General features: G+C 42.5%; 1 protein-coding gene across 2 annotated transcripts; it reads right to left on the bottom strand.

Moving 5' to 3' along the window:
• Positions 1-85,933: 85,933 nt before the first annotated feature.
• DHX35 (DEAH-box helicase 35) lies at positions 85,934-138,179 on the bottom strand. Of its 2 annotated transcripts, none has more exons than XM_054981921.1 (22): positions 138,122-138,179; positions 128,439-128,572; positions 127,930-128,022; positions 126,026-126,103; positions 120,806-120,910; positions 119,218-119,279; positions 118,518-118,587; positions 117,771-117,830; positions 117,102-117,214; positions 115,336-115,432; positions 111,180-111,338; positions 110,093-110,303; positions 108,658-108,782; positions 107,820-107,874; positions 105,734-105,829; positions 104,413-104,507; positions 103,301-103,378; positions 101,597-101,726; positions 97,921-98,002; positions 95,936-96,007; positions 94,355-94,493; positions 85,934-88,223 (listed from the first exon to the last, which is right to left on the bottom strand). In XM_054981921.1, the coding sequence occupies exons 1-22, from the start codon at positions 138,159-138,161 to the stop codon at positions 88,179-88,181; spliced, it is 2,139 nt and encodes a 712-aa protein (XP_054837896.1). In that variant the 5' UTR covers positions 138,162-138,179; the 3' UTR covers positions 85,934-88,178. The 2 variants fall into 2 exon arrangements, with proteins under 2 accessions (XP_054837896.1, XP_054837897.1); XM_054981922.1 differs by having other exon boundaries at positions 94,382-94,493.
• Between the last annotated feature and the right edge of the window lie 6,000 nt (positions 138,180-144,179).

Below are 144,179 nucleotides of genomic sequence, written 5' to 3'. Positions count from 1 at the left end.
CAGGGAAAAAAGAAAGCAGAGGCCATATCAAGTTAGCCCATTAGGATACCAATGAATTTCAACAATATTCTTACCCCAAACAACTCTAATTTCAAATACCAAATACATCTTTAAACCCTGCAATGGAGTAATAAGCAAACATGGAATACTAGACAATATTTAATAAAAGTTTCGTTGGGGCTAATTTCCTTATTCTTTAACATCTGCTGGCTCAGAATTGTAAATATCTTCATCTCTTTGCATCATCAAATTTATATTACCTAGCCTCACACATATTTTATGAACAGCCTCAGTTTATATTTCATATATATAATCATTATCACATTTTATTATGGGAGAGAAAGCCAATTTTTGCAACTTCTAGTGTATTCTAACAGCTGTATTTGCAATACATCTCTTTTCTCAAAATGTTTTACCCTCTATGTTTGATATATCATTTATAATGTATATTGTGAGCATGTGATTACATGCACACATACAAACGCATGCATACACAAACATACACTAAGATTGCTGTGCTTTTAAAAGTGTGGGCAGAACTGTTGGTAACCCAACTCCCCAAATACACTCCCCTTAATTTTAGCAGCGGAAAGGATCATAATTAAATGCTCAAGTCTTGTCACAACAGTCAGTTAGAGCTGAACTGATCTGACATGCTTTCCACTCCTTGGCTTGGAAAAGTGTACTGCAAAGGGGGAGGGTATCCCCTTGAAAAACAAGAGCATAAAACAGGAGGCATTTGGGGGGAAATATAAAAATGGCCCATTCAGGTGATCAGACATGATCAAATTATTAAAATAGGAAGTGTCTTTGTTGACAAGATTTTCTCCTTAAAAGTGTTAGTTGATTATAAGTTGAAAATTCCAGAGGGTCGTTTACACACACATTCTCTCTCCCTCTCTCTCTCAGATCTAAGGCCTGTATTAAAACTTGCTTACAAAGGCCAGTCTTTTATTAACAAATTTTAAAAGGTACTATTCCTCAACATCATTATTGAACTTCAGATACAGTCTTTGACACTGGCAAATAAAAGCAGGTATAAGATCTGTGGACATTGTAAAAGTGTTCTTAGGATTTCGGCCCAAACCTGAAAGCTATATATATGTAGCTGAAACACACATACACACCCACACATATATGGAGATTGTGTGTGAACCATATTTAAGCTACTCTGACTGAGCTCTTAAAAATAAAAAAAAAATAAGCAGTGAGCAAAGGGGTTTCTGGTGTGAAACGTGGAAAGAAAAATTAGTGTTGGCATTTGGGGAGTCTAAAATTCTAACCTTCACCAAGAAGCCTGGCAACTGCTACCTTCCTAAAAGTATGTTTCGTTATAACTTAGGGCAGGCCTTTTAACTAAAAAGAATAAATAACACTTAGACATCCTCTGCTTTTTTGAAATTGTCGTCCTGAAGATTGTTCCCTATCATGTTCAAAAGTTTTAAAGGAAAACATCCCAAAATCCAAATTTGTGAGAGCGACACGAAAGGAGCAGAGCAATGTTCCAGTTTTACATGTGAAGTCCACTCAGCAATCTGCTTCCATCATATGAAAGTCGAATCTATGTCTATCAAAGACATATTGGTTGCAGGAATAAATCAGGCACCAAAAACCTGAACCATTTAATCCTCTTCAAAATGTAAATATTAAGGTGGGGGGGGGGGACTCAACCTCAAAGCAGAAAGTTCCTTCCACTAGGAAAATCATAGCAAACAGTGTCAGTGGACACAATTCAGGCTTCCACTGTAGCTATATAGATCGTTTTATTTTATGTTAACTGATGTTCACTGGTGAACCAATTAACAATATATATTTTTTAAAAACCCTCTCAATGTCTCTAGTACAGGAATAATTGGCGTTCAAAGCCCCAGAGTGCCACCTACTGGTGGTCTCTACATATATGGAATTTTTAAAGTCAGTGAATAATTTAACTGTTTCTGTCTTGGTTCTAAAACAGAAGTTCTCGCCTAAATAGATATAAAAACCAGTATAAAAAAATGCAGAAAAAGATTCTTGGTTTTTTTCTGACATAGAAAAATCCTTTTTTTTAAACCCATAACAGATCTTCTGACATAAATGGGGAATCCCTCTACTGGGATCCCTCCTTTGATTCTGTACCTTCCTTTAATTGATGTCTGTCTCATATTTCAAAGTAACTTGTATTTCCATCCTCATGCCTTCTGTTTCTTTGCCCCTCGTTGCCTCTGCAAGTAGAAACACATGTAAGGGAAATCAGCTAAGTGTTGCCTGTCCCTCAAATTGCTTCTCAAAAACTACTTTCCTTTGCAGTTCCATCAGACCAGTAGAAATCTCTCTCTCCTGCCTGTTACCTGGTTCTTGGGTTTGTCTTAAATAAACCCTATCTAGTTTTCAACAGGAAAAGTGGAGCAATGGGGGACCTCAGGTACAGAAAATGCATAGGGATACCAGCCTCCAACCCAGAGATTCTCCACAAAAATCATAACTAAGTTAGTGGGTGAGGAGCAGCTGTCACTGAATTCCAAGATGCTGGGAGAAATCTGGGTTGTGAACTGGATTTGGCAAACTTCTTACAACAGCAGTGTAGACTTTCCCTTCCTCATCCCAGCATTTCTTTCCAAGCTAAACAGATGAGTGGAGTAACAGCAACAAGAAGTGCACTTATATACCACCGTCAGGACCTTGCCAGGAAAATTCACAAAAGACTCCACTGGGGAGTTGTATGAAGTTTTATTGCAAATATTCCAGTTCATGGTATAATGAAGACTTTGTTAGGAATGACAATAGTTTTAGATACAAATGCATAAAGCACTAGCCCCCTCCCTTGGGGGTGGGACTGTCTGGGACTGTCTGTGAGAACTGCAATTTTCAAGGTCACACTTCAGCAATTCTCTGTACAAACCACCTCAACTAAAAGAAGCATGTTGCTCACCACCAGGGGAGGGAATGAGGATGCCAAACTCCAGGCAGGAGCAACTCCTGACAACCACTCTTCTAGTCAGATTAGTGCCCCACTTGGAGTGGTGAACAAAGTCAGTGTTATTATTATCCTCATGATAGAGCTGGAGAGCTGGGACTGAGAGGAGTGGCTTAGCCAAGGCCATGTACTGAGCTCACGGCAGTAGTGAGATTCAAACCAGCAGAGTGCTGCTGATTCACAACCCAAACAATATGCTACAGCAGCAGATGTCCTAATAATATAAGAGCAGTCGTGACACATCAGACCAATGGTCTTTTTAGTCCAGATTGGCTGACCAGATGTCACAGAAGGCCTACAGCGGGGGCACAAAGGTCAAAGCTTCCCCAGTTGTTATACTTCAGCAACTGACACTGAGATGCCTTTGAACATGAAGGCTTCTATGTAGGAGACTTAGGGATACTCTGTTTTGGGTGCCTAAATATCTCTCCAACTGGCCCAGTAGAGTATAAATGCCATATTAATCTGCAGACAGATCCCAGGTGTGAAAGGCACTGCATCCGTTGTGAAAGATGTGCAGTCTTTTCCAGAGGCGATCTTAGCCAATGGGCTAAGTGGCTGCTTTGGGAGCCAAGCTTGAAGGAATCCCAACCATTCACAGTTCCCTCCAGCCACCCCCCCCCCAAAGGGGTTGAAGAAGATCAGGCTTCTGCCATCCCTCATGCCTGCCCCATCTGCACCTCAGGTAGCTGGCTTCTGGCCTTGGTGGTGACTCCCACCTACCTTACATGGACCATGTACATCCATCATTTGGCCTTGTCAGGGGGCAATAAAGAAACAGCAATAATTTTGAGGCCTCACACTGGAATTTTCCCCAGAGCCCCAGAATTGCTCAGACCACTCCTGGTCCTTTCCTGATTACTGCTTCCATAAGATGACAGTAAGGTAAGGATTTTGTATCTTTAACAGTTTTAGCCATACTGCCAACTTTCTCTCTTCTATAGATTTGTTAAGGGTAGAGGAGACCTGTCCCGTCTTGTATCCTGCCAGTTTATGCTTCTGTGTTTTTAAAAAGGTAAACAATGTAACTCATACAGTTATGCATCCTGGTATATGCCTATTTGGTATTTCAGCCTCTGTACTGACATGCAGGGGGACAGCTATTCTGGAAGAAGAACAAGGTGCACACAAATACGGTACGCCCCTGAACAGTTTTCGCTTGGGGAGATTCAAAAGATTTTAAAATATTTTTTTTCAGCGGAGTGCTTTTTTGAGAGAGATGGATATCTCACTTCATTTAATGGGGCTTATTCCCAGGTCATTTGTGCCTTATCGGTATTTAATGTAAAGTGCATTTCAGTATTCTGACTAGGGAGTCTTTCTGATTCTGCTTGCTCATTTCTTTGAGCACCATATCCTATTGCAATCTGCACAGTGTAGCCCATAAGTTGTGTAAAATCTATGCTTTAATCATCCTGTCTTTTCCCTTTTCTGTTTGTTAACTAACGAACAATTATTATTCTATTCATCATATCAGGAAGCCATGTGATTTGTTTTGTTATATTTGGGTTGCAGCACCATATGGGGGGCCCAGCTGAACTCTTTGTCCAGGGGCCCATGGCAGCTCTCAGTGGCCCTTTCTGAATAGAATAGAAATAAGCATTTAGCTCTGCTGTTGTCTACAGAGGAAGATGCCATTAAAACACAGGAGCCAGTAGAAATGCTGCAAACATAGTTCCAAATTAGACAGATCTAAGGAAATGTGGACATGGGGGAGAGAACTCATACATAAGGAAAATGAGGCAGCGTGGGCTTGCTGAAGAGAACTGGCAGCTGGGGGAGTGCTTAGCTTGCCAGTTCTTCCCTGCAAATATCTACTTAAGGTGGGTGAAGCATTCTTCCCTCTTGACTGCCAAGTAGAGATGGGCACAAACTGAAATACGAACGAAAGCTCGGCACGAACTGGGCCGGTTCATGGTTCGTGAACTGGCGATTCACGAAGCCCATTTCTGATGAACCACCACGAACATTAGGCTGGTTCATTTGGTTCATTTTTTGGTTCATCACTGCAGACAGCCTGGCACTGATCAATCAGTTTCCTAGGCAACAGGGGATGGACTTTCTGCAGACCTTCTGCTGACCCGGAAGTGGCCTTCTGCTGGACCGGAAGCGACCTTCTGCTGACGATTTGCTGACCTGAATGTGACGTTTTCACGAACCAAACAAACCGGTTCATGAATCGGGGCAGGTTCATGAAAGTTTGTAGTTTGTGGTTCGTGAAATGCGACAAACCACGAACCACACGGTTCTTTTTTTTCCGGTTCGTGCCCATCTCTACTGCCAAGTGTCTCCTATAAGTGGCCTCTGTGGGTGTTAGTAAACCCTTCAAGATAATTTGTGATGCATCCCTGACGGTACAGTAAAGAACTTTTGAAATCTTCTGTCCCGAAGGCCAGTTTTTAAGTTCAGAAAGGAATTTAGTTTTAAATTCAAAGCTGAATTTAGTTATGGGGAATCTTTTATCTCAGCCAAGGTCCTTGAGGTCCTGAAATACAATTCTCTCATGCAATACGCAGAAAACTGCACTTATCAAAACAAACAACTGGTCTATTGCTCAGGTCAAAAGTGGCTGAATACTAACCAGTCTCATTGAAACCAGAAACCCACAACCCGGGTGAAATATCACCATCTCTGTAACCCTGGACTGTTAATGTACATATGAGTTTCTCAAAATAGTTTTCAAAAGGGAGAGAGAGAAAGGGACCCTGGAGTTTACTAATGTATTATTTCCCTGCGTTTGCAATTTTTTCCTATAATCTGGTTCTGAGGGAGTTAATGCACCTGCCATTCTGGTGCTGACAAACAGTTTTTCAGATGAAAATAGAACATTAAAAAGAGAGAGAGACTCTCAAAGATTGCACTCCGGAGACTTCCTGAGGCCTGCCAATAACTAGCAGGTACCAACACATGAACATTTTTGACTGCAATATGATTGATGGTGTGTGTTCGTGGCTTGCTGCCTAACTCTCTCTCTTGCTTTGTGTATCTCGCTTTTTCCTTCCCAACTCTCCTCTGCCTTCTCCCCCTCCCCTTGGCTTCTTTGAATAAAGATATTTTAGCCATTTGGGATGAGAGGAATGATTAATCTAGTGCTTTCTCTTTTTTGAACTGCTTTGTTCTGCTGGGAGTTTGGGGGGAAATAAGTAATCAGTGGGGAGGAATGAAAGGTTGTTGCAGTGAGTGAAGGCCTTGGGTTTAAGACAGGCCCATGTATGCGCTATGGAAACCTCCGTAACAAAAACTTTGTCTTTGTCAGGAATAGGCTAAATGCTTAAAAGCCTCATGACTGGGGGCTTTCTCAGGTAAAAACGTGTCTCTCAAACATTCTGCATCTTGGTGAGATTTTTCCTGTTCATTTGTTGCAAGCAAAACTTGTCTGAAAGACAGCTTCCCTACCTTCTAACCCCAGCTTTGCTGTTCCTCATAAGTAAAGGTGGAAATGCTTTCTGCACTTGCTCAAGAGCTCTATCTTCTATTCACATGCTCACAGGCAAAGCACTGGCTTTTTCAACCACACTTTGTTTACAATGTATACATTGCTGAGTACATAGTCTGGGCCTGGGGTCCTAAGGTTGCCAACTCTGGATTTGGAAATTCTTGGAAATTTGAGGGTACATCCTGGGGAAGGGATGTACCACCACAGCATATAATGCTGTACAGTGTGCATGCATCCTTCAAAGCAACCATTTTCTCCAGGGGAACTGATGTTGTTTAGGCTGATCCTGCACTGGGCAGGGGGTTGGACTAGATGGTCTGTATGGCCCCTTCCAACTCTATGATTCTATGATTCTATGACTGTAATGCCCGGAGATGTCCCCTGAAATCATTCCCTTGTACACACGTGGGTTTCCTTATTGCACCTCCTACTACTTAAATGTTTCAGGCTGGGAAAATGGAGCAGGTCAGCAAAGCTTAAAAAATAAAATGCCTTGTGAAAAGGGAAAATCCACTATTAGGGCTTTGGTGACCTTAACACACAAGGAAGAAAAAGAATAAAACCAATTTAAAGAGTCTTATGTTAATAGGCACGGCACTAACCAACAGATTTATTTCTCCATTTCATTAAAATTCCATATTTGTAACATTCACACTCTCAATGGCTTCCAGTCTGAATGTTTGTAGTTTGTTGTTTAAATATTGGGGTCCAGTTTGTTTCAACTACTTGCCCAACAACTAGGGCTGATGTCTGTTTGGACCCACAACGGCTATTTAAAATATGCCCTGCCCTATTACAGACTGGGAGAAAGGGCTAAAGTAGGGTGTGCATGCACATGGGTGCATGTGCTCTTGCCTAAGGCCTCCTAGTACATTCATAGTAGGGGCAATTAGAGTTGCCAGTCCCCCACTGGGGGTAGGGGATCCCCCACTCCCACCATTCACCCCCCCACCTACCTGGCCAGCAGGGGGAATGCATCTCCCGGGGTGCTGTCCCAGGTAGGTGCAGCACCCTCCTGCATGCCACAGTGGCCTGATTTGAGCCGCAATCCAGCCAGATTCAGCCAGATTGGGCCTGGATTTGGCCAGAATCGGACCCGTTTCAGCCCTAATCACACTCCACAGCAGCCCAATTCGGGCCAATTCAGGTCAGGCCAAATTGAGCCCAATTCAGTCCCCTGCAGATTGCAGCCTCAGTTCAGAAGAAACTAATTTCCCTCTGATCTTGCAGCATGCTGAGTGCCTGCTTAAAATAAGCACAGGCTATTAGCAGCTAAATATGTTAAATCATAGTTAAAAGATGCATCCCATAACAGCCATTTGCAGCTTTCCCTCACATTACAAAAAACAACTTTTAAAAATTGTTTATTTAGAAAACGTATATATGGCTTCTCCAGGCAGCTGCTCCTGGCAGCGAAACCACTTACTATACCTCACTAAGAAATAGCCTGTTAACTATTGTTTTCCTCCACCACCTGGGCACACATCAAAATATCAGAACGAAATGTGTTAGATACATTCAGAACACAGTTCTCTTTTCAATACTTGACCCTTGCCCTCATGCTCAAAGAGAAGGAACAATAAAACACAAAATGGTATCTTGAATTCCAAAACATCAGAAGGAGTGCTGGTGAGGTCATCCAGTAGTATATTCTACCTTCCAAGGATGAGCACTAGCTCAGTGCCTGGTGGGGGAGGACAAGAAAGGAATACGTTTAAAAAAAAAAAGCATGAGAATTCTGAGTTGAATACTGAAAGATTACAACTGAACATGGGTGTTGGTTTATGACACAATGCTCCATTGAAAGTTTGGACACTAGATCTACTCTCATACCCATTGTCAAAGTAAAAAGGCATACTTTTTATTTATATCCCATTTATATACTTTTTAATTATATCCTAATTGGGACACAAAGCAACTTATCATACAGTTCTCCCTTAATCCACTCTATCTTCACAAGAACAACAACCCTGCAAGGTAGTTGAGGTCTCCTGACATGCTTCCCAAGCAGAGCAGTGATTCAAACCTGGTTATCTCAAATCCTAGTCTAACCCTGTAACCACACCAGCTCAAACTATGCTGTGATGCTATATGTACCTCTGCATAGCAACCTTGGTCTTCATTGGTGGTCTCCCATCCAAGTACTAACCAGGGCTGATCCTGCTTAGCTTCCAAGATCTGAAGAGATTGTGCTAGCCAGGGCTAGCCAGGTTAGGGTATATTTGCCTTAGAACATAAGAAATCAGATCTAAAGTTGGCTTGTAGAGCAAGGGCACAATTCTACACTACAAGATTGATCTCTCCTATTTCAGAAGAGCACTAGCAAGAAAGTCCTTTCCAACTCCATGCTTTGGGATTCAGACTCCATTTATAAACATTTATATGACTGCTCTCTCAACCACACCATTTTCCAAGTCATTTCCAGTAACACAAAGATAACAAAACACTAAAAAAAATGTGCATGGTGGAAACAAAATATTTGCAGCAGACCTGTGCAAATGGTACCACACAAATACCGAAACTGTGAAGATCAGTGGTAATTTAGAGGAAAGCAAAAATCATTTCTGTTAAAGACCTAGAAAATTTGCAAAATGGTCCAACAGTGACACCTACAGGAAAAGAAGAAGGTTACACATCTTATATCCAAATTGGAGATGGACAATAGCTTGTTTTTTTTAAAAAAAGAATTGAAAGTATTCTGAGATGCTTCACTTTCCATAGTAAACAAGGCTGCTTATATTTTCCCCTATAGCAGCCTCTGGTCAAATAGGTTTGGCAGATTGTTGCAAAACGTAAAAAGCTTACCATTAAAAAATCTTGTCCAAACTGCTTGCAGAACTATTTTTTTTTAAACCCTGCTTTCCAGGACCAACAATGTATACATACTATGTGCTACAATCCCTTGTCTTGTTCCTATCACTAAAATAAAAAAACACCATAATCTGCCTCTGGATACTCTTTACAAGCAACAAAGCCAGAGCTAATTGATTGGGGACTGAGTTGTGGCCTTTTGAGAATAGGGATAAAGAATCCAAGTTATAAGCCATCCCTGCTGGCAGTGCTACAGATGACTTTTGAAACCAGTGCATAGTTTTAATTCAGTAGTTTACTGAACTAAAATTTAACAATCAAAAGATATGCCTATATATTTTTCTCAGTCGGCTCCCTCCAAAATGTAGAGTCATCTTTTCCCGACCTGCAGAACAAGTAAAGCTGCCTTATATTGAATCAGACCATACGTCCAGTCCATCAAGGTCAGTACTGTCTGCTGGAATCAGAGCAGAGTCACAGTTTCACATCACCTGATCCCTTTAACTGGAGATGCCAAGAATTGAACCTGAGACCTTCTACATGTGAAGCAGGTGCTTTGCCACTGAACCATAGCCCCTCTCAGAGGGCACCCCAGCTAATGCTGCCCGTCTTAACTTCTGTAAAGACATAGGGATAGGACCATACTTTCAGAGCAAAGATAATACCCCTGAGCTGCCCCAGTCCTGTCAACAGTAATGCAGGATGTTAGGAGGGAATCCCAGTACATCTCTACCTCCTGCTCAGGGCTAAGACTTCTGTCTTACTGTTAGACACTGTTAGAAAAATAGAAGTTCAGCATTGCACAGAACTGCCCAGCTGCCATGGGTAGAGGGTGGTGGATGCTTCAAGCAAGGTGGCTCACTTTTTAAGGGGACGTGTCCTCCCTTCTTGTGGCAAATTATCACACAAAGCAGAGAAGTCAGACACAGATGACCAATTAGTACTTTTCAAATACACTTACCAAAGATTGGAACTGCATTTTTAAAAAATAGTGGCAGTGTAAATGTTAAAGGAATTAAAGCTCGAGGCATCGGAGCCATTTCAGGGAGCTGAGCAATTAAAAAAAAGAAAGAGAAGCATGTTTCACTGGCTGTTAATTTGTGGTTCTCCCTCTTCCTCCAAAATACACCACCACAATAATCCTAATAGCTGCAGCCACAGCATTTACTGCACATAATGGCAGCGGAGAAAGTGCTGACAGAGAGAGCTGACAACCATTCTGCAATGTAATTCACACCCACAGCACCATCTCCCGGCCTCTTGGATTTCTCATTGAAAAATTATGCGATGCTTTTTTGGAAACCCAAAACTGACTTATTGATACACAGCCATACACGCACACGCATGCAGAGAGTAAACTACTCCCAACTTCCAGCAAATTAGCTCTACGTTCCAAACAAATGTGCTCGAGTTTTTTTTCCCTCCTCCACAGCAGCTTTGAGTTTAGAAAGCACGTGTGTTTCATTACAGGCATTCTATTGCTTCAACATCTGGATACGCTGTTATATCTAACTTTGTCTCTATTACAGGCTGTTTAATTCCTTCTTAATTTCTCTCATGGGTGTTTACATAACAGCAGCCTCAAACAATTCCACCTTTTGTACACCTCCCTTGGAGGACTCCCCCCCACACACACACACACACAGTGAATGATTTTTTTTTATTCTAGTCCTTTGGGATAGCTATCTAAAAAGCAAGATTGCAATCCTAGGCACACTTACCAGGAAGTAAGTCCTATTGCACTAAGTTGGATTTACTATTGAGTAAATCCAATTTAGTGCAATCCTGTTTTGGATTGCTTTGAAAGATGACTAAATTGCACTCATATATATTCTCTTGCCCTCTGCCTTGATCTTTTAGGATATTCTAATAGCTAATGAAATAATGCCAAAAGATTCTTAACTAATTAAATTCTTATCCAGCACTTTATTCATAGCACTGCAGAAAATTATTTCAGATTAATTCCTTTTATTATGTAAAGAAATTAACACACATTTTGGGGGAAGGAAGTTTGAATGATTTGTTGGTTTACTGATCATGAACTGGTCAATCTTGTATAATTTCAATACAATATAATGTTTTTATTGACCAGAATCCAGTTCTGCTAATATTTGTTACATCAGTTATCATCCTAATCTATGTGACTCGATAGCAGATCACTGGATGCAGAGCCCCTGAGGAAAGCATAAAGTAGGTCCAGTTATACTGTAGGCAGATGGAGGAAAGTTTCTGGACCACCTAACAGCTAGTTCATACATGCATGTTTGACCCTTGATGGTTCATCCTTCAAATATTCAGCTCTGCCTCACCACTGAACCTGGGAACTGCCTCTATTGTACTGTTTCAGTTGATGTCACTTGGGCTCAGGGCTCATTTCAAGGGGGAACACGCAGGAACACAGTTCCAGCAGTTCCCCAAAGAGGTCACATGTCAGGTGGCCCCGCCCACCTGACTTTGGCCATTTTGGGCCCGTTTCAGCTTGGATTGGGGCTGAAATGGCCTGGATCGGGCCTCTGACAGGTGGTGGACCACTCTCCCACTCAGCAGCAGCCCGATCCTGACCATTTCTGGCCCTTTTTTGGCCATTTTCAGCCCCTTTTTGCCATTTTGGGCCCAATTTTGGCCCTGAATGGCCAGGATTGGGTCCAAAACAGCCAGGATAGGTGATGTCAGGGGGTGTGGCATATGCAAATCAGATATGCTAATGACACACTTCCAGTGATGTCAAGGGGTGTGGCATGTGCTGGTGAGTTATGCGAATGAGTTCCTCCAGCTCTTTTTCTGTGAAATGACCCCTGCTTGGGCTGCTTTTACATACGGTGGATAGTACACTTTCAAAGCACTTTCAAGAACCTTTGCATCACAAACCTTTGCAAACAATCACTAAAATGTACTGAAAGCGCATTAGCCAACCTGTGTGAAAGCACCCTTGGTTCGAAAGCTGGTTTTAGTGATGCTACAGTAGCTTTTTCATCCATGCAAGCAATCAATTAATGTTTCATTCAATTACAAGCACTAATGTGCAAAGTCTACCATTTCCAAAATAAAGTTAACCCAACTATACTATAGCATATGGCTAAAATGTTAATGATAACATGTTGCAAAATGGTTTTCCACCATGCCTGGATACATTGTTTATTGTGGCCTTGCTTCCTCCTGTGCTCATTCGCAAGGAAGCTCTGATCCAGAGAAGTCCGTAGGCACCACAACAGTGCAGCCAGTGATGGGACTCTCCTTAACATCAGTCAGCAAGCTTCAGAAAAAACAGCAAGATTTGAGCCCAATGGCATCTTAGAAACCAACAAGAATAAGCTTTCTAGAGTCAGCGCTCCCTTCATCAAATACCAGACACCTGCAGCCTTCATACCCTGCCAAACCTACTAAAATTCAAACAAGCTCCTTCTATATAACTCATCTCGGGGTGAGGTTTCTGCTCAACAGATCTCCTCTATCACCTGTTCTGCCTCCATTCCAAAGATCTCTCTCTTGGCATACACCAGGAGGATTCCAGAAGGGCTGCACCATTTGCACTAGCTGTGCTGACTTCTAGGTGGGGCAGGTGAGATATGGAACCACCACAGAGTCCTACTCAGCTTCCTGAATTAGAATAAAGAGCATCCTGAAACTATGCCCTTCCCCAACTGAGTTTCCTGTGAGTAGCATGTTGGTTATATACTACTATATATGAGAATGTGGCTAAGCAGTCAGCAATCTCTCTTCAGGAACAAAATGAATAAAAAATATATATGGTTCTAGCAAACATAACATTTACAATCACTACCTAACTGCCATAACAGAGGCCTAGTCTGGGTTCCCCCACCTTCAGAGATGTTGAGGGAGGCAGGGCTTCCTCTGTTGTGGGGACCCAAACATGGAATTCCCTCCTCATAATAGTTTGCCTAGCATGTTCAGTTTCAGGCTCCGTGTAGAAACGTGGTTGTGAGTGTGTGTGGGGGGGTGGAGCCGTAGAGGACAAATGGCATACATGCACAACCTCTCTCAGCGATGTTGTCAGGACTAGGCTGTGGGTAGAAGTTTCAGGACAGCAGTTCCCGGGATCAGTAAAGGATTCAAAAGTGTGTCAACATAAAGCTGCCTGTCAACTGGTCTGTCAACGTTAGGGATGTCTCCTTTGACTGGCAGTGTCAAATGGTCCCAATCCAAATCTCACACACAATTTTTATTGGACAGACAAATGGAGTTGCCTCACATGTAGTTGAGGCAAAAGTTTACATGCATTATGTGTATTGATTTTAAAATTTTGTGTCATTTTACTTTTTAATTTTAACCACTTCTACTAATTTTGTAATCCTGTTCCTTTCTCCTGTTCATGTTTTGTTCCTCCTTTTAAGGTACTTTTAATGATTGCTGTTCTTCTGTTTTTATAATTATTTCTCATTTGCTCTTCAAGATCTGGCATTTTCTTGTTTTGCTTTGTTTACTTTGTAATGCTGGGCATTACCAGCATGAATGGAAAGGCTGGCAATAATTATTTCTGACCAATCAAAGAAACAGAAACTTGCGCTGTGACAATTGCAGCAGCTGCCTTTGTAAGGCAACATGGAGAGAAACTGGACATCGTCCACAGTCTCATATTTGGTGCACAGGGGACTGTCTCGGGTGCCATAGCAACCACACCACAAACAAAGAATACCACTTAACAGTAGGGCCTTAACTGAACCAGCAGCTTACTTAGAGTTATGGTGAGCCCACCAGTGCCAAACTTGTTTTATGGGGAGAACTGGCAAAAGGCTGATATAAAGTTTCCAGTCAGATGAAGGTTTGTAAAGTCAAAATGGACTCAAACCCAATAATATTAACAAGTTCACCATAACTCAAGTCTGTAGCATATCCATGTCTTCAAGCTAAGACTCTTCATGCTTCAGACTATAGCCTTTTCCATAATGGTCTGCAACACCCCCTCTCCTCCTCACCTCTCCAGTTTTTTGAACATCCAGCTTGCTCAAGAACTCGAACTTACGCAGTGTTTTCTTTCTCCCTTTCTTTCTTTCCATGTGCATTCTCTGTTGTGACCCCCACTTTGGAAATGGCCTGCCTGAGAAGGTCAGGAAAGCTCCCACACTAATGTCATTCTGCGAACTTTGTAAAACAGATTTGTTCAGGAAGGGATTTTTATAAAGGTAATAGGGCTATACTATACTGGAATGGTTTAGGAAGGTACTTTTATAAAAGGAATGGGATTATGAACTATTCTGCTGTGTATAGTTTCAGGTGGGTAGCTATGTTGGTCTGCAGTAGAACAGCAAGATTTGAATCCAGTTATACCTTAATGACCGACAAGGTATCTGCCAAAAGGAGCTTTGACTCTCAAAAGCTTATATCCTGAAAAAATTTATTGGTCTTTAAGGTGGTGCTGGACTCGAATCTTATTGTGTATAGCACATATTATCCGCTTGCTGTATGTATGATCCTACTCTCACTTGTCTGCTTTTATACTTATGTAATAACATTATCTGCCTTGTTTAATGTATCATGTCTAATACTTATGCTTTGTTTCAGATTGCTGTACACCTATGGCACTGTTTTTTAGATGGCCTGTCCTACTGATTGCATTAATGTATAGTGCGTAATCCACCTTGAGTCTCCATGAGAAAGACTATAAATAATGTAATTAAAAATAAATAAATAAACATTCATAGCCTGCCTTTCTCATGGAGACTCAAGGCAGATTACAAAATATAAAAACAATACAGACAGCATAAAACATCCCGTGAGCAATGCTTCGGGGCTCGGACTACGAAATTAGAAAACAATGTAGACCAATAAGAAGCCAGTCTAAGGCATGACATACCATAAACGATGCAGAAAATGGATTGCAAAAGAAGAAAAGGCAGCCAACACAAAAATAATATATACAATAAACTGTAATTTATTCTAATCCTGTTCCCTTACAAAAGCCTTACAGCCTTATTTCTTTCAACAAAATGCCCTCTTGAACATTTCAATTTTACACATTCTGCAGCACATTAGAAGCATGGGAGTCAAGATTAGAGATGGGCACGATCCCCAAAAAAATACCGATTAAGCCGTTCGTGGATCAGGGCCGCTGCCGAACCCAGGCCACCGATTCTAACCGATCAAGTCCTGTTTCCGGTCCGGAATCGGGAAGGCCAAAGCGGTAGGGCGCCCCGCTGTTTCCAGCGCTATAGGAGCGGTGGTTGGTGGCAGCAGCCGCCAGGCCCGGCGGGCAGGGGGAGGCGGCGATGAGCCGCCTCCCTTCAGGGAGGGAGGGGACGTTCACACACACACACACACACACACACACACACTTAGAGTAGAGGGGGGGGAGTTTTTAAACTGGCAATGAGCCGCCTCCCCTCAGGGAGGGGACATTCCCAGGGCCGGATCTACGGTTGCCAGCGCCCAGGGCAACTGTAGTCAGGCTCTTGCGCGTGCACGCGCACGCGCGCGCATGCTCCTGGGTCCCCCCCACCCCATCCATGCAGCAAGCCGGCTGTCCCGGTGTGCCGCGGAGCTGGCAGCAGTGCAAATGGCTCGGCGGCCGCCCGCACAATTCACCTGCTCCGCAAGACAAGGGGCAGCCGGCTTGCCCATGCGACCCTTGTCCTGGGGAAAGGTGAACGGCGGAGGCAGCCTCCCAGCCTCCTGCGCTGCATTTTGCCTTTCCCCAGGACAAGGGGCGGCCGGCTTGCCCACGTGCCCCTTGTCCTGGGGAAAGATGAATGGCACAGGCAGCCTCCCAGCCACCCGCACTGCCTTTTGCCTTTCCCCAGGACAAGGGGCAGCTGGCTTGCCCACACGCCCCTTGTCCTGGGGAAAGACGAATGGCGCGGGCAGTCTCCCAGCCTCCTGTGCTGCCTTTTGCCTTTCCCCAGGACAAGGGGCGGCTGTCTTGCCCACACGCCCCTTGTCCTGGGGAAAGACGAACGGCGCGGGCAGTCTCCCAGCCTCCTGTGCTGCCTTTTGCCTTTCCTTTGTGCCCACCCCCTTCCCCCTCCCTCCCCTGGGTTGCTGCTTCATGGTTGGAAGGTGGCTGCTAATCAAGGAAAGCTGGGCTTCCATTCGTGTTTCGCGGGCGACAGAAGGAGGGCAAACACAGCTCATTCCCCTAGCTCTGTTGCCCCGGGAATAAATTAGTGGCACCAAAGTGTCTGCAATTCCGAACAGAAACCAATATATCCGATCAAGTCCCAAACAAGCAAACCCCCGACTGCTGGATCGGTTGCCATGGACAGAACCGATTAGCTGAGTCACGATGGCGCAGATGCCAAAATCGGGGTTTTTTTGAAATCATAATTCAGATCGTGCTCATGTCTAGTCAAAATCACAAATGAAAGATAATTTATAGAAGTAGCAGAATAGCAATACTTAAAAAGAAGAATAAAACAATAAAGTAGAAAGGAACAGGATTATAAAAGGAGTAAAAGTTGTTAAAATGAAAACAAAAGAAAAACAGCATAGGATTATACAATATATACTATAATACTATATAATACTATAACAATGACTATAAACACACATGATAAAGATAATGAATCTCATTTCCCCACATCTTAAAAATAGCGTCCCATTCATGGAACACTGATGGGTCCTCTTGTGCGATTTCTGATGTCGCTGTTTCCAAAATTGAGGCAGGCAATTATGATTCCATTTCATCATGAAAACAGAATCATAACTGCCTGCCTCCATTTTGGAAACAGCGACATCAGAAATCATGCAAAAGGGCCCGCCAGCATTCTGTGAGTGGGGCGCTATTTTTAAGATGTGTAGAAATGGCCTATTTGCCTGTAGAATGAAAATGGAGTGTGAGATCTTAATTGGGACCATGTGTGCAGAGATAGGAAAGGGGGTTTAATCTTCCATCCTTTGCTCAAGTTTGTAATATTTTATATCAAAATAAAAGGACTTTTTTGCTGTTTTGGACTTTTCCGTGAAGGTGCAATCTGTTTAAGTACAGCACCTTATATAGGAGATTATTTCTTCATGCTGTGTAGGAGCTTACAAGCCAACATTCACTGTGCTTATATTTGTTGCAGTCAAGAACAGAGGGCTGCATGGTTCAGAGGAGAGGAAAAGACAGAGCTTTTCACTTCCACACCACTGGTTCAAATCTAAAGCCTTACAGAATTACACCATTAAAAACCAGGCTGCTGTCCCTTCACATGCTATCAATAACCTTGTGGTGCCAGCCAGTGCTTGGTAAGTGGAATCCATGGAAGCGAAAGGAAATCTGACTGTCTTCTACAAGGTTGGATATCTGAGTGTGTAAGACAGAGAAAAAGATATTTGGTCAGTGTTCCAGCCTATTGCTAATCGCCTCAGTACAAGTGCTACTTCACTTTCTAGAGCTAAATGCTAGGGCATATAGAGGAAAGTTTTCTGTGAAAAACAAGTATGTTTTATGGGAGAAAATCAATGAGAAGAGGCAGAAATAACACAAAACAATCACAGATTCAGTTTGCATTCATGAAATCAAAACTGCAGAGATTGAAAATGCCGGGATGGGAAATTTGTAAATATCCCCAGCACTGGATTGTGTCTGAAAACTATGCTGCAGGTGAAGAGGGTCATATGAATTTGCCTTCACTTCATTCTTGATGAATAAATACAGCTCTATGTGACAGGGAGTTATAATGGCCAAGATCTAAAACATGGTGTGTAGTGCTCCACATACACACGTGGTTTTTCCCCTTCCTGAAAAGCCTCAGCCCATAAATTGAGACTCTCCAGAGTAGCATTCCATGAATGAAAGGTGTAACAGACATTCCCTTTCATGTGAGCACAGAAGGGATTCGCTGCATATGTAGTTTGGCCAATAATTTTAAATATATAAAATGCCATGGCATTTTTGTGCAACTGTCAGATTCCCCCTTTAAATTAACAAGAAAGTTATTGGAGGATCACTGCCTTGAAGGGTCTCTGACAGGCCAGGAGCAAGCTGAAAAAGACATTGACAAAGCAGATATTTCACCACCTTCCCCTTCCCCAAGCCACAAGTTATTTGTCGCAAAAACTCCTCTGTGAGGATCAGTAGAGATTCTCAAGCAAAATTGCCATGGGAGGTGGGGGGGGGGAAGGTTCTGACGACTGCCCCTCAAAAGGAATGAAGTACAAATGTGATCTCTACCTTGGGCCTGATGTGATATTTTCTGTTCAGAATCTGACAGCATCAATGCGTTAACACTGTACAGTATATTTATACTAGTTAAGCAAAAACCGCTCAGCCACTGCATTGAAAGCTGCAGTCCTTTCTCGGTAGGATCAGTTTAACATGTTACCACCATATGGCATTCCATAATCAATGGCAGAGGCCTACTCAGTGCTGCGTTGAAAATATTATTGTATGCAGCACAAACACCAATATTTAGGAAGAAAAATGTCCTTTTTATTGGACTCTTGCTGATCCCCCAGCTGTTATCCAACACGTGCAAAGTTTCCTTTTCTTTCATTTCTATACTTTTCTAAAAGTCAGGCATTAATTTTTTTTTAAAAAAAGAGAAAACCGGGAGGGGGGCTCACATTTGAAAGGTACATTTTGCCCTGCCCCAGTAGGTCTCTATAACTATGTTAAAATGTTTTTATTAGATGAATTGCATCATTAAATTACATTATAAAAACTAAAAATGCACCATTAATTTTCAAAAACAATAGTAAATATCTCATTTCTGATACATGATTCTGCATTTAATTTTCGCCCCAGGTCATGTTTTCCCAACAGCCTCACTGTCTCCCATTATGCAGACTATACAAATAGAGCTAAATTGCCAAAGTGGTTTTTTTTGTCATTGTTGTTGTTGCCAAATGTCTGTAATGTGAAAATAAATGAATTTCTAATCGGCTGTTGCAAAAAGAAAAATTACTTTTTGATCTCGGCTCAGCCAAGCAAGAATCTACCTACCTTGTATAATGGGATGGCAGGGCAGTGTTTGGGGTGAAAGGAGACCAAGGCTAGACACAAACAGACGTGGCAGTAAATTAGGTTAGCACATTTCAGTTCTATATGAGTGGCATTTCTTAATTAAATATACACCAGTTCCACTGAACTATACCATCTCATTGCTGGAGGGTCTTCCCATTTAATGTAGCATCGGTTCTAAATAGCCATAGATCACTTACATTTATGAAGAGGGAGGGGGGAGTAGAAGTAAAAGTGCATTGCGCCCCTGCCACTGAAAAAGCTGCTAAATCAAAGCGAACCGGGAGAAATGTCATGTACTTACCAAAAAAAGCAACTTTTAACGAGGCAAAAATACATGGTTAAACAAAGTGTTTCTGGTTATACTTGAGGTTCTGGTTATACTTGCTACATGCTTGACTGGGGACATTCCCACACATTGATCTAATATTATGAGAATATCCAGGCAGTTTGAAGTAATTCTAGGCCACAGATAGATGACAGCACAAACCAACACACACAAAGGGATATCACTGTATTCGCATAGTCTTCCTTTGCTTGAACGGCAGTTGCTTATACCAAATAAAACAGTCAAATTATTGATAGGATCTATCTCCTGAGGGGTAACTTAGGCTGTTTCCACACACTGTTAAAGAAACGGCCCACTCACTGAACTCTGGTGGGTTTTTTTCACTCACTCCATACATCTCCAATTTCAAAGTGGAAGCAGGCAGTTTGGCCTCCATTTTTTCAGTCTTTTCTGAGAACATAATTTCCCACACTTTCCTGCACTGGCTAAAAGATGCTGAAAAAATGGAAGCCAAACTGCCTGCTTCCACTTTGAAATCGGAGACATATGGAGTGAGTGGGGGGAAAGCCAGAGTTCAGTGAGTGGTCCGTTTCTTTAACAGCGTGTGGAAATGGCTTAAAACAGAATTGGCAATGGAAAGAATGGTGAAGTCCGTATAAGACAGTGAGCAACTGCAATACTACCACTGCAACTTATGTATAGCAATCTAATAAAACTATTTATATTTACACAATCCTAGTGTGAAGTTGTGTTACCTTTAAATAAAATATCCAACGGAAGAGACTGTTAACTGAAAATGTGTTCCTGCCATGAGCGGCTAGTTCAGAACAAAACAACCCAGAGAAAGAAGATAGGTGAGTGGTTGCCCCAAAGGAACCAAAAAATATGATGTGATAAATAAGGCAGGTAATTTGGATATGTAGAAAGACAAGGAGGCTATGGGGAAGAATGACTAGCAGTTACACAGACCAACCGATAATGGAAAATAGAGCAATTAAGAGACGGAGTAACAGATAGTAACGTGTTTTTAATGCTATGATTATGTTGTTTATTTATAATATTTTGCTCACCTTTCTCTTGAGCATCTCAGGGCCCAAGATAGAGGACAATAATTTAAAAACAATCTTATAAAACAAACTCTAAAAACAACAAATATAAAAACATTAAAATCCATCTACAAATCACCTTCTGCCACTTTAGGTAAAAGGTAAAGGTAGTCCCATCATCGCATCATGACATTTTCTTGGCAGAGTTTTGTTATGAGGTGATTTGCTGTTGCCTTCCCCAGTCATCTACACTTTACCCCCAGGAAACTGGGTACTCACTTTACCAACCTCAGAAGGATGGAAGGCTGAGGGCCAAGCTACACATGACGAATGACACTTGAACGGCAAGTGGATTGAGTGGAGGGCAAGTGAACAGGGAGAAATACACTTGCCATTCAAGTGTCATTTGTCATGTGTAGCTTGGCCCTTAGTCACCCTTGAACCGGCTACCTCAACCTGGCTTCCGCTATGATCAAACTCAGATCATGAGCAAAGCTTGGGCTGCAGTACTGCAGCTTACCACTCTGCACCACTCTGCCACCTTACTTTTGTCATAATTTCTGTTCATTTATTAAGGGGCATATTTTGTTCAGGTATAATTAGCTTTTTTAGTTTGAGGGTTGATTCTAGGGTTTTTTACCCTACTTAAGGGTGGGGTTCTTCGTTGATTCATACTACTAATTGAATGTTGCAGACATCAAGTGATGAACATGTTGTGAATGAGACATAGAATGACAGTATTTGTAAACATCAAAAAGACATTAAGAGCAATCTTTGCCCACATTCATCCATAAACCATGCTATGATGTTCCCTCATCCTTAAACCACGCTATGATGTTACCTCATCCTTAAAAGGCACCAGAGACATTTTTTAAAACTTTAAAGTAACTAAGGAGTTTATTTACATTAATGGGAAAAGGTTAGGTGAAGCTTTCTGAGGTAAAATTCAACATATATACAATGAGATCTCTGAGGTAACATTCAGAACATGCACAGACTTCAGTTTTTAGGCTCTTCTCTAGGGGTGTGCCCCCGAAAAAGATTTGAGTTTCCCACTTCGGGTTTACCCAAAGCAGGAAAACAATTCAGAATAACTCAAACTCTGAAGCGGCAAGCCACTTCGGGATTCAGGTGTTTAAATCACTTCGGTATGCTCTGTAAAGATTTGGGAATCTTTATGAAGCCCACTGAAGCTCAGTGGCACAAAAAGGGTGCCTTGCTTTAAGTTTCAAATGCGCTGCCGTGTTCTTCACCTGATGGGAGGGGGAGGAGGCCCCCCTTCCATTGGATGAAGAACACCGCAGGAAGTGCTGTGGGCTCAGCTGCTGGTTAGACGGCCATCTGACAGCAGTGCTGATTCTGTGGACCCAGGCAGATCATGAGAGGGAGGGCAGGTAGGGTTACATCAGTGCTTAGTTCTCGTGGCCCTTTCTTACATGCCCAGGGTAATGCCAATCATCACTTTGGCAAGAAGCAAGTTTCTCCAGGTCAGTTTGGCCAGGGATCCTGGAGGTTTTTTGCCATCTTCTGGGCATGGAGCAGGCATCACTGGAAGTGTGTGTGGGGGGGGGGTTGTGAATTTCATACATTGTGCAAGGGTTGGACTAGATAACCCTGGAGATCCCTTCCAACTCTATGATTCCATGACTTCCTTGATGGTCTCCCATCCAAGTACTAAGCTTCCAACCCTACTTGCCTGTCGAGATCTGATGAGATTAGGTTAGCCTGGACCATCCAAGGTCAGTTCTATAACATTCCTGATTTTGGTACTGTGCCTCAAGTTGCAAAACTGGATTGTTAACCACCTGACATGCCACATGCCACAGCTTGGTGGATCCATTCTGCAGGCCTGATGTCTAGGCACCCCAATGCAAAGTCAGCTTTGCACCTGAAACTACTTGTATCACCAGCCCTATATAAATCCATATGCTATACTATATGTTAATTAGTTAAGATGCTTAGAAAGTTATTCAGGATGCATAAGAATTATCTAAAAGTAAAAAAGTCCAGTAGCACCTTTAAGACTAACCAACTTTATTGAGGCATAAACTTTTGAGAACCACAGCTCTCTTCGTCAGATGTATCTGATGAACAGACTAACACAGCTAACTCCTTTAGAATTATCTGCTACTCTTTTGGCAACATCACTAGCTTCTCAAACTGGTGATTTAGTTTTAAGGAAAGTTTTTTAAAAAATGCCCTGTGACACCTTAAAGACTAACAACATTTCTTTCTATGTGAGCTGCTGTGAGTCATGCTCCCTTCTTCAGATATAAGGAACCACATCTATTTTTAGAAGGCATATTAATTACCCCTAAACAGGTGCAATTTTCTCCACTCCCTCCCTCTCCAATTCTGTTTATTTTTAATTCTTTGACTCTTTAATGGCAGTTGTGAGCAAATAAATCCAGTTAATGCAATAAAAGGATTTATTGTCACCCAAATTTACACCAGCAGTTTAATCATAACACCTTTTCATCTGACAGACTTTTTCGAGAACAATTTGCCCCAACAATTTGTCAGAGGGAAAATGGCCTTGTATAAAACGCCAGGAGGAAATGAATGCTAATATGCACCACAGTCTTTCATTCTTCTAATTGCCCAGGGAATTTAAAGGAGACAGACTTATTTACTCACAGTAGGAAGTGTGTTGCAATAAATTATCTCTATTATGGGCCTAAATAAGTCCCTGACATTGATGGAAAAGGGTGAGAAGGAAGGATGATGAAGCCCTAGAAATTTACATGCCAGTAAATAGGTGGTTATGGACATGCACCTCTATGATTGTAAGAGAAATGCCAAGAAATCCATACAGGACAGCCAGAAGAGAGATTCTGCATTTTAAAATGATGGCCACTTAGGAATGAAGCATTTCTAATGTGAAAAATGGCAGTGGCTGTAATTTTAGTACCATATTCCCCCTCCCCTCATAGCTCCCTCTCTGCCCTATAAAATATACCAGTCCTAACATCACATACACACCAATGAGGCTAAATGGGCCAGCGAAACAAAACTCACCCACGAAAGAATTACAGTAGAAAGCTGAATGATTACTTGATAACTTAAATGATAATAGTGAACTGGGCAGTGAAAAAAGGGGGAGGGGAATGCCAGTGTTAGGAATTAATGAACAAATGAAGTTGCTTTATACCAAGTCAGACCATAACTCTGACAAAGTCAGTATTGTCTTCTCTGACTAGCAGCAAGTCTACTACATCACTGACATTCTAAAAGCAAGCATATCATACGAGGACAGACTGAGAGGAAAAACTGGCCCTAGAAATGGGGCCCATCTCACTAAAGACGGGAGAGTGAAAGATAATAAATAATAATAGTAACTATGCTTATATACCACTCTTCTAGACAGATTAGTGCCTCATTCAGAGCAGTAAACAAGTTAGTGTTATGATTGTCCCCACAATACAGCTGGGGAACTGGGGCTAAGAGGAGTGGCTTACCCAAGTACACATACTGAGCTCATGGCAGTAGTGGGATTCGAATCAGTAGATTGCTGATTCACAGCCGAACCACTTAACTACTTTGCTACAGCAGATTCTGCTCACCCCAGCCATCCCCCCTGGCTAGATGTCTCTTTTGCCACGTGGGAATTGGCCAGGCATGTCCTTTGCCACTCAGGGTGAGTCCAGGTATGTCCTTCACCATATGGGGCATGGCAAGGCCAAGCCAGATGCCTCCTTCTCTACCCTGTGGACCTATCCTCCGTGAATCTAAGTTCTTCAAAGTCATCTATACTCATCATGGCTAACACTACATCCACTGGCAGTGAATTCTACAATTTAATTACCTGCTGGACAAAGAAGTATTTCCTTTTGTCTGTCCTGACCCTATTTCCCCTTAACTTCCTTGGGTGCCCCGTGACTTCTAGTATTATGGGAAAAGGAGAAAAAGTTCTCTTTATCCACCTTCTTCACCCCATCATAATTTTACAAATCTCTATCATGTCTCCCCTTAGTTATCTGCTGAACCGCTATCTGGTTTCTAGCAAGAATTGGAGTAGGTTAACCGTTGGGAGCGCTTCATAGTTTAAGAGGAACAGACAAATGGCCCGTTTTTAATTTTTTTTCTGGGATATCTCATTCTATGTTCAAAACACAGCTGAAATCCTCATAATTCCAGATTCAGCACATGCACAGGGAACATCTGCAATGCTCAAGCCCTGGGCATAGGTCCCATTCAAGGGTGCTCTTGAAAGAAGATTGACTTAGAGATGAAACAGCTCAACTTCTGTTACAGTGAGAAGGGCAACGTCTCGCTTTCTCCTGTAATTCCTTTATCATCTCTCTTGTTTTTGCCTGCTTTCCTTGCCTCTCTTTCAGACAAAAGTCTCTCATTCCACCAAAACAAATTGCCCACAGCTTGCTTTCCCATACATCACCGAGTGGGGACTGGGCCTTATCAACACTGCTCTGCTTTTCCCATCTATTACCCAGTTTGTTTGCACTTTTATCCCATCGTCCTTGCGCAGGGGAGAAAACATCCATCATCGGCACATCTGCCACCTGTCACGAAGCTGTCAGTAGTGTGACAGCCAACATGACAAAACTGTTGTAAAACCACACCATTTCTGGGGCTCCAAGTTAGAGATTAAATGTTACATAGTGAGGGGGGAGGGGGATGAGAAGACGTACGTAATAGCAGTTGGGGAAAAAATAAAATTCTCCAACTCCTTCAGAGACAATAAAACAGCGGGCAATTAGTTTCTATAGAAATCATTAAAAGGTTTGCATGGACTCCTCATACATGTATTGGATGCTGATATGAGAGGGAGAGGAGCTGTGTTACGAGGAGGTAGTAAATTGTCTCACCTAAATGACTCTCACCTGCATGACTCTCAGGCTCACTTCACACATTACACAGTGACAAAGGGCTTGCCCCCCTCTGTAAGACACAGCCAGTTCAAATTCCTATAAGTTTATCTGTATGATAACACATTCTCACACATCTGCTTGTCACAGCCGGCTTCCACTTTAACAGTTTAGTCTAGAATTGCGGGCATTTGTTCATTTGAGGGAGCCTTCTGGACACAATGCCATGGGGTACAGGGAGGGGGCTGTGCAGAGGAGGTTGAAATCACTCCCTCCTCAATTTTCCACCAGCAGTCTTCCTGCTGAGAGGTTCTTCTCAAAAGTAGAGGAGGAAGAGGTGAAGGGATTTTGACCAATTCCCCCTCTTCATGGCAACACCCCCCAACCTGTGGCATTTCTTTCCACATTGGTTTTATTACTCCCACCAGCAGCAGTTTTTTGAAGGTCAGAGAGGAAAGGGGAAGATCGCTGAGCACTTTCTGATTGTGGCTTTTAAAATCCAACCAATATATTGGTAAGGAACCCCAATCTAAGCAAGAGCAACTTACAACTATTGTACATCCCAATGATTTCAGTGGACCTTGTGTAATGGAAGTCCTCGTTTGATAGCACCCTTAATTTGCAACCATCCTTCATGCTAAGGCACTTGCTGCTGTTTATGTGTCCATTGAACCCTGTAGTTAAACAGCAAGCCCTCGAGGTACAGGCCAGCCAGCCACAGAGATGTGAAGTGGCAAGAAAGAGAGGAAGGCAGGCCCAGAAAAGGGGGTGGCGCTTCATCTTCATTTTTGCGGTACTTGAGTGAACAGTTTGCTCATTAGTCTGAATCCTCCATTTTTCTTGTTAGTAATCAAACATACTAAATACAGAGGTACTTTAATCAGAATTTCAAACAGATATGCATGAGCACCCTCTAGTTCCACCCACGTCCTAATCATGCGTTGCAATCACTGGAGATGAATACTCGATAGGCTGTTCAGCCCATGTTCTGTTGGGATATGACGGCCACAGAAATGCCACCTCTGCAAATGGCTCAGAAGTGCACTAAGCTGTCCCCCACTGTTGCATGCCACTGCCAATGGTTTAAATAAGGAAGATAACAAAAAAATAAAGAATTTCAGGGGGGGGGTCTTTTTTTTTCTTAATCAGTTATTTTCTGTCTAATTACTGTTGATCTGTCCAGATAAATGAATTTGTGCATCTTCGTTTCAGGACACTCTCATGGGGGTCATAGTTTATTCATCCCTCCCCTGCATCATTGACTTGAATAGCTTGAACATTTTTTACTGTAAAAATAATAAAGAGATGCCCTACATACAGATCCCTGGATAAAATGCAGAGAGCTGTTATAGGTTTGTTTTCTTTCAGACTGATTGGTTTATTGCTCTGATCCCTTATACAAATGCTGATGATATGCCCATAACCCTAGGTTATGGATTTTGTGATCAAGATGCTGCTGCTGGAAACAATACAGCCACCAGAAAAATCTGAAACCTTTTTTTAAAAAATACATGGAAGGGTGGTTTTAAAATAAACACTGAAATGATAAAAGGAGCATGCGTAGCTTTAAGAAACAAGTGCCATCAGTGGCCATTGGTAGGCAACTACAATAGAATGCAAACCTTGATTTCTGTCAGGGGAAGGCAGTGGGAAGAGAGCGGGCCCTTTGCAGGGTTGTGTTGGCCTTTGAGGGAGGACGCATTGGGGCCAGGCCCAGCAGCAACTACTAGGCACTGTTACCATGCAACTTACATGACTCACCTTGGCCTGGCTGCTCACTACTGTTCAACAGCAGCCACTCCATGAAAACCAGGGTGGTGTAATGGGGGGTAAATAGGAAGTAAAAATATAACTTCACCAAAAAAAGGAAACCTATAAATCTGAAGGCTCTTTCCTAAACACTTTCAACTGTTTGCTTGCACCAATAAAAATAGAAAACACACACTCTACAAAGCATTTTGGGAAATGAAGTTCTTATTTAAAAGAAACATTTCATACTTATTAAAATGTACATTATTAAGTAAGGCTGTGAATTACATCAACTTCCATAGCAGCAGGCTAGGACAAGAAACAATGACTAAAGAGAACAGAGGAAGGTTTTTTTTAAGGACCCAAAAGAACGGTTTGCAAAGAAATGTGTCCCAAAATCTTTACACTTATTAAAACTTTAAAAGTACCAAGAGAATTTTGGCTGGGGGCAGACAAATGGCCCTCCACTTCACGAACGCAGCAGCAATTCACTTTCTCCAGAACCGAGTTCAACCATGATATTTATGAGTAAGAGAATTTTCCGCAAGTCTATTTTCTTGGTGCTGGGGCTATTATCTCCGAGAGTCCCCCCGTAATACTGCCTGACAATTTTGCTCAGCTGGTGATAAGGATTGTTATGGCTAAGAAAGCATGGAGAAGCTTGTGTGTTCCTTTTGCCTAACTCCTTTAGTGCTTCTGCTAAATAAAAATCCATTTTTATTCTTAAGGGAGCTGAGCAGAGTGATGTTGTTTTATGTCCTGGTTTTTGCCACCAGTGATGTATGTCCCTTTTACAAACTTATCTCTGGGTTTTTGCTCAGTTTATAAGCTAGGGGCAATCTTTCTTTCTTAAAGCTTCCTTCCCTCACAGTCTAGAGGAACCTTGAGATTTCCTGCTGGTGATTTAAAGGGCTATAACACTTGCAGGCTAGATTTGTTTTAGTGTCCATAAAACTCAAAAATTTCATAAAACAATTGGCGAAAATAAAATTACCAAAAAATGATGTACTGCCAGCAGACTGTATAATAGTTACGGGGGAAATGGAGAATATGATTCACTGGGGTATAAAAATGACAATGTATTTATTGCAGCGCAGTGACAAGAAACTAATTTGTTCCTTTTACTTTTCAGACAGGAATAGAATTCCGATTTTTTTTTCACCCTTTTCCCTTCAGCTGAAGCTTAGCACTGTTTGAGAAGTTGCAGGTCTTCTGTGTAGAGGAGGATTTTACTAGTAATGCACTGCTAGTACCACAAGAGAGAACAGCATTACTGTTGTTGTTGTTGTTGTTATGTTTCAAGCATTTCTTACACGTGATCAACAGTTTTTAAGGAACCCCAGGCTTCTCAGAGGTTCCATGAACAAAAAATTAGCAATGGTAGACAAGTTTCCTTACAGAACATGTATATTACCAATATGTAGAGAAAGGTTACACCCCCTTTTAAAATCATCTGTGTTTGTAGCCGTCACTGTATCTATCCACCGGCAGTGAATTTAATCACTCATTGAGTAAAGTAATATTTCCTTTTGTCTATCCTGATGTCTTGCTCAGCAGGCAGGAGACAAGTCCCAGCAGCAACAGGATCACCAACAGTAATGGGGTTAGGGTCACAGTCCAAAGGAAAAGTCCAGGTTCAGAAGCAAAGCCCAAAGGCAGTCCGAGGTCTCCGTCCACAGTCAGGCAACACATTCCAGAGGCAAAGTCCAAGGGTCAGCCAACAAGTGTCCAAGACTCAACAACAAGCAACTCAGACAACTGGTGGGGTAGTCAGCAAGGCAGCAGACAAGTAGCTTCATGTAGAAGAAACTCCCTATAGGTGATGCTGGCTCTCACATTAGGCTCCTTTCCACAAGAGGATTCGGTCCTGCTGTTTATGAGAAATAGTGGGACCCAGATGCTGCAATCATCTCTCCTAGCACTTCTATAGTGGGAGGAGGCCTCAGGTTGCCATGTATGCACTCCTATGCCTGGTCCAAGGCTCTGCCCTAGCCCTTCACCTTTTCTGCTCCTGGGGTCCTTCAGGAGACCGTGGTGGCAGGCAGGTCCATCCTGGGCCTCCTGGCTTGAGATCCCTGATGGCTCCTGGGGCAGCACCAGTGCTGGCTCAGGGTCCTTTGGGGGAGCCTGATGAACCTGCCTCACAGGAGGGTTCTGCCAAGGCAGGGCTTGGGGACAGGTTGTATTCCTCCTCTGATGAGAGCTCATCTTCACACATGATAGCAGGGAGGTCCATGACACTTGAATTTATTTATGTCAGTTATAGTCCACCTTTCTCACTGAGACTCAAGGCAAATTGCACAGCATAGGTCAATTAACTTCTTTATTTTATTTACATTATTTATAGTCCGCCTTTCTCACTGAGATTCAAGGTGGATTACACAGTGTAATTCAATATGATCAACATCTGGGATATTCAATAAACAAATACAGTAGGGTATTTTGCAGAAATTTGATACAGAGCTGAAACAATGGCCATTTCTACACGTCTTTAAAATAACACAAGACTCAGGGAATGCTGGTGGCTTCATCACGCGATTTCTGACGTCACCCCGTCAGATGATGCCATTTTCGCGGCTCCCTCATAACTGCCTGCATCAGAAATAGTGCTACAAAGCCGCCAACATTCTGTGAGTCTTGTGCTGTTTTAAGGACGTGTGGAAACGGCCAATAGTGAAACAAAACATAAACAATTTGACATGACATAATAAGCGACAGTAACAGATTGTGCCCAGTAGTATATCCTACAATCCCTCTCTCTTTATTGAAGCAACTCTTTGAACAATTTTCTTACTGCACAGCTCTATTACCTATGTAAGAAAGCCCTCCTGAATAATTTGGTTTTGCACCATTTGGGGAAAGCCAGCAGAGTGAGAGCTTTCCTGACCTCTTCAGGCAGTGCATTTCATAAGGTGGGGGCAGCTGTTGATTTTGCCCATGCGCAGAGTGGCACCTGCAGAAGATCCTGTTCAGAGGAGCACAGCAGCTATGGCAGAGCATTGGGAGAGAGGTGGTTCCAGAGATATGAGGGGCCAAGGCCACAAAGGGCTTTGTATGTGATATCCCAAACCTTAACTTGAGCCCAGTAATTGATAGGAAGCCAAGACATGCACATCCCCTGCTATCTGCTTCTACCTCCAAATGCTAGTTCGACAGGATGGCATGATCTACTGTATCAAAGGTTATGAATCGATCCAGGAGGAGCAAGAAAGAAGCATGGCTTTTGTCTACATTCAGAAGGAGGTCATCCACGAAAGCCACTAGAGCCATCTCCATCCCACAGGAAGCCTGAAACCAGACTAAAAAGGATCCAAAACTAAAGAGTTATCAAAGAAGACTTGTAGTTGGTCTGCTACTGCTCTCACAATCACTTTGCCCAGAAAGGGCATATAGAGACTGCGTGATAACTAGCCAAGTCATTTTTGTCTAGGGATGTTTTTTTAAAGGAGTTGGTGGATAACCACTTCTTTGAGTGGCAAGGGGAAGGTGCCTCGAGTTAGTGACTGATTTATGATAGATATCAGGAGCTCATTTTTGCAATGTTTAAATGGTTTAAGTAATGATGAACAAGGATTCAGTGCACAAGTAATGGCCTTCACAGATGCCAGGGTCCAGTCCATATCACTGTAATCTGGTCAAAAAGTCCATAAGTGGATCAAACAATGTATTAAGCACTTATTTTACCTGATCTAAATGACAGCTGGCATTCAGGTCACCACAGATTCATGCTATTTTGTCAGCAAAGAGTTTTGGAAAGGTGCCACAGCTAATTGTCTGTTCCTGAGAAAGTAATAGTTCGGATTTAGGAGTCAGAATGTGTTGAACAGCAAGATTTGAGTCCAGTGGTGCCTTAGAGGTGAACAAGATTTTCAGGGTATAAGCCTTTGAGTGTCAAAGCTCCCTTCTTCAGAAGCTTCCTTCTTCTTGGTATCTGAAGAAGGGAGCTCTCTGACTCTCAAAAGTTTTCACTCTGAAAATCTTGTTGGTCTCTAAGATGCCACTGGACTCAAATTCTGCTATTCTACTGCAGACCAACATACCCACCCACCTGAAACTATATTCATGGAAGAGTGTGTTGAGATGTCTTAAACAGTTGGGATGGCCATGAACCACCTGGTGCAACGGTTGCATGAAATAAAGTTTCTTTGCTGCTATCACCCACAGCTTCATAGGTCCTCCAGTTGGCTCTGTTGCATGCTGTATCTGATTTGCTGTGAGTTTTCTGCCAACATCTTTCTAGACATTTTCTGGCCCTCTTGAAGTCACCCAGCTCCATGGTAAACCATGGGGCTGGCTTCTTTCCCAAGGGTGGTAGAGATCGAGGAGCAGCACTCTTGACAACGGATTCAAGGAGCTTCACATTCCAAGCTCTTACTGCAGCCTCAACAGAGAATTCTAAAATCCCCTAGAACATTTTGGAATCCATAATGATCCATACGATCAATATGATCCATGTGACTGATATGATCAAACATTCAAAAACAATGCAATAGGGATTGGAGAAATCTGAATACAAGCAGAATCTGATATAGAGCTGAAAAACAATGCTGAAACAAAACATAAGCATATTAATATGACCAGGGCTTTTTTTCTGGGAAAAGAGGTGGTGGAACTCAGTGGGTTGTCCTTGGAGAAAATCATCACATGGCTAGTGGCCCTGCCCCCTGATCTCCAGACAGAGAGGAGTTTAGATTGCCCTCCACGCCGCTGAGCAGAACGGATGGCAATCTAAACTCCCCTCTGCCTGGAGATCAGGGGGTGGGGCCACTGGCCATGTGACCATTTTTAATATCAGACTATGGAACCCCTGTTATCTAGAGTTCGTCTCCCCCTTCTGCAAGAAGCACCATTTCTTGATTTCAAAAGGTTTATTGAAAGACTAGGCTCTGACACAAGTATCCATATGGGTAAGAGTCTGTTGCTGTTCCAGTTATGTGAGAAGTGCTTTTGGAAAATCTGTTGTGTGATAAATGAAGGAATGATTGTTAGGTGTATATGATTTATTTTGTACAGTAGTCCAGACGGTTGCCCCTGAGGAAGTTTTGAACGAAAAGTTGACTGCATCATCTGGCCAACAACGTCTCTTCAGGCTAACCTGAAACTACACGTCTGCACACACGAGGGATGGTCCATAAGAATTGGGACTGTGCGCCCTTATAAGTATTTATTAATGGACACTCTCGGTTTGCTTCAACCCTCCCGGTCCCCCCTCCCTCGGGGGAACTCTCCTTTTGGTTTTGCAATTTACGCATGAGACAACATTGTTGTATAAAGAGATTAAGTTTATGTTGCAAAAAGACTAAACTTTGTAATTAAAGAGATAAAGCTCACGTTTTGTTAGACATTCCATTGGTGTACCTGCCTTGTTATATTCTTTGAGAATTTTTGTGAGCTTGTATATGCCACATTCGTGACTAATTGGCCTCTGGTGGAAGGTTCCTCTTTTGTTTTGCTTGTTGTAACCAGGGCTGGCCCTTTTGTTCTTTGGCACCGTCTGATCCGGCAGGAGCAGGGTCTCCTCCCAGTCACGCTGCTGTCTATCCGCTTCTTTCACGGCATCACCTGAAATCCCCGGCACCCAATCTTCACCAGCTGAAGTCACCCCCGTTGTCTCCCTGAGGCTTTCTTCCTCTTCCGCAGCACTCGCCAACCAGCCCTTAGCCATTCCCGTAACTGCAAGTATTCCATACCACATGGGCTTGATTTTGTAATCGGTTCCACTGTGGGTCTGCGGCTTGGGATCCTGTGCCCATGTCCCAAGTTCCAGTTGAGCCCACATCGGTGTAATCCCAACTTAAGAGTTCATTACGTGCGGTCTCCCTGTTCTGAGGCCCACTGGCCTCCCCCCGGTGGACATTTTCCACCAGGCATCTGGCCTCCGCTTCCCATCTGAACCACGGTTGGGAGCTGGTCTGAGTGGTGCCCGCCGAGAGTGTGGATAGGTGACCCGTTTCCCAAACAGGTCCTCCCGTTGCTCCCTGCTCCATCAACCCAACGGTCCTACTGAGATCAATTATCGAGTGGGAAAACATGGTGCCAGCTCACCTCTCCCAGGTTTCCCAGGGTATAGAGCCCCACTGCCAAGGAGTTGGCAATGATATCAGCTGTTCACATCCATGGATCCCACTCGTTTTTGTTCGAGCTCCTTCAAGGATCACTCTGTCCTGTCCAGTACCACCGGCAGGCAATTCTTTAGTCCCGGCACCCTCCTGTCCAGGCACAGACGGATCAATCAGGTTCTCGCTGGTATCCATCCTCCCTGGGTGAGGGGTTGGGGGAGTAAAAGCAGGGTTCTCAACAAAATGTCAGACTATGGAATCCCTGTTATCTAGAGTTTGTCTCCCCCTTCTGCAAGAAGCACAATTTCTTGATTTCAAAAGGTTTATTGAAAGACTAGGCTCTGACACAAGTATCCATATTCCAAGGCCTAGAAAGGATCTTGGCTGAACATATGCATTGTTGAGAATGAGAGAAGAAAACGAAACTGGTGATACATCAAACCTTTCACTCCCAGCCTCTCCCCCATCTTCCAGGGCGATGGGAACTTTGCTGTGGGAAGGCTCAGCCCGTCACGGTCTCTGGCTGTAGAAACAGATAAGAGTATTCTCTCCCATGGAAAGCACGGTCAAAATAACACCTGGACCTGGAGGGAGAAAAAGGCTAGCAACTACAGATTAAACATGGCGTAACTCTGACCAAGGAACCCACAACATATTAGATCCTGACATTCAAGAGGTTCCGGAACTCCGTTCCACCGCGTTTCTGCTGAAAAAAAGCCCTGAATATGACACATTTTCCAAAGGCAGACACAAAGCATTATTTCAGGTTTTCTGCCAGCTCCCCGTCTTTCATAAGCAATTCTTTCAGAGCCAATGTGGCATACTGGTTAAATTGTCAGACTAGGATCTGAGACCCAAATTCAAATCCTCACTCTGCTAAGGATGCTCACTGTGTGACTTTGGGCGAGTTACTCTCTCTCAACCTAACCCACCTCAGAGGGTTGTTGCGAAGATACAGTGGAGGAGAAGAGAACGTTGTAAGCCACGTTGGTGAGAAAGGTGTGGTTTAAATGAAGCCAATAAATGCATTCCTTTGTCATTCACAGGCAGAGATGCAATCCACTCCTCAAGTTCTTTTTGTTCTGAAGAACATAGGGTCCCCTCCTTTCAGTGGGGTTCAGCTGATTCTTGCAGACTTGGTTAAGAGTCTAGGGGTTATACTGGATCCAGAACTGCTGCTAGAAAAGCAAGTTGATGTGGTTGCAAAAAAAAAAATGTTTTCTACAAACTCAGTATAGCCTGAACAATTGTGCCTTACCTTGACACCTGGCCACTTGGAGCCACATTATTGTAACATCAAGACTTTACTGTAGACTGTAGACTATACTGCTGTGTACTGTCTGTTGCTATATGTATGTTCCTACTGAGTAGTTTCCATATTTTTTAATTTGTCACATCAAATCACTTGTTTTGTTTCAGCATTGTAACAACTCTGTATCAGATTTTGTGCTTGTTTTCAAATTCTGTAATCTATACCTTATTTTATTGCTTATTGAATGTCCCAGCCATTGATCATATTCTTACACTATGTAATCCACTTCGAGTCTCAGTGAGAACAACTGGATATTATACTGATATTTACTGGTAAATATGACTAGTTTGGGGCTATCATATACTGAAAGACCAATCATAAAAATACTTGTTGTATTTATTGACAAATATTAGATTCAGATATCAAAATAGTAAGAATCAAATATTTAGCAGATATTAACTGACTCTGATGAGACACCGGTTTGTGGTGCGAATCACCACAATTTTGCACGATTTTGCACAGCCGGTAAGATGTGTGAAAAGGGCCTTAATTTAAGTAAACATGCACAGCATTGCCCTGTCAAGTTATAACATGGGCCGTAAGTCATCACTCCCTTGGTCCTTACAGTGCAGTCCTAAGAACACATTCCTGGGAATAAACCCCATTGAATATTAGGGTTGCCAGCTCCAGGCTGGGAAATTCCTGGACATTTGGGGACTGGAGCCTGGAGAGGGCAGGATTTGGGGAGAGCAGGAACCTCATCAAGGTTTAATTTCACAGAGCCCACCTTCCAAGGCAGCTGTTTTCTCTAGGGGAACTGAACTCTGTCACCTGGAGATCAGTTGTAATTCCGGGAGATCTCCAGACACCACATGGAGGATGGGAACCCTACTGAATAGGCCTGAGTAAGAGTCTGAGTAGAATTGCTTGGGATTTCTCTCTTAGTCATGACTAATTTGAGCAGAACTGGGACCAAAGACCACAGGCATTAAATACAAATGCAGAAAAGCATGGCACAGTGCAATCTGATACAGAGTTAGTCCAATCTAAACCCTTTGATTTCAATAGGCTTAACATACATTAACAGTTCATATTAACTGCACAGCCATACATTATCATTGTCCACATTAGGACTGCACTGTATGGACCAAGGGAGTGATGACTTATGGCCCATGGCTTTCAAAGAAACTGTTATAACTTGACAGGGCAACGCTGTGCATGTTTACTTAAATTAAGGCCATTTTCACACGTCTTACCAGCCGTGCAAAATCACGCAAAATCACGCAAAATTGTGGTGATTCGCACCACAAACCAGAGCCATGATGGGAAATCGCACCAAGAAGACGCCGTCATTCTGGGAATTTGGTGCCATTTTGCATAGTCGGTAAGACATGTGAAAACAGCCTAAGTTTCACTTTATTCAAGAAGGCTTACTCCCAGGTAAATATGCATAGGATTTCAGCCTGACTTTAACTAACTGAGGCCAATGCATTTCATATATGAACATTTTAAAATAGGGTTTTTTTAAAAAAAAATGCAAAGAAGAATATCAAAAAAGATTTTAAAAGGCAAGTTTCAGCTTTAATTTGATTTCCAGCCACTAATTCAAAATCCCCGTCAAACGTTTATTGTTCCTTGTCTCATTCTCTTTTCCTCTCACTCATATTCTGGGGCTGAGAAGACTACTCCTTGAGAAGAAATGGATCACCAGGGATGAAGAGCAGTGTGTGTTTATTACTACCACATAAGGTTTAGCTTCCCATTGCTAATTAAAACCTGTCTCAAAATCTTGAGAGGCAAACCTCTAGTTTTATCAGCCCATCGACTCCAATCATCCATAAGGAGTTCAGAAACTGCATATTAGCACCAGGAAATTTAACCAAGGGAAGCTAATGGCCTCTCAGCTGCTGTGCAAACAGTAGACGAGATAGGAGAAAGTAGCCATTACCTGCCTGTTCCAAAATTAACAAGGCACCTGCCCAGATTACCTAAAACTTTTAGTATTGCTAGGGGCTTTTGGGCTATATAGATAATAGCCCCCCCTCCCAGTGAACAGATCATTGGTGCTCTGATAGCACTTCCTCCAGGGAATCATTATGGTGCTAATGAACAGATGCAAGGAGGAAAGAAGTCCCATACTCCAAGACAGGCATCCCTTCCCCACAACCCTAACAGATTAGCCCGGTGACAGCATTGCTCCTAGGAGCACCGCTCTCATGCCACTTCTGGTCTGATCAAGAGGTGCATGAGGGGGTCAGTGCCTCCGTTTACATGCCACATTGCACCCCGTAAATATCAGCTCTGTAACAGCTACTGCTGCTGCTGCTGCTGCTGCAACACTGATACATTACATAGGATGCGAGGGGTTAAACCGATTCAGCCTGCATCAGCACAGTCAGCTCCAGCATTTAAAAGACAGGAGAAATGCTGTGTGTCACAGAAAAGGACTCCCCTCCTGCTTGTTCACCTGCAGAGCGGAAAACATACCTAGGAAAACACAAAGACTTGGGAATGTTAAATGAACGCAGAAATCCAATCCAAGAAAATTCCCATGTCAGAAATGACAGCAAATCCATTACCCCTTCTAGTGGAAAAGCTGGGATTGGTTTGTGCAAATCCATTCTGCTAGCAGGGACTGTTTTCTCTGGTATGAGGAGCCTTCCGCTCACGCAACAGTGTGCTGGTACGTCAGGGGAAGGTGCCTTGTTTGAGCAAAGAACTAACAATACCAGACTGGATCTGTGGGATCCAGCCCCGAATTCTTTGTTGCGTGTGTTACGAGCCATGAAGTCGCTTCCAACTCATGGAGACCATGTGAGTTAATGACTTTCAAAACATCCTATCAATAACAGCCTTGCTCAGATCTTGCAAACTGAAGGCTGTGGCTTCCTTTACTGAGTTAAGCCATCTCAGTTTGGGTCTCCCTCTTTCCTTACTGCCTTCAAACTTTCCTAGCATTATTGTCTTTTCCAGTCTTCCAGCATTATTGTCTTCTCATGATGTGACTACAGTGCACTACCCTCAGTTTTGTCATTTTGGCTTCTAGGGAGAATTCAGGCTTAATTTGATCTAGAACCCCTCCCTTTTGAGGGGGGCATCTATGGCACCCTTAAAACTCCGCTCCAACACCATCAACTTTCTTCCCAACCAGCTTTCTTCACTGTCCATCTTTCACATCCATACATAGTAATGGGCAACACCATAGAATGAATTATCTTGAACTTGCTCCCCAGCAACACATCCTTATCCTTAAGGAGCTTTTCTAGTTTCTTCATGGCTGGCCTTCCAAGTCTCAATCTCCTTCTGATTTCTTGGCTGCAGTCTACCTTTTGGTTGATGATAGAGCCAAAGAATAGAAACATCTTTAACCATTTCAATTTCTTCATTGTCTACCTTAAAATTGTGTAATTCCTCAGTAGTCATTACTACTGATATCCCAATCTAAACAAGCCCTCTGGTGCTTGGGTAAGTAAGCAAATATAAGGATGAGGATGAGGATGAGGATGATTCATGCAACTGCTAGGTGACCGTGAAGAAAGCAAGGCCATTTCCACATGGCTTACCTTCTTCCAGAAAACAGCGTCTTCGCGTGCAAAATCGCGCTAGGAAGACGCTGAAATCATGCGAAATCATGCGAGAAGATGCTGTCTTCCGCGATAACAGTGTCTTTTCGCACGATGACAGCGGCTTCTCACACAATTTTGCATGTGAAGACGCTGTTTTCCAGAAGAAGGTAAGCCATGTGGGAACAGCCCAAGTCAGGGACACCAAGACAATTCATGATTAAATATATTGTGTCGTTTGGCCCTAAGTGTGGCTGTATGCTACAAGGTGCTAAGTTCTAAGCAGCAATATGTGTACCAACTCTTCATCCAGGAAAGTTTCTGATATTAATTTTATTTTCTTTGCCCTTGCAGTGGGCAGCTCTTTTGTATATGAAAAATGTTTTCCTTCCCCAAGCTTTTTGCGTTTGCATCATTAGTGCATTTCCTTGAATTCTTGAACCTGATGGCAAGGTCCTTAAGGTCATGGATTTATTATCCAAATGCCACAAGTCTTATTATCAAAACTGAACTTTGCCAAACCAATGAAAGATATGTATGGCCTTTTTTTCCTTCGCTGGGCTCCTTTGAGCAGAGCCAAATATCTACCCCAACTAGAGATTTTAACTCATTTGTTATAAAGGCGTGGAGCTAGCCATGAAAATGAGGAATCTTGACACTGAAAACAATGACACAATTGGGCCATCAATGTGTAATAAAAATATTACAGCTCAGAAAGTAGGATGAAACTAAATGGAACACAGAGTTGGGGTGGAGGGAGAACACTTTGCTTACTTAGTGAGGGAAATACCAGTGTAACATCAGTATAGATATGGCAGCAGTCCTGTGTGGACAGACGTGTCTAAAACTCTGGAATGCTTGGCATACGGGCCAGTACCAAGCAGATCCACTGCGCGTTAAAGAATATTTAAGTGTCCTACTCTGGGCTGCTTATTAACCCAAGAGTAGGGATTAGCAAATTGCCCTGGATTCATTCTGTTACCACTTCTCTGAACAAACAAGTTCTTTTTTTTCAGCATTCTGCTCCTGAATTTATCATTTTTGTTCATTTTTTGCCATCTGATATGTGTTTGGCCAAATGAATGATAAAAGGGAATGATATTGTTCCCTAAAGTAGATATTGTTCCCTAAAGTAGATATTTTGTTTCATAATTCCATAGGCCGCAAAATGAAAACAGCATGGAAAGCACAGATGAGTCCATACTGATGTGCTGCATTGGTGAGTGCATGCGTAAAATGCCATCAAGTTGCAGCTGACTTATGAGCGACCTTATAAGGTTTTCAAAGCAAGAGACGAACAGCAGTGGTTTGCCATTGCCTACCTCTGTGGCATCAGTGAGTATGCAGTTCAAATTCAGTGGAGAAATCTGGTCACAGAGAACATCACAAGCATCCCTATCAAGAAGCCAAGATAAAAAATGCATCTCCTGCAGTCATAATGTGGTATAGTGGTTAGCAAATCAGACTAAGATCTGGGAGGCCCAGGTTTGAATCCCTCACTCTGTCACGGACGGTGACTGTAAGCCAGTCACACACATTCAGGCTAATCTACCTCAGAGGGCTGTTGTGATGATAAAATAGAGGAAAGAATGAAATTATAAGCCACTTGGGATCCCCATTGGAGAGAAAAGCGGGTCATAAATATCAATAAATAAATAAAGCCCTTTAGATTTAAATGGCATCTACAACAGAGTTGCCATTTGGCTTCACTAGCCAAATTACACTTTTCAAAAAGTGGTCCATGTGCCTCAAAAGCTAGCACTGTTTGTGGGGTTTGGCTCTTTTTAAAGGGAAGAGGGCATGACTGTCTGGAACCAGAGCTTGAAACTTCTTATTAAATATAGAGAGAGCGTTCTGTGCTCAGGTTTTACTGTCAATTTTATTTGGGCACAACATTTGACAGCGGCAGGTGACCCAGGACACCTCTGTGAACCTTCTTGCTGCTCACACAGAGAGTGTTCACACTGACCTGCCAGTGGCTCTGGCTCTCCTCGCTCCCTCTCTCCATAATTGATTATTTATCTAAAGCAAGGCTGAAATTAAATCCTCGTGTCAGATTACAGTAAAAAGGAGGGACGGGGGGATGGATGGGACTGGAACTCATCTAATAAGATATGGATTTCCTGAGCTGCCTACAGCTTTATAGACCTAATCTCTGAACCCTGAAATGATAGCTAACTGTTCCTGCTTCACGTCTTCTCCATTTCAATAAAGAAAGCAGATCTACTGCTAAGTACGAGGGCTGATTGAATGGCCAGCCCAAGAGGACCAGAAGTGCTATTATGCTCTTATCAGAAAATATGAACGACTTTCCTCTTTGCGCCAAGTGGTCCAAGGATCACAGGCTAATGTAGAAATGATGCCACACACAAAGGGAATCAAATACCAACCCTAGGCTGGGCCTCTTGGAATTTCAGTTTCCAGAAACTCATACTAGCTGAGGGCACAATGATACCACCAAAGGCAAACAACCTAAAGGTTTCCAGGGTTTCCCCAGCTTTGCTCCATCCTTTTCCAGGCCTGAAAGACAGCAGTCCAAGCAGGCTTGCAGGCCACGTGGATGGGAAGTTGTGCCTTTTCAAACCTCCCATCCACACTGGCACAATTTTACTGCTGCCATCCCCTCTCAGCTGCCTCCCCACCCCCACCCCCACCCATGCCAGGAGGTTCATCGTTGTCATCATTAACGTGTCTGTCTCTTCTTCCCCTTCAGTCGTAAACTTGAGAGTCAGCAGCCACTGCAGAGCACACACTGAATGAGAACAGGGCTGCCTGTTTGCACTTGGCAGCCTGTTAAGCTAAGCTGTGCTTTCTGTTCCATCTGTGTCACAACTTACCCTGTGCATTCATCCAGTGGGTGTGGGTGTGACCTGGATTGCCTCTCAGGGAAAGAGTTCTAGCTGGGGTATCTGAAATGCGGGGTTTCCCCTTGTTGTACTGGCCTCCCTGGGAAAGGGGTGGAGTACAAGTATGCAAAGAAATCTGTAAATCCTCCAGACCTGTTTGCCAGCTCAGAGACCTGGCATGGCATTCCCGTCAGGGAAAAGGTAACTGCTTGTTGGCTGGCTTTGCTTTTTTGACCTTCTTAGTAGCGGACTCACCGCTTACATGGTAGCAAATCCCACTCTGGTTCCATTGGTGAGGTCTTCCTTCGGAATAATTGCTGTTGCCGATAGATAGGGAGCTACTGGAGGTCTTTTTGCCAGATTTTTTAAAAAAGGGTATTTACTATAGTAACGCAGCATTTACCAATGTTTCGAAAAGCCTGCAAAAAGCCCTCCTGTAGTGGTTGGGAAATAGCAGACCTGAGGGAATGATACACGGATGCTCCATTGATGCTGGCAATGAAGAGGTGTTATCAGTGGCAGGGCCGGCTCCAGCTAGGGCTGCCAGACCCCCGGTGGGGATGAGAGATCCCCCGCCCCCACCCTCCCGCCCCTGCCCCCACTTACCTGGCCAGCAGAGGGGGTGCGCACCTTCCTGTGGGCCCCTGTGGGACGTGGGAGCGTTCCTGCGCTCCACAGGGGCCCACAACGGGCCCGATCAGTGCCCAAACGGGGGCTGTGTGATGACGTCACTCCCAGAAGTGACGTCATTACGCTTGCAGGAGCGTGCGCGCGCGCACAAGCTCCTCCAAGGTAAGAGCCAGGCCCCAGTCTCCCACTGGGAGATCGAGGGGGCCTGGCAACCCTAGCTCCAGCATCGCTGGTGCCCGGGGCAGCTTAAGGTTGCTGCTGTGCATGCACGCACTGGACTGCATGATGACATCACTGTGTGACATCACGCAGGGCTGCACACGTGTGGTGAACCTTCCAGCCCTCCTGTTCAGTTGCTCTGCAGGCCAGGCGCAACCAGCCACACTGGCCACCGGCTGCGCCTGGCCTGCAGAGCAACTTAACGGGGGGCTGCCTGCTCAGCTGCCCCACACTGCTGCCACCAGCATGCGCTCCTGGCTGGGCGCAGCAACTGCGGGCCAGGCGCAGCAGGCGGCTGGGGCAGTGCATGGCAGCGTGCATCCTCCCAGCCCTCCATCTCAGATGCTCTGTGCACTGCCCTGGCTGCTGGCCCGCCTGGCCCGCAGCTGTGTGCTGGCGGTGGCAGCGGTGGCGGCAGCACAGAGCAACTGAGCTCCATGGCGCATGCCCCCGCCCCTGAGCCAGCGCCCCCTCCAGAGCCTTAGCACCCGAGGTGGCTGCCAGGCCGGCCTCAATGAGCGAGCCAGCCCTGATCAGTGGTAATGAATCTACAACAGGGAATCATGTGAATGCAGCAGAATAGGACTGAGGTGATCCAGGTTCAAATGATGACTCAGCTATGAAGCTCATGGAGTGACTTTGGGCTAGTCACTCTCTCACATCCTGCCTACTTCCCACAGGGCTGTTGTGAGGATACATAGAGAAAGGGAGTTCATTGCAGGAAAGGTGAAATAAAAATGTGATACATGGAGATCTGGTTGCTGAGCAGAGCAGCAGCGGCTGGCTATCTCTGCCACCCCCCACTCACAACCATGCCCTTTACTACTAGTGAACACACTTGTGAGAAAACATCTGCGACATTCAGAATCCTCTTGCTGAGTCCAATAATTTTTCTTTTCGCGTCACAGAAATCAGCTTGGATCAATGCAAAAACACTTTGAGTAACAATGCGGCTTTAGCAAATTATGTCCTCACAACAATGCTGCAAGACAGTGTTTTTTCCCTGCCACTCCTTGTATAACTGGGATCTGAAGGAAACAAAGATAAAATCTGGGTTTCCCAAAGCCAAACTTTTTCCTACCACATAACATGGGCTCTTGGGTATTGTGGTTCTTTCTACATACAAAAATTATAAAAGGGAAGCATTTGCAGTTTGGCAAAGGGGTATGAGAATGCAGAACAAAACACTTCATCCTTGGTCATCCTATGTACACATTTCAGTTTTCTAAAAGTATATCTGAAGGCTAAATGCTGCTGCCCAGGCACACCAAAACACAGCGGGTATCAAATTGCATTAGAATGTTTATATGGAGGAAAATTGCATCCTGCAAACCTAAATGATCTCTCCCCTCCCTCTCCCCTCCCACCTGCCATGGCCCATTTCCTATTATATTTTTCCCCCTAACAAACCAATAGATGCTTGAAATCACAGAAAGCCATAAAGAATTGGAATCAAATTAAGTCTACATTCTAACTGCATTAGGTGCTGTCAAGCATAGTTTACTCACTTTTCACAGTTCTATCTAGAGGCTAAACAATTTTGTACCCTTTTCTCTACTAATCAAAACTGATTACTCCGATAATGGACCCCTGACGCCGAACACTTTATGAAGGTAAATTATGCCATATTGAACAGGAAAGGGGGAATGGAGAAATCACCCGGCAATAAATAGGTCTAAAGATGCATATATCGATCTCACCCTCATTCTTTATCTCTTGCAATGCTTCGCCACAGCCACGAGTCCAATCAATATTCTCAGCACTGTAATGCCATCTTTCATAACGCCATCATAATTGGCTGTTTAGCACACTTTGCCCTACCAGAAGCTTGTATCAAGGCCTTTTAGTCCGGGGTCTTTTGTCCTCATCATCACCCAACCTACCCTCTGGGCTACTAATAATATTTGGAAGTCGGAGGAAAGGCAAAAAGATTCTAAACATGCTACTCGATCAGCAGCTAAGCAAGTTGTAATTGTCAGCTAATTCAGTCAACAAGCATGTTCTAATTCATTTACCGAGCAACACGTAAGCGTATATTATGGTCCAGTGCATTGGGAGTTTTTTTCCCTTCATTGTAAAAGCCTGTACAAATTTACTGCGCTCAAGTCTGGTATACCACAGTTTCCTGCTGAAAAAGGAAAGAAGTCTCTTCTCACAGGAACTTTATGTTGTTAAACAGGATTTGTAATAGGGTTGCCAATCTCCAGCAGTGGCTGGAGATCTCCCAGAATTACTACTGATCTCCTGGTGAAAGAGATCAGTTCCCCTGGAGAAAATGGCTCCTTTGGAGGGTGGACTCTATGGCATCATACTCTGCTGAGGTCCCTCCCCTCCTAAACCCCATCCTGAGACTGAGTACTGGACTCAGTTAAAGAAATTAGGACTAGCAGACCATACAAGTCTCGATCAGGCATTCCTAAAAACATGACTGTATTTTAGGAATCTCTATTAGAACTTCACTATGGCAGCCCACTTCATATATTCAATGAAACCCTCTTCTTGATCACTTTCCCTGTTGTTCTTATAAATCAAGTTTGGCAAAGTGACAGCAGGTTTGATGTCCCCAGCTGTATTATGGGGAGAATAATAACACTGACTTTGTTCACTGCTCCCAGTGGAGCACTAATCTGTCTAGAAGAACAGTATATAAGCACAGTTATTTGATGATGATGATGATGATGATGATGATGATGATGTCATAAAACTGGGGAGGCAGAGGTTCAAATCCCTACTCAAGGAACATGTTTTAACTACTTTTGCAAACTTTTTTTGTTACATTATATATTTTTATTGTCCATGGTTTTCTGCTTTATTCCTGGGTATTTATATATTAACGGTATATATTAATTAACAATATATGGAACATTATTTATAATTGTTGTTTGTTATATTTTTTTCATATTGTGAGGTCAGGTGGCATTTTTTTAAAAGAATTTTTATTAAAAAGTTTTTCCAAGTAAATAAATAATATCAATAAAAAAAAGGGAAAAGGAGAAAAAAAGAAAAAGGATAGAAAAAATGAGAAAGAAAAAAATAAAAGAAAAAGCAATTGAAATTAAGAATAAGTACCAATTTTCTCTGTGAAAAGATATTCAATAATATAGTATAACTTAGCTCTTAGTTAACCCAAAGTGACTCTCCCTCTAAAATATATTTCTTCAATTTCTGGTCTTCAGGTGGTATTTTCCATTTGTAGTTTACAAGACACCCTTATGTTTGATGTTGTATGTTTCTTTCTTGTTTTTGCATTCAAATCCATATGCAACCATGAAACCTTCTGGGTAGCCCTGGGCCATTCGCTCATTCACAAAGTAACTGTCACAACAAAATGGAGGAGAGGAAAACTATGGACCCTGCTCTGATCTCTATATAGGAAGGGTAGAATAAAAATGGGATATAAGTAAGCCTTCAGGGTATAGATATTTTCCTGTCCTGAGCAGGGGTACAGAAGCCAAACCATTGCATCTCTGGATTTCCCATGGACTACTTCTCCTGCCTTAATCACATTTCATTATTCTCTGTTTCACACTTACTTCCTTAAGGCTGCTTCAACATCCAAGCAGCAGCTGCTGAAAATTAAGTCTCCGCTTCTCCCAGCTGTTTCTTGGCTCAGAATCACCTCCTCCCAAAGCAGCTTTTTAATCAACAACAGCAACAGAAAGATAAAGAGTGGCCTCTGGATGGCTACTATAACAAGTAAAGTGACCCTTATACGCCAGCTCCATTTTTCTGTTTCTGCTTCTCTTGGACCAACGCTCAGCTTTCAAAAACCTATCTAGTCCAACTTCCTGCCATCCAGCCACCAACTCCTTAGGAGGAATCCTTAGTGTAGCATGGCAAAAGCAGAGAAGAGCCACTCTCTTTCCACCCAACTCTCCTTTTTTATTTATTTAAATATTTATACCCCTTCCTTCCTCTTGGGTCAAGTTAGCTTAGGCATATAATAATGTGTACTATTTGTATAGCACTTGACATATGTTACCCAAGGCACTTGACATCTATTATCTTGTAGTTCTTACAGGAATCCTTTAAGGCAGATATCATAGGGCTTATCCCTATGTTTTTGATAGACTGGTTTCCCCAAACTAGTAGCTCCTAGTAAAGACCAGTATGAGTGAACTCTCCTTGGACCCTTTGGTCCACAAACAACCAAAGGCATGGTAAAGCATCCTTTACATGTACTCTTACTTCAAGAGACCAGGACTTCAAGATCAAGCTTTAGAGAGGCCCCTATAGCCACTGATGCCATCTGCAAGATGCCTCTGCTGCAGCCATAAACCTGGTCCACAGGCTTACGTGGAGAACATTCAAACAGCATACCTATAAACAACCTTAAGCATCCAGATAAATTCAGGTGTTTAAGAAGGGCAACACAAGCCCTCCTACATTGTAGATAGTTCTCCCCCAGTCTTCCACTTGCTACAGTACACTCAGGGCTGGCACCACCATTGAGGCAGTGAGGTGCTGAAGGGGGCACCAGAGGGGGTGCCGGGGGCAGAGGCACACACCATGGAGCTGGCATGCCTAGCCCGCAGCTGCTGCAGCCAGCCAGCCCCTCGCCACCGCCACCACCGCTGCCACCAACAACAACAACAACACATGCCCCTGGCCAGGCGCAGCCACCACGGGCCAGGAACGGCAGGTGTCCAGGGTGGCATGCAGAACCTCCCCAGCCACCTGCTGTGCCCAACTGGGAGTGTGGGCAGCCTCCATGCGCCGTCCCAGCCACTCGCCAACCAATGGGGTCATGATGATGTCATCACGCAGTATGATTTTGAGTATGTTTTGCTTTACTTTCTTTTCAGACCTTGGTCTTTGAATCTGTACTTTGTTAGGGTAATAAAGTAACTTGCTTTGCCTCTTGTTTCATTTGCATAAAGTATGACCCGGACCTCATGAGATCAGTACCAGTTTCCGGATTTGGGTCAGGCACCAGTTTATAGTGTAGCAATGCAGAATACACACATAATCAGCATTTTTCATTCTTCCCCACATCCGTTCTGTATCATTTAATATCTGTCATGCCTACATAATAAGAAATAATGGCCCTCAAGAATAAATAAAATACAAAACGTGATGCACACTGAGGCTTTTTTCCTGAGCATATAACAGCATGCTAAGGGTCAAGCAACTGTGAGCTACCTGTCATTCCACTGGCACAAAGATGGCCCAGCTCGGAAGGATACTGGATCAGACCAGAAGGCCATCTAATCCAGCCTACTGATTTATACAGCAGCCAACCAGCTGTCCTGGGGGGCCAGCAAACAAGACACAAAGACCAAGGCCTTCCCCTGAGGCTTCTCCCTAGCACGGGGTTTCAGGGTGTCAGAGCTCTAGTCTCCCTTCAGTGCATCCTGAAAGGGTGAACCTCAACAATGAGACCAAGTCAATTATACTTAACACAGATTTCAGCAAGCCTTATGCCAATATCTGCAGCCTACAGGAATGTATTTATTTGCTTGCTTGCTTGCTTACGTCATTTATAGTCCGCCTTTCTCACTGAGACTGAAGGCGGATTACATAGTGTGAGACTAGTACGGTCAATATCAAGGACATTTCAATAAACAATGCCATAAGGTAAATAAATGTAAGTTTGCAAAGACATAACATTAGCAAAAAATCCAATACAGAGTTGAAGAAATGCTGAAACAGAGCATAAGCAATTCTAGGACTGACATCAGACAACATAGAACTACCCAATAGGGTCATACTTAAAGCAACAGATAGTACATAGGAGCACATGCTTAAAGTATCAAATAGTGCATAAGGCAATGGAGTGGTGAAGTCTGCTGTCCCTAACTCACTAGTGAAGCATCTCTTTGCCACCACCTCCCTATAATATAGCCCTCCTATCTGAGTAAAAAAGCCCCAAATGTTTTTAATAGATATGAACCAGTGTGGTATAATAATTGGACTTGAATCTGGGAGACCCTGGTACAAATTCCCACTCAGCCACAAAGCTCACTTTGGTATGAAGTTGAAGTTGGTTCCCAGTTCCTTATTCGCAGTTCCTAGTTCCTTATTCACAAATACAAATATTGGAGAAAATTGACAAGTTCTGTACCCTAAAACAAAGTTTGAAGGAGCACTTATCATACCCTTCCATGTTTAGGGGACTCTGCCCTCCAAGGGGACCTATGCTGGCTCCTCCCCCAAAGCCCAGTTCTTGTGTAAACTGCTGTCCCCAGGAGAAATGCACAAAGCTGCACCCCAGAGCAATCTTTAGATTACCTGGTCTCTCAGAGTGGCTAGTGTGTTAACATCCCAAGGCTTCCTTAAACTACAATCTGAAGGCTATGGATTTTCCCAGCATGTTCTGAAGCATCTTTCTCTCTCATATTCCACCAGCATTTTTATGTAGTGAACATTCATCCTGATGAAGAGTTCTAGGGAGCCCAGAAATATGTTTACTTCTTTGAGACAATTTGCTCAATCCTGATAAAAAGTTATTACTCTGCTGAATTTTTTTTAGATGAATCAGAAGGTATTTGCATTGAAGATGCCATTGCTTTGTATAGCCATCCACCCAAATTCCTCTTCAGTATGTAAGTTTTGCAAAAATGTATATTCTTGTCAAGGCATGGGATGAAGCTTCAAGATTACACATGCTCCTGATGGTGGACTCTAGTCCACTAATGATTATGGCAGAAAGGGGTTGCAAGACTCCCATTTATTTTTTCTGCCATAGACTAACACATCTCTGGAATGCACACCCACAAGCCCTGTGCAGATCACCCATTCACCCATTGACTCACCACATGGGAGGGAGAGAGGGACGAGCTCAGTTCCCAACTCCACTTGCCTGCCAAGTCATATGACTTGGTGCAAACTTGTGGAGGAAGTGCCTGTGTGCACAGACCCCTCCCCTGATCAATAAGTAAAGAAGTCAGCAGCAGCACTGATCAGGGAGAGGGGATGAATGCATGGGCTTGCACAAAACAGACAGACTGTTAATTGTTCAAAGGCAGGGGCAGAGCCAGCATGTTTCTGCTCCCTCTGGTGAGTCAACATGTATATGTGTCTTCTGCCACACTGATACGCCAAGTGTCAAATAAAATTTAAAAAGGGACTTAATAAAATTTAAAAGGGACTTATTTTGTGCAACACCCAAAAACAGTGGCATTGCTTGTTCCAGGCATTCAGCGGATAATTTTGTCATTTCACCATCTCTCATGCTGCTTTTGTATCTCCCTCCAGTGTCAATTGCCATGCAGCATGAACCACTGCAGTTTGAAAGTCCAAAACCTTCCTTGGTCACCTGGTCATACCATTCTTTAGACCCACATCAATGACTTGAAGGCTCAAAACTCAAATATTCTTGTGCTACCAACTCAGAGTACAACTCACCAAGACATTCTTATGCACAAGATCCATTGAAATGAATGGAAGCTGCCTGACAGCATGGATCTATTTTGCCTCTGCAAAAAATATGTCAGCCACAGAGTTGCAATGTAGAGGCATGTAGGTGCTCACACGCAGCTGTACGTACGTGTGTATACATCATATTCCTCTGCTGCAACTTTCTGCTTGTAGCTGAAGCTCCACAAGATAAATGTTCCCCTCTCAGAGACAAGATACCTATTCCACAAATCACTGCTTTCTTCCCCCTGCCCCTTCCCTTCCCTCCAACCCTCTTCCATTACTCATCCACTGGAAGAAAATGCAAAGAGTAATAATAATTAGACAAGTACAAATAGCCAGATGGTGATATGGATGGCGTGTCCCACTAAATAAAGGGCCGTTACCATACCAACAGGCAGGCAGAGTGCTGATCTAACAGTGCTTGGAGGCGCTCAGGCAGTGGCACATCATTCGTTATCCGACAACTCGGGTCTGGCCTCTCAAAGACACAAACCTTGCCCAGATCCATGGAGCCCCTTTTCAGCGCAAGTCAAAGGGAAATGGCTGCTTTTCATTAGGACAAAACAAGCTGGGGATAAACAAACTTTGCAGCAGTGTAAAACTGTCTTTGTGGATTGGTTTGTACCGAAGAAGGAAGTCTTTGATGTCACCAGGTCCTGGGCCGCTCTGGGCATTAAAGGTCAAAAACAGCACTTTGAATTAGGCCTGCAGTTCCCCTGGAAGCTAGTGAAGGTGTTGTGTAGCATCAACATCATCTATTCCACACATCCCATTTTCCAAAGATAGCCCTCATACAGTCCATAATTTTAGTTAGTTACTTCACTTATAGTGCAATCCTATGCTAAATTACACACTTCTAAATCTATTGGGCTTAGAAGGATGTAACTTTTTTCAGATTGCACTGTTAGAGCCCACCTTCCTCTCCAAAGGGGATCCAAAACAGTTTACATCAGTCTCCTCTCCTCCCTTTTATCCTCACAACAACCCTGTGAGGCAGGCTAGGCTGAGATTGTGTGACTGGCCCAAGGATCTCCAAAAAGGCCCTTTCAACACAGTCCAATCAGAATTGCAGGGGAGCGGGGTCTATATTAGCTATTTTAAAAAAAGAAGAAAAGAAGAATCCACATGCTACATTGGAGGAACAGCCATGTATCTTTCAGCATCAACTTTAACCTTAAGATTATGGAAAGGAATAAATCGGGTCAATAACGTTGAACTCTCTCTGCACTATTGTATATTACTTTAGATGGTTATTGACAATGAGAACACCCAGGAGATTTTTTGGGCTCTTTGTGAATCATACTAATATAGACAATGAATCTGGGACAGGATTTAATGCAACTACGGAGAGAATAGAAGGTAGATTAAAGCAGTGATCAGAATCACTGTTTTTCGTGTGGCATATTTTCTCCCAGAGAGCATGGTCTAGTTTTCAGTGTCTGCCTTTCAGACACATTAACTGAAAGCAACTCTCTCTTATCGCTTCCACTTTGCTGGGCTGCTGTGCCATTCGCCTTTTACATAGTCATTATTTATTAAGGCAACAGTTTATGTGAGAGTAATTTTTCCCCTCTCTCTTTATTACTGTTAAGAGTCCCTGACTCAACAGACAGGAAGAGAGGAAATACAATCCACAAGCTTAGACTTATCTTCTCTTGACAGTGCAATCCTATCTTTGCCTAAGCCTTTGTAAGCAGGACAGGATTGCAACTGAGTGCCATTGCACCATTTTGCACTCACATAGGCTCACTGGAGTCTAAAATAAGGTAATCATGCTACACAGCAAGAGTTATACAGCTATGCTGGTACAACTGGTGCATACGATGGGCTGAGCACAGGGCATGATTGGTTGGCATAAGCTTAAATTGATGCTAAGCTTAAAACTAGCCATCAGGATAGCCTTTCAGGAGCCATGGTGTCCATCTAGGGCTGCCAACCTCCTGGAGTTCTCCTGGAATTACAACTGATCTCTAGACTACAGAGATCAGTTGCCCTATAGAAAATGGCAGTTTTTACTTCCATCTTCTTCAAAGCATCTGGCTTTCCTCCACCTTACTGAAGCAGGACGTACTTCAATAAGAACCCAGATGGCATCATCTTTGGGACCTCCCAACCTTTGTAACTGCCCCCTTGGCCATCATTTTGTTACTGGTCTTGTCTCTCATGGTGGACATTTTGTAGTAGTGCCCACAACTCTTTTTCAACTACAGTTTATTAACCACAGTTGGTTTTAACTATGGTTTTGCATGATGTGCAAACATAGATGCTCTGGAGAACTCTCCTATGCCACCCTCACACATTTCTCAACTACAAAGCCAGAGTGGAGGCAATTGTTGAGGCCAACCAGGATTTGAATAACGCATAACGCACAAGGTGATTCTGATTTCAGAAACAAATGGCAGTTACAGTAAACCATGGTTTCATGTTATGTCTGAAACAAGCCTTAACTGTACTTTCAAAGAAACAGACCATCTTGAGTTTGTTATATTACTGCCCATTGTAACACAGAACCAAAGAAGAATGTGCTTTTGCCATGTTAATACTTATTAGCATAACACTCCCTATTCTAGCAACATGCCCAGTATACCTTATCTGGCGCAATGCAACCTTCCATTGCCTATGTTCATCCAAGAAATAGAGAGCCACCATTGGCTGTATGGGAAGTAATACACTGGAACTCCTCCAACCATCACACTGCCATTGCTGTGAGAAGCATAAAGGTGGGGCAGAGAATGGAGGGCCCCAGTCATTAAGACCTGAGTGGGATGCTTAGCAGTGCACATCCACCTCCAAGCCAGAAAGCGTTAAGTGAGGACCCCTTTGAGTTGTCATGAGAGTGAGGTAGGACATGCTGGGAGTTAAGTGGGTTGGGGGAGGAGTGGCTTAGGTGGTTTAGTGGGGCGTAGGCAATTGTTTTGTTGGCTATATTATATGCTTCAGTTTTATACAAGGTGCTCACTCAAGTAATGGCCATACAACTTCAGGTCTTTTTTTTTTTATGGAAGGGATTGCCCAGACCCATTTTGACACCATCTGTGACACAAATATGTGAGGCGGGTGCACCATACTCCAGTGGTTCCATTTCTTCCTGGACGACGGGTTCAAAAAAGTGCCAGAAGACAGCTACCTGATACCATGGATTGAAAAAGAGTTATTAAAAAAAGAGCACTGGGCAGGGGGTTGGACTAGATGGTCTGTATGGCCCGTTCCAACTCTATGATTCTATAGTTTCACATCCAAGATTCAGGAAAGATACCTTTACCATTATTCCTATTTTTCAGGTAGGACAGTACTGATTAAGGAATCAAATATGTGGTGGGTTTTTTCAGGTTTGGTTCCAGAATTTCCAGAATATTATTTTCAATAGGGGAACCAATTTGAGGGGTCTGGTGCAGCTGTGTTTAAATATTTGAAAATTTGCTCCAAATGTGCTCCAAAAATATGCAACAAATTTGCACAGAATGCACTTCTTTCTCTAATCTAAAGTCCTGCTAAGGTTTGAGTAGAATGGACATAAGTTTGATTCTACAGACAGCTGAAGTAGGTGACCCCCTTTGTGCTTTCTCTCCACTGTTTTCTATGGGAGGGAAATAGCAGCAGTCTAGCAGGACAGTGCCAACTGCCAGTGTTTTTTTAAAAAAATCTTTCTGGCTGAATCTCATTTCTTTTCATACTTTTACAGTGACTGACTGACAATTTTTTAAAAACCTTTTCACTGAAAACTTCATTTGCCATTCTTCCTTGTGGTGCCCCCTTGTCTTCTTTCATAAAGTATGGAAGCCTTCCTTTGCAGAATCTCCACTCCAGCTCTACGATCTCTGAAAATAATTTGAATTTTTCAAAAAGAAATAGTGTGGGTGTGTTTGTATGTATGATTACATGTGGAGACTCATGCAATTGCTATATCTTCACACTGGGTGTTGTTGATGGTAGGGATACTTTAATTATTTGCTACTACTATTTAAGGGATTCCCAGTGGGTGGGTCTGAAAATGACTTCTGGCCCAGAGCATCAGCTGTGGGCATTAAAAATTCTTTCTCTGTGGCTTGTCTCCAATGGTGTTTGGCTGGGAGCGCTCCTGATCCCTTGCCATGATACAATAGGAAGGGAGAAATGCTATTGCCTGGGAAGTCAGGAGAATCAAAGGAAAACAAGACACCTGCTGTTGCTGCCAATTATAAGCACCCAAACACAAGACAGAAATTTGAGGGGAGGAGCGGTTCATAATGCCTAAGAATCTCAGATTTGTGTTTACCCGTCATGAACTTCTGGATTATGCTGACTCTATTTCTCCCTTTCAGTTCATTCAGGTAAGACAGCAGGTGCCTTGTACCAGTGTCTGGAGACAGTACCAGAACACCAGAGCCAGGGCCTTATTCGTGGTGGCATTCAGGTTGTGGCACTCCCCTACAGCAGCTCACCTGGTACCAAGTACACAGAATTGTATGTGCCAAGGAAAGAAATGTTTCCCAAACCTTGACAGTCCTCTCTCTTGTAGACTTTTATCAGCTGTCCAGCTTTTGAGTTTCATTTGCTTTAGAAAGCTTTTTTTTGGTCTTATTTTATAAGGTCTGGGAATATCTTCTCCTATTTTGTTTTCAGTCTGATGTTGTTGTAAATTACTTTATCTGCCATTTTACTTTTGTTCTTGCCGTGCTCTAATTTTACTGCAATACTTTTTGTTGTTTTGTGATTCATTGTTATAAGAAGCCTCAGAGATATTTACCTGAAGAGACAGGTCCATTTTTAAAAACAAACAAATATTCGTTATTATCAACTACCATAGGCCATATATAATCCAAAGACTCGGATATACTGGGGGGAAATAAATCTGTTATCAGATGTTGATGATAAGAGAGGAATGATAAAGCTGAAAGCAGAATGACAGCCACTGTCATTGAGGCTATCCTACTATTTTCCCTGCTAAAAAACAAGGTTTGCAGGGTTTTGTTCTACATAAGGAGAATTGTATAAAACTGTACACAACAGAAGCCTCAATAACCCGATTATACTACTTTCGGTCCACAGGGAATACTTGGGTGTTTCTGGATATGAACTGAGGTGATTTCCACTCTGATTTCCAGGGCACAGTATATAAATTTTTCACCACAGAAATACATACCTTCAAAAGCACTGCAGTGCTGGGGCCATAGAAAATCATGGCTAAAGGTAGCTTTGTATTTTAAACCCAAAGGCCAGTCTATTTATGACTGTCTCTGTGTGTCAACTCAAAAAAATGTCATCCATCTCTGTTCTTGGAGACAATAGCAAAGGAGTCATTGGTATCAGTGGTGCAAAACCAGGCATTACGAGTACGACAAATAACTCCAGCTTTTAGGCTATTATTTTATTGATTACATTTGTTTTTAAAATATCTCTCTTATAATTTTGAGATGACTAACAAAAGGCAAACTACATAACTTAGGAGAACACCAGTGAAACCAGTAATAATAAAACTGCAATAACAACCATCAATAATCAGATAAAACAGTTCCACAAAATAAATTGCGAGGAGGGAATCCCAAACTTCAGGTGTCACTACAGACAAGGCCCGTTTCCCTAGTTACCATTCACTTCACCTTGGCAGGCGGGGATGCACAGAGAAAGGCCACATTAGAAACTGGCATACTCAACATAAACATGATATCCAAGTGAACGTATATTGCTCAAATTTCTTCAGTTATATGCAAGGCAATCTTAATTGGATCAGCTGAGTCATCACTGTCAAAATTCATCTTGATTCGCTTTGTGCCTTCCTAGTAGCCATTTGTGCTGAAGGGTCAGGCATCGCAGCTTGCAGCTGCTTTTACCTATTCATAGAATCATAGAGTTGGAAGGGGCCATACAGACCATCTAGTCTGTATTCATCCAGCCTCTTCTTGAAAACTGCCCGTGAAGGGGAGCTCACCACCTCCCTAGGCAGCTGATTCCACTTTTGAACTACTCTGACCATGAAAAAGTTCTTCCTAATATCCAGCCGGTACCTTTGTGCATGTAATTTAAGCCCATTGCTTCGGGTCCTACCCTCTGCTGCCAACTGGAACAGCTCCTTGCCCTCCTCCAAATGACAGCCTTTCAAATATTTAAAGAGAGCAATCATGTCCCCCCTCAACCTCCTCTTCTCCAAACTAAACATTCCCAAGGCCCTCAGCCTTACCTCATAGGGGGCTCAGTCTCCAGACCCCTGATCATTCTCGTCGCTCTCCTCTGCACCCTCTCGATTTTGGCCACATCCTTTTTGAAGTGAGGCCTCCAGAACTGCACACAATACTCCAGGTGTGGCCTGACCAAGGCAGTATAGAGAGGGGCTATGACCTCCTGCGATTTCGACGCTATGGCCCCTTTGATACAACCCAAGATTGAATTAGCCTTTTTTGCCACCACATCACACTGACTGCTCATATTTAGTTTACAGTCCACTCTTACCCCAAGATCCCTTTCACATATACTACTGCCCAGAAGTGTATCCCCCATCCAGTATTTGTGCTTCCCATTTTTGTGGCCCGGATGTAATACTGTGCACTTGTCTTTGTTGAATTGCATCCTATTCACAGCTGCCCACTTCTCCAGAGCATTCAGGTCTTGTTGAATTTTAATTCTATCTTCTTGGGTGTTTGCTACCCCTCCCAATGTGGTATCATCAGCAAATTTAATGAGCAGCCCTTCCACTCCTTCATCCAGATCATTGATAAAAATATTGAAAAGTACCGGGCCCAAAACCGAGCCCTGCGGCACCCCACTGGACACCTCCCTCCAATCTGATGAAACGCCGTTGACCACCACTCTTTGAGTGCGGTCCTCTAACCAGTTCCCTATCCACCGAACTGTCCTATAGTCCAGTCCACAGTCTTCCAGTTTGCCCATCAGAATGTCATGGGGGACCTTATCAAAAGCTTTACTGAAATTCAGATAAATCACGTCAACAGAGTTCCCCCCCCTAAATCTTTTCATTGGTCCAAGAAGGGGCATGTATCCCTCCCCAGGGTTACTATCAGGCCATTAAAGTAACCAGCATTTTGAACATAGAATCACTTTCCATTCTTCTCTTCCTTGTGCCCTTGCAGTCAGATGCATCCTTTCAACGAGCAACATTAGTTTGACGGCATTGCCTGCATTTTGTACCTGCAGTCAGCAGCATCTATTTGGGAAACGATTGTGAGAACTGATTGCAAGATTAGCTGGGTTCATCATCGGCAAATTCTGAATGTATATGGAGACTTCCAAGTAGTAAGTTTTAACTCAAAAATCTCACATATATTTTGTTTTATATTATGTGCCTTATAAAAATTGAAGGATGAGGCACTGCCATCTGTGGCACAATGGCAGTGGTGAAAAAGCAGCATAATCCTGCAAAATGGACAAATCCAAATCCAAATTTATTCAGATTATCGCAATAGTTCATCATGACATGAGCTGAACCAGCAGATGCTCAAGCATCCCTAATGAACAGATCTTAACTGATGAGGTGGCACGTATGGAATCCAGCAGCCCGTTAAATACTCCAGTCCCAGACTACTTAAGCCTTTGAAATAACCACCAGCACTTTGACTTGGGCCTGGAAGCAAAGAGGCAGCCATAGACAGTTACTATCACTAAGGTCGAGTTCACGTGTGCTACAGAAAGATCAATACCAAACCAAGTTTTGGAAAGACTGCAGCAAAGCAGGAGAAAAACACAGAAAGTAGACAATTAGAGGAAGGCATCATGCGGATGCCACAAAAGAAACTGCTCTGCTTTGGACACCACATTGGAGCGAAACCTCAGCAAGGAAGCAGCCTTATTTTTTTTTCTAGCTATTCAGAAAAGTTGATTCACAATTGCATTTCAACCTTCCTGAGCTTTACAAGACAAATGGGATTTTGGTACAAAAAGTTCAGTATGATACAAATTGAATTCAGCTATGTGAAACACTCATGGTTAAATTGACATTGCAGTCTTTTTTGTTTTGTTTTGTTTTTGCAGAGTCCCTACGCCATCTGCCATGAAAAGGGTTTCCTACCTACACTTTCTTTCAGTAGCCCTTCAGTTGGACTAAACTTGACTTTTTTATATAACATATTTTTTTAAAAAGTAAAGTAATTTTTATATGAATGAAGTTTAGAACATCCATTCTGGTGGAAATCTATGCCATCTTTGCATTGGTGGTTACTTAGTCGTATTGAACCCACCTGGACATTTAACGCTTCTACGGGACTACCTTTCAAAGCCTGGCACTTAACAAGACAAAGGAGATGGTTGACAAGAACTCTCACAGCTAAGCTCTGTGTGTGTGTGTGTGTGTCCTTAGTTTTTAAGACCTTCGCAAACCAGCTCAATCTGCTCTTACAGGCTTCTTGCTGATATGTCTCACTTTATTGGTGAGTTTGGCCTTGGGTGTCTCAGCTGTTTGATCAATACTGCAGGGGGTCAGTGATATTTTCTCCCTTTTAGTGTCTGGCTGCCTTTAACTTTGTCACCTGATGAACAGCGCTACCCCTGGAACGCTTATCTTGTATCGATTTTCTCCGCTTTCCTTCTGCATTTCTAGCTGTCCCACCATTTCCTCCTCTGTCACCAGATGCCCATTTAATGTTAACTTATCCCCTTCTACACAAACTCCTTGTTCTCCCTGGGATTTTTTTCCCCCCATAACAGCAGATTGTCAAAAAACAATTTCCTCTTTTCTTTTCTTTTTTTGGAGGCCTGACTCATTGATATCCTTCAACCATGTATTGTCTGTCAAATAGACTCTTGCTTTTCTCCTTGCCCCAGTCATGATCACTGCAATTTCAAAGGCAACTGTAAATTGAGCTTGTCTTCCACATTTTCTTAAATCCAGCCCTGCATACACCAGCAGATTATAGGATACAAGTCCTATGCAGACCTGTGGTGGAATGGAGGCAAACTGTGCTCAAATCTAGTTATTTTAAAATATTTATATCCCACTTTTTTGGCATGTGGCCAAAGAGGCTAATAGCAGGATAACTACTATCTTATAAAAACTGTAATCATAGAATAGAAAAAAGATCAAACACCCAGGTGTACAGGAGTGTCAGTGTGGTATAGTGGTTAGGGTGTAGGACTAGGATCTGTGAGACCTGGGATCAAATCCCAACTGTACAATGAAGCTTTGTTGAGTGACCTTGGGCCAGTCATATGCACCCTGACCTACCTCATAGGATTGTTGTGAGAATAACACAGAGGAGAAGAGAATGATGTACACTAATAATAATATAATAATAGCATTCGATTTATATATCGCCCTTCAGGATAACTTAATGCCCACGCAGAGCAGTTTACAAAGTATGTCATTATTATCCCCACAACAACAATCACCCTGTGAGGTGGGTGGGGCTGAGAGAGCTCTAGAGAACTGTGACTGCCATGAGCTCCTTGAAGGAAAGGCAGGATAAACTTGTACTAAATAAATAAATGCAGCAACCCCCAAAGAGACAGCAGCTATAGCAAAAACCAGTGTGGAAATGTGGTTAGTGCTTGGGAGACACTTGGGCCAGTTACACACACCAAACTTAAATTACCTCACAGGGCTGCTTCCAAGGATAACATTGAGAAAGGGGTAGCATAAAAGTCACCTTATACTACTTGAAGAAAGTTAAGATAACAATGTGGTAGATATACCTTCAGATGACTAGGACAAGGGCTTTTGTTACCTTTGCCCTCCCCCTCCCCCTGCCCATCTTCAAACAGCAGCACAAAAAGAAGAGGAACAACTTGAGCTAGCGTAAGAACTCAGGCCTGAGAGAAGAAACTCCTCTGCTGATAACAGGGCTTTTTTTCAGCGGGATCTCTTAGGATCTGAGATCCAGCATGTGACTGGTGGCCCTGCCCCATGCGCCCAAAGACCCGTGGGCCGTCTCCCCAGGTGGAGCTTCTCCCAGGCCACCTGCTTCCCTGGCCTCTTCCCCAGCCTTTCCCTCCCTCCTTCCCTTTCTCTTTCTTTCCTTCTTTCCTTGCTTCTTTCTTTCCCTCCCTCCCTTTATCTTTCCATGTCTTTTCTTCTTCCCTTTGTTTACCTTCCTTCCTGAGGTGCCACTGATGCCTGGCTGGCTGAGAAGCAGGCCGGGAGGGAGAAGAAAGGAAGAGAAAGCCGTCCTTCTGTTGCTCTTCCTGCCGCTGCCACTGCACCAAGCAATGGGTGAGAGAAGGAAGGATGCGCAAGGCTGGCTGGAGGCGGCGGTGAAGGAGTAGCTCAGTGGGGTGTGTTGTGTACTGGGCCGAGCAAGGCCTCTAAAGTAGTTACTGCATTGATTGTAATGCACTATACTGTGTTGAGCTTGAGGTTCAGTCAAGGCTCCCAAAGCCTGCATTCTCATTGGTCCATAATCCCTGCAATATCACTGGTTACTTTCTCATGACAGCAGCCAATCGGTCCTCTATAATAAAGACCAATCAGTGGCCTGTCTACTTCAAACAGTGTATATAGTTTATGCAGATGATGGTATTCTAAAATATGTATTCTCATTGGCTATCAGTTATTCTGGGGGTGGAGCTGCTGTATATATATTGAGGACTTCTGTTCAGTCTGTCAGTGTGTGTTGTGTTCCTGCTAAATAAAGAGCTATTGAATCACCTCGTGTCTGAACCCACTATTTAACACTGGCGACGAGGATGGGATCTCTGATTGGGTATGCAGCCCCAATACCAGAGCGATATCACTAACAAGGTGCTTGGGTAGGCAGCCCCAAGACCTAAGCTGAAATCTTAAGCGTGAGGAATTGTCACCTCCACCATCCGACATACGCTCACGTCGTCCAGAAGGCAGACATGGCCGCTAAGGGCCACTTCGAACCGTTTGACTCAACAGCCGAGGACTGGGAATCCTACATTACCCGCTTCGACTTCTACCTTGAGGCGAACAAGATTGAAGACACAGATCTCGCGAGAGCAACGTTCTTCAGCGTGTGTGGGCGTTCCACGTTTGATATAGCACGGGCACTAGTGGCGCCAGCCCAGCTTCAAACTACAGCGTTCAACACAATAAAAAACAGACTCAAGGAGCACTTCTCACCACAGCCATCTGAGATAGCCTGCAGACATGCGTTCTACAGCCGAGACCAGGCGCAAGGTGAATCGATAGCGGCATTTGTCACAGCCCTCCGACAGGCAGCCAGACAATGTAACTTCCCTGACCTTGAGATGGCACTACGTGATCGCCTGGTGTGTGGCCTTCGTGATGAGAAGCTACAGCGCCGGCTTTTCACGCAGAAGAACCTCGACTTCCAAACAGCATTCAAAGAAGCACTAGCAGCTGAAGCAGCAGACCAGTCCACCCGGGAGGTGCGACGTTGGCGGAGTCCAGATCTGCCCCTGAACGAGGAGCCAGTCCACTATGGGGATTTTGACAGTGGCTCTGAGGAAGAAGACGGTGTGCACAGATTCCATGCAGTGCAAGCCCAGCACTCTGAGAGGCAGCCATACTACGGTTCCCATTGTTCTAGTTGTGGGGGAGACCACGAAAGAAGGAAATGCCGGTTCCGGGATGCCAACTGCCGGGCATGCGGAAAGAAGGGCCACATCGCTCGGGCCTGCATAACTGTCAGGAAAGGAGGCTCTCCGCAGCAGTCTCCTCGCCTCACTCCGCGCTGCCAAAGGCCAGGAGGAAGAGAGTGCCAGCTGAATGAATGCCACACCACAACTGTCATCATGCACACACAAGCAGGCAACAAAGATAAGATCTACACCACGGTTTGTATTGAGGGAACACTGTGTGTCATGGAGGTTGACTCCGGGTCAGCGCTCTCAATTGTCTCCAGGGACACCTACAACCGCCTGTGCTCCAAGGGCAAGAACCAGCCGCTCAAGCCCAGCAGTCTACGCCTGATAGATCTCCAGGGTCGTCGGGTTCCAGTGGTTGGAGCTGGCCGAGTTGTGGTCGGCTACAAGGACTTTCACGGCCTCCTTCCTCTTGTTGTGGTTAAGGGGCACTGCACGAGTTTGCTGGGACTTGATTGGTTCAAGGCGTTGGGCATCTGTGTCACCGGAGTCCAACAAGGCAGCCCATCCATAAGCAAAGCGGCACACAGCAAGTTCCCTGCCAGGCATGTTTCATCAGGGCGCCGCAAAGGGCCGCCCGTCTCCACGCCAGCAGTGAAGACAAGCCATCGGAAGGAGCATCAGGTCCACTCTGCACTCAATTACATCAGCTTAAACTGCCTTGGCCGCTATGGGAGCAGAAACAGAACCGGGACTTTTCTCCGCAATCCACGGCCTCAAGTGGCTCGCAAACTCCCACAAGAGACTGCACCTCCAGAGCAAAGCCAGCAAGGAACACAGGGCTGTGGGCCCCAAAGAACTCTGGAGCGACTGCACCGTGCAGGCTCTGGCAGGCTCACCTTTCCCCATTCCCACTCCAGGACTCTGTTGGCATCAGGTAGTTCCACACTAGGGGGGAAGGGGTGTGATGTATTGGTCTCAGGGCCTCTAATGTATTCTGGCTCATCTTCCCCAGCCTATCTGCGAACAACAGGGTATTCCAAACTAAGGGGGGAGGGGTGTTGTGTACTGGGCCGAGCAAGGCCTCTAAAGTAGTTACTGCATTGATTGTAATGCACTATACTGTGTTGAGCTTGAGGTTCAGTCAAGGCTCCCAAAGCCTGCATTCTCATTGGTCCATAATCCCTGCAATATCACTGGTTACTTTCTCATGACAGCAGCCAATCGGTCCTCTATAATAAAGACCAATCAGTGGCCTGTCTACTTCAAACAGTGTATATAGTTTATGCAGATGATGGTATTCTAAAATATGTATTCTCATTGGCTATCAGTTATTCTGGGGGTGGAGCTGCTGTATATATATTGAGGACTTCTGTTCAGTCTGTCAGTGTGTGTTGTGTTCCTGCTAAATAAAGAGCTATTGAATCACCTCGTGTCTGAACCCACTATTTAACAGGGTGCTTCCCTTTCAGCTGCCCCGCAGGGAAAGGGCCCCTATCCTGCCCACCAACTTCATGGTGGTGCTGGTGTAGGCGCCCACCGAGGGGGAGGAGGAGCACCTGGGGGGACAACCATGAAGTCACTTCCAGAAGTGATGTCACTTCCTGGAAAAGAGGTCATCATGTGTTTCTTGTGGCGCACACATGCTTTGCGTACACACATGAGACAGAGAGATCCACCACCTCTTTTCCCAGAAAAAAAGCCCTGGCTGATATACTGCTGAGGTTGCATAGGGCCAAACTGCAAGGGACAGTGGCCACAGGTCCATCCCATGGTCACCAATACAATTTTAAAGACAGCTGCAACTCTTTAAAAATTGCCACAAGGCGCCAGGTTTGCAGAAAAGGGTGATGGGGGTGGATGTTTTAGTATAGTTTATCTCTAAGCAGTTTTGACTGCAGTACTGCAAGAGAGCATGTAAAGCTCTCTTCAGGCCGTTGGGGGTCCTAGAAAGCAAAACTGCATCATCTGCATAAAGTAATAGTGGAATATGTCTATCAGCAAGCTTCGGGGGGTGAAAATCAAGATTATACAAACACAGCCATATCATTCATATAAATATTAAATAAAAGTGGCACCAAAATGCATCCTTGAGGTGGATGTTTTAAAAAGCAGCCCCCACAACATAATGCTGTGAGGTTTCAACCTCCATTATGGAGATTGCCTAGCAAATCCAGTAAAAGAAACGAAAACCTACAAAGTACAAATAACCTTAAGCATATATCTACAAAATCTTTATAGTAGTGACTAGTAACACACAACACAGCTCACAACACAGTCCTCAGTTCTCCAGTTGGTTAAAAAATAGTGGAAAATCTTCCGTTAGTCTCTTAAAGGATTCCAAAGTCCAGGTAAGCGGAGAGTCGGTTCCCTGGCTGTGGATCCTGCAGTGGAGACACACGACATGCTGTGAAGAGGTCCCAGCTATCAACAGCTCAACAGGTCGCAAGCTGGACTCCTGTTTCGGTGTTGCTTTTTCAAGAGTGTTGACAACCAGCAAACATAGTCATAATTCTATAATGAATACAAAACTTCAGAACTCTCACAACTCATGTGTCGTAATAAGTTACAATGTAAATAACATACAGTTTCTCCAAGACAGAATTCTCCTCTCTGCTCCCAAGTGAGTATCCCAGATACTCTTTACAAGATGGCCAGAGACGTCATATATATTACAAATATTACTACCGCATGTAACTCACATCTTAAAGAGACAGTACACCACTCATACATATCAATCGAATTTAAAGTTACAGAGAGCTCACCTACCGACTTAATGGCAAATCCATGGGTAATTTTACAGATAACAAGATCAGTCCAATATTTGATTTAGGCCCTTCGGAGCAAGAGTTCCCGGTTTAAAAATCCAGAATGCCTCCCTCCGTAATAATTCCCATTGTGTGTTCCCCATGTGAGGAACCCCACCTGTTCCCCACCTGTAACACTGAGAATCTAAAGTCCCTAGGATCTCTGTGGTGACCTACAAAATGTTGGACAAGGGGTGCTTTTAAGTGTTTGTTTCTAATCCGAGAAATGTGTTCTTGCATGCAGATTTTCACAGGTCTGCTAGTACTACCTATGTAAATAAGGGAGCAAGATCAGATAAAAGTATTTAAGTATAAAGTATTAAAAGTATTTAAATATAAATGAATTTATTTCAAAACCCTGCATTAGAACTGTACATTTTTTTGCAGCACAGATATTTAACCAAAGAATATTTCAGCACTGATCATGGATACAGTACATTAAATCTAATTTTGCTGCTGTGCTTTGAAAAGTAGGACTACAATTTTATTCATTTGTTTGTAGTCTTCTTAGACTATAATGGGACATATATATATTTATGTATACGTACGTATATAGAAATTGTATTAAATTACATGTGTATATGTATATTAATTTATTTACCTGGGAAGGGTAGCGTTCAAATTTCATGACAATTTTTCCAGTTCTTTAGCCTGGGCTTGTCTATGGAGTGCATTATTAATCAGAAATGAGAAAGTAACATGAATTATTATGTCAGGGCAGGGGGAATAATTCACTTCATCAAACCAAGCTTTTAGTCATTGCAGTCTTGATTGTCCAAATTCCTTCTGAAAAAAAGAGATCCAGCATAAGAGCCTTGATATTAATGGTTGATACAGATCCTGAATACACATACAAGCTTTCCCATTCACATCAGTGTCAGATGCCACTCTTGACATGCATCCCATTGGTGTACATAGAGTGTTCCTGTCCTGATCCTTTTAAGAAGAAACCTAAAGCAGAAAGAAAGCTATAATTCCATCTCCCTTCTTAGAGATTTTCAACAAGAGGTCATATACCATTTGAGAACGTTTTAGAACTGATGGAGGAAATAAGCTATTGACCTAGACCAAATGAGGAACTAGATTCATTCTCGGCATGGTACTGTTCCTGCAGGACGTGTCACAAAGGTTCAGTGGAGTGTTTTAACTCTGTCCAGGGCATCTTGATCTCACCTTTCCTCCAGGAGCACAGGGCAACACTTCTGGTTCTTCCTTTCCCAGTTTTTCCTCACAACAGACCTGCAAGTCAGGTTAGCTCAAAAGAATGTGACTGGCCCAGCAGAAAAGCAGGGAAGAGGCCAAGTAAGCTAACAGGTATGCTCCCTGGTAACCTAAGGGTGAAAAGGGGAGAGGCCAGGGGTCTTGGGACTATTTCCAAATAAGGAAAGACATGGAAGTGTCTGGGAAGGAGGGGGGGAGAATGTTGGAGGCAGAAATTCAGGTAGGATATTCCAGCAGTCGCTAGATAGAGTGAGAACCTCTTTGTGGAGTATGCCAATGTGAACTTGGTTTTTTTTATGGGGTGGGATGTGAGGATGGCCAAATTCTTTTGTGCAAAATGTGTTCTTAGTAATTACTGAGAAGTCCTCCTGATTTATGGTCTGAGGTCAGATAAAAGGAGAGGCTTGGTTTCTCTGTGAGGCAGCTGCTGTCTGCAGTTATTTTAATTGGCTGCTGTCTTAAATTATTTTACCTGAATGTTTTTGATCAGATGCTTTTAAAAATTGGTTTTGATTCTGCTTTTGCTGTTGAGTTAGTTTTTAATGTTTTATTACTATTTAATGTTCTGCGCTGCCTTGCAGATATTCATATGGAGAGACAAGATATAAATATTTTAAACACACTCACAGTGTTTTCTGGTCTTCTGATACCCAAAGAACATTTTTTCTTCACTTTTGCTCCCCAAAAGATTTAGTTTTACATTATGATTGTGTATAAATTATCTGCCTTCTCTGTTCTGAGTATACGTCCTGACTGGAAAGATGCTGGCCCAGATCTGTGACTTATGTAGAGATACAGTAGTCAACCTCCCTAAGGGTGGGTCATTCTGTTGCACCCATGTATGGAGTGTGACTGAATTATATAATCACACCCAAATGCAGACTCACAACAGATTACTTTGCCCAGTGGAGGAAAGGATAGGCCATTCGCTCTTACAGAGACGCAGCAGATAGCCTCTTCTGGGGATGGATGTTTTGAGTTCACAGGAGTATTTAATGTATTTTTATGGCACACTAGCTGTTCTGTCACTAGTACTTTCTAGGAATTAATGTTCTACAGAGCTTCCAGTTACTGACCTGCAGCAATTCAAACAGAGTAAAAGTCGGCAGATTCTTTTAAATGGAGTATTGAAGAAAACTATTATTTGCCTCTTGTTGAAGAAAACGATCCTAGATAAAAATTATGTAGCAAACTATAGGCCTATTCAAAACCTGTTTTTTCAGGGATAAAGTGATTGATACAATAGAAGCAAAGCAACTCTAGCATACATGCAGAAGTCCCCCACTAAACTTTCCTGATTTCAGTCCTCCATGGCTGCCCTGTATCCCTAGCCACTGGAGAGCTTTCTCAGCTTTTTAAAAATTGGTAATAGCTAGATTGCGATAGAATTATAACCTTAAATTATCTGTTGCACCAATGTACTCGCTCCCAGCTTTCTTTCTTTTCTAAAAAAGAAAGTAAATCTCTAGTACTTTTCATTGTGGAGTTATAAGAAGAAACGTCCAGCCTGTACTTACCCCTTTATAATTCCACAATGAAAAAGTCTAGAGACTTTTTAAAATGAAAGTTTGTAACTAGCACATGATTGCAATAGATAGTTACAATGTTATAACACTATAGAAATCTGCCAGTTACTATTTTTTTTAAAGCCCCCTCCTCCAAAGCCCTCCAGTGCAATGAATGGTGACTGTGAGCATTGGTTAAGGAAACTAGCTCCAGTGTGGGTAGAACCTGCAAAATGGGCACAACTAAAGGACGGCATCATGCGGATCCTTCAAAAACAGTGCTACAGTAAGGAAGCTAAGGCAGAGCAAAACAGCTGTGTGGAAACAACCCAGTGGGCAAATCACATCAAATTGTATAACTTTTTATCCAAACTACAAATCACCAGAGGCAGGGGGCTCTGTCTTAGGACAGTGCCTGACAGCTGTACTGCAGAGGCTGAGAGTGGACAAGTTGAAGCTGAATTCAAACAAAACTAAGGCACACTGGTCAGAAAGACAGGTGTCCTGGCTTTTGATAGAGTAAAATTGTCTCTGTCTAGCTCTCATGGAAGTCTGTGAGTCATCCTGGATTCTACTCTACTGATGGAAAAACAGAGCAGACAAGAGTGTGTTTTATTATCTTCATTTGGTGCAAAAGTTGTCCATCCCCCATTGGTACTCAGCTGATCTAGCCATGCTGATCCAGGCCACAGTAACCCTGAGGTTATACTAATGTAACATGCTCTGTAACATGGCCTTGTAGACAACCCAAAAACTTCATCAGGTGTAAATTCCTGCAACTCATCTGGCAGCAGGAGCCCTCAGGAATGCACAAACTATACCAGTTTTGAGAACACATCCTTGGTTACCTGTTTCCAGGTTCAGTTCAAGGTATTGGTTATATTCAGGGCTTTTTTTCTGGGAAAAGCAGCGGTGGAACTCAGTGGGTTGCCTTAGGAGAAAATGGTCACATGGCTGGTGGCCCCGCCCCCTGATCTCCAGACAGAGGGGAGTTTAAATGCAGTTAAGCGGCGCAGAGGGCAATCTAAACTCCCCTCTGTCTGGAGATCAGGGGGCGGGGCCACCAGCCATGTGACCATTTTCAAGCGGTTCCAGAACTCCGTTCCACCACGTTCCAGCTGGAAAAAGGCCCTGGTTATATTACCTATGAAGGCCTTCATGGGCTGGGACCCTCACAGTCGCAGGACCACCTCTCTCCACATGCTCCTAAATGCCAGCTCCTTTTTTCAGATCAAGGCCTGGTTTTGCCACCATTTGAAGGCAGATATGAACCTCATCCTCTGTGGTCAAAGCTATTTCTGCTGTGGTGCCTATGCTATACAATAGCCTTCCAGAAAATTTCAGCAAGGCCCCCCTCACATTGTTAGCATTCTGACACCACTGTTTAGAGGAGCCCTTTCAAACTCATAGCTCTTCAGTGGGTACATTGGAATGGATGATGGATGCTTACATCTCTTAGAGTACCAGTTACTGGTATTAACTGTATTAACTGCTTTGCCTATGATATTTTGTCTGAACTTCATAACCTTCCATGTGGAGAAAGATGGAATTAACATGCTTAAATAAATAAGCCACTAGTCTATGAGATTAGTGACTTCTGAAAGAGCCGACAGTTGGGTGTATCTGTGGTTACCATTGGCTGCCTGCTATCTCATCTACTCCAGTCTTCTCCCATCCTTCTGTCCAGGAATTTAGGGCAGTTCTGCAGGCGTATTGCTCTGTACACCTGAGATTTAGCAAGCATGCCCAGAGCAATAGCCTGTGTAGTGACCCAACTAAGAATCTGCAACCAACCCCAGAGACAAGATTCCGCAAAGAGGAGACAGCTGGTCCAACATCTCTGGAGCAGCACTGGTATATGCTGGCATGTCCCTGCTTCAAGCCTCTGCTTGGATGGCAAATGGCTGCCCCTAGACAATCATGTATCTGAACCTGACTCAAAACTTGTTGGTAACAGGATAAAATTCCTGGCCTCATATACAGGAATGTCATATATAGGACAGAAGATTACAAGATTGATTTATGTGAGCACTTAGGAAGGAAGCTATATAAATATTGCATTTTACCACCTAGAGGGTGGTAAGGCAAAGATCTTCAGTGAGGCAAAGATCATTCTTCCCTCCTCTATTTTATCCTCACAACAATCTTATTAGGTAGGCTGGTCTGAGAGTAACTGGATTGTCAATGACAACCCACCATCGCCACAACTACTTTGTTCATAGACTTTCTGAGACTTGAGATGGATTACAAAATATGAACACCAAACAGCAAAATCTTCTAAGATTGTGGGATTCTGTTTCTATTGGAGGGGGAAAAAACACTGTAGCTCTGCTGTCTCACAAAAACCCAAAGAGGGGCAAAGTTCTCAGTTAAGCAGCCACTGAAATTCCTTGGTTACCTAAAAAAATTGCAGTGAATTGTATGTTGTTGGGACTTTAAGGAGAGGAAGAGAACTGGGTTCACATCTGTCAGCTTGTGGCTAGATAAGGCTCTTCCTACAGGTTCCCTTTCAAAAGCAAACAGGAGTCCATTGATTGAACAAGGAAACTTTACTGCAGAAAAGGTCCATTATAGTCCACTGTCCTGAATAGGAGACTCAGGATGGTACACAGTCATTGTTACCAATGAAGGGCAAAGCATGAGGTACAAAGTAACAATACCCATCTGGATTTGCCTCCCCCCACAGTTCTCAAAACAACATCTCTCAGTCCTGGGAAGCTGCTCTCCTTCAAGGCCAATGCTTGGTGGAACGGTGTTAGACAAAACAGTCGCCTCCGGTGGGAATGCTGCCTGGGAACTGGTGCACCTGGGAAGAAAGCACTTAAACACTAGAAGCATTAGAAAATGGAGTCAGTACAGTTTAGATATACACTGGACCTGACATTCTGCCCCCCTTAAAACAGATCCCCCCCTGGTTTATATGGGTAGCGAGTATGAAAAGCTTTGGTTAATCTAGGAGCATGAACATGTACAGAGTTCACCCACTCATCGTACCCAGAATCAAAGTCCTTCCATCTAATGAGGTAAAAAAGCTGATTTCGTTTGAGTTTAGAGTCCAAAATTTGTTGCACATCATAGTGTATTTGGTCGTCAATCAAAGTTGGAATGGGTGGAGCTTTGATGTGCCACTTGTCATCGGTAGGAGCTCTTTTTAAAAGACTGACATGGAACGTATCGTGTACGTGGCGTAAGTTCTTGGGCAAAGTTACAGCAACAGTCACTTTATTTATTAATTTGCGCACAGGGAAAGGTCCCAGGAATTTCAGAGCGAGTTTGCGGCTTGTCTGAGCTAGTTTCAGGTTCTTTGTGGAAATATACACATGATCTCCAGGTTGTAAATCCCATTCGGCCACACGATGGCGATCTGCGTATTTTTTGTAATCCAGTTTGGCTTTTTCAAGATGTTTCTTAATAAGAGTCCATTGTTGCGCCGCCTCCCCCCACCACGAAGATACATCTGGCAAATTAGAGGAATGGAGAGGGGGAGCGTCCAACGGGAAGGGATTGAAGTGAGCTCCATAGACAATTTTGAAAGGGGCCTCTCCAGTTGAAGCGTGTACACTGTTGTTATATGAGAATTCGGCCAGAGGGAGAAGGTCTACCCAATTATCTTGTTGGAAATTAATGTAGCAACGAAGAAACTGTTCTAGTATCTGGTTTGTTTTTTCGGATTGTCCGTCGGTTTGTGGGTGGTGGCTTGAGCTGATGCCTTGCTCAATATTCAACATTCTCAAAAGCTCCCGCCAGAAGTTGGCAACGAACTGTCCGCCGCGATCCGAAATCACCTTGGACGGAAAAGAATGTAATTTTACGATGTGTTTTAAAAATAAATCTGCTAGTTTTCGAGCGGTGGGTATAGCAGTACAGGGAATAAAATGAGCTTGTTTGGAGAACAGATCTACCACGACTAAAATGCAATTATGTCCTTTTGAAACAGGTAGATCAGTGATAAAGTCCATAGATATTATTTCCCAAGGTCTGTTGGGTGTTTCCAATGGTTGCAGGAGACCCGGAGGTTTTCCTTTTCTGGTTTTGGCGCTGAGGCAAACGGGGCAGGAACTAACATATTGGGAAATGTCTTTGCGCATGCCCGGCCACCAGAACTGCCTTTGGACTAGATGCAATGTTTTCAGATACCCATAATGACCAGCAGTGGGAGCATCATGACAGCGCTGCAAAACCTCCAGCCGGAGGCTGTCTGGGACATAAAACTTGCTCCCAGCTAGCCAATCCCCCTGTGGGGATTGGACCAGTTTGTTTCGCGGAGCCTTATCCCCCTCCTTTTCCACCTCAGTTTTAAGTTTCGATTTCCACTCCTGGTTGGCCGGGAGGGGCTGTTTGGCTCGACTGCGAGTAGTCACCACGCCCCCAAGTTGCGTAGGCGAGAAGACCGTGTCGACAGTCTCCTCCCGTTTGCTCCTGTGTTGGGGCATGCGCGATAGGGCATCTGCCAAAAAGTTAGTCTTGCCCGGGAGATAATTTAGAGTGAAGTTGAATTTGGAAAAGAATTCCGCCCATCGCAATTGCTTGGCATTCAGTCTGCGTGGGCTTCGGAGGGCCTCCAGATTTTTATGATCTGTCCAAACCTCGAAGGGGTATCGCGCCCCCTCCAGCCAATGTCTCCAATTAGTAAGGGCTGCTTTTACTGCAAAAGCCTCCTTCTCCCACACATTCCAATTCCTTTCCGCCTCCGAAAATTTTCTAGACAAGAACGCACAAGGCCGCAACTTTCCATCCTCCCCCTTCTGCAGTAAAACTCCCCCTATTGCCGTATCGCTGGCGTTGACTTGCACTACGAAAGGGGACTGTTCGTTGGGGTGGGAGAGGATGGGTTCCGTTACAAACTGCTTTTTCAGGCATTCGAAAGCAGTTTGGCAATCGGAGGTCCATTGTAGTTTGGAGGAGGGTTTTTTAGCTTGGTCCCCTTTATCTTTTGTTTTCAACAATTCTGTTAAGGGGAGCGTGATTTGGGCGAAATTTGCTATAAAGTCTCTATAGAAGTTGGCAAAACCCAGGAAGGATTGTAGTTCTTTACGGGTGGTGGGTGTTTGCCATTCTTGAATCGCTTGTATTTTGGTTGGATCCATTTTTAAACCCTCTTGGGAGATGCAATACCCAAGGTAAGTGAGTTCGGTTTTATGGAATTCACATTTGGACAACTTGCTGGGCAGTTTATTATTCATCAAGGTGGCCAGGACCTTTTGTACCATTTGAATATGTTCTTCCTCTGTGTCTGAATAAATTAAGACATCATCAAGGTACACCACCACCCCTTTGTACAGAAATTCGTGCAGAACTTCGTTTATCATGGACATAAATACAGACGGGGCTCCCGTCAATCCAAAAGGCATAACTAGGTATTCATATTGTCCGAGGGGCGTATTAAATGCGGTTTTCCACTCATCCCCTGCCTTGATACGGACGTGGAAGTAAGCATCTTTTAAGTCTAATTTTGTAAAGATCTTACCTTGGGCCACAACGTTGAGAAGGTCTCGGATGAGTGGTATAGGATAGGCGTTGTTGGTGGACACTGCATTAAGTCCTCGAAAGTCCGTGCACAGTCGTAGTCCCCCATCCTTCTTTTTCACGAAGAGAACCGGAGCGGCGTGGGGGCTGTTGGCTGGGCGGATGAACCCTCGTTGGAGGTTGGTGTCGATGAATTTCCGGAGCTCTTCTCGTTCATGGAGACTCATGGGATAGAGTCGTCCTTTGGGCAGTGAGGCTCCGGGTAAAATTTCCACCGCACAGTCCGTTCGTCGGTGCGGGGGTAGAGTATCAGCTTCCTCCTCGGAAAAAGCGTTTAGAAAAGGCCAATACGGTTCGGGTATTTGGTTGATTTCTTCTTGAGTAAGAAGGGCCTTTTCAGTATGAGTTGGATCATTGCCCCAGTTTTGGTTCCAACGGTGATTTTTGCAGTTGGCATGACTGAAGGTGATACATCCTTGTGCCCAGTCTATGTAGGGATTGTGATCACATAGCCACTTGCTGCCTAGAATTAACGGGTATTTGGCAGTGGAGCTGATGACAAAAGACCTCTTTTCCCAATGTTGTCCCATGCCTGTGATCACTGGGATGGTCTCAGTGGTAACAGGGTTCATATTGGTGCCATCCATTTGTTCAAAGATTACTGGATTTTGTAATTCCCGAGTTGGTAAGACTAGTCCATTGACTAGAGCTGGGGCGATGATGTCTCTCGAACAGCCCGAGTCGATAAGGGCTTGCACTCGGATGTGCATTTTTCTCTCTGGGTTGATTAGAGTTACTGGCATGAATAAGATGGACCCAGGCGGCCGGTTCCGTGCAGGGACGGGCTTGGGGCGGATCTGTCGTTTGGGCCCTCTTACGACAGATCCATCTCGTTTCCCGACTGGGGGCTTTCTGGATTGACTTCTGCGTTTGGGGAAGCGGGGTCGTATTCCATAACTTCTTCCGCTTCCAGTCCTCTCTCTGAGGCGGGCCTTTGGGAAGCGCCGCGGCCTCTGTTCGCGCGTGGCGCGGGAATCGGGCGTTGGAGAGTAGGAAATGGAGCAAGGGTTGGGCGCCGTAGTTGAAGCGGAGGTCTTTGCACAGGCCGGTAGGGGCATTGTGCTGCAAAGTGACCGGCTTGTCCGCATTGCAAACACAGCCCTTGTTGCCATCTAGCATCTCTCGCTCCACGGGTGGCGTACCCAGCTCCCCGGCCTCCCTTCTGTAAAGTCAAGGGTCTTCTTTGTCCCGTTTGTTGTTGTTGTTCAACCAAACGGACTTCCAAAATGCGATTCTCAACTTCGCATGCAAGTTGGATCCAACCTAACAACGTAGGGGGATTGTCCTGCATGAGGGCTCTGTCCAACAGTCTCGGGTTTAGTCCTTGCTTGAACAGAATGATTTTGGTGGACTCCTCACACCTAGGGCATTTGGCGGCCAATTGTCGGAATTTCGTGATATAGTCTCTCGCCGACATGCTGCCCTGTTTAATGGCTTGCAATTCTGTTCGGGCCCTGGTTTCCTCTAAGGGGTCTTCATATTGCGCTCGAATAGCATCCACCAACCCCTGGAGAGTATTAAGTTCCGGGGCCCCGATATTGTATAGTCCTACATACCAGTCCGCTGCTTTGCCTTGTAAGCGGGAGCCGAGATGTTCAATTTGACTGGCCTCGCTGCCGAAGAGGTGTCCCCACCGGTTGAAGAATTGCACGACTTGCACTAGGAAAAATCCCAGTTTGGAGGGATCCCCGTCAAAAGTAGCTTCCAGTTTCACCCAACCCATCGGGAGGTCTTGCCTCGGAGCCGGTGCTGGGTAGAAGTCCGTCGGAAGCATCAATGGCACTTGAGGTATGGGGGGACCCGGTTGTGGTAGCGGTGCTGGTTGCGCTGGCGGCGGCATCACCGGTTGAGCCGGGGGTGGCGGCCTCGGCTGGGCTGGCGGTGGTGCTCTCGGCTGGGCTGGCGGTGGTGCTCTCGGCTGCAGTCGTGGTCGGACAGGAGGCTGCAATCTCGGTCGGGCTGGTGGTGGCAATACAGGAGGTGCTGGCAGTAGCGGTTGAGGTGGAGGTGGCCGGTGCGGCTGAGTAATGACCGGCCGCTGAGGGACGGGTTGGTGGGGTCGTAGTGGTGTAGGCCCCACCGGTTGGTTTGGAGGTGGTATTACGGGCTGCTCAAGTGGCAAACGTATCGGTTGCTGCGAAGGAGTTAGTTGCGGTCGAAGCGGAAGGGGCCGCAGCGGCGAAGGCCTGATGGGTGGTGGGCCGCGCGGGCTTGCCCCTCTCGGCGTCGTGTCTCTGGGACGCAAAGGCTGGTCTTGTGGCGTCGGGGCGCTCGGGGTTTGTTGAATGGGAACCACTTCTAGCGGTCGTTGCGGTAATTCCTCCTCAGAAGGGGCCGGAGGCTCTTCCGTCTGATCCGGCCGAACTGTCGTTGGAGAAGCGGGAGGGGGTATCACCGTCGTTTCGGTTGGACGGGTTGGCCCTTCTTCCTCCTCTCTAGGCTCCTCCGCTGGAGTCTCCTTGGGAGATGGATCCCCGTCCGATTTAGGGGTTTCCGTCGGAGTCTCTCCCGGTACCTCAGCTGGAGTATCCCCGTGCGGCGGGGTTTCGTCTTTTCTAGGGAGTTCCGCGGGCGACTCTCCCGGTTCTCCAGGATAGTATTCCTCCTCTCCCGAAGGCAGCGGCTGCTGCGGGGCGTCCTCCACTGGATAGGACATGACACTTTGGAGGGTGGCGATTTGTACCGCCATTTCTTCAGGTGAGATTCTCTCCCCTGCCCCCATCGCTGAGATTAGGTGAATGGCATGAGCCAAACTTTCCTCCATATCAATCAGCCTAGCTTCCAACTGTTGCATTCGGCTAGGACCCGGTTGCCCCATCCCGGAACCTCCTTCGGTTGTACTCACCGGGGAAAACGGCCCCCAAGGCGGAGGATCTCCTTGATCGACTCGTGATCTCGCTGCTAGAATTCCTTTGGCTAGGCCCGTCACTGCCGAGATGCCGGAATCTACAGCATGGGTGCGACTTTGCATTTGCACCCAACTATGTTCAGGAACTTCCGTTGGCTCTTTCCATGGGGCAAGTTCCGAATAATCCCAACTCAGGGCGCCGCGGCGAGATGTGTTCCCGTCCGTCTGTTCGGCCGTCCTGTTCCAAAACAGCCACGGTTGGCTGCTATCCAGCTCAGGGACAGTCTCTAGGCTTCAGCGTCCGTCCATCGAAACTCTTGGATGAAGCCCTCCGGCCCTGCGCTCTCGCGTTTCTCGGGGTCTGGCTCCCCACTCCGACGGGGTGGGTAGCGAGATCAAGGGGAGAGCGGTAGCCGTCGGCCTTGTCCCTTCACTGCTGAGGTCGATGAGAGGCGGTGTAGACGTCGAAGCTCCAGCCCCGGCTGGCACATGAGATTCTTGGGGTTGCACTGTTTGACTGTCGGGGGACGCATACGGATCAAACAAAGGATCCCTGTCCGGGACTACCTTGGATTCCGCTGGGCCCGACTCAGGCATGATTGGTAACAAAATGTCAGCTTGTGGCTAGATAAGGCTCTTCCTACAGGTTCCCTTTCAAAAGCAAACAGGAGTCCATTGATTGAACAAGGAAACTTTACTGCAGAAAAGGTCCATTATAGTCCACTGTCCTGAATAGGAGACTCAGGATGGTACACAGTCATTGTTACCAATGAAGGGCAAAGCATGAGGTACAAAGTAACAATACCCATCTGGATTTGCCTCCCCCCACAGTTCTCAAAACAACATCTCTCAGTCCTGGGAAGCTGCTCTCCTTCAAGGCCAATGCTTGGTGGAACGGTGTTAGACAAAACAGTCGCCTCCGGTGGGAATGCTGCCTGGGAACTGGTGCACCTGGGAAGAAAGCACTTAAACACTAGAAGCATTAGAAAATGGAGTCAGTACAGTTTAGATATACACTGGACCTGACACACATCCACGAAAGTTCTGGTCATCCACACTCTCCCTCTTAACCTAACCTAACCTATCTCATAAAGTTGCTGTGTGAAAAAGAACAGGAATGTGTGAAGAGACAAGGGAACTTAACTGCTTACAGAAAAGGGATTCTACCCTATCAAGCTGGTGAGCTAGGGGTATCAATGACGTTCCTAGCTAGTGCAACATTCTTTTCAGCTTATGCTCTGCATTTTGTCCAATCTAGGTTTATTCAGCTACAATGGTACCAACATCCCCATTCCTTCATATGCAATGCAATTATTGCGCCTCGAGTCGACCACAGCTCAGTACCTGTATGGTAGCATTAAGAGCTGTGATTTAACATATAGGAGCTCTTTTATTCATCTAACAAGTTTATTCCTTTGTCAGGTACTGCCGCGTATCAAAGGATTTTACCGAGGTGGGCGCACAGGGAATTTATTGCTGTAACAGGTTTATTCTAGCAACCTTTATTCATTTATGCAGACTCCCTTCCATTTGGCAACTCTCTGCATAAACCCGCCACGGGAAGTCGACTGCAAAGCCACAGTGCCCCCTTGTGCTCAAAAACAGCACCTGACAGCCTGAACATTAATCATAGCCGCAGGAGTGTAAAATTCAATTTTACCTCTCCATTCATTCTGAGATGAGTTGAAGGCCGGCCTTGTACATATAAACCGCACTTTACTTCATCAGAGCCCTGGTAACAAATGGTGTGTCTTCTTCAGGGAGTTTAACCATCAAAAAACAGCGCACCATTTAATTCCCCTCATGCCTAGGGTCAGAGCAGGAGCTCTTGGCATCAGCAAATGCTTCAGTCCTCAGCTGCGCAGTAAACTATGTTTTAGAGATTGTTCCTCAATGTGAAATGATCAGTCCATTTATCTGCTAAAGGAGCCCATCTCTTTGTTCAGCCTCCCAATATTTTTTTCCACTGACCCGATCTGGACGATAAACCAGAGCCGTCTTAAGATATTCACTGTTCAATTTGTTACTCGAGTGCCTCCAAGCCCAGCTGTCTCTGTCAGCATCCTGGCTTCCAATTTTCTCTTTCGTTCCAACCTGCTCAGTTCTCATGTTGCAAGACCAAGAAGGTTGGAGACAACATACACACACACCCCAAATGGTAAGACAACAAGGCCAGCAACGTTGCTAGAGCCTGGCAAGATCAGCTTGACAAAAGCATACGGATCAAACTGGCACTTGGCACTGTAAAGGTTGCTCTCTGAAGTGGTTCCAGTAGTCATCCAAACAGAAACTCACCACAAAAAGAACAGCACTTCGCGATTTCAAGGGCTGGTTATGTTTTGAAGACTCCAAAGGGAAGGGAGGGGAGAGGGGACATTTTCAAAACCAAAATAAGTTCTTTGTGACATGTTCAAATCTGAAATTGGAGGCTCCCATTGGCCAAATTGAAAGAAAGAGAGGTTGAGCAAAAGCAACCAGCTGTGGCAAGCAAACTTGTCAGAAGGCCTCTGAAGCCTCCTTGGAAGTTCACACAAAGACACGAAGTGGCTTTCTGCTGAGTAAGGACATTCTTAGAAATAATTTAAGTATATGAGTGCACTGTTTGCACACTGTATGAATTTTCCACGCATATTTGATATAGCGATTGTCCTTTTGTTAGGAAATAATAATAGAATATTTTTCTTAATATCCGGGTGATTCTTCATTGTATACATTTTGTTCTATACCGGGTATTGCCTTGTTGTATTGCGAGTCAGCCCATTGGGCTTGCTGGGTCAGTGTTGTTTCCTCTGATAGGCAGCAGCTCTCCAATTAAACTTCTACTATGAGCCAAGCCACAAGTGACGCCTGACACAGGTTGGACACTTGTCAGCTTCCCTCAAGTTTTGATGGGAAATGTAGGCATCCTGGTTTTACAGCTTGGCTCTCCATTACAGCTGCAAGACCAGGATGCCTACATTTCCCATCAAAACTTGAGGGAAGCTGACAAGTGTCCAACCTGTGTCAGGCGTCACTTGTGGCTTGGCTCTAAATGATCCTTTTAACTGGAGATTGAACCTGGGAACTTTATTTATTTATGTCATTTATAGTCTGCCTTTCCCACTGAGACTCAAGGCAGATTTTGCAGGCAAAGCACAGAATCTGCCACTGAGCCATGGCCCCTCCCATTTGCACTGTGGTGGAAAACTTATGACTCAGCTGTACCACTTTTGACTGCATTACTATAGTTCTCCCATACAAATATGAATTTCTCTGTCATCATGAAGTGAGGGGTTAGGGATAAAGATTCTAAGCCCATCCTTCCCTGATATCTATTTTCCAGTGTGCATTTTTTATAAGGCCCATCCTTGCACTTTTCATAGTTGGAATCATTGCTGGCCCTTACTTGGATGTTCTTTCCACATCCTCAAGGCCACCACTGAGACAGTTCCGTACCTCTCTACTCCCAGTAATGATCTCCTTAAATGAAGGGATTCGGACTGGTCCTTTACCTGTTTACCTTAATAAGCAAGGGGTAGCTTTCTAGATTGCACCAGCAAGCAGTAAGAGGACATGAAAGAACTGGTAAGAGGTACCTATTCAACTAAAGACCACCTTGCACACAGCTTTTCAGTATAAAAATTGGTTGGTAACTTGCCTGTAGTTGATCACATCTGATGCACATTGTAGCTTTTCACATCTGATGCATATTGCCCTTAATGCAATCAAACCAGGGCTTTCACATGTACAATGAAAATTAAATGCAGCAATTTACATGCAAACTGCATTTAAACTGCATTGAAATGCAGTTTGTGGTGAATTTTTGGAGTATTTGCACATTCATAGTTACTCAACAAACATCCTGAGGCGCACATGAAGCTGCCCTTAAACCAAATTGATCTATCCAGAATATCATCTGCTCTGACTGGCAGCAGCTTTCTGGGTCCTTCACAACATCTACTATCTGATCCCATTCATTCATTCATTCATTCATTCATTCATTCATTCATTCAAGTTCACCTTTGTCACTGAGACTCAAGGCAGAGTGCACAGCATAGGGTTGCCAGCTCCAAGTTGGGAAATTCCTGGAGATCTGGGGTGTGAAACCTGGAGAAACCTGGAGAAAGTGGGGTTTGGGGAGAGAAAGGATCTTGGCATGGCATAATTCCATAGAGTCCACCCCCAAAAGTAGCCATTTTCTCCAGGTGAACTGATCTCTGTGGCCTGGAGACCGGTTGTAATTCCGGGAGATCTCAAGCCACTACCTGGAGGCTGGTAACCCTAGCACAGCATAAGTCAATATGATCAATGGCTGGGACAATAAGCAACGCAATAGGCAAACAAGCATGATTCCAAGAACAGAGATGAAACATTGCTGAAACAAAACAAGTAATTTGACATGACATATTAACGCAGATTACTCAATAGGAACATATCTCTGCACCAACAGACAATACCCAATAGTATTGGGTATTGTCCCTTTACCAAAGGTTCTCTCTGAGCCATCTTACAGTACAGACCTATTATCTAAGTGAAAAATTGTTTTTCATAGTTTGTAGAAAACCAAAACAGTAGGAGCTCTCTGATCTCTTTAGGCAGGCCATTCTACAAGGTGGTGGCCACTGGCCATCACAAGTTTAAAACATTCTGCATGATGTAGAGAAAAGGGACAGAGATCACTTTTCCCTAAGGTTGCCAGGGCCAGGTTGGGAAATTCCTGGAGATCTGGGAGGTGGAGCCTGGAGAGAATGGGGTATAATTCCATAGAGTTCACTCTTCAAGGAGCCATTTTTTCCAGGGGAACTGATCTCTGTTGCTTGGAGATCAGTTGTAATTCCAGGACATCTCCAGCTATCACCTGGAGGCTGGCAACTCTACTTTTCCCTTTCGCACTAAATAAGAGAACATAGGGACAAGCAATGGAGGTGAGGTGCAGTAGATTCAGGTTAGACAAAAGGAAGTACAATTAGACAATGCAGTGCTAACCTGTGGAACTCACTGTCTCAGGATGTAGAGATGTCCACTAGCTTGGAGAGGATTAGGCAACTTCATAGAGACTAGGTCCATCAATGGCAGTTATTGAACCAAGGACCTTCTGCAAGCAAATCAGATGCTCTATAACTAAGCCATGGCTCTTCATCTGAATTAATAGTTTTAATCCATAGTTTATGAGCCATTTGATCTCAGAGGACACCCCCCCCCCCACACACACACACATAATTTTAAGATGTGTGAGGATCTAGCACCAGCAAAGGTTAGCAAGTTCCAAAGCAGTAGGCTACTTTGTTATACCTGTGGGAACATGGAGTTAAATGCTGCCTTTGACAATTATTTTAAAAACATGTTACCAGAACTGCATATGTAAAAGACTTAGAATCAATCCCTTTCTGCCACAGCAGGTTATAACCAGCTCTTTTCCCATCAGTAATTCTTTCTTTGCTTCACAAATGGTTAAATGATCAATAAGCACTATTTCCAAGAAATGGACAATATCCCTAATTTTTTTTTAATAAAGAACCTCCCCCCCCATCCTGAGTCTTCAGTTCTTGTCATGTATAAACTCTACCTTCCTCTTGGAGCCCTGGAGAACTCCATACATTGTTCGATCCAAGTGGTATGGTTAACAATACCTGTCAGATTAGGGTTGCCAGCTCCAAGTTGGGAAATTCCTGGAGAATTGGAGGGTGAAACCTGGAGAAACCTGGAGAAAGTGGGGTTTGGGGAGGGAAAGGACTTTGGCATAGCATAATTCAATAGAGTCCACCCCCAAAAGTAGCCATTTTCTCCAGGGGAACTGATCTCTGTGGCCTGGAGACCAGCTGTAATTCTGGGAGATCTCCAGCCACTACCTGGAGGATGGCAACCCTATGTCAGATCCACTGGTTTATGATGCTCCAGCCATATCAGCTTTTCAGATCTGCTGCAACAATCAACATCCTGCAGGTAGCATCAACCTCCATCTATAGTAACTTTACAGCAATAGGGTTCATGCATCCATCTTGATTCTCACTCTGGCTAACAGCCCTCTTCTAAAACAACCAGTGGTTTCTAGGCTTTATGCTATGAAAGAAGTACTGGCACATTTGTAATTCTGTGAGAGTCAGAGTTACTTCTGGCACATTTCATTATCCATTTCACTTACCCTCTTTCATAAAGCTTTCCCAAGTTCCAAAAGCTCTTTCAATACCCTGTAAAGGCCGTATTAGTGGGTAACCCTCTGAACTAAGATTATCATAGAGAGTGAAATCTGGTTATTACAGTGAGGAAAAGAATGGTCATACAATTAGGCACCAGATACTCCACTGGGAATATGTCTAATTCCCCAGGACATCAAAAAATGATGGTCTGGCTGATCTCATCATGTAAATATTCATGAGATGCCATACTCTGGTTTCTCTTCAGATCGCATGTGAGATGCCAGGCCCTATTGAGGGGCGGGGGGGAGGTCAGCAGGTGCATCGCACCAGGGCCCATGGGCCCAGAGGGGGCCCAAAGGGGAGTTTCCTGCAGTCCCATAAAATGTTTGCATATGAGGACTAGCATTAATATCTTATGTTGTTGGCCTACATAGCATAGTTTTATCCTTGACATTGTTGTTACATAGCGTTCTCAAGGTCTTCCACTAGGGGCAGCCAGTTAGAAGATCACGTGACTCTCCCCTCTCCAGCCAGGCAGACAGAATGTTTAGGCTGGTGGCCACTGTTGCAGTGGGAGGGTTGGTGTATTAGCACATTCTAAATTCATCTATAAAGAGCAACTTTGGATAGATACGTTGAAGGTATGCTCGAATTCTTTTCCTTAATTACTGTAGTGACATTAGTGCTAGGCTGCATTTTCATTGATTTATATTCATTTTAAAACTTTGTAAGTTTGGGCTCAGGATTTTTGAAGCAACATGGCAATGATCAGAGCTGATTAGGAATTAAATTTTCCCATTTTAGATATAAAATAAGAAATTATAAATCATCCATTCAAAATGTATTCTCACAAATCAGGAGCTAACAAACGAAAAGAAAGAACGAGAGGAATGTGAAAAAGGAGACAACAAAAGGGGACAACAAAAAAGGGGACAATCGCCTTCAAGTTGGATTAAGGGCGCCTTTTTAAAAATCTCATTCAACCTACCTATAGAATTAGAACAAGAAAAAACTCTCAAAAACCTCATTCCCAAACAAGGAGCAGTTGATTTGGTTAATAATGTACAGGATTTTGATAAGGGAGAACATGCAGAAAATGACAAAAATGAACTGAAACAAACAGAATTTCAGACTCAGGTGGAAGTGAGTTTAGAAAATGAGAAGAATACTGTAGGCCTTGACATTGGTAGCATCACAACTGAATTTCCTTCTCAAAAAGAAATAGAAAAGTATGTTACCAATGGTCACATCTCATTGCCTAAAGCATTCCCAAAAGACTTACTGGAAATGAATGACACAGATGATTCACCAGAAGAAGCCTACTTCAGAAAGTCTGTGTTTCATGTTTTGGTAGACAGTGTTACAGCAGGATTAACTGTAAGATTCAATGCTGTGAAGCAGTTGGCTGAAAAGTCCAATTTCTTGTGGAAATACCTCACTATGTCTGAAAGTGACTTGAAAGAAGAAGCTTTATTTTTATCAAAACAATATCCTGATGACCTTAATGATAAGGATTTTTTGACAGAAATGCAGCATTTACCTTCAGTACATAAGGCAAATTTTGGAAATGCACAGTTAAAATCACTGGATCTGTTGAACATATTAACAAAATACAGACTTGGTGACCTGTTTCCAAATGTTTGTGTCAGCTTACGAATTCTTTTAACAATTCCAGCAACAGTAGCTTCTGCAGAGAGATCATTTAGCAAACTCAAGCTGATTAAGAACAGTGTCTCAAGAACGTCTTGTGGATTTGGCCAGGCTGAGTATTGAATCAAACATTGCCAGAACTATTAATTTTGATGCTGTCATTAGAAATTTTTCACAAAAAAGGCAAGGAAAGCTCATTTTTAAGTAAATACAAAGCCTATTTTAAAAAAACTTTTTTGACCTTATGCTTAAAACCATTATGGATTTAAAAAAAAAAAAAGATGGCTAATGGAGTAGGAAAGGGAACCTGAAATTTTTTTTCACCACCTCAGAAAATTCCTCTCAGAGGCCCTGTGAGATGCACAGATATCCTCCATAAGAATCCTATCTGCCTTCCCATGTCAAGGATTAGTATAGCTATAGTGACTTCATAGCATGCTGACAATGCCCCAAACCAGATGTGCACCTGGACAAAGGACTAAAGTTTACTACCTTCGTACCTAAGACTTCTTCCATGGAATTCAGGGTAAGCAATGGATTCCACTGGACTCTCTAAGTCCCTGTAAACAGGGACACCCTGCCTTCCCACTTCCAAGATTTTCTGGGGGATTTGTCATTCTTGAACTAAACACAGTCAAGTATGTTGATTTACTCTGCCTCCTTTAATGATAATTTGAATCAACATAGTGGAAAGGGACAGAAGTAAATTGCAAGTCTTGATGAGGGTCTGTGGCCATATCATCACAGTATGGCATCTGTCACAAACTGTCGTCTCACTCTTGGGCTGACCTTCCTCTACCCTGAGGTGAAATGTCTTCTCTCTAAGCCTATGAAGCTGAATACTGGGCTGGGAAGCCTTTAGTTGCATGCTGGATGTTTAGCTTCAACTTTCTTTCTTGTCCCACCCTTAGGAACATATAAGTGGAATGGTTACCCAGCCAAGTCCAAGTATGGGACAGATCAGGGGTTTGCGCTTCCCATAAACAGAAATTGGCACACAAGGCTTGGGGAGATTCAAAGTGTAAAAGGAAGTTTATTTCCAAGTAGGTAACGTAGGTAGATAGACAGGTGTTTGAACTGAAGTAACAGAAAGGTTTTTGTACAGAAACTTTACTGGTGTGAGGCACAAGACACTTGGTATGATTCTAAGTCGCTGGCTTCTTTGAGAGATGTTGATGTTATTAGACTTAAAGATGTTAGAGTGAGTTCTTTCAGAAGTTGGCACTGCTTCACAAATGCTCAGCTTTTAACACAGACAGCACGACTTCCCCTCCTCTCCAGACCTTAGGGTACTCAACTGAGTCAAACTCTTTCAAGATACTGGGCAGGTGTTTAGTTATGAGCTATAACCCTGTTCCTGGTGCCGAAGGGGAGACTCCTTTCCACCCGCTTCCTTGGCCCACTATAATTCCCAGATCTCTTGAGTCTATGCAGGGGTTAGTGCTGTCTTTTGTCCAAGGACTAAAAGTGTTTCAGGAATGTACTGATTTCACTTTCAAGGGAACTCCTTCCCTTCCTTCCTCACACAGAGGACTCTCTGGATGATCCTCTTTGGTCAGAAGCCAGACTCCAACTCCCTTCACTCGTTTGTTTACTCCGTCAGCCCCTCAACATTCCATACCCAACTGCCACTTCAGGCTAGCCACAAAGGGGTGTGTGTGGGGGGGGGGGGGGACATGTCAATCATCCTCTTTACTGTCTGGCAATCTCAGCATTTGAAGCTGAGTCTGTCACAGCATTTTAGTTTTGTTGTAATTGTGATTATCTCATTTATTCATCCTCTTTTGTTATTTAACTCATTTCTGATACTTATCCTACTCACTCAAGAGCCTATGAGGAAGACTTTGTTAAAAGCGTGTTGGAAGTCCAAATATGTAATTGTCTATCAGATTGCTCCAATCCACATTTGTTAATCTTCAAAGAACTATAGAAGACTAATGAAACATGACCTCACTTTACAAAAGCCATGTTGATTTGACCTTAGAAGGGCTTGTTCCTCTGTATCCATAAGAATTGTCATTAATACCAGTTTCCATCAATTTACATAGAACAGATGTTAGGGTAACTGGCTTGAAATTTTCTGCATCTCCTCTAATACGTTGTTAAAAATTGGCAAGACATTTGTTGCCATCTAAGCCTCTCAAAGGAAGGTTCACTTTTAGACCAGTTGCATATATTTATTAGATCAAGAATTTCACGCTGGAGTTCTTTAAAGTGCCATTCAGACCCAGTGACCTGTTAGTTTTTAATTTGTTTACTAACCCTAGATCTTCGCAAGTTGTCTTACCTTTCTGATTCAGTTCTTCAGAAACTCTTGCTTAAAATAGTTCTGGAACAGGCAACTTCCCCATATTTTCCACTGTGAAAACCAACACAAGGAATTCAGCTTCTCTGCACTGACCCTGTCTACCAGTAGCACGTTTCAATCTTTGGTCATCCAATAAATAGTCTTATCACAGCTGTGAGTGGTTTACTGCTTCTGATGTATTTAATGAACTTCTTATTGTTTTAATGCTTTTAGTGATATGCTTCTCCCCTTCTTTCAGCCTATCTTGTCAGTTTGTTTTGCCAAACCATTGCTTCTCCTTGTTCATTTCATCAGTGTAAGACTTCTATTCTTTAAAGGAAGCCTTCTTGCCTTTTATGGCTTCCTTGACTTTACTCATTAATAGGGTTCCCAGATGCCCACTAGTGGCAGGCACTCCCAGAGGTTTGCCCTTCTGCCTACGAATTGCTGGCAATCGGTGGGAGGTGACAAGCCACCAGCAGGATACCCAAGAAAAGCACGACATGCTTGCTCTTGACCTGTAGTGATGTCATTTCCAGAAGTGATGTCATTGCACTGGCTGCAGGACTGCTCTTGTGTTTTACACAGGGTTGATTCCAGAGGTGACATTGTCGCAACCATATTATACTGCAACTCACTCTACGCAGGGCTTCCTTTGGGCTTGATCCGGAAACTGCAGCTGGTTCTGAATGCAGCTGCACGGGTGGTTGCCAGAGCACCAATCATGGCTCATATAACACCTATCCTCCGTCAGCTGCACTGGTTACCGGTAGAGTACCGGGTCCAGTTCAAGGTTTTGGTGTTGACCTATAAAGCCCTATGTGGACTGGGCCCAGCATACCTTTGGGACCGCCTCTCCCCATATGTTCCCCTGAGGTCGCTTCGATCAGCCACTAAGCACTTGCTGATGGTCCCTGGCCCCAGGGAGGGCTGCCTGGCCTCTACCAGAGCCAGGGCCTTTTCGGTCCTGGCTCCGACCTGGTGGAACTCTCTGTCTGAGGAAACTAGGGCCCGGCAGGATTTGTTATCTTTCCGCTGGGCCTACAAGATGGAGATGTTCTGCCAGGCATTTGGTGGGGGCTTGGCTGTTCTCTCGCCAGCCATACCACTGAAGACCTTCCACCACCCATGCAGGAAAATGCTGTATTTTAATATTTTATACCCGCCAATTTTAATTGTTTATGATATAATGTTTTAATGTTTTTATTGTTTTAAACTGTTGTTAAACTGCCCTGAGCCTGACGGGGAGGGCAGTCTAGAAATGTGATGAAATAAAATAAAATAAAACCTGATGGGAGAGTGCATGAGGAAAAAGAAGCCTGTTAAGTACCAGGAACCCCCCTCCCCGCCAGTTGCCAGGAAAACTTGGCGATCCTGTTCATTAAGCATACTGGCATCCTCTTAGACTTGGCATCCTTTCCTAAACTATGGTATAAGTTCTGTCTGAGAAAGGAAAGGTGGAATGTCAACAGATATATTTACACCTGAGTTACTTTCCAAGCAAACCAGTTGCCATCAATGACAAATATACATAGCCTGGTAAGTGATGCTGATAATCAACTAATGTTAGGAAGCAGAAACTCGCAAGATTTCTTGATTCCACAGCTTTATTTTTTTCTGAAGTGTGTTACCATAGGACCAAGCAACACAAATGTTTACACATCTTTGTCTCCAGGTCTCTATAAAGGATAAACAGCTTTAGTTGTAAGTCAGATGCCCATTATGGAGTATCAACAATATTCTGGACACCGTACAGTACACAAAAATACAGACAACCCCATCTCGAAAGACCTCACATACTGAGAAAGATACACAGCAAACTGGTCACATCAGAAGTCCAGAGGCAGGAATGAGTATGTTGTTAAGCAGCTGATATATACAGTACAAAGTTCTTGCATGAACCACACATTGACAGAACAAGCTTCTTTGCAGAACTGTGGGAAGCCGAATGGGAAAGAAGATCTGAAAGAGACTCATAATGCACATCCGGGGCAAGGAAGACCCTGGTCTGTGTAAAAATTGCCGTAATTTACATACATTTAAAAAAAATGGCAAAGAGATACGAGACTCAACAAAGGCAGTGATCTTAAAAAACACATTCAAACGACGTCATTTCAAAATAAATACCATTTGAAAATAAAAATATAGTTATCCAAAATTATGATACAAAGAAGAGAAGAGCTTTTGCAGAAAGACTGCCAATCCACTGCTCATACGATGCATACGACAACGCATACGACAAAGACCACCCCTCACCTTCTGAGGGATGCAGTCTAAACAGCTGCAAAGAGCAGAATACTGTTAAACATGTACTGAGGTGAGTGGATTTTGTGCGTATGTTTTGCAGATTTGTGGAAGATTTGTGGAAGTGTAGGTAAACACTTTTGCATTTGTGAAACCTGGCGGCCGCAAGTTGCACGAACGGGTACAGTTCACAAGCTGAAATCCACCCCCTGCACCCGCCCTCCCGAAAGGGTGGGTGGGGAACTGAATCTCCTTGCACCTATTCTCTGTTGCCATATAACTACCTAAACTAAGGGGCATGTTTGAGCTGCCCTGTATCCAGCAGCATTCAAGAATGGGCTACCAAGCCCATAAACATCATCCTTTACCACTGAGTACCATTCCTTCCTATACTGAAGTGGTATCAGCAGAAAAAGGAATATCCTTGTCTCTGGTCAAATAAGAGATGCTTTTAAGACCATTTACTGGAGGACCCAGTAGACTTAAGGCCAGGAACTGTTCACTGCCCTGCTTCTGAACCAAAGGCATCCCCTTGAGTCATCTTGTTTCCAGATCTGGAGAATTCCTCCTGGAGCTGGTTCCCCTCCCCCCTATCTAAAGGAAGCATCCTCTCTTTTTATTGCTGTGCAGTCACCATTTGACTGTTAAATGACTGATTGTGATAGAAAATCAAGGCAAAGTAACACTCTGCAAGGCCATCACAAACACAGCACAGAAGCTTTTAAAAACACACGACTTCAAATTGTTTTAAAACATACAGATATTTCTGTGCAAGACTGGCCCCAATTTCCTTAGATCATATTCTGAAACAGAAAGCAAGAACTAAGGACTTGCATAAATCTGGGTTGTGAACACAATACATGTCCTGCTCTATTAACCCCTTCCTAAAAGAGCTTGAACTATGTGGGAAGCTCAGTGTAGGTAAACACATCTGGTGTGTATGGAAATTATAGATGTTGTCTGAAAATGTAAAGCCATCTACCAAAGAAAAGGTGCAGAGGAGAAATACAGGGAAAGCCAGTAATAGGCTAGAATTCTATTGCTTCAGAGCAACAACGATAACAAAAATAAATAAATAAAAATCACAGCAGTTAGGCACAATCACAGTTTCAAGGTTTTCGTTGCAACCCATTAATGGTATTTCAAGGCTTTGCTTGTGGTCCCAAACCTGCCGGCCATTTGCAGGCAGGCGAAGGATAGCCAGCAGCTTTCACAGTGGTCTAAAGGATCCTGAGCTCCAGTTTTCCACCCCAAGGGCACTGTATCTCCCACCCACCCCCACCCCAAGGGTTTAGTGTGGCTACCCAAGCATTGTAAAAATTTCCTATGATTTTGTAGGTCTCCTTTTTAATACTGCTAATTTTTCTACCTAGTTTAAAAAGGAGCAAAAGTGTCCACAATGCAAGCTCTACTTAAGTGTTACAATGTATTTGGTCATGCATAAATCCCTACAGGATCCTGGCAGGCAGGCATTTCAACATGTGTAGTTGATGTGGGGTCAGGTTGCTAATCAACTAATTGTTGGATGAACTGTAGCACAGGTTTGATTCAACAGCAGGTTCAGCATCACGCAGCGCGAAGCTCAACAGCCACAGAGAGTCAGTGGTCATCGACTTTAGTTCTTTTGGCTTTCAGAGAAAGATGCTGCAAAGAAAGAAGCAGACAGCATTTGGTGTCAAAAGTTTCACAAATGCTCCATGTAATAATTTCTTCCATTTCCAACTCAATTAATTTCCACATTAGCAACAGTCAATCTTGTTTTTAAAGCCACGCACTAGTAAAATATTTCATGCTGAAATATTCTAGAAAGCACATTGAGCCCACAAGCATTTGCCAATACAGAATCAGCGCTATTTATAAAGCTATAAACAACTTTGTTGCCTGATACTTAAAAACATAAAGATGCTATTTTTTAAAAAAAAATTGCACAGTAGTTGAGTTTTGTAATGACTTCTTTTTAAGGGCACTTTTATGTTATTGGCATTGTCCATTATTAATGCTGCCAAAGATAATGTCTTTATTCATTACAAGGAGAACAGGTTAACAAATGCTTAACACACCTATTTGCTAGCCTAGCATTATAAGTACTCAACCAGTTTTTCAAAGACGACTGTTTCTGCATTCCAGACTCAGGTGCTTATACGCATCTGAGCATAAAGTATTTCCGAGGCTGACAGCTCATTCTGCTGCCATGATTTATATCACAGCATCTGTTTGATCAGGTGCACTTTCTGTGTCATCTGAATATGTACTTGAATGGCTGGTGTAGTCAAGATTTTAGTGAGATTATTGACGGGAAAAAGAGATGGGATTTTTGGAAAACCGAAGGCTTTCCTCAGCTTGTTTCTTCTCTCCTTTCCTCATGTCCTGTGTTCTCAGAGCAAATTCTGCATCCCATCACATTTTCTGGAATGTACTGGGCTTGTGTCAGCTAATTTGATGCAACTAACCTCCATTTCTAAAAAGGCTTTTTGGAGAAATCATTCTTATGTCCTCATTCTTATGTTCTTTTGCCTGTTTATAGTGTAATCTTAATCAGAACGACACCCTTCTAAGGCCACGGAAATCAATATGCTCAGAAGACTGCAAGTCTGTTTAGGATCACACTCCTAGTTTGTAAAACCTCTCTTACCTTCAGTTTATCTTGTGCTCATCCACCATTTAATTCCTGCTAGGTCCTTATGGGTTTTTCCATTTCATTTCATCATTTTTCTCCTCAGTTGCCCTAGGATGTTTCTCAAGCTGCTGGTCAGTCTCTCTTGGAGAACTGGCAGACAGACATTCTCTCCTGGCCTATCTAGTGGTTAAGCATTTAGATTCAAATCACCTCCATTAGCATGAAGAGTGGAAATCTCTTATTAGCATACACTTCCCTGATTGGCTTTTTAAAGCCCTGGTTCTTGCTGTCTTGTAAACTGAATGATTCACGGGATGTGTAAGTATTTACAGACATCTTATTACACAGTCTTAGGCTCTCTCGGTACAGCTAGCATAATATAGCAGTTATAAAGATTAGGCTCAAGGAGACTCCGTGTTCAAATCCCCACTTTGCCATGAAGCTCATTAGATGATTTTGGGCAAGTCACCCTCTCTCAGCCTAATGTACCTCACAAAGCATTTTGAGGCTAAAACAAAGAACCATGTGTGTTGCCCCAAACTCCTTGAAGGATAAAAATATGTGACAGATAGTAATTCCATTTACATTTTTTTCATGCCTGTTGAGACAACAAAACTTTGCTGGATGAAGTGATGGCCACTAGTTCAGTTGGCTGTAAAAGGGAATTTGACAAAATTTATGGAGAATAGGTCTATCCATGGCTACCTGCCACAACTACTAAATTGAATGTTCATATCCAGAGGCTGTTAACCTCTGAATCCTAGCATCTGTATTAAGATTCTAAGCTCCTTGGGACATGGGCATGTAAAGCACCAAGCACACCAATCAGTCAATGATAATGAGACTGAGAACAGAAAATGAGATTAAAAGGGGGAGAGATCCTTAAACATGAGGACTAGAAACAGATGAGGAAAGTATCACGAGGAGACACATTTTCCTTATGGAAAAACAATCAATCAGTACTCTGAAATCTTCCAGCCTTCCTTTCTTTTCCTTTCCCCCCTCTCTGGCTAGCTTCCCACTCCTGATGTATTTAAAGAAAGTCTCAGCCTTTTTCTTAATGCTTTTTGCAACACGCTCCTAATACCTGCCAGGTGGTCAACTTCTTTTGCCAAAACTTGCGCTGCTTCTTGTTCACCTCATTAGGGCAAGACTTCCACTTTTAAAGGAAGACTTTTTGCACTGTATGGCTTCCTTGATTTCACTTGTTAACCATGCTGGCATCCTCTCAGGTTTCACAGTTCCTAACCTATAGTATACACTCTATCTGAGGTTCCATTATTGCTTATTTAAATCATTTCCAAACATCCTTAAGTGATCTGACCCTCTCTAACTTCCTAAGGACTAACCCTACCATTTTTTAGACATTTCCTTGAATTCTGTTGGGAAAATGTCTGTTCAGCAATCCCAGCCCCTTCCTGCTGTGTTAGGTAAACATGTTATACATCACTTAGACATAAACTATATGTTATCAAAGTGGTGTGGGGCACCCACAAGGTGACAGTAACCACATAATGGCTAGGATCCAGTGCAAGATGTCTTCTTGTGCTAAAGCTCCAGCACAAGCAGAAACACATGAAAAATACTGCAGTAGCCACTTAAACCGTCAAACATACTGCATCCTCACATGCGTTTCCACTTGCACGAGATTTTATGCAACTGATTTCTGGGCACTGTAATACACAGGGAAGAAATCACTAGGTGTTGCTAAGTCCGTTTATGTTTCAATTTGTGTGCTACTGGACCCAAGTTGCCCTTGACCTTTCTGGGAATACGTAAAGAACTGATGTGCACGCAATACACATTTCCACTTTTTTGTGCTTCTGAACTTAGGTGGTTTTTTTTTTACATTTTTGATGGGAGTTTTGTGAAAATACTACTGATAAATACATCAAATAGACAGACAAGTCTGGAAGTGATCATACTTTTTAAATAACAAGTCAATACATTTACTTGGCACCTAGAGACAAAAGCGACCAGAGAATAATTTACCATCATTTCCAAAGACCATTATCTCTGACTTACTTTGATTTAAGCTTCTGACCAATGCAAGTGATAGAGGAAGGAATGTGCTACGCTACTCACTGAAAAGACTCTACCAGAATTTCCAGTAACTCAAGGAGGGAAGTTACTCAGGACAACGAGCTATCCATTATGAACATTCTGTAAGTCATCTCTTATGAAGTATGATAATTATGAGTAATTATCAGGGCTACTGCTGGTTCCTTTTGATAATTAACACATCAATCGTTCGGATAATTCACTGAGCACCAATATGCAGTTCAAGGCGCCTCTTCTTACTGACACACAGCAAACTGGAATATCAGAATGGTTTCATGCTATCAGTTCACTTAGTCATAAAAAAACAATTGCTGCAAAATTTGATATAATTGTAATGCTGGCTGAGCTCCTTATCGTCCCATCCCTGAGACACTTGTCTTAACTGATTAAAAAAACAAACACCTCAAACACTATATCCTGAAGCACCAACTTTCTGGAGCTCAGTGTAGGCTTCAATGCTGCTTCTAGGCTCCACTCAAGGTGCTGGTTAACACCTTCAAGGACTTAACAGGCTGCATAACCCAGGGGAGTGCCTCCCCTGTATGTTCTTTCCTGTTCATTCAGATCACCTGAACACACCTTGTCCTGCACACTTTCTTTTGCTATGGCAAGGTGTGAGTGAGAGTGCGCAAAGCAAGGCCTTCTCTGTGGAAAAGCCCCACTTTATGGAAGCTCTCACCTGGGAGACATGTCTGACACTTTCACTTTATAGTTTCCAGTATAACTTAAACACATTACTGCTTTTCAAAGTATTCATCTTCCTTAGCAAAAGAGTCAGCCCAAAGAGTCAGTTTATCCATTCAAAAGGCTGCTAACTTAACTAGCTAATGATATTTCTAGATTTGCTACCAGAAGCTGGACCATTCGCATTAAAAAAACAAACAAAAAAACAATACAGCTGCATTCTGCTAAAACGGATGACTATGTTCCAGTTCAGCACCTGGCGTTCCTCAAGAATAGCAGCAATATTCCTACGAAGAGCCTGGGTCTGCCAAGTTACTGAATAGTCACCTGTGCGGTTACATTATAGGCCAAGACTACCTCATAGGCTATAACTGGCACACAGCCAATGATATTTCACCCTATCATTATTTTGTGAGTGTTCTGCCAATTATGACAAATTTGTGGAGAATACACAGGATGCTAGGATGGGCAAGACATTTATATATATATATTTTCCCCCAATCTTAGTTTCCATAAAACTTATAATCAGTTAATGAGACTTTCTCTTCAGAAGACTTGCACCAGAGATGTTGTCACAGGCTTCCAATTGTCCTTCTGTAGTTGCTTACATCTCACATGCTAATGCTGCCAATGTGCAGTACCACGATATGTGGATATTGGTCCAGACTATGCTTTTGAACCCACACAGTGATCAAATGTTCAGGGTTTTTTTTCACAGCAACATACAGCATTTTTCCCTCTATTTGCAACTGAAGAAATACACAGGCACCATCTTTTATACAGAACACTATTTAGCATTTATACAACGTATTTCAGACCTTCAGAGCATTTCATGCCAATTAGAGATCCAGACAAGAGTTTTAAGGTTGGTCAAGTGTTGTTTATTTCTATATTGCAGATTTCAGGTGAGCAGTGGAGAGGGCTTCGGCTTGGAGAATGAAGAGTTATGGCCAACTAAAACTTGTGTAGACATAATTCTTTACCTCAAGAGTAAGAGATGGGAATCGCATACATCTACCCTGTTGCCCCTGTCTTCTTAAGAGTGAATTCCCTCTCCCCTCATCTTAATCATGGTTAAGAGGGGAACCTATTTGGCTATTATTGCTAAATCAGTATCAAAGTACCCCATCACTGTAGTTAAGGAAGGAAGGGGAAATATGCCCCATAGAGGGAGTGCACATTCCCATGACCCACTCCTGATCTCCTAACTAGGGATACCAACTCTGGCATGGAAAATTCCTGGATATTGGGGTGGAGATGTTCCTGGAGAGGAGAAGCAGCTCAGCATGGGTATGGTATCACTCTAGAATATCCATTTTGCCCAGACTCTATGACATAACACATAGTCCATGCTCCAGAGCTGTCATGCTCCAACAAGGCCACCATGGGAACTGATTTCTATAATCTGAAGATCAGTTGTAATTCCAAAAGAACTCTAGGGTCCACCTTCAGGCTGGTAATCCTACTCCTACCAATGGGAAGAAATCAGGCCTATTATATTTGCGCCAGCCACATCCAAAAGGTTTTAATATGTCGACAGGCCTCTTTAAAAAAAAGACTTTGCATTAAAAGTACATGTGGAATTTTTTTAACTCATCAATACCCAACATTTTCTTCATGCTTTGTCTTCCTCAAAAATGTAAACATTTTACTTTAAGTAATCAACATTTTGTAATCATATCCTGATATCTAATAGCAACTGGGCTGGCTCACATGCAGACAAGGAAATCTGCATAACAGGGCCAGCCACAGCTATAATTTAGGGTTCTGCAAACCTGGTGGAACCTCCAGATCTGCAGAAAAATCTGACTTTTCAAAAAAAAAAAACCCCAAACCTATGCTGGGTCAAAAAACTCAGATTTTGCTCATGATGTCTGTACACATGCAGGTACCGTGCATGCGCACACAAAAAGCCACAGCAACCCAAAGCAGCACACAAACATTCACAGCAGTAAGGTGGCAAGAAGGGCAGAGCTGGAGCTAGCGGAAACCACGGCAAGTAGACCTCATAGGGCCCAGAGACTGCAGTGGTGGAGGGGGGGAACCTGGAGCCAGAAGTCAACAGGGGTAGGATTTATCTTCCTCATGCATTACCATGGGTTATCCCCCCCCCCCATTTATTGTATTTTATTGTCTTAAAGGGTTTATTCCATTTCTCACACACATAAGCTGTCTTTAATAGTGACTTCTCTATCACTAATGCCTGGACTGAAAGCTAAAAAGAGCTGAACGTCATATTGCCTTCTATTTTGTAAATGGTTTATCAACGACAAAAAAGCCTGTTCTGGTTCCCTATGGCTGTATTAAACAGATTTATTGACAGGACACAATTTAATTTAAACTACTGCAAAGCACATTTAGCAAGCACGGGAAAAGCAGAGAGTAACAAGAACTGCCAATACGGCAATGGTACCGTTTGGAGTCTATGCCGAGCCCGTACCGTTCCTTGCTGGTAAAAGTGAGGGGCCAGTTCCAATAGCCAAGCAGATTCAATAGCTGTCACATCCCGCATGTAATACTTAGAAGTCTGGATAACTTCATTGTAGACTACCCTAAAAACAGAGAGAGAGGAAAAAGCATCAACATCCCACTTATTTCACCTAAGAAATGAGTCATTACATAGATAGTGAGACATGTTCTCATCTGGAGCAAAGAGGATCAGAGCATTCAAGAATCATGTGATGGTTCTGCTATGTCCACTGAGAAAGGCAGAGTACGTTTGAAAAAAAATCCAGTAATACGCCCCCCTCTGCCCCAGGGCCGTATGCTCATTATATTCCAAGGGTGTCACTTTTGAGATGAGATTAAGCACCCGACACAGTGGGCTTTGACCTTAATTCTCAAGGGGTGCTACAGAGTCTGGAATAAAAACACAGTATTTATAGTCCTACCCCCTTTCCTGCACTGTCAGATTATCCTCCAGCAGGGCAATACAAAGCCTTCTAACAGCAGTAACCAAAAGACTAATAATCAAAGACTAATAATCAAAGTTCAAAGGCAGTAGCACTGATTAATGCTCATTTGATCATTCCTCAAAAATGGACTAAAGTGGATGGCCATGAACTATTCGTGAAAGCAAATGCTATGAAAATATGTCCTTACATTGCAAGCCTCTTGGAGTCAGGAGCTTAAGACAGGGGATAAAAGCTGCTTACCATGCAATCTTAAGAAGAAAAACCTGCTGATCAGTCGCAATCGATTCATGGTGACACCATCCATTGAGCATTCCAAGCAATAGACAAGCAGAGGTGGGTTTTGCCATTACCCTTCTCCTCACAGCAACCCCCGTCTTCCTTCACGTTCTCTCATCCAAGTACTAACTGTGGCCAACCTTGCTTAGCTTCTCAAGCTCTGACAAGTTCAGGCTAAGCTGGGCTCTTCAGGCTGCTCAAGTACACCCACTAAATCCCATCACGGTGCTTGTGGGCACCATGTCACACACTGACACCTTTCCTGGCACCCACCAAGTATTTTTAGTAAGTGGGAGGGGCCAGCTGGGGCTCTTATCCAACAGCACTTCTGATTGGTTGTGCAGATTAAAATAATATTTTGGTAACAGCTGCCACCACAATGTTAGTTTTATTCTCACTCACTCCTGTTTCCCAATTTGTTTAAATTGCCCCCTTTATTACTGCGCTTGGGCTTCAACCACGTGTGTGGCCCCACCTCCTGTGGTAGCCATTTTGTAGCTGTACCCTATCTGTGTCAGAATTCCAAAGTTGCCCACAGGCTGAAAAAGGTTGCACTAAATCCACTGACTCAAATGGACTCAGAAGAGAATAACCTCTGTTTATCACTGCACTGTAACAACTGTACTGTCACTATACAACTACTTCCATAATGCTGTGTTCTACCTAGCTTTTTTATATTTTCCAAGCTGCAGCATCAAATGAAGGGAACAGAGTGCATTCTGAAACCACAATCTTCCAGATGTGTTATGACTTTAATTTATGGTCAGTGCTAAATCCAATTAATTAAAACTCTTTCAACTTACCAACGAGGAGGTTTCTCTGCATACAAAACTGAGGTGGGGTGAATGTATAGTTCATGGTCATCACGAATAGTCCTAGAAACAGGAGTATTATTTCAGACTTAGTGTTTATTTATAACTGTTTAAATAAAAAAAACACAACAATTAGTGCAGATAACAGCAGTTCACGCTGGCTATTTAACTAAACATAACAAATTCAAATTCTGACAAGGATTTCCAACACATATAAGTTAGGAGTTTCTGCCTACATCACTAGAAGAGGAATCATAGTGACTTTGTGCTACACAACAGAAGCTCTGCATTTTCTCTCTCTACATTCAAACATCTATAAATATAGCAAATTTACCTCTCATACAATAGATTTCCACTTACACTCTGTTTCTTGGGATCTGCTGACACCTCCCCCCCCCCATGAGAATAGGATCTTTGGGAAAACAGAAAGGGAAGGCAGGACAGCTGTGTTACACGAGTGTTGCTTGAGATGTGTTATACTTAGGTTCAAATGCCAAGTCTGCCATGAAACTCAAGTCTCAAAAACAGAAACAATCCATCTCCACAGCTTGAGAATTATAAGCACTACATGCAGATTAAACAAAGCAGAAATTAAGGCAAACAGAAACCATCACGTTAAAGCAGAAGCCTACTAAAAGCCTACTAACAAATTAGCCACTTTTACCAACTCTTAGACAAGGTGAGGGGGACAGCATCTCTAAATTCCAGGCAATAGCAGTTAAGGTTTTGTTCTGAGTCCAGTAGCACCTTTAAGACTAACCAACTTTATTGTAGCATAAGCTTTCGAGAACCACGGTTCTCTTCATCAGATGAAGTTCTCTTGCATCTGACGAAGAGAACTGTGGTTTTGAAAAGCTTAGGCTACAATAAAGTTGGTTAGTCTTAAAGGTGCTACTGGACTCTTTACTATTTTGCGACAACAGACTAACACGGCAAACTCCTCTGGTTTTGGTTGTTGGGGGTTTTCCGGGCTGTATTGCCGTGGTCTTGGCATTGTAGTTCCTGACGTTTCGCCAGCAGCTGTGGCTGGCATCTTCAGAGGTGTAGCACCAAAAATCTCAGCTCAACCCCACCCCTCCTGAGTAGATACAAATGACCTACATCTTTTCCACACTGTGACACTGAGAGATCTCTGTCTTTTGGTGCTACACCTCTGAAGATGCCAGCCACAGCTGCTGGCGAAACGTCAGGAACTACAATGCCAAGACCACGGCAATACAGCCCGGAAAACCCCCAACAACCATCGTTCTCCGGCCGTGAAAGCCTTCGACAATACATCCTCTGGTTTTGTTTTGGCAAACAAAGCCGGGCCTTGTCTGCTAAATTTGTATGTATCATTTATTTAGCACATTTTCTCCTGTCCTTCCTCCAAGGAATTCAGAGTGGCATACATCATCCCTCCTCTTCCATTTTACCCTCACAACCACTCTGTGAGCTAAGTCAGGCTTACAGAGAATCACCCAGCAAGCTTAATGGCCAGATAGGGGTTTGAACCAAGGTCACCCAGATCCTAAGTCAGACACTCAACCATTACATTATACTCCTGGCTACAGACCACAACCTCATTAAAATAAATCTGGAAGCTTTCCTTGGGATAACCTCCTTTCCTTCTTTGGCAGTTCTTCAGATGAAAGAATTCATCCCTAAGAAACTGATGGGACACTTGCTAATTCTTTCCAGTCTCTTTCTCAATCTCATGAGGAGCAGCTCAGTCGAGCTAGGAGAGAGATTGCTCCCTTACCCCCAGCCAAACATCATGTTCTTTCCTTTCGGCAAAATTCACTGACCGGGCTAATTTATTTTTGCTGGCCCTTAGCTTTCCTATGATCCCTTCTTCCAGGCACCGCTTGGGTCTGCATGATCCTGCTTTGTTCTCCTTTTACATTCTGTAGCTGAGCTCCAGTGACCTAAGGCAATCAATTTAGGCAAGATGGACTTTGAGGGAGGTTTACTGTGTGACAAACCTGGGATTTTACCTGTATGCTCCGGTAGAGTGAAATCTGGCTGCATTGGCAAAGAATCCAACAACTATGCATCTCAGAACAGGGTCTGGATCACCTGAAATGGAGGACTAGTTATTCTGCAAATACTAGGAGCTTATGCAAGAGAAAATTAGATGCTTGGGCAACAAAACCAAAATTACCAGATGGGTTAGGAAAGGCTGGAGAGCAGGGATGTTACCCCAATCCCTAGCCTGCATGTTTTTTTAGTCTCCAAGGGTCCCTGAACCTATGGCAGTGTCTTTTAATGTGTTCCACAGGGCTGCTGGGGGAAGTGAAAGGGAGGGAGAAAAGAAGCTAGGCTTCCACCAGCAGAACAGCTCTAGGATACAACCCAGTACCTTTCCACCCTATGGATGGAAAAGTAACTGACCTGGACTGGGGCTGGGGGAGATATTTGGAGTTGAAAATCAGTTGTAAGAAGAGGATAGAGCAGCCCCTATCCTCACTGTCTCTCTGCTCAATCTGGAAGCTTCTTGCTGCTGCTTTTTTGTATTTCAGTAATAATAATAACAACAGTGTACTTCCATACTGCCCTTCTGGACAGATTAGTGCACTCAGAGCAGTGAACAAACTCAGTGTTATTATTATCCCCACAATAAGCTGGTGAGCTGGGACTGAGAGGAGTGGCTTACCTAAGGCCACCTGCAGAGTTCACAGCAGTAGTGGAAGTTGAACTAGCAGAGTGCTGGCTCCGAAACCAGCCACTTAACCACTATGCTACAAAGCAGGAAAGAGTTGCATGTATCTAACACGTAATGTACAGTCTGGCTCTTGGATGTTCATATTGGGGCAAAACATTTAGTAAAGAAGAACACAGTAATCTTCTAGTTACTGTTCAATATTTAATCATCAGTTACATTTTTGTCCTTCTTCCCAGAAGCCTGGATCAGCATACATGCCCTCCTCTGGTTCAATGATTTTGTTTTAAAATGCAGTTTTCCCGAATTTCTGGAGATATGGCAGATAACAAATTCTTTTAAATAAAATAATTACAAACACCATAAAAAGGAGAATACAACAGGAGTCCAAAATTTATTTCAGCATAACTTAAATTTATACTGTTAAAAAATAGACGATTACTGGAACTGGAAGGGCATGATCTAAAATATGGGTGGCATGGGTATCTATGGTATGACAAAGTTTAAGCCAACGCGGAGTTTAATAATCATTATGTAAGGCGTGCAATCCTGAGAGTATGGAATAAATACAAACTTAGGTTTTGTTCGAAAATACCTCTCTGGCTGTCATCACAAGAAGCTCATTTTAGAATGGAAATGGTTAGTCCACCTAAATGCTTAACTTATCAGGATTTATTGGAATTCTCTCAGGACCAAGTTAAAATTAAATCAAGAGAGAACTTAGCAGCAGAAGGGCACGCCTGTCAGTGGTTTCCATATATGCAAATTCTGGAGAGATCCAATTTAGACAAGAGTCATTATGACTTTGAGAAATCTAAAACTGAATTTGAAATAGCCCTTTGTACAGATGAACGTGCTATTTCTAAAATGTATAAACTTTTGTTGAGGTTTCAGACAGAAGAAGAGCAAGTAAAAGAATGTATGATTAAATGGGCGAAAAATTGTGGACACGATATATTAATGGAGCAATGGGAAAATATGTGGACAAGAGGGCTGAAATTTACATTAAGCTCCAGTATTAAAGAAAATTTTTACAAAAGGATGTATCGTTGGTATATGACTCCTGAAAAATTCGCTAGAATGTATAAGGGGGCGTCAAATGTATGTTAGAAATGTGCCAAACAAGAAGAGACATTTTTTCATATATGGTGGACATGTAAGAAAGCAAAAAGTTTTTGGCTGCAGATACAATCATCAATTCAGAAGATTTTGAAGATTAAACTTCAGCTGAAACCAGAGACTTTTCTGCTGGGAATAACGGACAGCCAGTTGGAAAAAAGCTTTAGAACACTGTTTTTATACTTTATTACAGCAGCAAGAGTACTTTATGCACAAAAGTGGAAAACTACAACATTGCCTACAGTGGTTGACAAAAGTTTTGGAGTTTGCGTCAATGGCAAAACTTACTGCATTGATTAGAGAAAGGACGTTAACTTCTTGACTGAATGGAAACTGTTAATAGACTTCTTGCATGACCTGGGTAACAAGGATTTTATGACATCTGCATTTATGGATTAAGAACCATCAACTATAGGAAAAAAGAGGGGTTTTGTGACTAACCTAGAATGTGTGTCTCTAGAAATGATATATACTTGTTGCGGAGAAAATCGGAACTCAACCTGTAGTGTAATCTAGGTTTTTGTTGTTGTTGTTTTCTTTTCCCTTTTCCTTTTAATTATATAGATATATGTATTGTTAGTGTGTCATTTAGAATTGTGTGTGTTTTCTTATTCTCTATGGTTATTGTTTATTATGTTATGGTGTATAGTTTATAGTTTAAATAAAGAAAACATTTAAAAGGCAAAATTTATTTCAGCATAACCTGAAATGTAAAGCCATCAGGCCCATTTATACAAACTGAAAGGTGTGCACGGAGGGAAAGCTACAAGAGAAGCAGGTTCAAAACAAGATCTAATCTTGTTTGTTCAGAATGGGTGTGTGACACTCCCAACTGTAGGTAGATAGACAAAACTTAATACCCTGTGCAGAATGAAGTGAGATAAGCACATACAAGAGGAAATTATAGAGGTATATAACTGAAGTAGTTAATATCTGTAAGGTGTTGGATATTCCAGACCTCTACTAAACTGAGGGGGATGTATTATTTTTAATTTGTTAATGAATTTCGATTCATTGATTTTATGTTGGATTCTCCCTTTGAACTGCCTTTGTATGAGACTCATAAAAAGGAACTATGTATTATTCTGAACAGAACATTAAATTTTGACCTATGAGAAGGGATTGAGAGGCCATTCCTTCTTTGTGACACTGCAGCAGAAACTTGTATGTTGAACAGAAATGTAGCAGCAAGCAAGATTACCTCCTCTAAGCTTTTGACATTCAGAACAAAGAAATTTACAAGATTTAAATCATGCTGTGGAATAATTCTGATTATATTGCTTCAATAGGCACCTTCTTGTTCATGGTATACAACTGATTGTCAGGTTTGGCATGTTTCTGAGGCCAAGACACCATTTGGATTGTCTCTCTGCTGTGAGGTATTCACTAATCAGAGAACTGTGATTCTCAAAAGCTTATGCTACAATAAAATTGGTTAGACTTAAAGGTGCTACTGGACTCTTTTTGATTTTGCTACTACAGACTAACACGGCTAACTCCTCTGGAACTAATCAGACAGGAAGCGACTTCTAGGAAAGGGAAAAGCTGCAAACAATAAAGGGACCTAAGCCAAACAAAGTACACTGCAGGTCTCCAGGATCCCTGGATAAATAGCCAAGGTACTAATTTTTAACTCTAGCCTGAGAATTTGAGAAAACTATATGAGGGATTATAATTATGAAGAATTATAATCATACTGACACAGAAAACTCCTATCATACTTTATATTGGCACTATAAATACCCTAGACTTTGCTGAAACAATTTTTAAAGAATGGGTGCAAAAAGACCAATTGTGAAGAAAAAGCACAGATGGAAATTCTGTACTTGATATTTAACAAGGAATAATAACTAGGTGAGAAAAGATCAAGAACTTGCTCCCATTATTCCTACCTTCACTAGACTTTTTTGGTACTTTGAACTTGACAAGAAGTTTTTTCAGCTGTTCCCTCACAGTTGTGGCTCTGACGAGACCTTTGTAATTCAGGAAGTGATCCTGACACCACTGAGAACTCTTGTTGTGCTGCAAAGAATGAAAAGCTAAAATGAATTAACACTTTAAAAATCAGAAAAGTCTACATTCACTTTATTTTCTGGTTTTGTTTCCCTAAACTTTGATTGAGGCTGCTGTTATTACTACAGAAACTGAAACGTGTGTGTCTACAAATTATGAAGTGCAAAGCTTAAAACAATAAAAGAACAGTCCCTGCTCAAAATGTAACACACAAGAAAAAGCCTGGGCAAAGGGAAGTAAGCTGTTTAGGGGAATTAGGGAAAGGGGTGAGCCTTTAAATGCTCCGGGAACCTTGAAATGGATGGAACAAAGCAGGTATCAGGGAACTGGAAGGACATTCCAATTGTAAAAGAATGACTGTGAAATGGAAACGGCTTTCAAGACTGGCAGGACATGATGAGGGGGAAGCAGAAAGCAAAAAAAAAAATCAAGATGGTGAGGGAGGGAGGAAGGAGATAATGGAAACATTTAATGATAAGGAGAACATATTCACGCTCTGCATGACACACAGCTCAGCAGTTCAAGGAATGGTACTGAGGAATGAGATGATCAAATTGATGTGCGTGAAAAATCAGGCAGAAAGCCTCGTCCTGAGAATCTCAGCATTCATTTTAAAAATATATATATATAACATAACCACAAAGTTTCTAGCCTTTATGGCAGAGTGGTAAGCTTCAAAATGTTTAGCCATAGAGGAAATTTCAGACGGGTTGAGCACGGCTTTCAATGTTTCAGGTGCGGCTTCAGTACCCCACACAACTCCTTGTCCCCAGAGTTAGAATTGGCTTTGATGGCTCAAACTTCACATCCAATCCTGTTAGACAGGATCTTTCATACTTCCAAACATGTAAAAATTAACATCAACTGAAGTCAGAATTGAAAACAGACTGTATTCCATAATTTACCTAATAGCCACAGATGACCCTCCCCCCCGTAACAACAACAACAACAACAACAACAACAACAACAGTGCTTATATACTACTCTTCTAGACAGATCAGTGTCTGACTCAGAGTGGCGAACAAAGTCAGTGTTTCTGTAAACCTACAGAAACTTTCAGGTTAGTGGGAAAATGGAGGTTAAATAAAAAACTCAAGATTGTGTGAGACTACACCATGAGATCTCAGTCTATATTTTACATTGCCAAAAGTGAACTGAGATCATGCAAGAATGAGTTGTGAAATCTTGGCTGCCATTTTGGATCGCCCTGGCAATTCAGAACTTCACTGAGGCCCATGTTGTAAGATGGGGAGAGAGGATGTGGGGAAAAGCAGGAATCAGAGCCAGCCAGAGGAAAAGCAGAGACAGCTGCAGCAAAGGTAGGGGAAAGGTGGGGGTGGACTAGGGTGAGGCAGAGCAGCAGCCAGAAAAGGGAGGAAACTGGAACTGACGTGAGGAGGGGGCCAAATAGGAGGGGGGAAGAAGAGCTGAGTGGCAGAAGGCGGCAGACAGACAGGAAAATCAAGCAAGGCTGGGAGAGAAAAAAGTGGCCAACTGGGGAGCAAGCGGAGCCAGTGCGGGGAGGAATTGTTTCTCTCCCTGCACAAGCCCACTACTATGACTCCTTATCGGCTTTAGCTTACTTTTATAAAGGCTTCATAGACATTAAGCATTGTGAGGTGATCACCCTCTTCCACCGCAAACTTTCTATGTTCTCTGACCTGGAAAAGGAGAAACCCCTTTTTAAAAGAGGAACGGATAAACATTCCCGTCTTATACGAACCACAGATCATTTTCTCTTGGTAACAGTTCCACTCAGGGCTTTTTTTCTGGGAAAAGAGGTGATGGAACTCAGTGATGGAACTCAGAATCACACAATGATGTCACTTTGGGTCAGCTGGAACAAGGGGGAGTTTTTAAAAGTTTAAATCGCCCTTGTCGAAAATGATCACATGGACGGTGACCCCACCCCCTGATCTCCAGACAGAGGGGAGTTTAAATTGCCCTCCACGTCGCTCGGAGGGCAATCTAAACTCCCCTCTGTCTGGAGATCAGGGGGCAGGGCCACTGGCCATGTGACCATTTTCAAGAGGTGCCGGAACTCCGTTCCACCGTGTTCCTGCTGAAAAAAAGCCCTGGTTCCACTAATAACACAAAATATCTGTGAATCTTTTTTATCTTTGCCATTCTCAGGCCAACCACCTATTGCTCTCCACATTTATTAGTTACCAGTTCATCTAGGAACATTATGATTATTGCTCTGTGCTATGCAAAACATTTCCCACTTCATCCAATGTTTATAACTACATAGAGTGTTTAAAATCCAATGTATCCTGAATAAGTCAAACATACTAACCAAAGATTCCCAAGCTCAGCTACTGCCACTGAACCACTGTGCAAATAAGCTACCCACTGCATTGCAATAAAACTTTCACCATTGGCCACGATTCATTTTGTCTGACATTTTGTAAAGGAGCAATCTCTTCAGTTACTAAACACAGGCTTTTTCCAATCAACTCTCAGAAAAGTTGATCTAAATACTTCCTTTTTTCCCACACCCTAAAAGCAAGTATTTTAAGCTCATTTAGCTCTCACTCCATGAAGCAAACATATTATTTTATCTTCCACCACAAATTACATGACTAAAGCACTTCACACTTTTCATTACTAAGCAGAAATTCACTGTTTCACTCTCCATGTAAAAGAGGCTGCAGAATATAAAAGAGACTGACAAGAGGTATAAAACTACACTTACAGCTTGAGACTTCTGATTTGGAGGAATTGTAAAGATATTCTGGATCTGCATCATGGCTGCAATACTCAGGATCTCCTGGGAGCAACCAAAATTCCCTGCAAAATATATATTTAAAAAATATATATATTGTTAATGTACTAATGCAATGAAAAAAATAATTCGCTCTTTATACTTTCCCGGTTAAAACAGCAATCACAGCTGATGAAAATATTGTTCTGCTACAAAGCATATGAACAATACCTACAAAACTTGCTGAAACAGAGACGGCAATAATATTGATGAGCTTGTTCAAAGAAAACACGGTTATTTTCCTGACTGCTAAACATAATGGTGCGATGCAACATGAGATGGTACTACAGGTGAGAAAGTATATATATATATATATATATATATATATATATATATATATATATACACACACACTTTCTCACCTGTAGTACCATCTCATGTTGCATCGCACCATTATGTAGCCTCTCCTTTGCACTCAATTGTGAAATGCTATTTGGGAACGTTCATTCCAAGCAGCTATTTTACAGATAAGGACTCATTGACAATAAAGCACAGGATGGAACAGAAGCAGTAGTTCTGTATTATTCTGCAGACTATGTATTATTTAGCATGCGTTCTGAATTTTCTGTCGAAAACTAAGACTTGACCTCTGTGAACTGTTCAGCCTTCCTCTACCATAACAGTTCTGCTTTCAGTAGGGGTGTGAACCCCGAAAATATATGAATTTCTTGCTTCAGGTTTACCTGAAGCCGCTTTGGATTCGGGTATTTGAATCGCTTAGGAATGCTCCATAAATCCAGGGCATTCCAAAGTGATTCGGGGGGCTGGGTTTTCTCCCAGAACCCCCCACCCTCCCACTTAGCCTCCCGTCCCCTCCAACCCACTTACCTGGCTCTTTAAAGGTCCCTAAGTATAGTTAATATCCCCTTTGAAAGGTTTAAAAAAAACCAGAGCTTTCATGGAAATTCTAAAATTTAAATCTCAGTCTTGGATAACAAGTAGTGTAAGTCAGAGATCTTTCTTGTTGACCATAAAGATTGTAAAAGGAGAGAAATGGAAGACCAAGCAATTCCAGGCTTTGTCATAATCTACACTGTTATGTCTGGCATACTTTGTGACCTGGGTTTTGAATTGCTCTGGTAAGGACCTGCAGAAAGAAAATAGAAGTATTCCTACCAAGTGTCTATATACATAAAGGAATACTATAGAAAACATTGCCTTTCAGTGATGAAAAGGTGAGAGAATTCTACTTCCAATAGACAAGGGTTAAAAATATGCAACACAAGTGACAGCAACGTGCCCTTGACTTTACCCGATTCCAGTAGCATCTTTGCAAACATTGGATTCAGAGGAAATTCTGCTATCCTGATTCCAAGAGGTTCTGTGAGACGACAATATTTATCAAGCCCTGCAGGAAAAAGAAACAGCAATACAGAACATAAATATTGATGACTCAGTGCCTGCTATAAGATGTTTTGAAGCTAATTGATTTATTCAGGTGTTGGGGGCAGGGCCTGCAAAAACAACATTAGTTCACCAAGCAACAGTACACAAAAGCACACTAAAGTTTGGACATTCCTTCTTTGAATTTTTGTAAAACAGCAAGAAAATCTGAACATGATTCTCTCCACAGAGGCTTACAATGCAGCATATACCACTCTACAGAAGATTCTAGTTAAAATTTACTCTGGGTACCCATTTATTGTCTGGGCTAGCACTTCTTGTGCCTGCAAGGTAAAGAAAAATGGTGAGCCTCCCACCAGATAATCAGAATCCCAGCTAACCATTTTGCAACATGGCAAGGCTGATTTGGGGGAGGGAGTGATTTCATGAGCCTTGTATACAAGTTGTCACTTATGTGAAACACTGTCACCACTGTAGGCCATTTCTGCATCCACAAGATAATGAAGATAATTTTTGAGTTGCAGGTATTTTTGAGCCGAAGGTATGCTTCACAAGAAACGTAGAAATGCACACACAGAACACAATTTTTTTATTGCACAAAGTTTCACACATGTGCAATGTTTCATACACTATACTTCATGTGTGCATTGAAAACAGATCTGACAGCAGCCCCGGATAGTTCTTGGTTGTATAAGGAACAGAAAAAGATCTTAGCCAAAGCAGGTAACAGCAGCCAATGAGAGTGGGGAGCTCACCTCACTAGCTCTCTGATACCTGGTATCATATGCACACCAAATCAAGTTTTTTTCAATTGTTTTTATATAACCTAAGTATAGTTAATATCTATACAACCAATATTCTTTGTACAATACAGAAAAAGGGTACCAGAGGAATGTGGTGAAGATTCTTCACTTTTAAGGACTGCTTTACCTATTGAAGTTTATTCTGGAGAGAATTTAGTAACATGTCTGTTCCTGAGAAGAAACCATAAAAATCCATCCAGTGCTTGTCAAAAACATTCTTCTCTCAAGAGTAAGCATGTATAAATAAATTGCAATTTGCTGTCACAGAAACAAAAAAACCCCATGTATTTATTTCATTTTTCTCCCCAATGCAGACACATAGCAGTTTACACTGCCCTCTTCTCCTCCATTTTACCCTCACAAACCCAGTGAAGTAGGTTAGGCTAAGACTGTGTGACTGGCCCAAGGTTCCATGCTAGGGTGGAGATTTGAACCTGGATCTCCCAAATCTTAGCCAACACTCTAACGACTACATCATGACATGCAATACAGCAGTCTTCAGATTAAATCCACCATACTACTACTTTATATTTGCAATGCAATATCTCCAAAGGCCTAGTATTTTATTGTTAGCCTTAATGACATACTAACCAAAAAAAATTATTGCTACACTTTTACTAGATCAGAGCATATGATGCACTTTTCCCCAATGTGACAAATACCTAAAGCGTCCAAGGAACACTTAAGGAACATTTTAACAGGAACTGCATGCAAAGAAATCCCTTCCTTACATTCAGCATGTCTAAGGCTTGGGATGAAGGTTATACAGGTATTTGACCCATGTGCAGAACAGTCAGTGATGGGTGGATCTTGTCGCTCTGTTCTGCTCATGGCAGTACTTTCCCACAGTGCAAGGTGCCTTCCCTGGATGCAACAGGCTCTTCCTCGAGCATCAACAGAAGTTCCTTGCACCAGAGGAAAATGCTGCCATTAGCAGAAAAGATACATGAGATCCAATCTACTGATCATCTTTTCTGACAAAGAAGAAAAATGTTTTATTCATATAGTTCTGAGGCTTTAAGAAACAGTGTCTAGCCTGATAATGGTATGAAGTCTACTCTTCTAATTATGTGTGGCAATATCACCAATTAGCATCTTACCTACACAAATATTTCAGAAACTTGCTTTGGAAAGAGGACTAATTTGATTTTATCTTGCATCTTTACTATAGTTACAAAGAAAGAACCTCACCTCCTAATGCATAGAGTAGCTCCAACGCTTGCACCATTGATTGAGCAGGTGGAGGCTGGGAAGAAGACATTGTAACAATTAGCACAGGCTACAGTAGAGACACGCGAGAGGAATTTCATTTCATTTCATTCATGAATATTTCCATATAGCCTTTTTAAAAATGCAGCATTTTAAATGAGTTTAGCATCTTTGTAAGAAGAGGACTGGGACAAAACCAGAATTAATAGGCTCTGGCTGCATCTACCACTGACTACCCTCGCCCAGTGGTGATGAGTCACCACTTGTTATAGCGCCCCCCCCCATTTCATGCAGTTGTGTGAAATGTGTTTCATAACATCCGCCCCTTTCCTTTCTACTATTCAGAATCTCGTTGTTATAAGGCAAGGTGATCATATGGCAGAATCTGAAAGACAGGCTATACAGCTTGGTGTAAGGTCCAGCCAACTGTTTCCTGTGTGTCAGAAGTAGTTACTTGCCAACAAACTATTGGCCTCTGATGTTCTCTTTGGCACCTACCAGCAGTTTTCAGAAAACATGCTGACTGCACAAAACCTGTCTTACTCCCTTATTATCTTAACCAGTTTTCTTTCAATCTCTTCAATCTACAAGCATTTAGCATTACTATTCTATCTCAAATGAGTGTCCAAAGGTCTACAAAACTGACAGTGAATATGAACGCTACCCATATATTTATTACTGCATCTGGTACATAACACAACGGTATGGATATGGTCCATGTGAACACAAATGAAAGGAAACCTGACCTTGGTAAGAATGTGGCCCACACTACAAACCAGCTAACCATACATTATAAAATATTAAAGTATCTAGTACTTACTGAGAGGAAGGGGAATCTAAGCACATTATCAATTCCTAGAGCCTTAAGCTGCAAGATGACTGGTGCCAGGTTACTGCGCTGCATCTCAGGAATTGTAGAGTGTGGCAACTTCTCAAAATCTTCCTCTGTGGAAAGGTCACAGCTCTCAGGTTTTAACACTGAACAATTAATTTAAACTTCTAATTTAAAATTTCATAACTCAGGCTAAAACAAACTAATTCTAATGGTTTAAAAATGCTGAGGCATACACTACTGCGTCCCCTTAATCCAATTCTTCTACCAAATGTTGCTAAATGTGCTTTTTGTATTGCAATGGGACTCACCACTCACAGTATTTGAGAAACATTTTCACCAGTGCCCAAAAGTGTACCTTAGGGGACATTACCGGTACAGTCAGAAAGGTGAGAGGCAAAACTCTGCTATGCAAAACGCTACTACTCCAGTGATCTTTGGATCTAAGCCAAAGAACATATAGGCAGATTTGGCTGACCATGTAACATCAGGATATCTTGATCTGCAGGCAAACTTCCAAAGGCCAGAATCACTTCTGTAAATGGCCGAGGAAGCAGGAGTCTCACTGCCAATGGGCTTTGTTTGTCTTTGCTGACATCAAATGAACCCTGCATACCAATTATGTAACTTGATAAGCAGATAATTAGCTGAGTTAGCTCATGAGATTAATCAAGGAATACAGAAGGAATTATCAGAAGAACAAAACAAAAAGATGGCACTCAAGCAATAGCACAATAAGGAATACAATGTTAGTGAACAGGATTAAAAAACAAGTTAAGAGCACAACTAATAGTTTTTTCGGGAAATATTTCTATGTTCGCAAAACACCCCTCAAAATATTTATTTTCAGCTCAAAGCTACATACAAAAGAATATTTGTCACAGCCCTAGACTAGCAGGATATGAGTCCAGTGGCACCATAGAGACCAACAAGGTTTTCGAGAGCCAAAGCTCCGTTCTTCAGATACAAGAGAAAAAGCTCCCTTCTTCAGATATGTGAAGGGAGCTTTGAGCCTCAAAAGCTTATACCCTGAAAATATTGTTGGTCTCTTAAGGTGCCACTGGTCTCAAATCCTGCTGTATGAGCTATGCAGGTTATCAGACCTGAATGATACACTGCCTAAATAGAGTATGGCATAAGCAAGAGTGACAACAGTAAAATCACTAACATGCAATGTAAATGAATAACTTAAAAACCTACAAATTTCTTCTCTCTTTGCATACAACTCCCCCACCTGCCAACTTTGCAAAGGCAATTCTCTAGCAACTTAGACAGCATGGATGCTCTTCCAAGTCAAACAACAGTTGTAAATGACTGAATATTATGGATCATAAATCTTAAGTGCATCCAATACAGTGACAAGACTTATAAGCATTTTAAAAAACAGAGAAAAACAGATACTGCATCACTTAGCAAACTCTACCTGTGTAAAGTCTGTAGCATTTCCCAGAGCGGTTCCGGCCCGCACGCCCTGCTCTTTGGTTGGCAGATGCCTTTGATACAGGGACAACCACAAGGCATTCAATGGCTGTTTTTGGATTATAGGCACGGAGCTTCACAAAGCCACAGTCAATCACAAATGAAATGCCATTAATTGTGATGGACGTTTCTGCAATATTGGTGGCTACAATTACCTAAAAGGATCAGAGAAAAGAAGTTTACCTGTAATACATTATGTGTGTTGACTACGGACATGGAGCAAATAAGAACAGAAATATGCGGCAATAGTTGTACAAGTTAAAAAAAGATAAAACAATACAGTTCAGATTTTTTTTTACAAAACTGGAATAAAATTAAGCTGGAAAAATTTTCCAGGGTTGATTAGGGAAACAGCAATAACACTGGCCATCAAGGCTGTGGTGACAGAAAGAAGGAGTCTGGGGTGACAGCAAGACACAGTATGTTGTTTAAGATTAGTCAAAGTTTGTGCAAATTGAATTAAAGAGATAGCTCTGTTAGCTCTTTTCAGAGGCAATACTGCACAATACAGTCCACACACATAATGGACTGGAGGAAAAAATAGCCTTGATGAGGGGATGGACTGCCACGCTGCTGTTCACCAAAAGGGAAGAAACAAAAACAAAAAAGTCATGACAACTTTGTGGAGGTGTGTTGATAGGCAGGAGTTAAGGGATGATTGGCAATCAATATTTGTAGGAAGGAAATTAGCACTCATGAACTGGAACAGTATGACTGAGGTGTGATACCTCTACCTCTATACAATATAAAAATAAAATCATGTGCATTTGGCAAACAGCATATCAAGATATTGTTAGGGAGAGAAGTCATCAGCTCTAACACACGAACAGAACTCTTCCCATGGGCCTTTACAGTGTTGCCATAGCAAAGATTTGCAAATAACCTTTAAACTATAGGCTGCAAGAAAACATGGGAAGATGTGGCGACCCTACCACAACGTTATCACAAAAACAAGACCTCTAACAGTGACCATTGCCATCATATAATAAGCACGACACCATCTTCATTTACTTTTACGACAACAGTATTACCTTTCTGACATTGTGAGACACTCTCTCAAACACCTTCATCTGCTCAGAAGCAGGCAACCCAGCATACATGGGGAGCACACGGAGGTGTTTCTTTATCCCTGTGCGAGCAAGGATCCGAGCCTGTTCTATCAGCATAGAAACCGCCGTTTCTACTTCCTCCTAGAAAGGAGTCAGGATAAGACAGACAAATTGAGCTTTTTAAAAAAAAAGATACTTAAAACAAGATCTGAGGCAGAAGAGGAGGAGGAACAAACTTTCCCAATATTCAGGGTTACATTTCCACCAAATTGAAAATACTACTGCTTGATTCTTCATAATAAAATTGTGTAACAATCAGTATCAAAACCCTGATTTAGAGATTTGTTCCACCATAAACAGACAAATAGTGAAAGAGGAAGCACCAGTCACTCTGACACCAGATTTTCTTTCCCAACAGTTATCGAAATGGGAAAAACTGGAGTATGACTTGCCCTGCTACAAGAGCCATGAGTCCCAGGGGCTCCACAAAGCTCAATGGAGCTTTATGGTGTAGTTCCAGACCATCTTTTTTATATTACAACAGAACGAGGAAGTAAGAGTCATACACACTTAATGTTATTGTTCCTTTATACCGTGCGAAGCATGTCACTGCCTTCCTATTGCATAGGTTAATTACGTTTTCTTCATACCCATAGCTGCAAAAGGGGCACCATATTTACAATTCAGATTCTGATTTGTCTAAACATTCTGGAATTCCCACAAGCATTTCAATTAATTAGGATGCACCTAATTACATCTCTCTCTCCCCCATAATGACAGTATCGCTTCTAAAGGCATTTTTGTAGTGGTGTAAATCTGAACATCAGGCAAACTGCGATGCACTTTAAACACCACAATCTATACTGTATCCTGTACTAGAATTGTGCCCTTCTGTACTGCAGAAAGAGGAATGTGAGATGCCAGAAAAGTGCATATTTATTTATTATTTATTTACTTTAGACTTTTATTCTGCCCTCCCTGCAAAGCAGGCCCAGGGTGGATTACATTGAGTCCGTATGGTAAGTAGAGAACCAGGAATAAAGTTGGTTCAGGTCTCCTCATTCCCTCTTTTTTAAAAAAAAAATTAAACATTTTATTTAAAGAAAGCTGCTGCTCTAATCAATTAAAATTGAAATGCAAGGGCAGGAAGCAAAGCAAAATGGATTGAACAGAAAAGATTATATCCAAGAGAAGCATAAAAGATGAATAGTGGATTTTCATGTTAGAACTGTTAACTAGAAGTCACATCTGAACCATAATCAGTTGATCAAGCTATTGTAAGCTGCTGTCACAACACAACCATGCTAGAAATTGGAAAATGTTCACTGATGACTCATCAGTAGTTTCCAGTGCAATCCAAAGCAGAGTTATATCTAAGTCCACTGACTTCAATTTATTTTATTTTACAGAAAGTATACCTCACCTTTTTGCCCTCGTACAAGGTACCAAGGTGGATTAACAAACTAAAAAATACATAATAAAACCACATGTATTGTCGAAGGCTTTCACGGCCGGAGAACGATGGTTGTTGTGGGTTTTCCGGGCTGTATTGCCGTGGTCTTGGCATTGTAGTTCCTGACGTTTCGCCAGCAGCTGTGGCTGGCATCTTCAGAGGTGTAGCACCAAAAGACAGAGATCTCCCAGTGTCACAGGGAGACACTGTGACACTGGGAGATCTCTGTCTTTTGGTGCTACACCTCTGAAGATGCCAGCCACAGCTGCTGGCGAAACGTCAGGAACTACAATGCCAAGACCACGGCAATACAGCCCGGAAAACCCACTACAACCATAATAAAACCACACTTTAAAAACCACTAAAACCAACAAAAACACATCATGAAAACAATTAAAACTACAGCTAAAATAAATACAGAATAATAAAAACAACAATTAAAACATCGGGGGTGGAGGCCTATCATTAAGGGAATAGTAAGCGGAACAAAAATGTCTTCACTTGCTGATGGAAGATGGCAACAGAAGGGGACAGACAAACCTCCTTGGGGAGAGAGCTCCAGAGTTTTGATGCCATGACTGAGAAGGACCTCTACCAGGTTGCCACATGCCTAATCTCAGAATGAGAGGCTCGTGAAGCATGGCCTTCAGAGATTATCACAGTGGTTTGGTAGGTTTCTAAGGGAGTAAGCTGTCATTCAAGCAGACTGGTTCCAAACCATATAGGGCTTTAAAGATCAGAACCAGCACCTTGAACAAAAACAAACTGGGAGCCACTGTAGAAGGACCAAGACTGGAGTGATATGGTCCCTACAATCCATTTCAGTCACCACCATGGCTGCAGCATTCTGCATCAACTCAAGTTTCTGAACATTTTTCAAAGGCAGCCTCACATACTGAAGTCATTTAATCTACATGTAACCAGGTCATGCACCACAGTGGCCAGATCTTTTCTGCCCAAGGAAGACCACCACTGGGTAAACAAAGCTGGTAAAAGGCACTCTTGCCCTCAGCTGCCACCTGCTTATCCAGCAGTAGGCCTGAGTCCAAGAGAACCCCCTAGACTACAGTTTCATGTAGCCGTTGAAGAGCATAGGGGACAAGATAGAACCTTGAGGGACACCAGACACCAAGGGACTGAGCAGCAGTCCCCCAGCACAACTTCTGAAACCTACCCTCCAGATAGGAGTGGAACTACTGCAACATGGGAAATACTGTCCCCACTATTGTTTAACATCTATATGTGCCCCCTCGCCCAGCTGGTGCGGAGTTTCGGGCTTGGGTGTCATCAAAATGCTGATGACATCCAACTATATCTGATGATGGACGGATGGCCTGACTCGGCCCTGGATGTCTTGGAGCGTGCCTTCGAAGCTACGACTAGGTGGTTGAAGCAGAGTCGGTTGAAATTAAATCCCACAATGACGGAGGTCCTGCATGTGGGTCGGGGGTCCATGGGCATGGGACTCCGGCTCCCCGCTCTTGATGGGGCACTGCTTGTGCTGATTTCAAGAGTTAGGAGCCCGGAGGTGATCCTGGATGCCTCCCTGACCATGGAGGCACAGGTTGCAGCGGTTGCCCAGTCTTCACTTCTCTATCTAAGACAGGCCTGGCAGCTTGTCCCCTACCTGTCGACCCATGACCTAACTGCAGTGATCCAAACAACAGTCACCTCCAGACTGGGCTTCCCCTGGGCCCGATCCAGAGGCTACAGCTGATCCAAAATGCGGCTGCGTGATTAATCGCAAGGGTCCTGACCGGGGAACATGTAACACCTACACTTTGCCAGCTGCATTGGTTACCAGTGGAGTACCGGGTCCGGTTCAAGGTTTTGGTATTGACCTATAAAGCCCTATGCAGACTGGGCCCAGCATATCTATGGGACTACCTCTCTGTATGTACCTCAGAGGATGCTTTGTTCAACAAATAAACAACCTTTGGTGGTCCCTGGCCCAAGGGAGGTTCACCTGGCCTCGACCAGAGCCAGGGCCTTCTTGGTCCTGGCACCGACCTGGTGGAACTCTCTGTCTGATGACACCAGGGCCCGGCAGGATTTGTTATCTTTCCATCGGGCCTGTAAGACAGAGATGTTCCACTGGGCATATAGTGGAGGCTAGGCTGGGCCCCGCTGGCCACATAAAAGATCTGTTCACCACCCTATACATAGGCCAGGTTGAAGCACAGCATTTTATCGTCATTTTATAGTCGCCAGAGAGGGATAATGTTTTATTGTATAATGTGTTTTAATGTTTTATTTATATAATGTTAAGTGTTTAAATGGTATTGTATGTAAATGAAAACGTTGTATTCTGCCCTGAGCCCGCCTGGTGGGGATGGTGGACTAAAAATCTAATATATAAACAAATAAAAATGCTGCTCCCCCCAATCCCAGACCTGAAAGGACATCAGTGGATTCAGAAGGACTTATCTTTGCTTAGGACTGTACTGTTAAATATCTGTTCAAGACAAGTCAGAGTCACTAGTTCCTTACATTATAGCATGATTGTAAACAGGACCTGAAGCCCCCAAATGGTATTTGGTTTGCTCTAAAATACATGTCTGTTTATTATGTGAATAGTGTTTTCAGCTAGACCAAATCAGAGTTCTAACATGGAGTAAAATGAGCATAATATTTCACATCTATGTAACAATTTCAACAGGACAGAAACTTTTCTTTTGTATCTACCTGGCCAGTTAAAAATGCCAGTATATCTCCATCGCCTTCTGTCTGATGAATTTTCATGACTGTTTCCACAGTTGACTTTACATAATCTGGAACAGGACTGTAGAAAAAAACACACACATGATCCTTAAGTACAGCGAAGTATGGTTTATCACCAGAAAGAAAACAAGAATAAAATGGTTAACCTTTCAAAGATACTATAAATCAATTGCATTCTTATATCATCCATGATACATGATCACAAAATTAAATCTGCAACTCAAGTCCTTTCTGAATTCAGAAATACTTCACTTATTTATATTAAAACACAATTATATTTTAACAATTTATTTTACAATAATAGTAATCAACAGATTACTTCAGCATACAATCAAGGCTTGATCTGTAAACAATTCTAAGGGCCTTCAATACTTAAAAAGCCTAGAAAGGACATTTTGTAGGAGGGTTCTAACATGAATGTTTTCCATTTGGCATTAACTTTGGCCCAAAACAGAGCTTATTAATATAAGCACAAGTCTAACTACGATCTGAATCAGACAAGAAGGTTAATCACTTAATGACTGCAACATCAAGCAATGCCTTGCATATGTGAATAGGCCAGAGATGCAACTCTGTAGCAGAACTTTCACATCACCCTCAAGCACAATGCTCCTCAAAGGAATCAGGGTCATACATTCAGTTTCAAGTTACAGTAATCAGATGCAGGGGGGAAAAAATCAAATTATAACTGTGGATGGGTTAAGAACAGTCCTATGCAAGCAAATCAGAAGCCACCTTTCAATATGGGGTCCACTAGTTTCAACCCACTGTCCCTATTTTCCTACCAAAGTTTTGGCTTTTCCCTAAGGAACATATATCTAGCAAAGCAACTTTAATTTATGGATATTATATTCAAATAGAAACCATGGAGGTAAAAAAAAAAGCAGAACTTCTACTGTATCCCTAATATTTAGGCAGCCCATAGCAGTATCTAAGATATGGAAAACAGATGACTACATTACAGTACCCATATATACATACCTACCAACTTCCTAGATTACCTCCTGGTGCTAACCTATGAAAGCACATACCACAATAAATGCTAGTCTTGAAGATTTTACAGGATTGTTTTGTTGTTTTTAACTGGCACAGACTAACTTTTGTGAAACATTTTAACACCACCCCTCAGTTACGCCTGAAGCAAACTAGCAAGGTTACAACAATGGAAAAGATTCACAAATATATGATTATCCACCTATGACACCCACATTTCCTTGCTCAGCACAAGCGCAAAAGCAAGCACTGTGTGTGCCGGGGTAAAAAAACGAGCCCACTTCCGCCATCGGACCTGTCCATCTCCTTCTGTGGAGGAGAGAGGGCACGAAGGTGCTGCCAGGTTTGCCCATATCCCTTCTGTGGAGGAGGAAGGGAAGGACTAAGATTCCAGGGGAGGAAAAGCATGAAGATTCCACCGAGTCCCCGTAGCACTCGTCTGAAGTCTGCTCCAGCTGGCCGGTGCAGAAGGGGACGGGGGAAGGTTCCTGAAGCCCTCCTCCACTGAAGTCCGCGCCTGTTGCTCACAAAATAGGAGAAAGACACATTCAATTGAAAAACAGATTTAGGTTTACATCCTCAACGTGTTGGTACCAAAGCCATGTAAGACAATTGTTTAAAAGAATACCTACGGTCCATTTAATACTCCCTTCCACCCAGCCTTTTGTTAAGTAGCTGGGTATCAAAGTTGCAAGCTCTTTTAAATCACCACTTACGAGTATTAAACAGGAACAGACCTCTGAATGTAGAAGACATCCACCGGAAATGTTCGTCCTTCCACAGTAAGGATCATACTGGTATCTTTGCTTGGGTCACTGGTCTCATTTTGGTTAAAGAAATCCCTAAATTTCTATAATAAAGATAACATTAAAAAAAACCTTTAAGAACATACTGAAAATAAAGTAAAATCTGCAGAATGCTAGAAATAGAAGTAGGGTGTCTTTAAAATTTAATGGATTGGACGCGGCCAATCATCAGCAGATGGGATTTTCTCCATTCCCCCCTCCCCGCCTACTTCTGAAATCCAGGAAAAAGATTTCCTGGAGTTACAAAACCCTTCTGGATAAACAGCCATATGAGTTAGAGGCTGCAGTGAAGATGGGGAGCTTGCAGAAGAGGGAGGAGTTGTTGAGTACCACACAATGAAATGTATTTAAAGTCAGTCATGGTACACTACACACTCCTGCTCGAGACCAAAGGAATGAACAGCTGTACAAAAGCACAGTTGTGATTTTAAGCAACTTTCATTCATTCTCGTGAAGTTTGGACTGGCCAAGTTACATTCCAAGCTGACTGCCTCTGCACTTGACTGTGTTGCTCACGCTACCCAGATCAGCATTCTGAAAGATTGATTACAAGACAAGAGTTACCACAGAACAATTTTCTGCAAGAAATGAAATCTGTACCTCTGCATCCAGCGTAGCTGATGCTACAATCAGACGAAGATCCCCTCGTTTTTTCTGAATCTGTGAGACACACAAGAGGAGAAAAAAAAATCAGAAATTGCTGTAACACAGCTGCATGTCAAAAATGGCATCACATACATAAGAGATACTAGACTTATATTCATAGAATGCAATTACATAACTATGTTTTGTTTTCAATTCCACTGAAAAATGTTCCACTTACTCTTTTCATGCATCAAAACCCACAAAAAAGCATTTAGATATGTGAAGATAACTTTCTACAAAAAGGTGTGTGATCCTTCAAAGAATCCCCACAAGTGCTTAAAAATACTAAGTAAGCCTTTGGACAGCTTAACTAAATGCTTTATTAAATGATGTCAGGATCATTTAGTCATGAAGTATCTACAGATCCAGTAAGATGCACTTTGTCCTTTCCAAACGCCATTCATACCAAAATAGTGCCTATGCCAAAAATCTTATTCCTCACTGCCCGCACCGGCAAGTCTTAAGGCAATAAGCATCCACTTCTGACATCTCTCACATGTTGAGGGGAGGGGGACTTTACTCTGTAGCCACATAAAGCTCAGAAAGAAAAATGGTATATTGAGAGATCAGTTGCAATAACTGACAACTGGAAAGAGGTTGTGAGCAGATTTCAGGACCACAGCAGCACAACAGGAGCATTTGATTATATAAGCATGGATTATATGACAGTAAATAGAGAAGGTATAGTTAGGGAGTTCTGACCTTTTTTAATAAGCCAATGGCAATGTCTGTATATAGAGTTCTTTCATGAGCTTCATCCAACATGATCACACTGAATCAAAGCAAAAGAATAAAGTTCCATATGAGGTGTTAATTAATACTGAAATTAAAGCCTCTTGCAAACAGCACATTAGCAGTCATGAACTATTGTATAACAGTCAACTATATAGAATGTGTCATGCAAACAATTATTCAGCATCACAGATTTCTGACTCACAAGCTTACAATCTCAACAGAGCTGCAAAAGTCATTGACTGAACACTACAAAAGTTGCTTATTCAGGGAAGATGAGTAATGGTAATCAAAGATTATTTGGATTTAAGCTCTGTCCTTTTCACAGGAATTGGAGACCTAGGGAGACAAACTCAGTGCATCCACATGTGTGTGTAAGGATTGTCAAACAAACTCTGAGATACATTGGGTTGGGGCAACACAGTCAAACTGTAAAACTGTGCTAGTTATATTCCGATAAACCCTCATTACAAATAATACATAATATACTGTCATCACTGAAAATGGCCACTTTACAGAGTATGAAGCAAAAACATTTTGTCCCCAAATGTGCATAGTTTCAACAATATACGGTAAAGAAGGAAGGAAAACAAAACCAGAGGTAAACAGAAACAAGACAGGTTCACTTCACCAATATGCACATCACAAAAGCCATTTTCAGCATGTTTACCTGTATCTTGTTAATAATGGATCAGCCATCATTTCTCTCACCAGCATTCCATCAGTTAGGAACTAAAGTAAAAAATAACAGCCTGCTACTTAGTCTGAGGGTACCACATATCACAAATGCATTGGTTCTATTGCAGTTTGTTAACCAAAGCATCTCCACTTGGATTTCACCTTCTACGGTGCTACATACAGAAGAGAGGAATAGAGATATCTTTTACGATTTTAAGAGGCAAAGTTACAGATGCTAATGCAATCTGCTTTATCTTGGTATTCTTCAAGGGGGTGGGGAGAAACAGTGAGTAGTTCTGTTGCTTGTCCTGTTTCTCTATTAATCAAGGCCATTACTGAGCTCAGGGCAGTACTGGGATTTGCACCCAGTCACTTAACCACTATGCTACAGCAGTTCTCTAATGATTCATAACAAAAGTGATTCATGACACATAAAAGGGAGGAAGGTATTCCTTTACAATTCTCACAAAGAACTGGTGATGGAAAAGTACCATGGCTCAGTAGCAGAGTATCTGCTTTGCATGCATTCAATTCCCACCATTTCCAGTTAGTAGGAGCAGGAAGTAGGTAATGTGACTGACCTAGGCTGGAGACCTTGCAGAGCTGCTGCAAGTCAGAGAACAAAACACTGACCTTGATGTACTGAGTCAAATCACTGATCTAAGGCATCTTTCTGTCTATATGTATAGAGGGGCTGGGTCTCAATCCATGTGCTTGCTTCTCCACACAGACCAGTGATATTAATATGCTGCCTGACGCAGCATGATCAGATGGCTTTGATTCCATTTGACGAGGAAAGAAAGATGGTGCCACAGCACCATTTTATCTGTCCTGCACAAAAATCCCTTCTGTTGACATGAAAGCAACATGTGGACACAGTCCTTACACCCCAGCAATACCTAATTTAGGCCTAATTTTGTGTGTCATGTCTCAGCGAAGTCACCATTTTAATCAAACCTATTAGAAATTAGTTCTCTCTCTGTCCTAAACTTGGATTGCCTTCACATTCATGGAATTGGTAGAAAACTGCTAGCAACTATTGCCTAGCTAGACTCTTTAGACCAGGGAATATCCTTTTGCTGACTTTCCACTGGCCACCCGCACTATCTCTCTAAGCTTATAGTTCTGGCTGACACAATGAATTCAGCCTGACCAGACAAGAGGAAGCAATGGAGAATCCCACTTGCAATCCATGGAATGGCAAACAGTAGCAACGTTCTGTATCCCTTCAACTACTTTAACCACTATTTTGTTCATGTAGTTAGGGTGGTAAAAAACATGTCCTCCCACCCTACTTTCAAAAAGATGCTTAAGGTATTGTTTTCCTTGTCCTGTGTTATCTCTCTGTCTTCCTAGATTCGTTATGGTCACTAAATCAAATCTGAGGCTGCATTCTATCAATTAAATAATATCCGGAAAATGTCAAAGGATGTGCCAGTCCAAATTCTTCCTGCCATCAACAGATCAGCATGGATTTTCAGTGGTTTTGAAGGCACTTGTAGTATTATATCTTTTCTCCTGAAAAACTGACTGAAGGCATTATCATTATGAGCTAAAGGCATTTTCTTCAAGCATCTTACCTTAATTCTTGTAGCCTGTGGGTCAGTGCAATCATCAAATCGTATGCAATATCCAACTTCATGACCAAGCAAGGCACCCCTCTCCTCAGCTACTCGGCCTGCAATCTAGAAGAAAACAATGTTAAGTACAGTAAAAATCAAATATGTTTCTAATTTATTAGACTTAATGCAATCTTGAACTATTGTGGTCGATACAAGGGGGGAAATTCTGTATAATTGATGTGTCTACAAACACTGAACTGAGTTAAACTAATCCCACTGGGCAATTAGTTTCTTACAAGGATAATTATTGCATCTTTCAGTCCTCATATGATGGTGTTCAGCCTTTTTGGGGAATAGCTCAAGCTGTAATTACTCTGCTTATTCAGGTCCAGAGATGCCATCTTGGGGTCATTCACTTACTCATCCTCCAATGTAATACTCCTCCAATGCCATCATGGGTTAACATTGCCTTTCTACTCTCTGCATTGGACAAACAGGTCAGTCCCTACATAAATAATAAAAGGACACAGTAGACCTTCGTAACTCACAGGGGATCCAGTATCACTGCAAATGACGAAATCTGCTAATATTGGGAAGCAGCAGCAAACAATCAAATTTCTCGCAAAATTTAATGATGCAATTATTATGGCAATGGTGTGGTGGGAATAAAAACACACTGGAGTCTGTACCATGCAATCAGGCCACAAATAAGTGAAATTGTGGGACACAAGTCTGCAAATGGCAAGAGTCAACTGCAAATCTAACATTAAAAATTGCAGTATTCAGAAACCAGTAGGGAAACATTTTAATCTTTCAGTGCATTCTATTGCTGATCTAAAATTATAGTTTTCTTACACAGAAACGTCAAAGGAAGAATCCAATGTGAAATTACTAAATTCAAATTCATTAACACACTCAAGAAAATGTACACATACATCCAAGCTTAACAGGGACCTGGGATTTCTAACTTACTATAGATGATAATATCTTGCATATCCACCCATTACAGATGTTAATTACTTTAGCTATGCCTCTTTAACTTCCTATTGTATCTGCTTTTCTTGTTTGATCCTGCACCAGGTTTACATTTTGTCTATCTATCAACATTTGAGAATGTCTCACACCCATTCTGGGGAAACTGGTTAATCTCTGGACTGGACCTTGTTTTAAACCGGCTTCTCTTTGTAATATCTCCCCCCACCCCCGCTCCCTAGCAATAGATGGGAGTATCTCACATCCATTCCCTGGATTGGATCTTGTTTTTAAACAAGCCTCTGTGTAACATTTCTCACCCCACCAGTTGCATATATAAATTAGACTAATAGATTTATACTCCTATGCATCTGATGAAGCAAACTCTAGTTTATGTTGGAAGAAATTTTGTCCGTTTTTAAGGTGCCACTGGGCTCCTGTTTTATTCTGCTGGTACAGACAAATATGAGCACCCATCTAGAATTATCTGCTTATACAGAGACACCAATTTAATGTCACTCTTTATTTAAGAATTCTGCTGGCTTAACAGAAGTTTGGAATATTCAGAAAGTCAAGCGTCAGACTTTTGGGCATTTCACTGCAGCATAAGTTCATTCTGCAGGCAGGCTACTTACAATAAATGCATCTATTACCTTGCAACCATCTGACTTTGGCTGGATGCTACTTTACCAGATATTAGCCCAAGATATTGAAACGGTATCAGCAGCTATGCCAGAATAGCTTTCTTAGAACTTCATGCTGTAGTAACTCCCCCTAGTATGCTTGCAAGTGTATCAGGGCTCCTCAAAGACTCACCAATGATCCTATCTCCTCCCAAGCAGTAGCCTGGTAAATGGTTAGAAATAGAGGGGGGAGGGAATCAGGACTACATGCACTGATTCCCATCTATATGAATTTACTACTAGCCATGCCACCCACTTCTTTAAAACAGGGCTATGATCAAGCTGAGATGAATGGAAGCAAAATATAATAAATATACCAAAAATACTAAAATATGCATACTTATAAACCTACATTTTTTAAAATATTGCAAACCATGTTAGCTATCTGTGAAAAATTAACACTGAAAGCAGTATCTCTGCTGTTGCTGAGACTTCAAGGACAAAGGTTTTAAGGTTAACATTTAGAGCAGCTGGAATTTCAACTACAGTCTCAAATCTCTGCTGCTTCTGTTAGATTAGAAGTCGTATACATTTCGGCAATTTACTGTATACTGCAACCTTGCTCAAGCAGTTCTCTTTCGGGGCTTACACAGACAATCGGTGAATGCACATTCCAACCATTCTCAAGCCTCTGGATCACAATCTTGCTAAATCCACATTCCAAAATAGTAATACAGTAACCAATCCAATCATCACCACAGATGAGAGAGAGGGTTAACAGATGGATAGTCTTGGGAAACAGCCATATTGTCATTCACTTCATATCAAAGTTACTATACTATGCATACTCTATCCTGGACTGAGGGAATGCGCATTCTTCAGAAAGTAAGCAAAAGTTTACGAACATAAAAAATTACTGCAAGACAAAGGAAGTTGTCTTTAAAAAAAAACACAGATGACTGTGCTTCCAAAGTAGGACAAGCAACCAACCTTTAAAGCAGTATGGATGTAAATGTTGATAACTTTACATTATACGTGAAATGTATTTTAAAACAGTGTAGAAGAAATTGCTCCTGACTTGGATGGCCCAAGCTGGTCAGATCTTAGAAGCTAAACAGGGTTGGCCCTGGTGAGAACTTGGGATGGGAGAACACCAAGGAGGTCCAGGGTTGCTGTGCAGAGACAGACAATGGCAAACCACCTCTGTTTGTCTCCTGCCTTGAAAATCCCTTGAGAGGCCACCATAAGTCAGCCGTGTCTTGACAGCTCTTCACACATAGAGAAGAAATTGCTATTGGAACAGACACGGTGTATGTCTGTTACCTAGCCATGCTCAGGTACTTTGTCATGATGCAACATTTTATTCTTTGAGCAAGGACTTCACAACCATCCATTTTCATGTAATGTCTCTATAAAAAAAAGACTGCACAGACTCCTGAAAAAAATCAATATCTGAATATCTGTAGACTGCAGAATATGTGTGTTATGTTCTGTACTGTCTTCTTTACTCATCTCTCAGAGATCAATTTTTCATTTTTATTTTTCCTTTAGGTAGAAATAATTTTGATTATTTATTGTCTGATCAAGCCACAAAAAATTCCCAGATGACACCGAAGACAGAGAAACTAGTTCAAAATCCCCCTCCTTTTCATGACTGTATAAAATTGCCTTATGCCAAATCCAGACCAGCGATCCATCTAGTCCACTGTTACTGATCCTGACTAGCTGCAGGTGTCTCAGACAGAGATATTTTCCAACCTGGCTACTCCTGTTCCTTAAACTGGAGACTGAATCTGGAATCTTCTGTATGCAAAGCATGTATTCTGCTACTAAGCTATGACTTTCCCATTTCATGTTTTTATGTCTACAATGCTGCTGTTTCCAGCTGCCTTCTCTCTATTAGCAACAACAGATAAGCAGCCTGCTCAATTAGTTATAGACTTATAAAAGCATAAGCCACGTGCACAACCAATCATGCAGGATACACCATGCTAAAAGGAGGAAGGGCTGTTCTGGGGCACTGAGCATAACCCTCAAAGATGTCAGGGGCTACAAGAGAGTGATGGGGAGTCACTGGGCTGCTGGCTGGAGACTTCTGGCAGACTCTGGGGATCCAAAGCAGCTTACATCATTCTCCTTGCCTTCATTCTATCTTTACAACAACCCTGTGAGTTAGGTTAGGCTGAGACAGTGTGACTGGTCTAAGGCCACCCAGCGATCTTCCATGGAAGTAAGGATCCAAACCTGGGTCTCCTAGATCCTAGTCCAACACTCTAACCACTAGACATTACTGGCTCTCATCAACTCAAACTTTTGAAGTCAGGAAAAAAAGATATTGAAAGAGAAACTGTGGCCATGATCTAAAGACCCATACAAGCCACACATTAAAGACATTTGCGAAATTAGTGAGATAGTCCAAAAATATGTGATAAAGCATTGTGATAAAGCACTGTTCAGAATCCCGTTGGGAGTACCTAAGCCCTAAGATACGCCAAAAATTTCTCATTTATTATCAGGCTTAGCAAACTTATTCTATGGAATATAGAGGAATGACCCAACACGAAATTTTCACAGGACAGGGAATGTAGGAGGAACACTATTGTTGCCAGCCGCAACATGTAAGCAGTTCTGCTCTTTTTGTCTCCTGTTACAAACTTGGGCAAGGCCAGAGGTGCAACTACCTGGGCATAAGCCAAAGAACCCTTGACCCACAAGCTCATGCCCTGTAGTACTGAATGACAAAAAAAAAAGAACCACTGTGATATACAGCACTTCCCAAATAAAGGCCAAATATAAAGTAGTATTATGGAGGTGTGTAAATTGTTTGTATCAATACAAAAATACAACAAATTCAGTCCAGTATCAAAAGATAACTGAAGTAAATGAAACACAGTCTACACAGTATCAAACAGTCCCAATCCAAAATCAAGGGATAATTAATGAAGACTTATGAGTAGAATTAATCACAGTCTGTGTAGTGTGGCAGATGGGGCTTCTAGTTGACTCCCATGTTTTAGCATTTCAGTCCCTTCCTTAGTAAAGAAAACTGGCAGAGCATCGAACATACGATCAAGATGAAATATTTCTTCCAAACTAAACAATTAAATTTTCTACATTGACGTATGTTCCAATCTCAAATGTTGGTCACTATGGTATCACTGTGATACTAAATGAGCTGGCCCACTGGGTTCAAGACCAGCCCAAGCTTTACTTGGTTACTTTCTGCTTTATTTATTTTTCTATTGTATTCTCATTGTATTTTGTATTAATGTTGTAAGCTCTTCAGGGAGAAAAGTGGTAAATAAATAATTCTGGAGGAAATACCAGTAAGCATTAATAAAGTTATCGAAGATTAGTAGATGGCAAGAGACCCTAAACTGTCATGAATGACATATGGCCCAAGACACAGAGTATTTCTGTGTTAACAAAAGGAAAACTAGAACTAAGATCCTAGAATATAGGAATGTCTAGTCCAAATGTGTAACCTACAAGCCAATGACTGACAGATTTGACTCCTTATGGATCTTAGAGGGACTAAAAACTACTGAAACTATGCTCCGGTTTGTGCCAAAGCTGAAACATTGTATTTTCCAAAACAGTAATTTGTAGAGTAATCCAGACATTCTGAACTGGAGGCACTCACTGAAACACAGGCAACTCGTCGAGGTTGTGTTATTCCCACAACTCTCCCTTCAGCAGTCCACCCAGCTTCTGTTAAATACTGCAAAAGAACAGAGGGAGGGAGAGAGAAAAATAACATTAAAAATAAATTCTTAGACTGACTGTGTTATAACAACTTCCATGCCTTCCTTTTTCTACATCTTAGTAACAGCAAAACAACCAAACGAAAGTAATAACAACAACAACGGATTTATATACCGCCCTTCTGGACAACTTAACGCCCACTCAGAGTAGTTTACAAAGTATATCATTATTATCCCCACAACGATCTCCCTGTGAGGTGGGTGGGGCTAAGAGAGCTCTGGAAGAACTGTGACCAAACCAAGGTCATCCAGCTGCCTTCAAGTGGAGGAGTGGGGAATCAAACCTGGTTCTCCAAATTAGAGTTCCGCTGCTCTTAACCACTACACCAAACTGGCTTTCCTATTTGTTTCTGTAGCCAAATGAAATATGTCAATATACATTTAACAGTTTTAAAATCTTGTTTTTAAAATAGCTCAATTGAAAAAATATTTTAACAGATTTTCAACTGGGTCAGTCACTGACTGTCTTTCATCCTAACCTACTTCACAAGGTTGTTATAAGGGGTGGAATGGGGTGGGACCAAGCATATAACTCTGAGATCCTTGAAGAATTTTTTTAAAATTCCCATTATAAGAAAATGCTGATGGTTTAATGCTCACTGTGCTAATCCCTGACAATCATGAGGGTAACTATTGGCAAACATTAATATTAAATAAAAATCAAATCAGTGGGATAGGGGAGAGATTATGTGCTGAGTTTGCATCCCTGCCATGCATCTTTGGCTTCAACTCCAAAACTATGACCACTATTGCACATTCATTGCACAAGATCCAACCAAAGTCATGTATTTTAAGCTCCCTGAATTTCCATAGAAGAGAGCTAAAATGTGCCTAACTCCAATTAAAACCAATGAGACTTAAGCAAGATCTACCTTGGATAAAGCATGGCCATGGTCTTCTGTAAAGAAATATATTAAACTAGCAGAGGATCAGCAAGAACTTGAGGGGGCATATCATTTTCTTACTTCCTCTCTCCTTGCTAATCACCATTCCATCTGTCACATTCCCTCCCCCAGCAGCCTCTCCTTGCACAATGAGAAACCTGCAAGGACTTGAGGGGGGTATCTCATTTTCACCTGAATCACCCTCCCCACGTGATTTCCTCTTTTCCTCCTCCTGGCAGCCTTCACATCCTCAAATATCTCCAGTTCTGATCCACCAGCCTTTTATCTGCCCCCCATCATCTTCAGCTACATTTATGTCCTCCAGTTTATCCTTACAATACTGTGAATTAGGTTAGGCTGAAACTGTGCGACTGGCCAAAAGACACCCTGTGAGTTTCCACAGTAGAGTGGGGATTTGAATCTGGATCTCCCAGATCCTAATTTGGAACTCTAACAACTACACCACATGGGTCTTTGTGGGGTGGCTGGTGCTGAACAATGGTATGCAGCTGGGCTGAGGAAGTAATGTAAGTTGCATGGTAGCAAGTCACCTATCAGTTGCTGCCAATGAGACCTCCCACAAAGGTTAAAATAGCCCAGGAAGGACCCTGCCCCTTCCTCCCTGCCTTTCACTGACAGAAATCAAGGCTTGAAAACTGCTATGGTTGCCTAGCAACAGCCACAGAGGGCATACATTTCTTAAAGCTACAGGTGCTATTTCTATCATTAATCCCCCCCATTTTTTAAAAAAACATTCAGATTCTTCTACAAACCCGGGGCTTGCTCAGGTTTGTAGACAGATCTATCTGGTCAGTCTACAACTTCAGCTCCAAACTTAAATATCCACAGATAGGGCTACGATGAGAATTAGATATAATGATTATTATTTTCATACTCACTTGAGGAATCTGTGTGCTTTTCCCACATCCTGTTTCTCCAACAATGACCAGTGTCTGATAGTTCTCTACCAGGTAAAGGATGTGATTTCTAAGCTGAAAGGGGAAGAGATTTAATTGTTATGGATAGAGAAGGACAAAAATAAATTTTAATATGTAAATTATGAGGGGTATATAGTTAGTGAAAATAATCCGTGAATATTTATTTATGCCACAACCAAGAACCAAGTGAAGTAACCATAAGCCCATTAACATTCACGGCATGCCAAACTCCATGGAAAATTGCAGCATGCATGATTTACTACCAGTTCAAAATTATTGTGTACAATAATTCACCATAAATGGAAGGTTTAAAAAAATCATTTTGTCAGAGGATGATAAAAACATGCAATTAATTCTGTTACAGTAGTATTTTCAGTGTTGTAAGGCTAATGAAAGAAATTAAATGGTTAAAATTGAGAACCAATAAATAAAAGAAAGATAATATGCAAATATCTAAAGATAATATATACCTTAAAGACTGGTAACTTTTGCCTCTGTTGTTCAACAGAAAAGGAAGCATAGGGATTATAGATGACTGAAACCCCAGAGCTTTCACTAGTACTCTGTCTCTCCTCGGACAAGCTGACCCCAGGACCTTCTGTGCCTACATGATACAAACACACACACAAAAATCATCACCAAGGACAAGATGGTTTTTAAAAAAAACACACAATAACTTGGATCCAAAGAGTTGCAAACTGACTTCCATTAGTGGATGGGATTCTTTCCGTTTCCTCCCATCATCTGCTGCCTCCCTACACCATCTAAGAAATTTGCCTGACCCCTTCTTGAGCCATCAGAAGTGTCTTCCATTCATATAGTCATGCCAGGCTCCAACCCAAAGAAAGTTGAAGAAATAATTGTATCAGAGGTAGATAAAGGTGCTCTTGGTAACTTCAGTGTGTATTCTTGAGAAAGTGTATTTCGAGTATATACCATCTCTGAGCACTATTACAAATAAATAATAGTGCTCAGTTCTATCATAAACTCTAAGTCATAGTCAAAATAATATCACTGATGCAGTCTGACTCAAGCTGCTATCCTATCCACAATTGCATCGGAGTAAACTCAATTAAACTCATCTGAGTAAATATGTACAAAATCTGGCTGTAAAGCTACAATCCCAAACACTTACTACACAGAGTCCTGTGATCTTACACAAGTTTACTGATAAGGATCAGTACAGCCCACATTTAATTCAGTGGATCCTCATCCTATTAAACATTTATTACATCTAGTTATGTATATGGAAGAAGAATGTCCTGTCTTTCACAAGCTTACTTAAACACCATACAGCAACTGTTTAAAACAAAATTTTATCCCCCCAATCAATTTCATTTAAAAGTAAGATGCATCATTAAACTATTGTGGTCCTGTTGCAGGTTTCTAAAGAACCTTGGACAGCTTCAAGTGCTGAATCATGCAACTGATATTACAAGTAAAGAAAACAAATTCATTATGGATATGCATAATTTGCAGTTTCCTCCTCCAGTAATGCAGTGAGATGTCCTTCATTTTGTAGGCATCATGCCAAACAGTGGCTGACAACAAGAACAATGGCTTTCTCATCATGCCAGCCTACAGGCTGACTTAGGCCCAGTAAATACATTTGTGGAGCTGATATAAGCAGTACTCGTCCTATGGCATGTATATGGACACATCTCCATACATCACAATTAATGAAGATTGCCATAAACCCTCAATTACTGAAGAAATTATTTTTTTTGCATTTTGTCAAGTTGCATGGAACACTTTTCATCAATATTAATGTGCATGCATGCTTATACATGTGTTGTGGTGTTTAGCCCACCCAGCAATCAAGATGTTATTACAGAGCAGTATTCTTCAATTATTCAGTGTCATCTTGAGATTGTCAAGAATGCAAATAATAGGTCCAGGGCTGCAGCCACAGTCTAAGGCATTAATCCCCAACATGGCACTCACCAATGAGTTTCCTGTTACCCATTTGCTTCATGACTTTTGGGGATAAAACCAAAGAGCATTGAAGGGAACACAAAAAAGGGAGGTTTAGGTCATTCAATATCAACTGACTGGCAAGCAAAGCAATGAGCTCATCGTAGACAGCTGCCTTGACCTCAGACACTGACTTTCATACATTTCTGGGCTTGGTATACTCTCCCTGTGGTCACACAAGAAACAAGCCTTATCTTTTTTTGGAAACTGAAACCAAATGGAATCTCTTCCCGTTAAGCCAATGAGACAATTGTAGCTTTCCTCTATCTCCCATGTATAAAGGTGCTTCAGAACAGCCAGGTGATATCACCTTTGCATCTTCAGGTAAGGCTTGAAATCTCCCAACACTATGTGACTGCCCGTGCCCCCCCCCCATGGCAGCCATTTTGTGTAGTTGCCCATTACCCTTCCCCAAATCCAAATTTTCCCACAGGTTTAACAAGAAGAAACCACCAATTTATGGGTGGGTTTATGGATACACAACATCTGGAGCAAAGGTTCCTTCTTCATCCTATTTAATTTATTTATTTACATTATTTATAGTAATGTATTTATAGATCTTTCTATTTATAGATCTTTCTTCCATAACAATCTTTGATTGTCATTACAATTTGGTTCATGCTTAGCATTAGAGGGAGCAATCTATATAGTCCATTGTGCTGTTCAGATTGTTAAACCGAAGTACACGTGGTTTTGATATCCTGACACTAATCACATATGCCACTTCTGCAAATCCAACCTTCCTCTCAGCACCTGCAATAACATTCGATATAAATCGAATGTTGTTTTTGTTATTATTACTTTGTTGTTGTTCTAGTACTGCGCTGGAAGGGCATCTTGTCAATGGGTCAGTCTAGATGTTCTCAGGAGATACTCAAATGGTGGCAGCTGGTTACCAGGAGCTTTCCAGGAAACTCTTGGTCTTCCCAGCAAGGAAAGCCTCCTCCCCATCTTTCTTCCATAACAATCTTTGATTGTCATTACAATTTGGTTCATGCTTAGCATTAGAGGAAGCAATCTAGTCCATTGTGCTGTTCAGATTGTTAAACTGAAGTACACGTGGTTTTGATATCCTGACACTAATCCCATATGCCACTTCTGCAAATCCAACCTTCCTGTCAGCACCTAACAGAGTATTGTTAATATAGTTGCCAAGGTCATGTGTATCAGAACATTTCATTCACAAAATTATCTGGAGCAAATACAGTGATTGCAGTATAATACTGTCAGAAAAAAGCTCAAATTAAATTTATCATCCATGGAGCTGGTATGCCGAAGGAAGTTTTCTTTCAGAAGTCAATAGCAATTATTTCAATACACTTCAGGAGTGCAAGGCATAATCAAATACTATCTAGTTGACAAAGGGTATTAAAAATATTGCTAGTGAAAAAAGCAGTGCAAGTAACCACAGGTACTAGAAAATACTAGTACTGCAAATACAGTTTATTTCAGTCATCATCAGGCTGCTCATGTACTGGATGTACTGGCATGCATTCCGCATTATGCTTCGACTAGTGTAAAAGGCATTATGCTAGTGAAAGTGTTTTTTTTAAAAAAACTGTGATACACCTCTGCAAAGACCACAGTATCCCATGAATTATTTCCACTTGTGCAAGGCATACCACTAGCACTTGCATGATGGTTTATGTTTTTTAAATCTTAACAATGCAGTTGGAGAACAGTATTTCAAGATGGGAAATGTCGTGGTTACAATCATGTGTCCAATGCTACCAGTTCCATAATGATACTTGTGTTAACAGACCACTGTTCAGCTGAAGATTAACTCTGCTGATGTTTTGCCAAATAGATGCCATTTCTTGTGCTATGGCACCACTTTTTCCATGGTTTTTTAATGTAAAAGTAACCAGGTAAGAGCTGTGGGGTTTACAACTATAGTCCTAAAAACCTGGCAACTTGAAATTAAGGTATTTAAATGATATGTAATTTTGAGTGAGAAACAATGGCACATTCTCCTACAGTTCTACTCAACACAGTTTGACGCATTCCTTCACCTTGTGGCTTATCTGCCAGATGGAAAGTCACTTAAATTGGAGCTGTGCTTCAAACTTTGCTGAGCAGAACATTAGCGGTACAGGTGATTAGGACAGCCACCTGGACCCCACCTACTCAATCAGCAGAAACATGAGACATGGCTACTGGATCTCACCTTCTTCTACAGCAGAAAATAGAACACGTACTGGAAAAGCAGCAGCACTACAGTTACCCCAAACATACATATGAGGGACTGATTCCCTGGCCTATGTGCATCCTGCTTCCCATTCCAAATCAAGGCAACTGAATCTTGGTGTGTTCTCATTCTCTGCAGAACTGTTGTTAAATACAGAATGGAGGTTCCAAGGAAAACCAAATGATGCTGTGACTGTTAGTAGAAGCACTATAACAAGTGAAGTCACTCAGGCATAGCCTCTCAGAGCACGCTACATCAAGCTGAGCTATACCTGCAATTCTCTCTGCCTCAGTGTGTGGGAGAGCAATGCCCAAGTCCTGAAAATCTCTCTAAACCTGTGAATGAAGTGTCAAGCGTGCTGCCTGTACAGCAACCATAGTCTAATTCATCCAGTGCTCAAATTTTTTAATAGAGATATACACATTAGGTTCAATCCAGTCAAAGAGAAGCACGTTGTCCCTGTGATTTCAAAAGAACAGGTTTAATCGCATGTTTAACTCTTGTGTAAACAGTGCTATACTCTGCTTACAATCACCTGGCAAATTGCACGCTCTTTTCCTTTTTATTTTAAAGTGTTCATTATTAAGAACGATACCTGCATTACAATTGTGTGACAGACCTGTACTCTGCAACTTTTATAATGCTGAATCTTTACTCCACAAACTATCAGACATGCTGGAACTTGTTATGCAGATTTTATGCACCACTCCCTTTTATTTTATTGTTGGTCAACAACTGACAGTACCTGCACAATCAAGATACAAGAAAACTCCCATGTGACATAACATGTCGGGGCAGGTGGGGGGCATTGCTTGGTTCCATGAATGTACTGGAACAGCCCCCCCTTACCCATATTTATTTATTTATATTCCGCCCTCCCCAAATCAGTGGGCTCAGGTTGGATTACATCATATACATTATTAAAAAACGTTAAGATTTCAACTTTAAAACCAATAAACAATAATATATCATTTAAAATCTAAAATAGAGTACAAAAAGCCACAGCACAGAAACAATTCATATATCCATTATCCAACCGCCCCTAAAAGAATATCACAAAGTGTTGGGTGGTAGCTGTTTCCTGACGATCCCCTCTAGGGGAAGGACGATCCCCTCTATTCAACCAGTGGTGGGCCCTGCCCAGTGTCAACTATACACGTGGCGGAACAGCTCTGTTTTACAGGCCCGGCGAAAGGATAGCAAGTCCTGCTGAGCCCTGGTCTCATCAGACAGAGTGTTCCATCAGGTTGGAGCCAGGACCAAAAAGGCCCTGGCTCTGGTCGATGCTAGGCAGGCCTCCCTGGGACCAGGGACCACTAATAAATGTTTTTCACTGGGAAAAAAGCGTCTTCCAGGGCTCACATGGGGAGAGGGAATCCTGCAGATACGCTGGTCCCACTCCGCATAGGGCTTCATAGGTTAAAACCAGAACCACAATCATTACTTCTGCATTTACTGGTTGTGAAGAAGGTAGTAGAATGATTTTTCTGAGATTGTTTTATTTGAAAAAAACTTGCATTCTTTTAATAAAGCAGTGCTTGTGGGTGAAAAAGTCTGTTGCAGGGTCAGAATATGTGCTCTATAAATTTTTACATAACTCAAGTCAGTATTTTCTAGGAAGGCTACATTTTTCTCTTAAAATGTATGAACAGCCACTTTTATTGAGTTTATTAGTCTTATTAAAGTAATTAATATTCACTAATAAACAGTAATGTGGGTTTTCCAGGGAAATATGAATTGGAAAATTTTCAGATTTGTATGTATAAACCTGGACCTTGTATAAGCACTGATGTTTGTCCATGATTCATATCCTACATTTATTGATAAATAACTACATTTATGTATATGGAACAGAAAACTTTCCATGGAAAAATATAATATCAGAATATTTTTCTTAGGAAAGTTTTTCATCTCACATCATTAACAATATTTGTAAGTTACATATTGTTAATGATGTGAGATGAAAAACTGTCCTTACTAATTGCTTTTAGGATTGCAGCAAAGCTGTAGTACCCAGTAATTATTGGACATTAAACACATATTTACCAATCCCAGTTATATACACAGTTTAACCCTATGTATGTTTATTTAAAGGTCACAGATTTATTCCCAGACCACCACATCAAGAGCTGAGCGCTTTCTACTGGAAAGAATCAGAGGGCAGCATGGAGATTTCTCTTCAAATGGCTGCCAGTTCTTCATTTCAAAATTTCTCCCATTATGCTGACCATTGAATAATGTTTTAAAACCTGGATTAGGATAAAAGTGGTGCAAAATTAACACAAGGGAAGGATTAAGCATGTTTAGTCAGAATTAAGTTAATTTGTTGAAGGGCTTGTGTGGCAGCTAACATAGGGAAGAGGGAATGAAAGAGGCTTCTGAGGTAACTGCCCTCTGAAGTTATGGATGTGCACTCCCACACTCTCTAGTCCTGCCTCTTATTTGTTTAAATCCCATCCCGCACAATCAGTAAAAAAAAAAGGGGGGGGGCGGGGACAACACAAGCTTTGATTAAGAGGTTGCTAGCACGTAAGCTTTGCGATCCCTAAAGGACTCTCATTTGGACCCTACTAGAATAATTGTGAAATAAGTATAAACCCCTTTTCACAGCTATTTTGACTGGGAAGACAAAACACAGATGGTAATTCCCTTAACCTGTCTGCAGTAATCTCAAAGGTGTAGGTTTACCATTTCATCTCACAGTCTCTGGTTCTCCCAGGGAGATTTGGTACTTCTGGTTTTTAACATGATGATTACTTATAATAATAAGCTTTGTTCCCAGTCTACCCCAAACCAGGGTGGATAAAAATCAATGATTTTTTTAAAAAAAATCAAAAAAATTGGATTTTTTTTATTTAAATTGGATTTTTTTTATTTAAATCGATTTTTTTAAATAAAATGCTTTTTGAGGAAAATATATTACCATCCAAAGGTTATTCCATCATGAAATAAAGATTAGTTTTTAATTATGTAGAATAAGGCTGTATATGTTTAATTTTTTTGGTAAATAAATTCCATTAATCCATTCACAATGTCATGCTCTTCCAGAGGTTTTTGTAGGATTATTGGACAGTTTCTCTGCCTACAAGATATTATCACAGATGCTTGGTTTTGCAGTTGTCAAAACTGAATTTGTGTCAGCTCAGCAGAGATCACATGCCTCTTCTTCACAGCAAAAATGTTATAACATGAACAGAGTTGAGAAAAAGACCTTAATCCTATTGTTCTACAAACCTATGAAGACAGAATCAACCCCTCCAGTGCTAAGTTTCAAGAAGTTCAGTGAATAGAAACAATATTTTTCTGATTGGAGTGGAATAGATCTGCACAAGAAGAAACTAAGTGTGAGGAGGGAGGGGCAAGCAGTACAAAATGAAAGTGAAACTTTTTGAGCACAATACTGCACAAGTCTTTGGATCTTTTGTGTGTATGACCTGAGGTTTATCACATTCTTTCCTTGGAGGAAAAAACCTATAATGGCAGCAGGCCGTAAAAGAGACCCAGTTTGGGAATACTTTAATAAAGTTCCTTTACCTATCGATAAGGCAGGCATCTACTTGCATATTAAAGTTATACCAGCAAGAATTAGTCTTTATGTAGAAAACTATGATTTAAATCAAGCCTTAATGACTAGTGATTTAAATCGTGATTTAAATCGTGATTTAAATCAGTTTGATTTAAATCAAATCCACCCTGCCCCAAACCCTAGCTAAAATAAAAATCCTGGCTAAACTGACGCTCTTATCCAGAGCAACTCTACCCTATCTGAAGGGGAAAACATTCTTCTTTCCCTTCTTAAACTCCACTGGATTTTCATGGGCTTTGATCGGTTAATAATCACTTGGATTTGCTTAGGCCAAAATCACAAGGATTGATTCAGAGCCCCGGAGGAGAGGCAGGACTTGGGGGAGGGGGGAGACGGATTACAGTAGCTTGCTTCGGAATAGAAGTATGAATTATACAATCTGATTAAAAGAGCACACAAAAACTATTTCAAAACTCAGCAAAGACACAGGTAATAGCATTTGCCAATAATTCCACCAACATCAAATGCTATTTGGCACTTGCATGAAAGAATACTCCCCATCTCCCATCCCAAACTACCCCAACAGGCCCAAAGACAAGTGACATATGTAATCTGTTGGAGAAGTTTTCAAAACTGTACTATATCAATATGCCATGCAATAAAGCAGTGTGTGAAACTACCACATGCTTTACATTGTGTTTATCAGGCACAAATACTATCTATTGGTTTAAGCAAATTTTACAAGCTGATTTCAACAACAATTTATCCTGAAAGATAAACACACACACGAGACATTAAAAGCTATTATTTGGTACTGCATTAATGTGGAAGCATAACACCTTCCCTCTCTACTACTTATGTCTTTTCAAAGCACTTTCATTACCTGAAAGAAACAGTACCAAAGAATCATCAATAATTTGTGTCTATGTAAAAATAAATACATGTTAAAGGAAACTACTGCTACAACTTGAACTGTTCCTGAATATGCAGTTTAAGTCCAGACCTAGAAAAAAACAATAATTTGAATTTTAATGAAGTATAAGCCTATTAAATATCATGCTCCACAGAGGAAGGCAGCGCACTAATTAACCTTTATGCTAGACCAGTCACCTCAAGAGAATTATGCAGATATTAGAGATGGCAAGCAAATTGCTTAGTACTGCAAAAAAAGACTGCTACCTCCACATTAAGTACTCATTGCTTTACCAGCTGCAGTGGGAACAATATCTAATTTCACTGGAGAAGAGAATTCTGACCTTGTAGTTATTTCCGTCATATGCAACTCTTCCCTTACAGTTTACAGATACCTTCCGTATCTTAATTTATGCAACTTTAAACAAACGTGGCATGCAACTTGTTCAAGCTGTTGTGCTGACAGATCACTCAAAATAGACAATGACTTCAGTTTTATTTTCTGTTTTTAAAGTGCAGAAAGAAAAGTTGCAAATCCAGCCCTAACTACAACTCAACTACATGCAACAGTTCATTATTATATACTTCCTAGAGATATACACCTAAAAGCTGGATAGTGCACATCCATTTCTTTTTTAAAAAATGAGTGCATTCTCCTCTCCTCTATCTTATGATATAAATTTAAAAACAAACATCTTCAAGATTACAATCTGATCCTATACAAGCCAATCACAAGAAAACCCTAACATACTCAATGGGATTAACTCCCTGCAAAGAAGAAGATAGTTTCAGGTGGGTAGCCGCCACGCAGTCAAACAGCAAGATCCAGGTCCAACAGCACCTAAAAGACCAATTACATTTTCAAGGTACGAGCTTTCCAGAGTCATTAGTTGGTCTTTAAGGTGTTATTGGACTCGGATCTTAATCCCTACTCATTGCTACCTTAAGAACCTCTCGAACTAATACAATGAATCTATACTGAGCTGCTCTCAACATCGCTGAAAGTGCCAGGGGCTTCAGGACCAAACACCTCTCAGCAATAAAGCCATCGGTGATGCCGATTAATGAAATTACAGCAGCGCCTGCTATTTTCAACTCACACCTCAAACCAGGATCACGTGCTGAGGTGATAACGGCAAAGGTACTCTTGACCATGTGCAGAGCGCCGTTCCCCTCACCATACTATCGAAAGGAGGGGAAGATTTTTCAACCGGTGCCCAAGCAGACTGAGACCTTTCGTCTCTCCCTCAACCCCAAACCCAGAAATGAATCATGGGCTGGGAGGAGAGTAGAAAACTGAAAGGGGGGGGGGGGTGCCCAGAGTCGCTGCCCACAAGCATCCTTCGCAGTGCCCGGGAGAGGACCCAGAATCGCCCCTCTTCTCCTACAGGAGCTTCACTGCCTGACGGACCCCGCCCACCGCTTCTTCAGCAGCCTAGAACGCCTCAATCAAGAAATAAAAGGACCCTCTGGATCCCCTCCCGCCTCTCTATCTCCTTCCCCGCCTCCAGCTTCAGCCCGTCCCCGTCCCCTCTGCAAGGTTCGGTCCTTACCGGGTTTCCAAAACTTCAACGGACCGACGGGCGCCGCCATCTTGGGGTGAAAGGTCGAAAGGAAGCCAAAGCACGCCCCCCTCCGGAGACCAGCTCCACCGGCTCACGTGATGCCGGGGCAGGGAGTCTGTGATTGGCCGGCGGTTGCCATGGTTCCGCACTCCCGTCTCGTGGTGACGCTAGTTGCAACCTCGCCGCGCGCCAAGGACGAAGCTAGAGCGCGCGCTGGCGGCTGGCTCGCCTAATGAAGGCGTGCCGGTCGCCGCGTTGGGCAGCTGAAACCATTCCAGTAAACGACACGGCTGTGTAATACATTTCGATTAGGAGCGACCGAATTTTTAAAACAAGCTGTCAAATTCAGAACTCTTCCTCAGGGTGAGTGTTCGCAGTGCAAAAAAAAGCCACCCCCTAATTTCATTACGTTAACAACACCTTCTGGTGTCCCTTCCAAGAAAACTATAAACAACTGAGCTTGGATCTTCCTTGACCACTTTTTTTTTTTTTTACTGAACATTCAGATTGATCAAGAGCTCTGGTGGGCTTGTAAGTTTGGTGATTGTTTTGTGACAATTTGATTGAGTCTGTTAGGAAGGTACCAAAAGTGACCCTTATTTTAAGTTTCGGGTAGGTAGCCATGTTGGTCTGCAATAGAACTTCAGTATTTGAGTACAATGGCACCTTAGAGGCCAACAAGATTTTCAGGGTGTAAGCTTTCAGAAGTCAAAGCTCCCTTCTTCAGATGGCGCCACTGTACTGAAAATCCTTATTTTTAGAACTCAGGACAGCATACATGGTTCTTTCTTCCTCTCTTTTACCTGCAAGCAAAACAGTGAAATACATTAGTTTAGATATGGTGACGACCCCAAAGCCATCATCCCCTGAACTTCATGGAGGAGTGGGGACTTCACCTAAGGCTCCAAAGTTACATTCCTAATGCAAACCACAACACCACATTGGGTCTCCGTGCATCTGAGCAACAGCTTCACCATCACCACCTTCTGGAACTGGGCAATCCAGTGAGAACAGAAGAACCAAAGCAAAGTGCCCCACAATCCCAATCCAGCCAGCCTCTCCAGAAGGATAATAAGGTCAATGGTACTAATCAAAAGTCCAAGAAAATCAGCAGGGATGCACTCCCCCTGTTATTTACCGGGGGCAGATAATCTGCTAGAGTAACCAAGGCAGATCTGAACAAAACCTAAGCATGTTTAAAATGGGTCTAAATACTCTTATCTCCTCCAAGACATCCTGAAGCTGCGTAGCTACCATCCCGTTGAGCTCTTTGCTATTAGGTGGTAGTTGTTTAGGTCACTGGGATGCAGGATGCCTTCTGGAGGACAAAGTATCATGACTGCCTCTTTCAAGGAAGTTGGAATTACACCTTCCAATGAAGAGGCTTTTGTAGCCTGAGCCCATTTACCAACCTAGCCTGGCTTGATTCTAACAGCCACAAAGGGTAAGGGTTGAGTTGAGACACAATGGACCACACAGTTGTAAGCAACTTCCAGACTTCGCCAGGCTTTACGCAATGAAAGTCATCCATAAAACTAGAATCGTACTGCACTCCAATGACATCCTGAGACTGAACAAAGTCAACTGTAGAATCTTTAGAATCCCCAGTCTAGTCCAGCACAGGTGTGATGGTGGCAACATTGGTGCTTGGAGGGATCCTGATTCTGGTTTCGTTTGGCATGTTTTGTTTGGTGACCTGTTTTTTTTTCCCCCACCTGAAAGCCACCTCTGAAGGGTTTCAAAATGCTGGGTAAACAGGATGAATAAAAACCACTCACTGGTATACCCTATGCTGAATACTTATGCCAGTCAATTTTTAGCATTTTTCACGGCCTTCCACATGCAAAGAAACTTCTGCATTGGACTACAGAAAACATGAGTAAGAAACAGTTGCCGTATTTCAGTGACAGGTGATGCATCTAGAATATTAAATGGAACATTATACAAATGAAGAATGGATCCATTTCTAAAAAATGAATATAGGCCATGTTAATCAAGGCTTACCACCTATTCACTGGAAAGTTCATAATGTAAAAATAATCAAGGCCGGGAGTATTTTTACATTGATAGACTTGCACATTCAAAACATTAGCTTGTACTAAGACAAATATGTGATAAGTATATGAAGAGATCCTAATAATTTCATACACAAATACTTCAAAGATCCAGAGGAGTTAGCCGTGTTAGTCTGTAGTAGCAAAATCAAAAAGAGTCCAGTAGCACCTTTAAGACTAACCAATTTTATTGTAGCATAAGCTTTCGAGAATCACAGTTCTCTTCGTCAGATGCATGTGACTTCAGATGCATCTGACGAAGAGAACTGTGATTCTCGAAAGCTTATGCTACAATAAAATTGGTTCGTCTTAAAGGTGCTACTGGACTCTTTTTGATTTTAAATACTTCAAAAGTTTTACTTAAAAGCTAAAAGAAGTTTTGTAGTTAAACAGACTGGCATATAAACTTTTATCGATGAGAGCTTACTTCATCAGGGATTTTAACAACAGGGGCAAAGACTGATATGTACTGCTTAAATAGCCATATACAAAATGGAGCCATTTATTTCATTTTCTTTTACAACATTTTTATTTTTGTATATAAAGCAACAAATGGATACAAATCATCCTTTGCAAAATATCCAAGGTATCACAAAATAAAGCTCTTTTCTACATTCACATTAATAGCAGCCATTCACTAATATAGGAGACGGTAGGAGACACTGTGTGTCAGACTAGTACCTGATGCTGAGGACAGGCTTTGCTCACTTGTTATGGGCCTTTTGGGCTCAAACTATGCATTTTTTCACAAGTTTTCCGTGGGGACTTGCAGCCGTACTGCAGCTGCAAGTCCCAGTGCAACTTGTGAGTAAAAGGTATAGATGGACCCAATTTTGATCAGGATGGTACCACTGGGGACTCCTGCCTCTCCACCGCCATTTTTGGCAGCCAAAACAACATGGGCTATGAGGCCTGCTCCTGCACCCCTTGGTCATTTTGTCTGGTGAAAATAATACTAATAATAAGTGCGCTTATATACTGCCTTACCCAGAGCAGTGAACGCGTTAGTGTTGTTATCCCTACAATACAGGTGCGGAGCTGGGACTGAGAGGAGTAGCTTACCCATGGCCACCTGCTGAGCTCATGGCAGTAGTGGGATTTGAACCAATGGAGTGCTGATTCGAAGCTGAACCACTTAACCACTGTGTTACAGCAGCTCTTGGGAGTGAGGGGTAGAATCCCCTGTGCCCTGGCACTGCTGTCTCAATGAGAATCAGGTCCATTTGTACTTCTTAGACATGCATTTCCTCAAAGACTTACAGTTGGAGGATGGCTGCATGTCCTTGTGGAGAACTTTTGAAAAAAAGTAATGTACAGTTTAAGCCTGAATTTGGCCTATGAAGCTCAAGTGTAAGAGAGTAACTTGAACAGAAGAATGTAAACAGACTAACAGTGCGACACTAAGCAGAGTTACACCTTTCCAAGGCCATTGACTACAATGGAGTTACACCCTTCTGAGTCCATTGACTACAATGGAATACAATACATCCTTCCAAGGCCATTGAATACAATGGAGTTACACCCTTCCAAGTCCATTGACTACAATGGAATTGGAAGGATGTAACTGCCTAGGATTGCATTATAAAATTCATGCGGGAGTATTTGAAAGGGAAGAGAGAACCTGTTCCCTGCTCCTGACACCATACTCCTGAGGCATATTTTGCTCCCAGAACTGTTTGTAGTCATTCCTACTGTCAAATGTTACAGGTTTGAACTAGGTTTAAGAGTATGCATACAAAATAATCACAACCCCCAGGCTTATAAGAATGTCAACACAAGCCACTCTCTCACCTTATCAACCTGAAGCAAGTGGAAGCAAAGCAGGAATGGTGTGAATCATGTATAGGAATGTACATCTGGGTCTTACATGACTTTCTGCAGGCAGTGAAGAGCACATGCCACATAGTCCCCAGGTGCCAGTTGCCACTTGCCACACCCCGATGCTTGTACACTATTATCAGACCTCATCAGTGTCAGAACTGTCCTCAGCTGCCCCTGTTGCTGCTTTCTTTCTTCTTTAGCCAGTTAAAGCCGCCATGTTATGTCTGTGTTCTGGTAGGAAAGATGAGCACTAAGTCACCGCATTAAGAACAAAATACACTAAAGAATTAGGAAGACGATTCAGTCTTCACCATTTTATGCTATTCTGTCTTCTTACAGATATCAAATTATTCCTTTTTTATTGCCGTGTTAGATTGACACTGTGCATCTTTGAAACCTGCAGCAATGTCAGCTTGTTTGACATGTTTCTAGCAACCACTCTCAGGTAGAAAAAAATCCATTCTTGAGATGTTTCTTCTGCTTAGCTAATTGGGGGTTATTGCTTTCCTGAAAAATCCATCAAATCCATCCTTTGTACAAGCACACAACAGTTTTGTGTTGGCAAGCTCTAGGTTTGACTAGAGGATCCAGAATCACAGGTCAGAGTGTACCACTGCAGGATCAGATAAAATTAAAATATTGCTACTGCTCAGATTTCTATCATTCCACGTAAAATTGTAACAAATCAACAAAAAAAATGCAGTTAGTAATAATTACATTTACTTTATAGATGGGCACATACTTTTTCCTCCTCCAGAGTAAATTCTATGTCTCTGTACATTGTCAAAAAGTAAGGGAAGAAAGTTGATCCAAGAGAATATACACTTTTTCTCTCTACAGGGATCCAGAAGATTGGTGAAGATACCAGTATCTGTGAAAAAATCCATTACTGTAACTTGCAACAAATCATAGGTGGAAAAGTTGATTTAATTGCACAGGTAGACTTTCAGAAAATTGAGAGAGACAGAATCACAGAATTGGAAGGAGCCATACAGACCTTCTAGTCCAACCCCCTGCCCAATGCAGGATGAGCCTAAAGCATCCCTGACCAATATTCATCTAGCCTCTTCTTGAAAACTGCTAGTGAAGGGAAGCTCACCACCTCCCTAGGCAGCTGATTCCACTTTTGAACTACTCTGACCATGAAAAAGTTTTTCCTAATATCCAGCTGGTACCTTCTGCATATAATTTAAGCCTGTTGCTTCGAGTCCTATCCTCTGCTGCCAACTGGAATAGCTCCTTGGCCTCCTCCAAATGTCAGCCTTTCAAATATTTAAAGAGAGCAATCATGTCCCCCCTCAATCTCCTCCAAACTAAACATTCCCAAGGCCCTCAGCCTTTCCTCGTAGGGCTCAGTCTCCAAACCCCTGATCATTCTCGTCACTCTCTTCTGCACCCTCTCAATTTTGTCCACATCCTTTTTGAAGTGAGGCCTCCAGAAGTGCACACACTACTCCAGTTGCGGCCTGACCAAGGCAGTATAGAGAGGGACTATGACCTCCTGCGATTTTGATGCAAAGGCCCTTTTGATACAACCTTTTTTGCCACCGCATTGCACTGACTGCTCATATTTAGTTTACAGTCCACTCTTACCCCAAGATCTCTTTTGCATACACTACTACCCAGAAGGGTATCCCCCATCCTGTATTTGTGCTTCACATTTTTGTGGCCCAGATATAATACTGTGCACTTAACTACGTTGAATTGCATCCTGTTCACAACCGCCCACTTCTCCAGAGTATTCAGGTCTTGTTGAATTTTAACGCTGTCTTCTTGGGTGTTTGTCACTCCTCCCAATTTGGTATCACTAGCATATTTAATAAGTAGCCTGTCAGAGACCATCTGAAATACGACTGTACTAGCTAAGCAAAGCTGAACTTACGTTAAGGTGATGTAGCAGACATAGGTCTGTTAAACATACACACGAAAATGTCAGGTAGGTATTTACTGCTATTTCAAAAACTTTCCCCTAAAGCAAAATCCAAAGCAAATTTAAGGCCTCCTCCTCAGTGGAAACATCCAAGGAATTCTGAATGAAGCCAACTTTTTAGTAGCTTTCCTCAACTGGATTTGGCAACACCTCTTCAAGAAAAAAATCAGAATAATTGATAGAAGCAACAGGAGTTACAATAAGGCCCAAGGGTTCCCAGGTGCCCTCCAGTAGCCTGAAC

Source organism: Eublepharis macularius, chromosome 5 (genome assembly GCF_028583425.1).
Source record: "Eublepharis macularius isolate TG4126 chromosome 5, MPM_Emac_v1.0, whole genome shotgun sequence".
In the NCBI taxonomy this organism is placed as follows: domain Eukaryota; kingdom Metazoa; phylum Chordata; class Lepidosauria; order Squamata; family Eublepharidae; genus Eublepharis; species Eublepharis macularius.
This window is presented reverse-complemented; position numbering and strand designations above follow the sequence as displayed.

What these genes read in the sequence shown, in the direction of transcription:
- DHX35 (XM_054981921.1), bottom strand. Translation starts at nt 138,161, where the DNA reads ATGGCGGCGCCCGTCGGTCCGTTGAAGTTTTGGAAACCCG. An exon ending in TGTCTCACAATGTCAGAAAG is followed by an intron (nt 110,304 to 111,179) that starts GTAATACTGTTG and finishes TGATCCTTTTAG; the next exon opens with GTAATTGTAGCCACCAATAT. An exon ending in TTAGATTCCCCTTCCTCTCA is followed by an intron (nt 107,875 to 108,657) that starts GTAAGTACTAGA and finishes TCTTCTTCCCAG; the next exon opens with CCTCCACCTGCTCAATCAAT.